This window comes from Protomyctophum bolini, assembly GCF_963924005.1.
Source record: "Protomyctophum bolini genome assembly, chromosome: 7".
Lineage (NCBI taxonomy): Eukaryota > Metazoa > Chordata > Actinopteri > Myctophiformes > Myctophidae > Protomyctophum > Protomyctophum bolini.
In genome coordinates, this window is record NC_137868.1 from 20,818,532 (window position 1) to 20,952,650 (window position 134,119).

The 134,119-nt window shown below is 41.1% G+C and overlaps 7 protein-coding genes and 1 long non-coding RNA gene across 11 annotated transcripts; 2 read left to right on the forward strand and 6 right to left on the reverse strand.

Annotated features, from left to right (window-relative positions):
- Positions 1–4,469: 4,469 nt before the first annotated feature.
- glcci1b (glucocorticoid induced 1b) lies at positions 4,470–30,879 on the reverse strand. Of its 2 annotated transcripts, none has more exons than XM_080768658.1 (9): positions 30,760–30,879; positions 30,235–30,619; positions 25,031–25,179; positions 18,513–18,602; positions 16,285–16,407; positions 14,289–14,426; positions 11,857–12,043; positions 11,070–11,190; positions 4,470–7,616 (listed from the first exon to the last, which is right to left on the reverse strand). In XM_080768658.1, the coding sequence occupies exons 2-9, from the start codon at positions 30,554–30,556 to the stop codon at positions 7,250–7,252; spliced, it is 1,497 nt and encodes a 498-aa protein (XP_080624784.1). In that variant the 5' UTR covers positions 30,557–30,619; positions 30,760–30,879; the 3' UTR covers positions 4,470–7,249. The 2 variants fall into 2 exon arrangements, with proteins under 2 accessions (XP_080624784.1, XP_080624785.1); XM_080768659.1 differs by having other exon boundaries at positions 4,471–7,616; positions 16,285–16,404.
- A 496-nt stretch (positions 30,880–31,375) lies between these two features.
- mios (missing oocyte, meiosis regulator, homolog) lies at positions 31,376–43,513 on the reverse strand. The gene is made up of 12 exons (XM_080768657.1): positions 43,435–43,513; positions 42,166–43,025; positions 41,573–42,069; positions 40,787–40,881; positions 40,138–40,392; positions 38,301–38,470; positions 37,728–37,793; positions 37,396–37,554; positions 37,086–37,238; positions 36,166–36,370; positions 33,071–33,200; positions 31,376–32,921 (listed from the first exon to the last, which is right to left on the reverse strand). The coding sequence occupies exons 2-12, from the start codon at positions 42,982–42,984 to the stop codon at positions 32,831–32,833; spliced, it is 2,640 nt and encodes an 879-aa protein (XP_080624783.1). The 5' UTR covers positions 42,985–43,025; positions 43,435–43,513; the 3' UTR covers positions 31,376–32,830.
- Positions 43,514–43,889: 376 nt separating this feature from the next.
- col28a1b (collagen, type XXVIII, alpha 1b) lies at positions 43,890–64,337 on the forward strand. The gene is made up of 35 exons (XM_080768862.1): positions 43,890–44,376; positions 44,900–45,035; positions 45,890–46,455; positions 48,722–48,742; positions 48,836–48,895; positions 49,032–49,085; positions 49,598–49,642; positions 49,746–49,772; positions 49,898–49,942; positions 50,028–50,072; positions 50,838–50,891; positions 51,685–51,753; positions 51,871–51,939; positions 52,292–52,360; positions 54,464–54,532; positions 54,746–54,814; positions 56,437–56,505; positions 56,912–56,980; positions 57,078–57,149; positions 57,268–57,336; positions 57,448–57,519; positions 57,790–57,858; positions 57,955–58,023; positions 58,160–58,228; positions 58,315–58,383; positions 58,521–58,589; positions 58,907–58,975; positions 59,111–59,179; positions 59,337–59,417; positions 59,514–59,549; positions 59,648–59,684; positions 60,270–60,824; positions 60,939–61,123; positions 62,554–62,848; positions 63,496–64,337. Exons 1-35 carry the CDS (start codon positions 44,365–44,367, stop codon positions 63,666–63,668), a joined length of 3,606 nt encoding a protein of 1,201 aa, XP_080624988.1. The 5' UTR covers positions 43,890–44,364; the 3' UTR covers positions 63,669–64,337.
- A 263-nt stretch (positions 64,338–64,600) lies between these two features.
- Positions 64,601–74,997, reverse strand: LOC308318032 (uncharacterized protein). Its single transcript, XM_080767400.1, has 12 exons — positions 74,297–74,997; positions 72,025–72,164; positions 71,474–71,649; positions 70,964–71,124; positions 70,699–70,839; positions 70,240–70,361; positions 69,659–69,827; positions 68,401–68,546; positions 66,584–66,708; positions 66,071–66,197; positions 65,848–65,981; positions 64,601–65,011 (listed from the first exon to the last, which is right to left on the reverse strand). Exons 1-12 carry the CDS (start codon positions 74,785–74,787, stop codon positions 64,886–64,888), a joined length of 2,058 nt encoding a protein of 685 aa, XP_080623526.1. The 5' UTR covers positions 74,788–74,997; the 3' UTR covers positions 64,601–64,885.
- Positions 74,998–76,021: 1,024 nt separating this feature from the next.
- septin7b (septin 7b) lies at positions 76,022–94,505 on the reverse strand. 2 transcript variants are annotated; one of them, XM_080768846.1, is made up of 13 exons: positions 94,408–94,505; positions 92,835–92,941; positions 91,449–91,549; positions 91,218–91,352; positions 89,704–89,821; positions 87,903–87,995; positions 87,358–87,454; positions 85,277–85,328; positions 84,982–85,110; positions 83,095–83,115; positions 82,231–82,366; positions 81,401–81,543; positions 76,022–77,237 (listed from the first exon to the last, which is right to left on the reverse strand). In XM_080768846.1, the coding sequence occupies exons 1-13, from the start codon at positions 94,415–94,417 to the stop codon at positions 77,198–77,200; spliced, it is 1,182 nt and encodes a 393-aa protein (XP_080624972.1). In that variant the 5' UTR covers positions 94,418–94,505; the 3' UTR covers positions 76,022–77,197. The 2 variants fall into 2 exon arrangements, with proteins under 2 accessions (XP_080624972.1, XP_080624973.1); XM_080768847.1 differs by lacking the exon at positions 83,095–83,115.
- Positions 94,506–99,688: 5,183 nt separating this feature from the next.
- On the forward strand, positions 99,689–111,129 carry nek10 (NIMA-related kinase 10; the record flags this gene model as incomplete). Its single annotated transcript, XM_080769242.1, has 28 exons — positions 99,689–99,754; positions 99,842–99,921; positions 100,388–100,474; positions 100,803–101,027; positions 102,241–102,380; positions 102,719–102,780; positions 103,089–103,160; positions 103,251–103,315; positions 103,404–103,506; positions 103,652–103,780; positions 103,987–104,124; positions 104,207–104,252; positions 104,380–104,501; positions 104,638–104,740; positions 104,829–104,904; positions 105,325–105,454; positions 105,796–105,866; positions 106,544–106,757; positions 107,149–107,212; positions 107,301–107,375; positions 107,690–107,738; positions 108,014–108,051; positions 108,385–108,485; positions 108,997–109,107; positions 109,469–109,547; positions 109,828–109,880; positions 110,799–110,854; positions 111,061–111,129. The coding sequence occupies 28 exons, from the start codon at positions 99,689–99,691 to the stop codon at positions 111,104–111,106; spliced, it is 2,601 nt and encodes an 866-aa protein (XP_080625368.1). The 3' UTR covers positions 111,107–111,129.
- Positions 108,523–112,601, reverse strand: LOC308319264. The gene is made up of 3 exons (XR_013964447.1): positions 111,937–112,601; positions 109,400–109,566; positions 108,523–108,704 (listed from the first exon to the last, which is right to left on the reverse strand). It is a non-coding gene; the product is annotated as an uncharacterized lncRNA (long non-coding RNA).
- Positions 112,602–118,261: 5,660 nt separating this feature from the next.
- On the reverse strand, positions 118,262–133,227 carry LOC308318043 (retinoic acid receptor beta-like). 2 transcript variants are annotated; one of them, XM_080767409.1, is made up of 8 exons: positions 132,648–133,227; positions 129,259–129,413; positions 127,149–127,290; positions 125,758–125,924; positions 122,750–122,926; positions 121,441–121,645; positions 119,983–120,141; positions 118,262–119,080 (listed from the first exon to the last, which is right to left on the reverse strand). In XM_080767409.1, exons 1-8 carry the CDS (start codon positions 132,802–132,804, stop codon positions 118,875–118,877), a joined length of 1,368 nt encoding a protein of 455 aa, XP_080623535.1. In that variant the 5' UTR covers positions 132,805–133,227; the 3' UTR covers positions 118,262–118,874. The 2 variants fall into 2 exon arrangements, with proteins under 2 accessions (XP_080623535.1, XP_080623534.1); XM_080767408.1 differs by having other exon boundaries at positions 129,259–129,416.
- Between the last annotated feature and the right edge of the window lie 892 nt (positions 133,228–134,119).

The following is a 134,119-nucleotide window of genomic DNA, read 5'->3' on the forward strand; positions in this document are numbered from 1 at the left end:
AGAAAGGCCCAGTAAAGTATACACGGTAACTTAGTATAATAGTATATAACATAACTGCCAACATTAGACTGTGAAAGATAAGGATATTTTCTCTTCTGGTGGGGGACCTGATTTAGTATCCACAATAGTATTCACATGGCCCTCATTTATCAAAATCGGCATACGCACAAAAATGGGTGTACACCATAATCACCGCAATTTATCATTGAGCAATGAGCATTTATCATTCCAGCGTGACTTTGAAAACAGGAAATCATCATAGAGGAGGTAAAAAGGGGGGAAAAAAAAACCTACAGTGAGGGGTAAAATGGGGTGGGTGGGGGATTCAGATTTTACGGGTGCCGAATTGCAGCCGTCCGTAGGTGCCCTTTGAGAGCGGTTTGAAGGAGTCAAGGGATTTGCATGTCTTAATGATGGTTAGGCGTTGGTAGGGCGTTCCACATTTTGTTTGTGCCGAATCTGGGTTAAACATAGTTTGTTGAACTCCCTCTGGTGTTGTGGGTGTGGACTTCGTTGACATTAAGGAAGTATTTAGACAGGTACATGGGTATCTTGGCAAGCGGAGAAGCATTATAGCTGAAAGGCATCTAAACATATGTATTCACTCCTAAAATGTATACCTGAAATGAAATTGTTAGGAGATTTCCAACTGTACAAGCAATTACAATCGCGCAATTAAAATCGATATAACGTGTACAATGTTACAAGTTTAGATGCTTAATCAAACAGTGCTTTATTGGCTCTGTTAAAACATATGCGAGCGCATATGTGCGAGATGATTTTGACCACGGGAACACAGTGTGACATCAGACGCCTATAAATATCCCTGATTCCCTGTGATAAATATATATTTTTTTATTTTAGCATAAATGGACGTGCACCCCTATTTTATATCCAAGTGACAATAACAAACATAGCCATGCCATAGCTTGCCTTGCAATGGCATAGGCGTTACGGGCTTAATCATTCACTCATTTAAATAAGTGCTTGCCTTTAACAGTCATTCAGGTAAATTGCAGATCTAGTCATGGGCTGGGATCAGATAGGCTGATCGCTTATGAGAGATCATTTTCAGGAGTCGGGACCGCAGTGGGTGCCACTGTTTAAATATTTTCATGGACATGCATCCCAGCCAGCACACACCAGCCTTCATCCATATGCTTATGCATTCATAAATCACTCCATAAACGTTGATTATGACTGCCTCTCTCATTAACGTGACATCACTGCACACGAATGGGTAAAATATTAACGGTAGCCATTCCATTCATGGCGATATAGCCTACTACTTGACAAAGTTGACAAAGGTTGTATGTAGCATATACTTAGTGATATAGGAATATGTTTGGACCAGTAGGCTACTGCTATCAGAATTCAGAAGTAGGCGTATGGTAGAAAGGAGTTTGCATTGAAAAACATAAAGAACCAAGAGACTGAAAATTATGCTTAATAGGATATTATTATTGAAGAAACAAAAGTAAAATAAACAACACTCAATTCAGATAAAACAAAGTAATTCAACCCAAAAGTATAGACTCAGTCATGGTTTGTCCAAAGTCAATTGTTCAAAGTCATTCAAGGTCAGAGGGGTAATGTGAGGCAGTTCTTAGAGTGTATGCAGCAGTTATGGGGGGGGGAAGTGTGTGTGTGAGTGAAGCAGAGATCCTACCGTCCAGGTAGGAGAGAAACAGGGGATCGCTCTGGGACTTAGCTCGCCATTGTGTTCATCAAAAAGGCCAAATTAAATATCTTACCAAAATAATAATTAAAGTAGCTGATCTACAACAGCATACAATCAAACCAGCATTTACAAATGTCAAATCATCTTTTACGTTTCAAACTTCAAAATTAAAATAAACAAAACCAAACAAAACATTTCAAATAATAAACTCACCAATTCAGTTCAAGTGCTACAGCTCATCCAGCTCATCAGTTCAGTTCACCAGTGTGTATTTGGAGTTCTAAAACCAGTATCAGTGTTAATATAATGAATTGTAAGGAAGAGTAAAAATGGTAAAATGTTTGTAGAGGAAAGGGATACAGTCCTGCCACAGCCAGTGATGTGCACCTCACTGACTGAGACAAAATGGCTGTGCTTTATACTAGGGTGTGGTGATGATTGCTGATTGCTGATTGAAACTGGTGTGACTGAGTGAGTGAGTGAGTGAGTGAGTGAGTGAGTGAGTGATCGGTGTGATGAGCTGTGACCATACAAATGCATGCATACTGATGCATACAAACAGATACAAATACAGACATACAATTATAAACCTGGGTTACATGTAGCCTCACGAAATAATCTTACTGCCGTTTCTTTCCAGTGTGCCAAAATGCACACTTGCATAGGTGCAGGCAAGCTAGGTCGGATTCCGGTTGTTCATTTCGTAAAATCGGGCCGTTTCGAGAATATTTAAGGGCGTGTTATTTAAAATGGTGGTCGGTTTCAACCGTGACATTTATCAAAGCTCCAACCAAATTCACACTAGGATCAGCTATTTACAATCACTTCATGAATGCCGTGCCGACGTGAGCGATGACAAAACCCAGGCTCGAATTTAAGGCAGAATTTACACTCCATTGATAAATGAGGGCCTTTAGTATCCACATAGTACTCACTTAGTATCTACATACTAGAATCCACAGAGACGTTAGAGGTTTAAGGTGGAGTTGGAGCACAACCTCTGATCCACCATCTTGGTCTTCACTGACCTCTTGATCCATGGCAGGAAGAGGGATGCAGACGGCAGAGATGCCATCTGACTGCAGCTCAGGATGTTGCTTTGTCGGGTATTGCTTTTCGTCCCGCGGGGTGCCTGATCACCCTCCCAAGAACTGATACGCTCGAGGGGGTTGCCGGTTTAGTCGCCGACAGCCCAACCATGAAATGGGAAATGGCAGTACTGGATTGCATGGTTACCAGTAGCGAGAAAAAGGTCTTTCCCGGCCAGACAGCAACCACATATATAGTATTCACTTAGTATCCACATAGTATTCACTATAGTATCCTCATATTATCCACTAAGAAAGGGTAAAAAATTAATTTAGGAGTGTTGGCAACTTGGCAGGTGTGGTGTATATAATAATCTATCATTTATATAATCTAGAATTGGAAAACGTATACACTACATGAATTGCTGCAATGCTTTAAAATTATTATCTACTGTATGTGCTTTTTGACCCAGTTTTATTTCCGGCTATCTGAAAGAGTTGATCAAAGGCTGTTTCATCTTTATATCAAATATTGAAGTGGCCTCGATATTGAGATGTATGCTTTTAAATTAGTCGTACAGTACCTTTTCATTGTTAAAATAATTGTGGCGATCACCTTCTAAAATATATTTCAGAGATATAGGTTTATACATCCCCCATTATTGCATGTTGCATGTCTGTTGTCTCATGTTATGGAGTAAATGTGTGACTATTGTAACCACAGTGTCATAATGTGAGATATTCATCAATATAGTTTATGATAGTTTATTAAAATACTTGTTTGGTATTCAAAGTTATAGTTTACATATGTTCTAGAGAGACGTTTCTCTGCTCGGTACAATATCTGCAATTTCAGTTTACATATAAGACTCGACAGTAATTTAACAGAAGCGTTACATCCAATATGGGTAAGAGGAAATCCAAATGTTCATTCCGCATCTGCTCCTTGTGGTGTCATGTGGAGGGCCAGAACTGCCATGTTTAAAAAATAAAGGAATCAAAGAAATATAAATGAAATACATAGAAATAAGTGCAGGTTAATTTGAAAATAGACAAATAAATACTATTGTACTGTATAAATGTATTTATATATTTTATTACTTATATTTGTATGCATTGTTTTCCAATATATTGATTTATTTTGCTATTCATTAATTGATCTATTTATTTCTGTACTTTTCTGTTAATGAAGGGGCATGTCTTGACTTGTCTTATGATAAAATAATGATAACTGCACATACAATATGCATATTTCTTCATTATTTCATTTTTAAGTAGGGCAGCTGCTCTGGCCCTCCATAGGCTTTAGTCTAAACCCTCCTTTGTTCAATCCACTGTCTCGCCCCAACATTCAAATTATCCTCTCAGGTTACTTGTGTTCATCCAGGCAAACAACCTTCTATGCTGCTTCAGCAACACATGGCCTTGAAAGCGTCTGTCTGGTCTGTGTATGCCTGATTGGCATGACTCTTTCCCTGCCAATCTGTCACGTACTCTTCTGTACTGTTGCTTAGCCGATGCCTATATGTCATTTATGGCACCATGCATAGGTGATGCTGAATCTGAGTTACAGTAGTAATATTTGATCTACTAAATACGTACTACTATACATACTGCTGCACTCAATTGCTATAGAATTGATGTCTTAATCTAGTGGCCAACACAATATACCTAACCAGAATAATCTTCAGTATATTAGTGATATACTGAATTGTATTATGCGTTTTATTCATCTACTCTAGTTCATTTGTATTTATGACTTTCAATGTTTAAGCCATGAAACTAATAACCAAATGTATTGGTTGCCTTACCTTCTATGTAAATGTTATGCCTATAAATATTGGTGTTAACAATATTTGTGCATGGGTGAGATCTTTGGAAAGAAAATGCATACAGACAGAATTTTGTTGACTTTATTGAAAAACACCAAGTTCTACATAAAAACAAACATAATACACAAGAGAACTGAAATATTAGTGCCAAACATGGCAAACATTGCTTGTCTGCACTGCACAATGAACATGTGAATAGAAACTGAGTTAGTATGATTCAACCTCTTGGAACTGTGAGCAAAACAAACAGAATATTAAACTTAGGCGTGTGTGGAATGTGTTGCATATAGTCTTATTAATGTTTCTGTGTGCAAGTGGCTTGCCAGACTGCACTTTTGTTATGAGGAATCGCCAACTTCATTTTCCTACTAATAATGTGTGGACAAGGTTCTTCTCCATGTAATTTCATTCAACAGGTTCTGGTGATTAACTACTAGACAAAGTTTGAGCACAAATGCTTAAATCTTGTGATTCAGTCTGTTAGTTTAGCTTCATCTAGAAAACAATAATCAATTGCACACAATATGTTTGTATGATTGTTTTAACGTATGAAAAGGAGTGATTATCATTCCACTTAGAAGTGCTTAGCCATTGCCAATCTATTCAGCTGTTGTATATTCATTTCACAACCAGGCACATAAATCCATGCCTACATACGCCAAATTAATGGCACATTCATTGTTTTGCATTGTACTTGGTACACATTTTATATTTGAACCCAGATGTATAATAATGACCAAATTCGTGATCTGGGAGGGTGGAGCTCATCAAATGCTAGCTTTGTGATATAAATGCTAGCTTTGTTTAAATAAGAACGTGTGGGTAACCGATGTGTCAAGAACCTGTGGAATGTGTGTTAGCACACAGAACGTTTTACAACTGCAGGTGTTTATGCAAAAGTCACTAGTACCTCCTGTCATTATCAAGCAGCCAAGTCCTGTGATAATTATCAGTTTGATTCAGCACTGGTTTGGCCTCTCCAGTAAAAGCACTTGTGTTTCGAGTCTACGGAATGTCTTACTGTAAAAGCAATGTCATGGACACTGAGGAAAGGCAACCAATTCAAGCATGAGAACATTCCATGTAACCTGAGTTAATTCTTCTGGGGGGCGGGTGAAGCAAGGCTATACAGTAAAATCCTCAGTGCTCATTTTTCTCTGAGTGACCCTTACAGTGTATAATTAACACAAGGATTTTGCTGTGTAGGGTAGTTCTGTGCTTTGTAGCTGGCTATTTGGTCAGACAGCAGCATACGTTGTCTTCTTTATTATTAAAGGTAATTATGATGAGACTAGTAAAGCAACCCGTTGGGTGGAACTTGCACTTTTGTGACTACTGGGTTCCATAAGACAAGTGCGTCTTTATGAAGAAGGGAGAAAAAAAAGGCCAGCCTTTATCATTTTTACCCAGGTCATTACAATTGTAAACATTACGAAGAATTGTATTGTACTTCTAAGTCCTAAGATATCCCAATATGTTCCCAGTATAAACAGGCATTATTTACGTATGTTTCCCCCCATTTCATCAACAATTGTAAACATTTTGGGAAGTACGAAGAATTTCATTGTACTGTTAAAGGAGTAGTTCACCCAAAAATGACTTATTTTCTATCAATAACCCCATGAAGCCTTGAAGTCATGGATTTTGTTGTTTTTGGCCCATCCCTAAGCAAATAATTTGATTTCCGATTATTATCGTTTTTTTATTTCTTTGTGAACTACTCTTTTAAGTCCCAAGAGATCCCAATATGTTCACAGGCATCATTTTATTTTGTTTCCCCATTTCATACAAAATAAAGCTTATATACACTGTAGGTATTAGCTGGAAACATTAAACAGTTAAATAAGCTGGTTAGATAAAACAATTACAATATATATATTTTTAAATTTTTGTTTTTATGCCCCATCACTTCCTCCTGAGAAAAAAAGCCTTCCACTTTATTTTGACAAAACTGCTGGCTACACAACACAATAGGATGAATAGTCATTTCTAACTTTTGCAAAAGAAAGCAGAGCTATGTTTGCTAGATGCTGTCACCATGCAGAGTAAAAGGCTAGGTTAGTGATGGGTGAAGGGAGGGCTCCCTCAAGGTCTGTGGATTCTCAGGACTTGTAAATCAGTGGTTCTCAAACTTTTTCATTTCAAGAACCTCCAAATTAAATGCATTTGGTCAGAGAACCCCATCGGAAAATATATGTACCATACAGACCCCCATGCCCCATACAAGATTTGCGGTGTTAAAATGTTTCAAACTTTATTGAAAATATATTTTCAAATATGTACCTGTATGCCGATGTAACCCCCCCTCTCTTTTCCTTTTTATGCTACATTAACTAACTTTGTTGGAGACCACCTGGAACCCCTTGAGCACTGGGACCCACATACTTTTGGAGGACCAAGCTGACATGTTGGTGCCAGTATTCTTCAGTAATTCATTGACTCCCAGTGGGGTCATGGAGGTTAAAAAAGAATGTGCTCATGGTACTAGGTATCATAGTAACACAACCACCACGACGGCAGGTTATGTAATAACTCAATCTTGTGATCAACAGACCTTGGGTAATCCTTGCGGACTACAAAAAAACTAAAGAAAAACAAAAAAGAAGGTTAATGTGACTAGTGCAAGGTGTCTTGTGTTTCCCAGGCCATAGCACCTGCGCAGGTAAATTACTGCATGTGCAGATGTTTTGGCCATGTGTACCTGAGGACTAGCTGGTGAGGAGGATGCGTGTGGGGTCATCTTTGCTCATGTCTGTGCTTGTATCTACGCGTTTGCCTGTCTCAATGCTCAGGCCGTCTGTGCTGCCGTCAGTGGGCTTGACTGCGTCTGTGCCTGAGGACTGAGATGTGGGTGGCTGCGGCGGTGGGGCCGGCCGAGCCTGGTTCACCTGAGACCTGAAGCCGTCACTTCCATGGAGACCAGGGGCGTTGGTGGCACAGGACGAGGGGGAGACGGAGGAGAACAGGGAGGAGCAAAGGAGTTTGACAGGACAGAAGGCAGAGCCTCTGGGGATAAAGTTCACCTTGTTTTTGTCTGGGCATGAGAAGAGGGGGAAGCCTTTTGACTTGAGAGACCTGAGGGCAAAAGAAGAGCAGCTTATTACAGTGTTCCAATAGAGTATGAAATGAAGACACCTGCCACATTAACCACTTAAAGCTTAGCATTCCTATTCTGGGGCATGTCATGATAGGCAAACATTTGGCAAAATGTTATTTTTATCGTTGAGGTTCTCTTTTAACTGTTAACTTTGGATGTTTATGTAAACATCTTAAACATCATGACGTGTAATCATAGACTGCCCCTATGCATCACCATCATCCTCATCACTTCCGTGCATCGTTCTGGCACTGGCTGCTGCACTGACACATGTGAGTATAGGCTAAGTCCTTAGCTTTGCAGAAACATCTGCAAGAAGAACAGTCAGATTTACACTTGCATTGGACCATCTCAAGAATGGCCTTTGGGCTGTGAGGACTTCTGTGGTCGTTGGTTTCAGCTTGCCATCCAAGTGTTTTAAGTACCCATTTTGCATGGGATCCAGTCGATCCTGCAGATCAATGGCTGCTTGTGCCCATGCCCTTGTTTGGACATGGACCTCAGAGCTTCAGGTATTGGACGGAGCTTGTCACTTTCTGCCCTGTTTGCAGAACAGATGCCACCGCAGTTTAGGGATTGTCTTGATGTTGATACCCTTGGGTGAGTAAGCTGTATATACAAAAGGACTAGGCAAGGCAACCTGCAGCCAGGTTTCTCTAGTTAAAGAAAGGGCTTTGCCTTGCATCAGTGTTGTTTTCGTCAGGCATGATGATAACGTAAATGACGACGTCAACGCCCATTTTTCCAGGACCAAGACGGACTAAAACGAACGACACTAAAATAATTCGGGACAAGACTGACGCTGACGAGCTAAATAGCTCTGTTTGATGACAATGACGATGACGAGACGATCGTTGACAAGACGAGGCTACACGAAAATGTTAGTGGATTGACGAACAAAGTTTTAAATGCATGAAAATGTTCCGCCAATAATGTCACTGCTCTCGCCGCTATCCTCCTCTCCTTGTTGGTCACGCCCATCTGCATGCACACACACACACACACACACACACACACACACACACACACACACACACACACACACCGTCGGGTCCGTCGCAACTTGTGGACAGTTTGAAAATGTGGGTCCTACGTGCATTAAACAATTAACGTTGGTCTGGCTGGTTTCATTTTGTCCTATGCGATTACGTGAATCAGCATGGCTGCGCCTACAGTAGGCTATTACCAAAACAAACACATGGTACTTTTGTGCCGCACATGGAAAGCAACTGAAAACGACCATGGCTATATTAAAGGCAGTTCCCCTGTGCTGCTGTGCACAGCGGAGACAATGCACAACTCCAGGTACGAACCAAAACACTGACTGAAGCTGATCATCCATGACTAACTATCTCCAGACTAGTCCTGCAGTCCCGCAATGAAGGAGAGACAATCTCGCCTCTCACTATAGTCCACTACAATGCCATTCTAGCCTTAAAACCTACATTTATATGTTATTCAACAATTACTTTAGCGCAAAATATAGGCTTCTCTAAACCAAGCCCTGTTTCAAAAATGCTCATGTGACATTATTGAATTTTGTGAATTAACTGTAGTCTACAGTTTACTTTAACCCATTGATTCTCAGCTAGGACCCCCAAATTAAATTGATAGAAAGTAGCCTAGGCCATTTCATTATGATTTTCATCTCTGGACTGGGACCCCAGTCTCCATCCATCCATCGTTAACCGCTTATCCGTAGTCGGGTTGTGGGGGCAACAGCTCCACCAGAGTGTTCCAGACTTCATTAGTGACTTCCTCCTGGGGCCAGTCTACATGGCCAAAAGCCAGTGTTCATTTAACTCAAAGTGTAGGCTATAGGCCTACAAATGCTCACATCACATCATGGCTATACTAAATGCTTGAATGCTAGAAAACAAAAAACATTAAAAAAACTAATGTATATCCGCTTTCTGTCATTTATATTTCCATTTCCACAACAATAAAGAGGAAAACATGGCATATTTTGGACATAGTTCGAATGGTGATTAATCATGATTAAATTCATTTTGAAACTGTGATTAATCTGATTAAAAATTTTAATCATTTGACAGCCCTAATTAATACCTGTACGCTATAGACATTTTATTTAAAGACATTTTTAAAATTTTGTCTAAAACTGGACTAAAACCTTTTACTAAAATGACTAAAACTGACTAAAACCCTTAGGAGTTTCCGTCGACTAAAACTATCAAGGATAGAAATGACTAAGACTAATTACGGTAAGCATTTTTCCAAATGACTAAGACTGACTAAATCTAAAAAATGCCTGCCAAAAACAACACTGCCTTGCATTCACTGGGGCCAACAACACAGGGAGGTTCTCCCATATAGGCAAGGCAACCTGGCTACAGGTCTACCTGGATGAAGCAGATGAGTCCTTTGTATGTGCAGCTTACTCACCCAAGGGTATCAACATCAAGACAATCCCTGAACTGCGATGACCTGTTCTGCAAACATAGGACAGAAAGTGACAAGCTCCCAACACCTGGAGCTCTGAAGCAGCACATATTGAGAGTCCATGTCCAAACAAGGGCATGGGCATTGCTCTGCAGGATCGACAGCTGTATCCCTTGGAAAATGGTACTACTTCAAACACTTGTTGGCATGCTGAAAGCCTGAAACAAACGACCACAAAGGTCCTCCCAGCAATCAGTCTGGGCTGAAACAGCCTAATTGTGTAGCCTGTGTCAACTTTGAGTGCTTGTGTTTTAACCAACCTTTGAAAAATTTAATATTCTGTATCTCTATTCCGCGCACGGGTGCCCTGAAATGACGTGCATGGGTGTGCTAGAATTGGAAAATAATCCTGATTCATACGCGACAATCTGTTTGAAAGCTACAGGCTCTGGTGTAGAGCAGGCGCTGTGCACAGTTGTCGATAGGAATGCATTATGTGGTGTTTTTCCACCAGCTCCTACAAGCTTGGGAAAGCTGATTTTTTTTTCTGGTCATGTGACCAACGTGTCATGTGGTGTCCCGGGAACCCCCAAAACCAATGGTGACCCTTAGGTTAGCGAACAGCACCATCAATTTACAATTTAGACATTTAGCTTTTAATCCAGAGAGATTTACAGTAAACAAGAACACCACCTGGTAATACATCAAATGCATAGTCTTCAAGAATCATAAGCAAGGGGCACCCGGTGGCCTAGTGGTCCAGGCACAAAGTGGTCCTTGGGCTAAAAACTGCCGTAGCCGTCTTCACATTTGGGCAAGTGGCTATAGATATTTCTTTTGGCTATAGAGTGTTTTTCATGCAAAACTAATGCTTGGAATGGGTTCAGAATCATGAATATGACATTTCACATGCTACTTAAAGCATAATAATTCTAATGTTGATTTAGAATAGGAATGGCAGCATTATGAATGAAGCTTCCAACTATTAGCACCTAGTGCAAATGAAAGCCAAGAAGAGAGCAAAGACTTACACCATCTCCTCGAACACTTTGACCCGCTCACAACCCTCAGGAGGCTCCCGTTTGAACATGTAGCTGTTGTTGGGTTTGGGAGAGGTGGCAAACTTTGGGAGTGGAGAGCTGCATCCGCTGTCTGGAAACAGTTTTACATTGATATGTTTTACTGAAGATCCAGGAACACAAAAGGAATGTATGATAGTCAGCAGAAATGGTTGTCGGTTTAACTTCAACTTGCATACAGTCAACAGAGCAAAATAAAAATCCCACCCCATAAATTATTTATATATTTTACTTGTATAAGCATAATGACAAAAAGAGACTATGGTTATATGTTTTCTGCATGCACAATAGACAAATCCGCCGAGCAGCAATCATAACTGCGGTGTCAAGCGCTTGAATACAGAGACACCGCAGTTATGATTGACTACAGGGCAGCGTTCAGCAGATTTGTCAATAGAACAGCAATCAAATCAATCTTTGCAGGAATCATATCACTTTTAGAAACTAAACTATTAGATTAGTAGCTTGATGTAGCCAAAACACTCCCGAGGCGATCGACAACATTTTCGATGACGTCCCAACCGGAAATAACATTGAATGTTGCGCAACAGACACTCCCAGCCTGTGGAGCGTTGCGATCGGTTTTGATATCAATAAATCTCCGTCCTTTTATTAATCTCTGTCCTGAGCGCTGGGCGTTACTATTTGATAGGACGGAGAACTCTGTTTATGCCGCTCAGGGTGTTAACTGGCCTATGTGCATCATCTAGGCTGCATTTGGCAGGCAGTGAATGAGTACCTTTGTCGATGTCTTCTGCAGAGCACGGGCTTCCATAGGGAGAGTGTAGGAGGTCGGGGCTGCAGGGGCAGGGCGAGGGGCTGGAGTCGCCACTGGAAGGTGCCTGGGTGTCTGTGTCACGAGTGTCCCCGCCGTTGTAACGATGAGGAGGGAAGGGTGCACGACGGCCATCCAACACGTCCATAGCCTGGAAGGTCAAGAAATGCGTAGGGGAGTGAGAGGTCATGCATTACTACTATACGCATTACAAAATAGAAATGAGAAGAACTCATTACCTGTGGCCAACATCTTATGGTTTGATGGTGTTGATAATGCATGCATTGTGTTTACAGCAACAAATGGAGAAGCCAAGACCACAAAAGATGGTAAAGCAGGATACAGTATGAGGGTTTGACGTACAGTGTTCTTCTTGGGCAATAGGGCACAGCCGATTCAGAAACGGCTGAAAAGGCTTGCTGCACTGCAGGTTGTAAATCTGTCATGGTGTGTGTCTGTGTGTGTGTGTGTGTTTCTGGGAGCAGCTTTGCAGACCTGCCAAGGTTTACTGTCCCACATCGGGCAAAATTTACAGCTCTCCTTGCCTCTCAGCAATTTAATTCAGTACGAGTGAGAATACATGTGTCTTACCGTCTGACTGCATCATTGCATAGCTGAATGCATAGCTCTGTGTGTGTGTGTGTGTGTGTGTGTGTGTGTGTGTGTGTGTGTGTGTGTGTGTGTGTGTGTGCATTCGTTGTAACATACTTAAGAGCATCAGCCCACAATGTATTGTATATTAAATTACTTTTCAATTTATGGTGTAAACTCTGGAAGTCATAGACCATATTCTCATGGCAGCGGATGGGGTTTCCCACACGCCGTCATGTGAATATTATAATTGTTTTGATCTTGGTGGAAATCCCCACTTGTTAAGTTCTGTGAGGTTAAAGGCAACAATTTATTTTAAATACTATTACAGTACACCACTGGAACCCTAGCATCCCTATCCAGGGGGGAACTTTAGCCAAAAATAGCAGATCTACAAGCTCACAAAGCACCAAGCTAGTAGATTTTAAAACCTAGCGGCCCTATCAGTCATAATATGCGAACATTCAAGTGGGAGTGGGCAAAGTACAAACAACAGTGTGTGTGTGTGTGTGTGTGTGTGTGTGTGTGTGTTAGGGCTGACCTTCGATCACGTTTTTGATGATCGACGCTTCGAAATAAATTTGTTTCGATCGTCGACGCTTCGAAACCCAACGGGGGGGGGGGTGCGATGCAAGGTGCGATGCGCGATGCACAGCGAGCAGTGACTCTGACTCACAATGAATTTGGCTTAAACAACTATATAGCAGAGAGAAATTCATGCTTGGATTGGTCTCATTTATTTTAAACGCTTATTGTAGCAGCATTCATGAAAGCAGTGACGCACAAATAATTAGGCTTACAATAAAACATCCGACCGTACTAACAAGTCAACTTTAAATAAAACTGCCTGACACAGGCATTACCTCTCAAATAAAAAAATATATAATCCAGACATTGTAAACGAAAGGCATTTTGCTTCTCTTCAGATTGAAACTGAAGATGTGAAAACACCAAAAAAACACAACCCGATCGTAACATGAATGAACTCTTAAATCAATCAAACCCTCTAAGCTCTCTATGGAACAAAAAACAAAAAAAACTTAATAAAAGTAACAGTTTGGCTACCATTCAAAACAACACACGCCTTATTAGAAATGTGTATAGGTTACTAAATTGCAGGTGCTGCCAAATAAGTATAATTACTAGGCTACCTCATGCCAGTCAGTTGCGCAAATATATATCAGGTCAGATCAATTAGCAGAGCGGAGCAGCTTCTCACTCTGCAGCACAATGACCATGCAGCTCTTTACTTATATATATATTTAATAATATTAATATGACATAGTGTTGGATCTCCATTCTCCAGACAAACAAACCTTGGATTATATTTATTGGATTTATTGAATTCTTCTTTCTTCAAACCATGGCACGAGCCATGTAATTATTCATTGTTCGCACAGCACCCATGCAGGCAGGTGTTCTTAATCTCATTCCCATCAAAGTAGCCTCACACTAACTTTGTGATCAACCTTCTTAATGTGCATATTTTATTTGTAAAAAGGAACACTGTATTAACTAAGACATGGGTTAGTAGTGGCAGGGAATGGTGCCAACTTTGCATAACGTGGCACATTATTCACAGTGGTCGTAGACTTCTTTGCATATTTTAAAATGCAACCATGTCACTTTTGACTTATTTTTCCTGGACCAAAATGGGCCGTCTCGGACCAAAAGGGGACGCTTTTTTTAATGACTATTCGATTCAAAATTTCAAAATCGATTCCTGTGCGTATCGATTGAACGTCGATTAATCGATTTTTTTGGATCAGCCCTAGTGTGAGTGTCGTTTAATAGTAAATCCTCACCTGCATCCCATGCTCCCAGTCCTCTCTGATGAAGACATTTTCCAGCTCATGGTTGATGCCCTCTACACTGCTAGGCACTCTGGATATGAAGGATTTTGACACAGGAACAGTTGACAGGGCTGATGGAATTCCCTTGGACTGGAAGGACATATACAAATACAAGGCTTAAGAAGAAGGGAATAATGGATGCGTGTACATTGATCACAAACTGTCAAATCTGTGCAACCCCAAATATAAAGGATACACAAAATGAAGGTGTCAATTTAAATTGTCACCAGTTTTGAAACCAGGTGTTCCGACATTTTCAATATTTATTTTTAAGTATGGGGTCTTCTCAACCATTAGAAGCAGTGGGTGCCATTAATTAATACAGCACCCGGGGAGCAATTATAGGAGTTAAGGTTGACAGTCTGCCTTCTCAGTAAAGGGAGCAAACCTATGGAACTCCTTTCCTACGGTTCTAAAACTAGAGACGGATGGTAACGTGTTCTACAGAGGACTCAAACTATGGTTGAAATCAAATCAACTGTGTTCACATGTATAGCTTCTGACTGGTTACTAGAGTGATTATGTTTACTTTTGTATTGGAGATTATGTAATGGGTATTGTAATTTTACTGTAAATATTATTAGAATGTATATTTTTTTTGTATTTGATTGGGTGATTTTTAAACTATAGTCACAGTCATATGTGCCAGCTAACACACTGTAAACGATTAATCTACAATTTGTACAACTGTGCAATGAGCAATGTAGTGTCTTGATTCAGGGACACTTTATAATTTCTGACCCATAGGCTGTGTACCATGGGGGCCAAGCCTTCTGTTTCCCAGGCGGCCTCTCTACCGATTCATCTATGAATCTAATATGACATCAGAATTCAGAAATGTATGTTATCTACATACAGTATACCACTGATGAAGATAATGTACATCATAGTGTTGTATACATTCACTTTCCCACAGTGCTTGATGTTTGTTTTCGCTGGGTATCTGTTAATGAGTTAACCACAAGTATGAGGTGAGAACGGGGCATGCCCCGACATATTCCCTCATGTCACCAGAGGTCACAATGGGACTCATTAACTATCAAAAGCAATGCAACAAAACAAACTGAACCACAATCACATTGGGTCTATCCACGACTAGAAATCATGCAGCAAAAATGTAGATCAGTGCTTCTCAAACCTTTTCATTTCAAGGAACCCCTTAACACTGATAGTGTAGTACAAATGGAACCAAATGGACCCATAAAAGGTTTCATTTGGCTCCATTTGTAAACTCTCAAGAGTTACAAACCTTCAACGGCCTACTTTGAGAACCACCGGTATACTGTGTAGAATAGATTATATCTCTTTATGGAAAACACTGTTAAGAGTGTACTGTATGCATTTGAGTGGTGCAACCACTCCTATGGACAGGCGACAGCTATGTGTGTGGCTGTGTCCCTTGGTCCCTGTGTCCGAGCACGAAAATAGTGTCACTGTTGCACAGCCTAACACAGACAGGCCAGGGAGGAGGGCTTGTACAGTACAGTACAGTACAGTACAGTACAGTACAGGCCAACACACACTGGGTGCGCAGCGACGCGGCAACGCCTGGAAAATAGAACAGTGGCGTATCGTCACGCTTCGGACGCCGCCGGTGTGGGATAGGTTAATTTAAAATAACGGAGGCGGCTGTTTTGACGTGCGGCGTTCGCAGACGGTGTGTGTAGGGCTTAACACTCACTTCAGACGGGTCTAATTTTTAACATACCCTTTAAATGTGAAATGTACAGATGTAATAGTTACAGAAGAAATACGTGTAGACAATAACTATAACTATTCATGTTATGACCAAACCATAACATGAATAGTTAGTTACTTATCTCTGATGAGATATCTTGAAATAATGCCATCAAATGCAGCCCAAAGTGCTTTATATATATTTTTTAAAGAGAACAAAATATAATGACATACAGCAAATGGGGTTAATGTGTGCATATGGGCGACTCACCTGAGGGTGGCATGTGTTGCTGTGCTGTGACTGTTGCTGCAGAAGCATGCTCTGCTCCCTGTCTTTGCTCTGGCGGCTGACCTGTTTGCTGCGCTGCAACTGCAGTCTCAGCTTTGCGATCTGCTGGAAAAAAGCCAAGCATTGTTTGTAGGAGCTACAATGTTATGTCTAATTTCCACAGTTCTCATAGTATTATTTCTTCTTTGTTGGACTTCTCCATGTTTTTTTTTATGATATCCCCATGTATAGTATCCATTCTACAGATTATTATAATAAGAGAATACCATTGTGCACATGGTGCAGTAGACATTATCATAGTACTTGGGAGATCAGACCAGTCTATGACGTCACATTAGTACCATGACCTCATATTGGTGACATCAGGAATCTCCAAACATTGGCATAAAAAGGGAGACAGACAAACATACAGGCTTAATACTGTATATGGGCATTTTATGGAAATGTTATGATGTCTTACAAAAAATACATTGTATAATTTGTTACGGTCCTTACAACATATTATGAAAGTGCTTAGCAAGATAACTCGTTTTTATTGCGTGCACAAAAGCATGGCATATTTTCTCTCCCTGGTGGATGGAGCTCCATACTGACGTCACTATACAGTAGATAGCAAATCAGACAGCCCGTTTGAGTACACACACACACACACACACACACACACACACACACACACACACACACACACACACACACAGTACAAATAAACCACTGGCCTGGGTGTACAAATTATTTACATTTTTTGTATAGAAGAGACATCACAGAATTTTAAAAAATTACCAAAGAAAAAAAGATAAATGTCATCATATATACCCTGCAAATGGGACAGACTTTCAGACAAAGGTGTGGTCTTTGATGCTGATCTTGTAATCCTGGCTACAGTCTACAAAGAAACTGACTTTTTATATAAGGTGTCCTCCCACACATGTAGGCTGCAGAGGTTAGAGAATGGCAGTGACGTTCGCCTACATTTGCAGAGCCCTGAGCGAGAGGAGCAGCAGTCGATAATGACAAGTCCAGGCAATCCCAGAGTAATCTCAGAAAATGAGAAAGAGAAGTCATTTCCTGGCTGTACTGTGCTATTGATTGTGCAGACCAGTGCACTGGGACTCTCTGGAGGACCGATGCACTGTCGGCATGTAAGAGCTACGTGTCATTGGCGTAAATCATGGGGATTGACCAAGTTCATTCAAACTTCAAAGCACCTTAAATCACTGTCCACAATCATGAACTTGAAATCCTAAGGCACCTTCTGACATTTTTTGTAAAATAAATAAGATCATTATTACGTAATGCATTTTTATGCACTGGTGCACTTGTGGCAGTAGTTGGATCTCTGAAAATGTTTATTTTAAAGTAGTTGCAAGATGCCAAAACGTTTACAATAGTTTTGCTCTTTGGCACTCGAAACTTCACCACTCCATATCTCAAAGCTATTCTGAAGACAGATGCAAGTAAGCTTATAATTCAGAGTTCACAGTATGCCAAGACATTGTTGACACGGGGAGGGAGGGCTCTCAGTATGCGTGAACCAGACAAAGTTCAGGCCTAAAAACCATGGGGATTTTTTTTTATCATTTGCAAGAGCTGCAGTAAGGCATTTGCAGGGCAGATAAGAGCTATCGCGAATCATCGTCCTCCTCAATGTACTGTAGTCAACAGGGCCAAGCAGAAGGGGGCATGATGCTTGCATTACACCCTGCAGACAAACTCTACATCTTAAAAAAATAAAACAGACCACATTGAGATGTAAGGGTGTAATGCATGGGGAAAGAGCGAGAGAAGACAGGTTAAATTTAGACTGTGTTCGTAGGAGCTGGAGAACTAATAGCTCCATGTGGTAGACTGGTTGGCCACAAGGCCAGGCAGATAGACGGGAGTGAAAACCGACCTTCAGCAGCATAATATTTAGGCTGACCTCAAGTCCCGGCAAATAAAACACATTTCGAGTAAATGGGACAAACCTCAAAATGACAAAAACACACAGAATTGGCTGTGTGTTTGTATTGCCATGATAAATGTCAACAGTGATACTCCAACTGAATGTTTTGCAACAGACCAGCTATTCTGGTCTAACTTAAGGGTTGTCAGGCAACACTAGGGTGTTGACGCTGTTGCATTGTGCCATTTTGCTCAGATTATACTCATTGTGATGTGTGTTAATGGAGGAGGCTGTAACTTGGGCATAGAGACGATGCGGGTGAACCTACCTCTTTGAGGTGGTCAGCGCTGCCCCAGGAGGCTGACCGCTGGTGGGGACTTCCCTGATCTGTTCCCTCGTCTATCCAGAGACCTGGAGTCTGAAACACAAACATGTAGACATAAGCATGCCGAAATCATAGACACACACTGACAGTGAATGAGTTTTTCGATGGATCATTTATTCATCACTTGATATAATTCTCACAAACATAAAGAGCCATGCAAGCATTTATCAGCATGTTGGCACTCGTACAAATCTACACAGGTAAACAACATATCTTAAAAAGGACACGATGATGGTTTTCATTCCATTAGCAGCTAGCTACTGTATGAAGTAGTGCAAAAGAGTTTACTCCAGTGATGTCACTGGTGCAACATCTGTGAATGTGAAACCTACAACCCTTACTTCCTGTTTTTTAGTCTTAGTAGTGAATTGATGACATTGACTTTATGCCGTGTTTACGGCAACATAAAATGCCAAAACAGACCGAAGGGGGAATTCTGTCTGTAAATATTGCCGTTTCTATACACGCAATGACAATCATCAACAATTATCTGGAATAATTTATCAGCATGATAGTGTCCCTGGTAGTGGTGGTGTAGTGGTGACAATAACCAAAAGGTCAGAGGTCAGCTGATAACTTAGTCACTAAGTATGAGAGTATGAGTTAAACACCTCAAATGTAACATGGCCACAAATACATTCAACAAAAATGTAGGAGAAAACAATCTTTATTACTGCTTGTGTGTTCTAAACCAAAGCTGAAAATCTGGAAACAATGAAAGGAAAACAGTCAACAGGGGATGAAAGCTCAGGGGAAACAAGCTACTGCCTATCTGGAAAAACCTAAGCCTATGTTCGTACACTTTAATTAGCAAGTTAAGATATGTTATAATCATAATAATAATGCACTAGCCACTACTTTATCAACCAAACCAAACCAGATTGTTGGGGATATAATAAACAGGGGAGAGAGAGGGAGGGATGGGGAGAGAGAGAGAGTGTGAGTGTAATACAGTAAGTTAAGTTTACCCATTTTTTATATCTAGCTTATGTGACATACACCTACACAGTAAATTACTGCAGACAAAAGAGACTATACATAAAATGTGCAGAAATTTGACATAAAATGTATGTGCTGAAATTTGACATAAAATCTTCTCTATCAAAGAGTAGAGGCTGTGCCATCTCTGTGAGCACATCTTTTAGGCCTCTATTGCATAAACAAGGAAACCGTTAAGTTATGTAAATGTATGCAAAACCGAAAACAGACTGAGGATGTTTCAGTGACTTGTTTGAGCCCACGTACTTCCTTCTTGATTATGCATATCAACACCGAGGCTGCTCCTCAAACAAATCCTCAAATGTCCAAAAGGTTACGGTCGACATATAATGGTACAAAACATGTTAAATGTCACCGTCTTATTTTTTGACCATAGTCCCTAACAGAACAAGCTCTGTTGTGCACCAAATAACGTAACAACCATTCCTTATGACATGTAATATCACACTGTGAATAATGAGGAACACCAGTGTGGCGGTTTTCTCTGGCTTGTTGGCACTGCTTTCACTCAGAAATGACAGCAGTTTAAAAGGGTGCTTGTGCTCTCATAAAGAGTCTAGTGTGCCTGGCCATGGTGGACGGCAGATGTGTAGCTAGCCTTTAGCATTAACATTTTGTGCATGGCCTATGGAAAGGCGTGTGATGCCTCTGCCAAATGTTGTGGGGCTTAATGCTCAAGCCTAATCCCTTTATGCAGAAGAGTTTGCTCCGAAAGGCCAGACAAGTTTTACAGAGTTCTCAGGTTAGCCATTGAAGAGCATTATATACACACACACATATCTCTCATATACATATACATACATATACATATACAGTAATATATATACACATATACACACTGTACCCATCTTGCTACTGACTTAAAGGAGCATTCAGTGATTTGGGTGATTTGGAAAAAAACCCGGTCCCCGGTAACAAGATGTGCACATGCACACTCTACAGTGGGGGGGGGGGGACACCGACAGGCCAACAGCACACACACCAAGGCCCGCCCCTGCTCGTTCATAATTGGTGGAAGGCCCATTTCCATCCTCATTGGATGAAGGCTGGGCCACATAGCCAAAAACTAAACCTAAGGTTTTTTGACCCCCAGGTGTAAACTGGGGACAGGGAGGAACTCCTTAAATGGTCAGCATACTCACAAAACAAAAAAATAAGTGATATTTGAATTAAGTGAAATCACTGAATTAAGCAATATTGTAATATTGCAATTATACAATCGCTGAAACTTTTTTTTTTTTAATTAAAGATGTAGTCACTACGACCACAAATGTCATAAGAAACTAGCTAGCCTAGCCACCGAGATTGCTGAAGCTCTGGGAGAAGAGAGCAGCTGAATTATTTGTTTTGATTAGGTGGTGAATGGTGCTGGTTTAACCCACGGCTAGAAGGCTGTTTCAACCAATCAGATTGCTTCCTCGAAACGACCTGTGGTATAATATACATTTAATACCGTTGCCGTTTTCCAAGGCTGGCATGATCAACTGTACCAGACAGTAAAAACCACCATTACTTTAACGTCTTGTTATAGGCTGCTAATTAGAATAATATGAGTAAATAATGTAACAATAAAGAATGAGTCAATAATTAAATATGAATAATAAGGTAGAATAAATCAGTTTTCTTGCACATCAAATAATAATGGGGACATTGGTTTTATTTGGTCAACTCAATTGATCACCTCGTAGATCAAAAAGAGGTGGTTTCCCTCTGGTAATCTGATGGTAATCAAAAGGTCACCCCTTTGTTTTGCAGTTTACAATAATCTAATAGTAATTAATTAATTATTAATAATTAAAACAAAATGGTCACTGCTATGACCTATTGACGAGTTAACGGTAGAACTGTAAGTCTCTCTTGATAAGAGCGTCTGCTAAATGCCTCAATTATAAATGGATTAATGCATGATGCAGCAAAAGTTGCTTCTCACAAAGCAATATAAGAACCAACGGCTGACGCCTGACATTACCCAAAACCAATTCAGTTCAAAATAACTCTTTTTTTATGTTGCTAGTTACTGTACTACAGGTCTGGGCGGTGTGCTTTGTAGAGTTGGGTGCCAGGTGTGATGCCTGATAATGTGCAGCTGAAATAAAGCCAAATTTCCCATAGCCTGCAGCTCTCATTCACATTATGATTCCCACTCACAAAAGGTTACATGCAGGCAACATTCTTAAGAATCCAACTCTGCTCCGATGCAGGAAATAATGACTTGGCTTCAGCACAATTGCAGCGGTATTTGTATTGTTTTGTTTAGATTACATGCTGAGACAAGTGAAAAGAATACCAATGCTATCATCTGCCATGTTTACGAGATGATGAGAACATAGGTTCTGGTTCACAGAGTTGACTTTGCCTATCTGTCATCTCGTGCTCATCTCAAATGTGCTCAACATAACAAAGAATGGATAAATATCTCTGAGATTGTTTGGGTCATACGTCACTGCCTGAGGCTGCTTAGACATAAAAATAAATGTATGTACAGAATCTACAGATTAAAAAGTACTGTGGAATGCAATGCAGTATGTGATCGTCCATGATAGCAGATATGTTTACAGCAGTACTATAGTGGGATTAAGTGAGTCAATACTAAGACTGTTGCGTGCGTGTGCGTGCGTGCGTGCGTGCGTGTGCATGCGTGTGTGTACGTGCATGTGTACTGTGTGTGTCTGTCTGTCTAATCTTCATACAGACATTCTCTGTGTTCTCTAACCACAGGGCCTAGGGCAGACAGACCTATCCCGGAACAGTGATTAGCATATGTATGGGCCCTCTGCTCCTCAACTCCCACACAAAAGCCAGGCCGGCCAGGCAACCACGAGGGCCAGGTGGTAAGCAGTGGGATTCCTCCTCGCCTCATCCATAGCCTGGGGGACAGGTGCAAACATATTTACCTCCATGCAGAGCTACATTACAGCTCAGAGGGAGAGGGCGTCTTGAACTTGCGCACTAGCACCACAAAAGGGGCTGAGGACCCTTTTGTCTACTTGGTTGTGCTATTCTTGAGTTATAAAGACAGCCAGGATCTAGGATAGCTCGTTAAAAGGAAGTGCTCTGACTGTCCCCGGGGATTTTGTGCATTGGACAAGCGAAACTTGGACAATCGCGTTACACTGAACCGCATCATGAGTTCCAATATGTTTACAAATATCTGACTTTAATCCTGTGAAATAATTTGCTGTAAAATGCTGTTAAAACTGGTTCAATGCCACCCCAATGCAGTAGGTGACGCTACGTCTGACGAGTGTCAGACGTTTTTGACAAAACAGCCACAAAGGCCGACGATCACGTCCGGTTCAAAGTTCAAACTGGAGTAAACATCCGGTAGCCTTTTCACAGGAGTGCAGCAGTGATGGATCGTCTGTGCGATTATAGTTTTTGTCATATCTAAGTCAAATTAAGCTCTAATCAAGCCCCGAATATCGCATTTTGAGCAGATTACGAGCCGTAATGCACATAAAGACTGTGTGTGTGCACTAGGATTTGGGCGTTTTTAGGTGGATTCGATCGATTGTTAGCAAAAAATGCTAAATCATGCTAATTAATGATTATTATTTTCCCAGATCATAGGGAATAAAACAACTCTCGGGATGCCAGGCATGGCATCGATTGCAAAGGTAAATAAATCTTGTTCTCTTGGGGACGGCGCAGAACCAGTTAAGACAGACAATAATTATGTCTAAGCACTTGACAATCTAATAATGTACTTACAAGAGCAACATAACGATGTAACAATGATATTTGTATGCATTACACTTGCTTTATACACTTGGTCGTGTTGACCAATTTCCCCCTGTGGATTAATGAAGGCCATCATATCGTAAACTTAAGCCTGTTATTTATGCCAACTACAACAAACAACTTCACTACCTTTAAGAATTTGCAATACTATCTCTCAGGGCAGGGGCCAGACTTACAGTAGTAGGGACTAGGGGCCCCCAGCCTAGACAAGATTTCAGGGCCCACCGCCCACCTCGGCCTTGTGGCCCGAAAACAATAGGGGTATTTATTTTGATTTTTTTTGGGGTACCCAGCCCCCAGAAAGAGAGACAGACAGACACTAGTCGCTGTGCATGGTGGGCTTTAGACAAGGCTTTCCACAGCTACCCCACAACACAGCAGGCACCATCTGCAGTGCACACAGCAGTAAATATACAATAACTAAACACATTTAAAAAGCTGCAGCGTTAAAATGTCATATTCTAAACTTTACGTGTTGCAACAATAAACATTAAAAAACTGCATAACAACAAGTCAATATCACTCACTATATATCGACGATTTACATATCGCGATACCGTTGCCTTTTTGCGATACTGATATTGTTCATCCTTGATCACAATACGATAAAATACTGTGCAGCCTTAGTGTAAATATCTTTTGAAAGCATCAATCTAAAAAGAGAATGTGATGTCACTGTGTCACCTTACAAGTTGGCACCACTTGGCCATTGAACTCAATGGACAGGTTCAAGCTTGACCCTAGATAGTCATCCACCAAATATGACATACATTCAATTTAAATGTATTAGTGTAAACAAAACTTGTGTTCAAAGTAATGTGCTGACAGTAACATCATATCAATGACAATATGGCTGTCATCTAGATCACTTCATTCTGTAGCTAAAGTCTCAGAACATATCAAGTGACTGGGTCTACAACTTAAAAAATATATTTTTTTTAAAAACACGTTATCTGTATTGGGGCTGAACAACAGTTATTGTTTATAAACGTTTTTGTGCAATCCCCTAACCTTTCGAGGAATGGAAATTCAATCAAATTAAATAGAATGATCCAATTCATTCTCATACATGTCCAGGCTTCCCAGACTGCTAGAAGAACCTAGTTATTAGAGGCAAATGTTTTTTTTCCCCCTGCAAGCTGCTTGTTCAAGAGATCTCTCACGGCCCACTCACCACTTCTTTGGCCTAGGCACAAAAAAGCGAGGTGACTGAAGGGTTAAAGGGATGAAGCTCATATAAATGAGGCTGTGCGGTCTTCATTCAGACACATGAAAGGCTTCTGTAAGGAAGGAGGGAATGGCCCTGGTCAATGGCCATGCCATGATCATACATATTCAATATTCTTTCATAACCCAAATCAGACCATTTGAGGAAAACTGCATTCAGTGGTCAGTCACATGACAAGATTAGTTGGTGTCACTGTCGATGTGTGGGCTGCTACCCAAGAAAACTATGGTAAGGTTGAACATGGAGCCCTTACACATTGGTTTATGGGGTGTTATGACTTCAAATATAGCACTGTTGAGGTGTGTCCACTTAACAGTGATGTTACACTTAATATCTAGGTTATGTCATCTACTTTGGCATCATGTAGGATATTTGCACAATCTGTCAGACAAATAATAAAACTATGGCTATAGCTCACTTAATTGCCAGGTAAGCAACAATCACTCACTCGTACACGTAAGTAAGATGGTTTTCTTCCTAGATGAATTGTTACCTGAGTGGCTTTGTCTTTCATGCTGGAAGGATAGGGTCCATGAGAGTCCCGAGGCCATTGACCAGTGAGGTAAGGCCCTGTGATGGCATCCAGGGAAGATGTCCGCCGAATGGCACTGGAACTTCGCACTTGTAGCTTCACCCTCTCTGCTGCAAATTGTGAGCAGAAAAGCAGATGTAATCATTCACCAGTGGTACACCACCAAAACAATAAAGTTACTGCTGGAGAATGTCAAATACAAATGTATAATGTCACAAAAACATCCACCCATATAAATGTAGTAGTGCAATACTGCCTGTTATACTATTTAAGGAGAATCTGGCACTTCAAGTGCACTACATGAACTTTACCCTGGACCAAAATGGACACGCAGGAGGAACCAAACTCAGTACAAAGCACAAGTGTGATGAAATTATTTTTTTTTCTTTTTGGAGTTGTCATTTACTTTTATGGATACGATTAAACATTGTAAACCCCGTTTCTAAATAGGCTATACACGTGCATGTTTTATAGTGCGTGTCTGCACACGTACACGCAAATGTGCATGTATGTGTGTGCAGTGTCTTATGGGGCATCTCCCCACTTCTAAAAGTAACACTACAACACTGTACAGAACTACTAGTGAAGTATAAGTCAGCATATATAGTCAGAAGTATAACTCGCTGAAAGTTTTAATAATTCCTTTAAAGACCAATCCATTGGCCCAGACAGCTGGCGTAGCGGTCCAGGCACCTAGGCTAAGTGTAGTCTGGTAGCGCATCGTGACTTAAAGTCCCGATCCCAACGGTCTTTGCTGCGTGTCACTCTCCATCCCTCTCCCCATTTTCTGTCAAACTACTGTTCTATAAATAAAAAGGCATAAAAGCCACTAAATAAATCTTAAAAATAGAAGACCTATCTATTATAGTGAACCTCAACAGAAATGCAGCAAGCAAACAGTATTGAAAATGAACCATGTTTTCCTGATATAAGAGTTGCCCCTCCAATCTCTTCTTGTTTTCAAAGTACAGTCAGTTTTAATCTCTTAAGTATTAGTGCTGGTCCGGGTAATAGCAGCTCTGACTGTCCGTCCAACCAAACAAGTAAGCAAATGTACAGTAAATGACAGAGCTAGAGTATCTGAATCTAATGTTATGGGAGCAGTCTGCTGTGAGCCAGAGAAGTTAAGCACACACCACCCACATAAGAACTCATAAACAACCACACCACAATGCACATCAATACAGCCTGCATCCACTCAACATTCCTGCAGCAACTCACACAGTAAAAACACCCAAACAAGAGTTTTTGAGCGCAGGGTAGACTGCAGTAAGGAATGGGTGAAACGCATTAGGCAGGATTACACTCTGTATGATTGTTGAAAGCCAACGGAAGCTTCTTGCTTTCCATATCAAAGAGAGCCTAAACTTTTAAGGGTTAGGCAGGTGAAGACTCAAAGAGAGCATGCTCATTCACTTGGTTCCATGTCTGAGCAGGCCACTGCACAGGCCCATCCAATACTAATAATACACAGACTAACACACAATGTCTAAGCTATCTACATGGGGCATCTCTCCTAGCACAATTACACTGTGGTTCATTGTTGTTCTTTGTACAGAGAATACATAGACATATCCACCAGAAGGTATTGCCTAAGTAAACTTGCTGGGCTACAGTAAAATTCCCTGAAGTACTGTAGACAAAGGAAGCAGGCTAAATTTCCATCAATATTGATACAGGCCAAGCCAGTGTTCTCAGAACCGAGCTTGTGGTTATTTTCCATCATGTCCCCAGTGGCTGAAATGGAAGAATCTGACGGAAAAAGAACAAAATATCTGATAGTAACAAACAAGGTTCGATTGCCTGGGGGGGTGGGGGGCCTTGGTTGGGGGGGGGGGGGGGGGTGTCAGGGGGAAAAATCCATACCTTTGCTTTTGATATACCCAACAGGTCTTGCATTTTGTTATCGCCGGCAGTGGGTACACGTTTTATCCCTGCAGATGCTTCTGGTCAGACTGAATTAACATGCATTTATTTTTGGGAAACTGACATGTCATTTTTTGTCAGATAACTGTTGAAAATGTACACCCTCCCCAGGGTGTTAAAAGTCTAAGAGACTACGAGTCTTCTGCCGATTTCTAAAGCAGGTTATTTGATCATTCATGGACTGTCATTTTGTGGTGTTTTTTCCCCACCTTCACCAGCAGTTAAAGGGACACTTCACCCTTTTTGCAAAAAAATATATGTTAATGACGTTTAGAAGCTTTAGATCACTTTCCTGGGGGTATTTATGTGTGTAATATGTGGTTTTAGATATTTTAGATTGTAGCAGTGAGCCTGTTGTCTCTGATGTCATGGACACTGGTCTCACTACCTTCCTGGACTACAATTCCCATAATTCTTTGGTGCACTGCTCCTCCTTGTGGATAGGGGGGAGAGCTGTCTTACTGAGACAACATGTAGTCCAGGAAGGAAGTGAGCCCAGTGTCCATGACATCAGAGACAACAGGCTCACTGCTACAATCTAAAATATCTAAAACCACATATTACACACAAAGACTCCCAGGAAAGTGTTCTAAAGCTTCTAAACGTCATTATTCTTTTGCAAAAAGGGTGAAGTGTCCCTTTAAGTGTACTGTAGCCTATATGCATTATGCTTTCACATTTTGTCAATGACAGTTTGTTAGCATCATTAGCTTTTCACTAAATGTTTTTCACTATACACAAGCTAGCTTAAAGTTAGTCTCAGCAAATAAAGTGACACTTTAGTAACAGTTTATCAAACGTTCAGAAAAGACAGGAAAGCTTCTGCCAAAAGTTGACTTATTTGGACAACATGCTTGTTTTCACATTTGCTCCAACTCTGCAGTTTGAATGGGTGACAATGAGGCAGGCCTATTTCAGCACAGCTGGCACTTTGACAGGGAGAGGGACTTTCATTGTTGGTATGGTGTGGCGAGAGGATGAGGTCATGGTGGTTAACCTAAAGGTCACGTAATGGTATTTCACCCTCTTGTCCAAGGTCTTCACGCTGTCCTCATATACTGGCGACCCTTTAACTCACAGGCCAAAACAAGATGAGGGACACAACAAATAATTAGATTGCAAATGTAACACAATTGTGTGTAGTCCAGTTGGGCATACTGGTATTAAGATAGCCAAGACTTAGTGAGGTTTCTTTTTAGGTTTAATCAAACCGTCTCACTATGAGCCCAAGAAACTAGCCCACAGCTTCAGTTATTAATTTGAGACTCTGCTGTTCGGATGGTAAAACACACTGGATAATACAATCCATGGAGTGCATCCATTATTAAAGCTGGGTGATAAGTCATATTCGTGAAACCGTACAATTAGAATCCTAATCTCCAAAGCCCTCGATAAACACCATGTGAGGCTCCTTCTGGCTTGTGTGGACTGGCAGGTCACAGCCAATCGAGTAAAGGTCAAGTCTCTATCATCATCAATAGCATGGAACACTGGTTGGGGTTAAAGGTCATCTCTTTTGGAGGACTGAGGAATGTATGGCATGTTATTATGGTGGGAAATTACCACCAGCCACATGCTGGTAAATGAGCTGTAGCTGGTAAGTTGGTGGACTTTCACAGGTAGGTCCAATTGTGTTCAGAAATAAATCCAGTTTAATAGTAAATGACAAAAGAGTCTGGCGAGTTTTGCGATGTATCCGCTAAGAAACAAAGACCTTCTGCGTGCCCACTGTCTTGCAATTAAAACACCCTTTTGTTTGGTGGAAAATATAGCCCGAAGGTCCACTCCATGCACTAAAACATTGATAAAAGTCACAAAAAGGAAGAAGAGTGCATGGTACTTCTTTGTGATTTCAGGGTTTTCTCCTACGCACCTGCCATACATGGTGCAAGAGCTTTACTGTGGGATGTATCCCAGCCACTGTGAGCAGAGCAGAAAGGCTTTGTGCCCTGTACTGAACACTGATCAGGGTTAAAGGTCATCACATTTGAGGTATGTGAAGCATGCTCTCAAAGATGGTTACCAACTCTACAGTAAAGGCAATGCATCTCTCTGACAAGTAGGCTGCCATTTTGGTGAAAGGTAAGTTCAGGAAGCTATTCAATTTGGCTAAAGGGGGCATTTGGTGGACTGTGTACACTTGTCCAGCAAGTGGTGATTCACAACCTGATGTGCTGAAGGTCATTGTAGTGCAAAATACCTGGTTGCATTCATAGACACTGGCAAATTTAGAAACACTCGCCAGTTGCCATCGTTAACCTACAGTCAGACTCGGCATGTCTCCTACCAGTTACTGAAAAAGCAAGCTGCTGCTGTATTCAGATATTTCTGTATCAGTGTTTCAGATGGCCGTCAGATGGTACATGGTTATTTGTGTGCGTTTGTACCCTGTTCAATGCAAAATGCAGAGTTTACAGAAAATAGCCATGATTGTTCCAGAAAAAAATGGTGCTGGCAAGGGACAGGAAAATACAACCAGTCTAAAAACCAGCTGCAGCATCGATATTTGGCAGGAGAGACTGTCACATAAACAAGATTTAAGGAGGCAGTGAAAACTGATTTAGAGCAGCATGGTCTCTCATATCCTCTTCAGCCGGTCTCCTTATCACCTGAAAGAACGACAGCTCAGCATGCCCACACAAAATGTCACACCACTCACTTTGAGGGCAGGAAACTAGCTTTTCTATCAAATGGTTACGGTGACCGATTTAATTAAATAAGTCACTTTTTCTGAACTGAAACGTTTACATCGAATGCTGACAAACATACCAGGCATATCATAGGTCATCTCCACTGTCCACCACACTACAGTATGTATGTACTATGTTGTGTACACAGTAGCTAGCTACATTATACCAAATGTGTGGCATGGACGACAACTAACACCAGACCTTTGAGAATACAAACATGTCTAATACTAGCCACCTCTCAGACAAAAAGAAAGAAAAGTAAATGGAGCACTCTATTTTTGTGTACAATTGGATGGTTGGGCAGACTGAATAGCTAGGGCACACATACACTCTTGCTTTAAATATGTATAGCCTGAAACTAAAGATGTGATATGATAAATAACGTGTCACAAAAGTACAAGAATTCCGATTATTTTTTGTTTTAAGTTATCAGAAGATATTTGACACCATGGGAGCAAGGCGTGCGTGATACAAAGAGGTAGCATGGCATGAACAGGCTGTCAAGAGCTGTGGTGTGCTCGACACAGGAACAAAACTCATAAACGTTACCTCTGCAGACTGGCGAGTTTGGACCTCGGTCTGGTGAGCACGAGTCCTTATTTTCAGGGGACAGTCTCTGCCTTGCATTTGTACCACAATTTAAAATGGGGCTCGAGGGACTCGATCCGCTGCTGTTCGTGGCTCCATTGTTGCTTCCAACGCCGAGCCCGAGAGACTGCGTGCGTGTCGGGCTACTCTGACCCCCGGCCAGGAGTTGATAGGGCACGGTAGCACGGATAGGGTGCAAGCGGCAGCTGTTGGATGAACTGGGGGAGCCCGTATTGCTACGTCTCACTCTCGGCTGCTGGAGCGAATTGCCGGGGGCTGACATTCTTCTACAATGCCTCTCAAGTCGCAAAGCTGTCGGAAAAACGTATCTCCGAACTTTCTACTTCTGTGGAGGGGGAATGGAAGATTCGGCCGTTAGCAAAATAATGTTAACAGTTAGCTTCCTGTAATTTTTCACCTCATGCGTTGATCTGAATTTAAAGATGCCCTGGACACAAAGGAAGCATTATTTAGTTATAAACGTACCTGGAGTGTTAAAACATGTCGCCGTATTCAATAATCTTGACATATAAAACGTAAAACTTAATTCCAAAGCACTTTTTAAATCTATAAATTCAAACGTTCTCCTCAGCTTCTCCACATCCACTAAACTTAAATGACAGTTGTATCGGCAAGACTACTGGCTGATACACGTGGGCGGGTTACGCTCTTTAATAGTGAACATGTGGTTGGACAGCCGAGTTTTACAGTAACATTACCCATTGGTCTAGCATGGTCTATGGATTGTACTTTCAGCCAATCACTAAAGTGATGCGTTTTGAGAACTGCCAAAGTTTCTCTTGAAAATGTCTTCTTTAAACATTACACAACAACAAATGTGGATAATTAGGATTAAATATGGAGTCACTTGCCATTACTGTATATGCCTTAAGTTATTTCACTTACTGTATTTCTTGTTACTTATTTCTTGGCTATATCCTACTTCTCCATATCTGCCATTTTTTTTATTCTGGTGTTGTTTGAGTTGATTAGTTAAAAAAAGTGAAGATTAAAGATGAAGATGCTTAGAGTATGTTTGAAATCACAATCTTTTAAACAAAATTCAGACACACTGATTAGTCACAAAAATAATGTATTTTCAAAAGCAAACAGGAAAGACCATTTCATTTTGCTCCCATATTTATGAAACACGAGTATCTTTGTTATCACAACTTGACAATTTCTCAAACCTGCTCCAATATAGTTCACAAAAGAGCAGCAGGCATACAAAACCCTGGTCAAAGCAGCATACAGTAGCTCCCATGCTCCATCCAGCCTCCATGACTAAGTGATTTAGTTAGCTCTGGTGCAGCCCCCCCACCCCTACCCACTTACAATGCGTCTCCGGGTTCAAGCTGGAGTATAAGAGGGTGTTAAATAAAGAGAAAATACATTTACAATGCAGCTTACACACAGCCGGCTCCTCGGACGGCACCCTTCTTTGGTCTGATGTGTGGTATGCATATTCTGGATGCAATTCGGGCACCAGAGAAAGTGAAGGCGAGAAAGAGAGGCTCTGTGTGTGCGGTGCGCGTGCATGTGGGAGTGGGGGCACACAGGCTCAGCATGTCTGTTCCCTCACCCTAAAGCCTGATTCATACTTCATCGCACCGCGGTCTCGCGGGCCAAAACTAGCAGACCTACAAGCTCACAACGATTGATCTGCTGTTCTCGGCGAGCGACACTGTCGTGCGACGGAGCTTAAATTAGGCTTCAGTCAATGGTGTTCCGGCAGCTGAGGTTCTTTATGAGAAGAACAATCTGGAGGGTCTTGTCGGAGTGCCGAGCAGCTGCTGTTTTCTAGGGGGGCCTCTTTCATGGACCACAGGCCTGGAGAGGGGAGGTGAATACAGACTCCCAAACCTCACCCCTCCCCCCTCCTCCTCCCACTCTTTCTCAAACACACCACATACGTTCTCTACCTCCTCCTCCTCCTCCTCCTCCTCCTCCTCCTCTTGCACCATCCTTTCCACACATGCCTTTATGAGGTATCTGAAGATCCTTTAGTAACCCCCCAAAGCCCAAAATAACACACGCAAAAAAAAAACAGCCAAAATAAAAAATGAAATATTGTATTGGCACGTGTAATCTGCTGATGTGCGAGTATATCCTTTTTAATAGAGCATAATAAAAATCATCCTGATTCAACCTCTTGTTGTGCACCTGTCCTGAGCAAATCAATATGTTTGTTAAGTGGGATCTTACATTGTCATTTGCAGGGTTGATTAGCTACATTGCCTCCCTTTCCTTCATGGATTAGGTTAGTATTAACATGAACACATCAGAAACACACCCTGCCTCCCTTCTTGTGATGAAACATGTACGTGTATATTACAATGTTACATTCACTTACGGCTATAACTTATTAAAAATAAAGGAGGAAAAAAAAAGTAGTAACTCAGCAGCACATACTGTATCCAGAAAAGGACTCTTATCTGAACCGAACCCTTTGTCCCTGTACTTGTTCTTGCCGAGTTGAGGTGCTGTAGTCGTGTCCTTATCCTGGGTGCGATTTCTTTGCTGGTGTTTAAGCTTTTAGGCAAGATCCCTCCCATCTTTAGCTGCTGTCCGAAGGCACCAGGTTCCCTGTTGTGTCCAGTTGCATGCACTTACACGTGCAGGCCGACACTGGGCACTCCGAGTGGTCTCTGTAGAGGACAGGTGAAGGTCAACCACACAACCAGTAACATGTCAATACAATAGGAAATAAAGTAGTGTCCTGACCAAAGCACAGACATACCTAGCTAAAAGTGAATTCACAGATCTGACAATATTATCTGGATAACAGAGTTCTAACCTGAACCAGCTGAGCATATGGCCAGCATGGCCGCCATGTCGACAGTTATGACACCAGGTAAACCAGTTGTTGAACTGGGCCAGTTTGTTCTCCCTGGTAAGGTCCACCTTCTCATCTGTCTTCGCTGTGCCTTGCAGAAGAAAATTATTTGATCATTAGGGCCCTCATTTATCAATCGAGTGTAAAATCTGCCACAGATTCGAGTGCAGGTTTCGTAGTACACCCACGTCGCCACGGCATTTATAAAGTGATCGCAAACAGCTGATCCTTCCTTAATTTCGTTCTCACGTTAATAAATGTGACGGCTGAAATCTATCTGGCACGCCCTATGAAATCAAGCCTCGCCCTCGTTTTTGCGACCTGAAAACGGCAATACGTTTACTGAAACCATGGCAACATGAAAAAATAGGTTTCTCCCGTGCCTTGCTGCGCCTCACTCTCTCATACACACGCACAGACGCACAGCACGCACACGCAACTTGCAAGCTGCCCAACTAACTGGTGTGTTGTTAAATAAATAAAAAACGAACACCTGCATGAATTAAATAAAGTTGTAGGCCTACCCTGTCTGTTTCTCCTCTCGCTTCCCTTATTGCTGCCCGCCTCACGGTCCTCACCCCCGCACGCCACGCACGCACGCACATATCGCAATTTGCAAGCAACTTTCACTGTGTGTTGTTAGTTGTATATTAAATTATTAAAGTATTTTTAATTTAATATACAACAAGATATATTAGTGAACGAAAACCTGAACCTGAACCATAATTAAATAACAAATAGGCACACACACGAACGGTGACACGCTGCTGTTTTGCAGGTGCTCCTCCTGTCCTGTCTGTCTGTCTCTCTCTATCACTGTGGTCCGTCCGTGACCAACTGCATGCACGTTCGATTGCCTCGCAGTCGCTGCAGTGGCTGCAGGACTGTCAACTGTCAATTATATTAATGTGCAGCCAAAATATATGGTAGCCTTGGTGGTGGTGGGCTGACTGGCTGGGTTAGCCTATACCTATCGCCGATGCGGTTCCCATGCACTTGCGCTGGGCTGGCACGGCACATTTGACATTCCAGTGACACGTCAGGTTTATTAAACGAGGAGGAGATTGCATATACCGTAACTCCAGAAAGACAAGTGCTGTTGGCCTGCTGTAGATTACAGTATATAGGCTACCCATGCATGTTGGGACTCTCCGCAGCTGCATTGCACTATAGGCTACTTTCCAACGTCATGGAAATATTCCAGCACAGACAGCCCAAATCCGCATGTATGCCGCATGGACATACATGCAGCATGAGAGAGGCTATCATGTCGTCAAGGCAGTCATAATCAACGTTTATGTAGTGATTTCTGATTTGATCATTGATGAACGAATCATAAACATATGGATGAAGGCTTGCCGCTTGCATGTGTGCTGGTATGTGTTGGCGACGCACGCCGCGCGGTCCCGTCCTCCCGAGCCCCGAAAATGATCTCGCTTTTATCTGAACTGTCAAAACTGTCAAAACCTGTCTAAGCACTTATTTAAATGGTGAATGATTAAGTCCCTTACGCCTATAGCCTGCTAGTACTTACTACAAATAGGCAGCTGTATGCTTGTCATTGTCACTTGGAAATAAAGGCGTGCAGTCCATTTATGCCTTTTTTTAATAAAATAAGCTAACACAATCATAAGCCGCATCACCGCATGCGCTCCAAAAAGTTGCTTGCATAACAAGGCCAGTAAATCACTGTTTGATTAAGCACAAACTAATACATTGTAAACATGTTATATTGTTTTTAATTTGCGCGATTTTAATTACTTAATTGTAAAGTTGGAAATCTCTCCCTTTTTTTTTACATACACATACCGTTTTATATTAACATTTTAGGAGAGAAAACATATGTTTAGATGCCTGTGACAGCGTGTCAGCAGTTCAGACAATGCTGCTCCGCAGCTCGAAGACAGAAAAAAATGCGTACGCCAGTTGAGGAGCAACCGTGGATTTTCAACGTTGTCACGTTCAATTTCAAGCTTTGGCGGAAATGGTAAATGTCAAAAATGTCGGCAATTTCGGCGTGCACCCATATTTTGGCGTACGCACGGTTGATAAATGAGGGCCTAAGTCTATATACAATCAATGAGTAAGTAACAATCAGTATGCGCGTAGATCTTCTCAACAACCCCCTTTCACTGTGAACATACAGATATTCCGTGCATAGATGTGCCATGCAATGGTAGTCTTGAGGCCTGGTACGGTAGGCCTGAGGCTTATATTGGTAGGCCTGAGGTCTACCATACCGGCCTGACTGGTCAATAAGAATGCTGAATTGTATTGGTAACTTTGACTGCACAATAGCCTCCCATTTAACCTCCTTGTCTAGGCCTATATTTATTAACCCACAATCGAATGTTATTCAATTTAATTCACATGCACAATGGGACAGTAGTGTTTTCATATAGGCCTACATTTACCTTGCCGACATCACTTCGCCTCTGACATTTAATAATATTTGGACTGCTGACACTAGGCTCTCTTCACATGCCTCTGACAATTTAATTTCTTTGATGCTTAAGTAGGCCTAAACACCACACATTTCTCTGCAAATGGTTTTACTACTGCCACATGTTGACAGGTGTGTGTGTAGGCTAAAGAGGCTTTAGGGAAACAGGTTTGCTTCTAAATGTATTCATGCAGGAGGCCTTACGTGCCAAACGTCTATGTTGTCTATTTCTACATTGTTGTGTTTGACTGTTTCCCAAAAAAGGACATAGTGTCTGACAGCCAATCTGAAACCGCTTCTGTTTGCGGCCTAGAGTGGTGTGTTCAAGCTACGTGCAACATTTCTTTGGGAAACCCAGCAAATATCATTATACTCTCTGGAGCCCATTAACGTTTGTACACCATTGTAATAAGGAAGGAAGAAGGCCTGTCCAGTGCCCACCACTACACTCAGGTATGCAATATCAGATACACGAGTATGGCTCCCTGCACCAGATAATGCTTAGCGGTATCCACTTAAGGCGATGCCGAGATGTGTGTTATGACGTTAATCCAGAATCTCTACACATGCTATACTATTAGACATGCTACACTATTACTGTAGTTAAGCTCACCTGGGCAGTTGGACACGGGTGTGCCCATGTTCATAAGGCAGAGGGCACAGCGTGGCAGGGGTTTCCTGCAGCCAGGGCAGCTGGTGACCTTTGACTTGGTGGGCGAACCACTGACACCATACTGGCTGAAACCACGGCCTTGATGAGGCATGGCTGAGCAACTGTAGGAGATGGATTTCCCACAGAAATTACAGCTCACAAACACCTGGCCGCCACAGGAGAGACAATACAAAGGTCAGCTGATAAGAATAAGTGAAATGAAGATAGAGAAAGTTGGCTGGCATTTGCCAGCTGTCTTTTTCGTCATAAGGGTTTTATGATAAGCCAGCTGTCTCTTTCGTCATGAAGGTTTTATTATGAAAGAGTTGCATAATAAATTATGGCATTATACTGTAAGCAGTCTGACGAGTAAAAGTCTAGATACCTGAATGGACCGATTAGATTATATTGAATTGGCAAATTCCTCCAAGCATGAAGGTTTCATTCAGTGCCACTACTTGGACATTGACTTATCTTGAGGACTATACTGTATGAGATTGTTAAAATAACAATAATTTAAGAGAAGCAGATGTTGATTTAGCAAATATGTCATGGCATGAAAGCCAGCAATGTCTCATTTCCCTGTGTTTATGTTCATGGAATGGAATACACACTTTTCCAAGAAACGGATTTCAAACTAACCTTACAGGAATTCAAATGTACAATATATACAGGCATTCAGCAGAAGCTTTTATCCAAAGCGTGTCGACTACACGTGAGATTGGAATATTAAGCACAGTAGAATAGGCATGAACTCACAAACAAGGTAAATAGTCACATAAGGCGAGTGCTGATTGCTGAAATAACAATGTAGTCAGTGCCTCAAATAAAAAAAACATACAAAAATAATAAGGAATACAACAGAAATGATCTATCGTTACCTGTGCAAGGGGTTTAGAACTAGGGTCCAGCTTGCCCCTATGGATGTCAAACTCTGCCCGTTTATGCCAGAATCTCCATGCATCTAGTAAGTTGCGGTAGTTCTCAATCCAGCACTGGACCCTAGGGTCCTTCACAACCTCACCTGGGGAACCCTGGAGAGAGAAATACTCAGATTACACTATATAGAATAGATTGTGGGATACCTTGTGCACATCTGTTCTTTGCTCAGGTGCAGTGAAAAGAGAAATAATCATCAGCAAGCCGGCTGATTTTAGACATGGTCAAAGATAGAATGTGTGTATTCACTACCATGAGCATACAGAAGCTGGCGGTCTGAACATCACCGGTACGATCGACGTAGCTCTCCATCAGGTCCACTCCATCTTTAGTGAGCCCTGTGAGCAGGATGCCTTCCAGGTTCCCGGCCTCCTTCATGTCAGTGGTCAGCTTTTCAATGTAACGAGGTAGCTGCGAAGTATCAAATAGAAATTCAAACCATGTGCATGCAGCTCACATCAAATTAACTTCTGATTATGGTCTAGTTAGGATTTACTTAACTTGAATGTGGTCATGGAAAAGTGATGTAATTGTATTTCACAGCCAGATCATTATCTACTTCTGTTATTAGTAAAAGTTATTACCTGTGTGTCATTGAGGAACATACACGCAAAGGCGACTCGGTCCCGCACTGCAACACTGCTCTCATACTAAGATCAGAGAGAATATTGTTATTAATTTATTCACGTTTCATTTGGTAACCTTACTTATTTTTTTGTTTTTACAAATATGTAATGTGCACATCTGCACAACACCACAATGTTCATTGCATTTTGATTTATATTGTATGCCACTTAAAACTCACTGAGGACCTCTAGAGGATTTAGGCCTAAATGTCCTGTGTTCTAACTAACTTCACAAGGCTTTGACCAGGGATGGAAATTAGATTACATTTGTTTTTGGTTAAGTTTATTCTACAAATGTACACATGTCAATGCCCTGTGGGTACTGTTTTATGCGGTTATAGAGCACAGAATATAGAAGTTCTTTTTTTTCCTTCTTCTTCAGTGAAATATCCCATTTGCAAATTTCCCCTTTAAACTGAGACTCCAAAGGATTCCATGCCTTTCCTTCTGTTTGGAATAGGGTAGAGCTGTCAGAAATGGTTCTAAATGCATTTTACAACAGCACTATGTTCTTTCCCTCTCATACAGTACCAGAACTCCATCGTAGGCCCCAGACTCGCTGGTGAGGAAGGCGAACATGACACAGAGGTAGGGGTTTTTGAGCTGAAGCCTAAGTGAACTGCACATCTCTCTCCATAGGGAGTTCTTCTCGTCAGTGTAGCCGGATAGTGCCATGGCCACAACATTCAGGTTCAGGTCACCTATGGCCGGGGAGGTGTTGAGTCGTTAGTGGAGACTGGAAAATGGAAATATAGTGAGGGATTGGAAAGCCCAGTAGGGAGCAGTGTTTCTAAATTCCTTAAAATTAGATTTTTTTTGGAAGACAGAAGGTATATGCATCTGAGCAGTTTAAAACAGTTAAATAATTAATATATATTTTTAATGAACAGTATATTAATAGTTATGTAATATGTTGTTACTATTGACACCTGTTGAGTCAGAAAGCCTAGTAGAAGAGTACCACTATACTACGATGCCATTATTGTGTTACGTAAATAAGACAGGACTTGCACACAAAGTACTGTTGACACACCATATCTAATGAATCAACCCATCAGTCATGCTCAGGAAATGCTCATTAGAGCCTCTTGTAGAAAAACTTGTGACCTACATTTGAAGTTTCCTCTGTGAAGCTGTTTAAACAAGAGGCTTTTCATTTACACCTCTACAGACTACATATACTGCTAATAACTGTTACATGATCAAAGATGTAAATAGTTGATACATTCTTACAATATAATATCTGTAATTTGATTGCTTTTTACATCCAAGAAAGTATACCAAATTTAATGAATTTAATAAGTGTTAGGTCTGTCTAATCAAATCAATCAAATATCAAAGTCAAGGGGAAAGGAAAAGGAGAAAAAAGCCTTGCACACTTAAAAGTACTGCACCAAATTGTTATCTTTTCATGTCTTTTACTGCAGTTACTGCATAAAAGTAAATCATAGTGTATTGACCATTGCATAATTTATACAGTCTGGCACCTAACATGTCTAGTTGTCTAGAAGAAGGTCTTTCTGTCCGCAGCTAATCGAGCAAACCGCTGGACTGGTCAGTGCCAAAGGAAAGAAAATGCTTTTGTGTGAATATTTTCATTGTTCAGATCCACCTTCCTGCAACCCCTACATATTTGGACAAGACTGACGACATTACTGGACAGCTTGTTATCCTGCCTGCAGAAATGTGTGCAGTTTAATATTGTAATCAACCCTGTTTTGTATCTTTGTTTGTGTCTCTCTGAAACTAAACTAACTTGGGAACAGATGGGTTGATTTTCATGAAACTGGGGGAATGATCAGTAAGCTACATTGAATAAATGATTAACTTTTGATTTGAAAAGGCCAGTCAAAACTAGAACTGCACTCTATCGGGTGCCTACTTGCGCGTTGCACATTTTGACCTACTAGTGCGCAAGCAGAGTGTGCAAGTACTGCCGACCGCTACGAACTTTCAAATCTCAGCCTCTCTGTAAAACATTGAAATTAAATACTAAATTCGGGTTATAACTGGCTGTCAATGGTGACGTAATTACGATATGTTTCAATATTGGTTGGGTAACAGGTAATGTATGTATGTAAGTAGTAATTATTATTATCTGTATTACGTCACCATCAAAAGGTGACGTAATAACCCGGCATTGATACATATCTTAATTACGTCACCATCAATACCTACCACGCATACATCTGTACCAGCACGACCACAATACTTGCGCGCTCTGCTTGCGCAAGTAATGACAGTGTCATATCTCACAAACGGAAATGAACGAATCAATAAATCAACTAATCCAATCAATGATCGAGTCAACCAACTTAGGTGTATGCCATTATAAACTGTGCGAGTATGGTATTGTCACATTTCCCACCCTTGTCAGCAGTGGCTCCCTTGTTGAGGATCTGGATAGCCCGGCGGATGTCCAGGTTGAAGAGGGCCACGGCTGCCGCCCGCTCCCAGTCACTCTCCTGCTCCAGGCTGCGCAGAAAGGGCTCTACGTCAATGTCTGGCCCCCGGCTGATCCAGCCACACAGCCGCAGGGCCAGGCTGCGCTCCTCGCTGAGGTAGCGTGGCACGTCCGTCTGGCGGTCTGAGCCACTCCAGCACCTGCGATTCTCAGTCGTACCTGGGGACGAGTGAGGAATGGACAGTCAGTAATTCACTATGTCGATTAATCCTCAGATTCACATTCTTATTGCTTTATTCTGCTTTTTTTTTTTATGTATATTTATATATTTTCTATATGCATTTTCATCTTAATTGTGCAGTTTGTATTATGTTGCACTGTCAATGAGCCCCAACACAACATTCTTGCGTCTGAAAAACGAGAAAAAAAGATATTTACAGATACGTTTGTAGGGTTTACTCTCTGGCATCCATTTTGTTTTCAAATACAAAATGCTGCTTCTTCGTGAAGTGCTATTTCTGGTTTTGAATAATTGCATGTTATTCACTCATAATGTGGCCTTTCTTATGCATTATCAGGCAGCTTCACAGTTCACACCACTGATGCTTCTTACCTGAGCTGGTCTTTACAATATTCTTAATGCCGGAGTAGACAAGGGTCTGTTTATTCCCCTGTAGCTTCAGCTCCATGTCCTCTGTGCACTGCTTCATATGTGATACTTACATAGGAAATGTAACAGTCATTGCAGAAGAGCAGCATAATTACATCTACAAGCGCAGCACAAGATATGTAATAAAACCATTTACAACTCAATTGCTCAACTTCATACTAGGTCAAGGTAGAGGGAGAAATAGTTTTTCCGTCCCCAATGGTCACAATGGCATGCCAACGATGGAAGTCGGGAAAGATGGAAGTCGGCTCGGGAACGATGCATGTTTGAAATGCAAGTGCCATCCAGTTATGCAATACCCGTTGTCAGAGTACCCGTCTGTTTTTAAGCTCATACATGTGGAGATTTCTGTATATATCCATCTGTGTCCTTTTACAGATGGAGCACCGTGTCGGGTATGCCCAAATATGGAGTCTACGCCAGTCTATGACGTCATAGATGACAATTTGGTTCTATCACCTCGATGCCAGGCACCGCACTCCCGAGTTTGAAGTTGGTCGGGAATTTCTCAAGATAAGTTACACATAGACAGACACACAGATTTTGTGCATTTATAGTATGATTCTCATACACATCCTTTAAACTGGCCTATATAAAGCTAAAAATAATAGTTGAATTTGTGTAATATACTTATACATGGTCTGTTGTGTTGTCAGTTGTGTCAACAAGGGCATTACCATCCTACAAAATAATCTGTCACTACTCACCACCATTTGTCTTTAGTAAAGGATATAATACAGGTCATACCACAAAGATTTGAGCTGAGAATCCCCTCCTCCAGCTAGCAGGTGATTCTTCCACACCTGGACGGTATCGTGGCCATACCTGGATTGGGCCCTCTGCCTCATCTTAGTGGCTATGTCTTTCTCAATCATGCCCTCAGCCGCCCCCTCCGGGCAATCCTCGGAACAGTCGTACAGGTGCCTGCCACAGGCCCACATGAGCGATGTGGTGGAACTCCAGGCCAGCGAGATGCGCTCAAACACGGTGAAGTCAGTCATGACTCGGTTAGCAGCAGACACCACCACCATGCGGTTCTGGGAGGAGGGGTGCCAGGCAAAGCTGCCGATCTGGCTCTCACAGGGCTGCACACTGCGTTCAATGATAGTTGGCTCCGTCTCATCGCCAATAGGCGTGGGCGTGTGCTGCATGTCATACAAGCGGATGATGTTGCTGTCCCGCGTCAGTGTGGCCAGTAGGCCTGTGCGTGTGGGACACCAAGCCACCTGAGAACCCAGAGCAAGAAATGATTGAGCACAATTTAGAATCTTTTGGTGTTATTTTAGTCAGATTGAACATGTTCTTGATTTTCAAAACGTTACCTTGGTGAGTGGCTTGGGCTGCTCAGTGAGCGTGAGCACAGGCTTCTCAAACTTCCTCAGATCCCAGATGGCCACCTGGCCCTCAAAGAACGAGGCCACGCGGTCACTGAAGTGTGGATCCACTGTAACGCCCTGGATGGCTTTAGTGTTCACGAACGTCTTCTGACTGGTGTTCCTCAGGTCAAAGATGGCCAAGTTACGGTGCATACCAGCCAACAGTAGCTTCTGATCACGAGGTAGCCAGCAGAGGGACAGGCAGGCGTCATTCTGTCCGAGCTCATACAGTGGTTTGGTAACCACCATGCCCGAGTCCATATCCACAGAGGACAGGCGAATCTTCTCAGCAGCAACACTTGCATCTGGTGAAAACTTACTACTAATATCCCATATGAGAACAGAGAAGTCCGCTCTGTGTTTGTCTAGCCCAGCGGCCAACCAATTGCTGTCCACGGGATTCCAGGCTAAAGTGTTGCACTGACGGGCGTGTTTAGGCACAAACTCTTTCCCCATAAGCTCTTTGCATTTAGAGTTGTGGCTCTGGCCCAGGCTGGTGAGCACGACTCTACCATTGGCTTGACCTACAGCTAGGAGACACTCAGGCTCATGCTTTGGATACCAGGCCACACATTTCATATAAGGCGTGTCAGAGTTAATGGCTAGTAAGGTAGCAGCGGTTTCCTCAGAGAGTGGGAGAGTGCCGACCTTGGTTTCAGCACTACCCACTGGTCCAATGCGGTAGAGTCCCAACTCAGAGTCACAGATGACATAACGGTCAGGGTGGTGGGGAGACCACAAAATGTCCGGTTTTGAACCACTCATGATTTAAATGTTTATAGGTTATCTTCAGTTGAATCTTCTTTCTATAAGGGTACACAAGATTTGTAACATGATAAAATGACATTTCAGAACAGGCCACTGTTTTAACATGCACCAAAATTTATATCAAAAAAGGTCTACTTTGTTACTATCGTTAAGCGTCAGAAAGTTTCACAAATACTTGCTTAGAAAGAAATCACATATTTTACTGAATAGAAATATAGGCTATAGACTTAGTTAGGGTGTAGATTGAAAGTTTATAGGCACCCGGCGGGCTAACTTGTGCTAACGCTAACAAGTGAAAGGGCAAGCTAAAAAAACAAACACATCAGTGGTCAGCTAGGGTTACCGAGTCATCGAGAACACATCGTCGGTCAAATTGGATGTCTGATGAATACTGTCGCAGTTTAAGTATTAGAAGTAATAGTAACAAATATGAGATATCCTACTTACAACTTGTGATACACATGTCGATAGTAAGCGCTGTTGAGCTTCTCTCGTTGTTGTGTGTTACACCTAAACATGACCGTGGGGTGAAGACTGACAAGTATTCGATGGTTCCTGTTACGCACAAATAAACTGTGACGCGCAGTTCCCCACTAAGAGGCGCTGCAACCACGAAAATGTATTGCCTGTCGATCATAATTTTAAATCCTAGTTCTCACATGAAATGAAAACACATACAAGTTGGCCTATGAATAGGCTATGATACACTAATTTGATATGTGAATAAATAAAAACTACGTCATCTGTTCGCATATCAAAAGACTGGCTGGCTGGCTGACTGACTGACTGACTGTAGGTGTGTAGACAGTCCACTGCAGCTGTCATATAGATTGTAGAAATAAGACTAATATAAGACTAATAAATAGTGTAATTAAAAGAATATCTGATTTCCGTCTTGGTTAATGGCTGGATGTGAGAAACATTGTAAGCGAAAAGGACCGAAGAGCTCTCACATGGTTTTCACATTAGTGGGCGAGTGGAAAAGGAAAACAATCTCGTTTGGGAATTTCATACACAGAATCCAAACAATCTCTATGCGCAACAGAACAGCTCAATTCAGCAACAGGAGTTGGACTGCACAACTTCAACTGCAATAACCAATTATACAGTTAATCAGAAGAAAATAAATAGCCATATGTAAATAAACAGGCCGAAAAGTGTATAGAATACTTCAAATAGGTGGTCACCACAGTAACCACAGTAACATCTAACGGTCAATGGAGGCAACCACCGAATAGACAATGCAGATACAAGAGCGCGCTCCAGCACAGCGACTCATTTCAGTTGATGGGCTGTAAAGACCAGGACCTGACTCAGCAACGAAATGACGCCCAGAGATTCTCAACTTATTCAACCTAAAGCATTGGCTGGATCTAAATGAGATTTCAGGTAAAATATTATGTTTTTATTAAGTTTAGTTATTTTTACATGTTAATATATATCTCTATCTCTTGTTTTTTCTATGGCCATTACAGTTTCAGTTTCTTGTAGGCTAGATAAAAAAAACTAGGCCTACTCACTTACTTGATCATGTAAACATGCCTACTTACTACTGGTAACGTTTTTCAAAACGTTCTACTGCTTTTGCATGAGTTATTGATGATTGACACTTAGCAGAGATGTTCTATAAATTTGGGCTTTGCAATTTGTGGTAAAGTAGCCTACAATAATGGTTATTTTTGGGAAGTGATTTACAAAGCACAATGATAACTCAATGGTTGTGTTAATAAATAACAAAAATACTGATGCATGGTTCCTTGGCTTGAGTGATGCTATTTGGAGGGGAGGGGAAACTGGCAAAATACAAAAAAAACAATTTCATGAATTTACCAGAATCTGGATATATTATCTATGTAGATGCAATGATATTCAGTTATTCTACACATAATTGTAACTTCCTTTCTCTACTAAGGTGAAAATGCTGATAAAGGGAAACATGGGGAAAGGCGTGGCACTGTGCCTTTTATTATTGGCTCTACATGGAGTTAGAGGCCAGAGAAGAAGAAAGTTAGGACAGCGGAACAGCTACAGCCAAGATGAAGCAAATGGTAATTCCTCAAATGAGGTGTCCAACAGTCCAGGTGGTGAGGGTTGTTATGGAAACTAAGACCAAATTTGAACATCAGTTATCCACGTGGGAAAACCAAGCAGCTAATAGAGCATCCTTTCTGACCAAAGCAAATATTTAGATTTTTACAGTAACACTTGGACACATACTTTCTTTGGCAAGTACAGTTGCAGGTCCAAGACCAATTTGGTCTAGTAACAGTGGTACAAAGACAATTTCATACAAGGACAAGAGGATCTCTCATACATTGCAAGACATATCACTGACAAAAGAAAATACAGTTACAACTTATTAAAGTCAGGTTGTTACATTGTTACATTTACATTGCTAAAAGAAGAAAATGCATGTTTCACAATTAATTGAATTGAATAGTGAACACCAAAGTTTGATTTCTATCAGAGCAATTGTTTATTACTATCTATTTATAGATAAATAGATTATTATCAATCTATTTATTACTATGATGATGTATTATTATTATTATTATTATTATTATTATTATTATTATTATTATTATTATTATTATTATTATTATTATTATTATTTATATTATCATTATCATTATTATTATCATAGAGTATTTGCATGCATAAAGGGAATGGGAAATCGAGTGGAAAAGTGAGTGGTAAAGTGAGTTTAACATTGTTTAACATCATTTAATGCAATCATATTGGACCTTTCTGTTTCTGGATGTATGGGCTGTCGAGGTCAGAAAGTATTTTTTTGCCACTCAGTAGTCGTTCACGCATATACCTCTATAATTAATATTATTATAATTTTTTTAATTGGCACAAATATTGGTTAGGTTTTGGTAATAATTTCTCTTCCACACAGGTCACGCATGTTCACTGCAGGTGTCTTTCATCCTGGACAGCTCAGAAAGTGCAAAAACATTCCTTTTTGAGAAGCAGAAGGCCTTTGTGCTGCATTTCAGCACACGCCTCTCAATGCTCCATATTGCTGGCTGGAAACTGAAGGTACGCCTGGCTGCTCTCCAGTACAGCAGCTCTGTGTCTATAGAACACAGATTCTCGGCCTGGAAGGACCTGGACTTCTTCCACAGCAAGGTCAACTCCATGGCCTACATTGGCCATGGTACCTACTCCACCTATGCCATCACCAATGCCACTCATTTGGTGGTTCAAGAGACCCCAGAAGACAGTGTCCGGATAGCATTGCTGATGACTGATGGAGTCGACCATCCCCGCAACCCTGATGTCATCGCAGCAGCAGCCGAGGCCAAAGATCATAATATCAGGCTTTTCGTTGTAGGATTATCAGACATTTCCAAACAGAGTCAAAATAGTGCCAAGCTCCGGGCGATTGCCAGTACACCTGGCCAGCAGTTTGTTCAAAGTTTAACTGACCCTCAGTTGGAGGAGAGGCTGCTCAATGAGATCGTGAGTATGGACATTGTGCACCTGTTGCCCACTACTTCTGAAATGCCTGCTACTAATATGGTGACCTTGGAATTTAAGTTAATTTGCTTGTCGTTGCAATTTGCTTCGCATGAGACTGATGAGTGTCACCTCAACTCATCCTGTGACATCATCAATCAACTGTATAGTGGGAAGTGGATTAGTGTCACTGCTCATATTTATACAAATCTTGATCTTGATCGTAGGTTCAAATGCAGCGAAAAGGCATGTTGGTTGTTTCGGTCCTTCTTTATTTTGTATTCATTCAACATTCAGTTATCCTCTAGATCAGGGGTTTCCAAAGTGGGCGTTTTGTTTTTTGGGAAGGCGGGATCCATTTGTTTAATTGATCTGTAACTCAATTAATTTGAAATTATTATTCTAACATCTTTCAATATCACCACTATGAATCTATTTCTCACCTACAATTATTTTATATTATATTTTATTATATTTTATTTTAAACCAAAACATCTTTTCATATCTGGTTAGAAGGACAGAATCATTGGAAACAGGTTTGGGTTTCCGAGGCCTGATGAAAGTCAATTTGGGGTTCTATCTTCTGTGATGTGGTGCTGCTAGAGTTTCAAGAGAATCAGTGCAAACAGCACTGGAGACTATCACACAGGTATCTCTTTTACGTCTGTTTATCGTGACCTGTTTCAATTCAAATGAGCTTTATTGGGCATTGGCATGAGAAAACATACGTTTACATTGCCAAAGCAAGTGTCAAAATATAATAAAAACAGTTGAAAATCTGTCTTCAGCTGTCTTCAGATGAATATCCTAACCAGATGTTATGTTTTGGTTTAAAAGAAATAGATTCATAGTGGTGATATTGAACGATATTAAAATAATAATTTCAAATAAATTGAGTTACAGGTCAATTAAACTAATTGACCCTGCCTCATATACAGTTGTAGGGGGTACAGCATTGTGCATACTGTAAACAGAGCTATATGTCACATTGTATATTGAATATCGGTTATTTAAACAGGGTATAACGTTTTTTGAAACAAATGGCACCAATCATTTGCAGTCCCTTTGGGACAAATAGCAGCATTTCTTCTCAAAACTATTTAAATAGTATACAAAAAGCCTCAGATTTAAAATGCGTTTAAAGGTAGGTCTAGACGTCTACTCTGTACAGATAGTAGTCCTTAAGGTGGTTGTATTCTATTGGGTAACCTTCTTTTATCGCAACAATGTACAAATCTTGCTGCTGTGTTCGCACATTGTTGTAACTTGTATTTCTCCCAATAGGTGTGGGAGTGTTTTGTCGTTAGTCATGTTTTCAAACTCACTTTGGGTGTGTAATCTGTGGGAAGTATGTCTCTGATGTCTTGGTATAGTGGGGCAGGTGGTTTGTGTGCAGTGGGTGCATAGTCTGTCTTCCCTTGGGAGCGGGGTCTGTCTGTTTCAGTCAACCCTGTCCTCATAGAGAGTTCAAATCTCAATGACAGAATTGTGTGCCACATGGGGATTTCCCTCCCCATTATGCATTTTCCATAATGTTGAACATCTATAATAGGTCAGGACCCGTCTAGAAGTGCACAATTGCATGGCTTGTTCTGCTTTCCAAGAATGTGTGATATTTTACTTTCCAGTTCATATGGTTCATGAAAAAGACTGCATGCATCACATTGAAGCAAAGGTAACATCATATCTAGCTGGAAGTACAATCTCTAAAAACGCTGGGACAATGAACACACGTCCCAAACTCTTTTCCCTTCTGGCTCCAAAATTATGGAGTTGTGCACTTCCCATGCAATCAAACTGCAGACTCACTCCCAAGCTTCCGCAGTAGTCTGAAAACCCAGACTCCATCTTAGCCCGTAGTACTTGCCGTAGCACTTGTCCTAGCCTCGACGACCTTACAGGCGTATGCAGAGGCTCAATTTATTTAATTTAGATAGCATTTTGATTTTATGTAGACATAGCACTATAGTGTATACACATAGTTTCATTATATTCCACTGTTAGTCAGATGTTAGGTTCTTAGGTTATTATGTTTTATGTATTATATATTACCATGTGTTGTTCTTGCTTACTGTAAATCGCTCTGGATTAAGAGTGTCTGCTAAATGCCTAAATTGTAAATCTAATCAAAGCCATTGTTCTAACATTCTTTTTAAATTTTCTGTCTGCTGATTGTACTCTTATAACATGGTTATAGCCTATTGTCAAATAGAATAATGACCCAAATATACTGCAGCTCTAACATTGTATAATACTGTTTTGCATCCAGGGTGCTGTTACAGCTGAAGAGGTAAGCACTTAACACTTGAAAATGTGAAAGAAATCAACATTCACTTTTAAGTCTTGTGAGGAGAATCACAATGCATTGTTTTACTCTTCTCAGTGTCCACAGTCCCAGGTGTGTTTGTGTGAAAAAGGAACGAGAGGGCCTTCAGGAAGTCCAGTAAGTATTCATGGCAATATAATAAAAACGTTCAGGGGAGATATTTAAAAAGAAATGCAAATATAGATGCTAATATGTTAGTTGGAGAAAGACGATAATATGCCAAGTTCTTACATGATACTATTACACCCTCCAGGGTAAAAAAGGGGAGGCAGGCTATAGAGGACCACCCGGTGTAAAAGGATCAAAGGTATGTCTCAAAAAGAGAACATTTATTCTGTTTACTCTTTAGCCTCTTACGTTGTTGCATTTCATTTCACATTACTAGAAGGACGCTTGTGAACCAAGAACATCATTCTGACTTAAATTTGGGGCTCACAGGAGTATTTGCAGGCAGATTCCTCCACCTGCATTCATAAATATATTCATGCACTCGCTTACACATATTTGCCCCATTTGTGTAGCACTCAACCCAGTGTGTAATAACTGGGTCTGATCCATGGAGTAAAATGATTTGAACAATAGAAACCAAGTGTATCAGCTTGTGGCCTTCTCCAAGAGTACATCAAGTTTGAGTGTCAGTTAATTCAGGATACAACAGGTGTCTGTGAAGGGCAGAGGCAGAAACCCATCTCTCAACATGGGCATTACGCTCGTAAAAAGTAATAATAATCAAAACTGTATACAAAAATACAAGATGGTCATTTGATAAATGTAGCTTCTTATAATTAATTAATTTGGTTATGACCATCTCATTTACAGGGAGATTCTGCATTGAATGGCCGTCCTGGAAGTGAAGGTCCACAGGTAAAATAATATGTTACACTTTTAATACATAACTAGGGTGATTTTCCTAAACTGGTGAATGAAATATGGTATCAACTGTTCAGAAATGTCACATCTTTTACAGGGCCATGCAGGCTTCAAGGGTAACAAGGTTGGTTCACTTGCTATAATTGCTAGAAACTAGCCCATGTAGTATACTCTCTTTTGCTTCATATGAGTTGTTTATTTGTTTATGGAATAACTGGTAGACCCCAAGCTTGTCTGATGATCTTTCAGGGAGAAAGAGGTGACTGTGGCACTCCTGGAGAAAAGGGAGATAATGTAAGTTCAATGCTATTGACACGATCTCACTTTAAGGCAGTCTTGATATTCTTGTCCTATTAATAGAATACCTTGTCTTTTTCAGGGACCCGAGGGACCTGCTGGTCTACGAGGACATAAAGGAGAACAGGTAGAACAGATGTATATTAGCATATATTAATGCATCAATTTAAAAGACAGCTTTTATAATTTTGAGCTCTTACAATTTAGTTCTTCACATAGGAAAATGGCAAACAAAGGTTTGCCATTGGATTGAAGATACAGACAGGACAGTCACCCTCAAATATGGAAAATGGAAGCAGAATTTGTCATTTTCTCACCTCTGCACTTATGGAATGTGAATATTGGATTATGGCTAATCCTAAAATAATGTGGCTATCAAAAGCAGTGAATCCAGGCTTGCAGGATATTATTCTTCGACAGGAGCAGACTTTGTGTGGTGGGATTAGCACAGGGACATAGCAGTCTAGAGAGCCACTCTTCCTTCTCTTTGGCACTGGCACAGTGTCAATATGGCGTTGTTATTTCGCGAACACTCGGGGACTAGAGAATCTAAAGGACATCAAAGCCAGGAGTTTCTGAGTTTGTGTTTCTCATTTGGTACTGGTTTGTTGTAAACTGAGTGGAAAAGATGTTTTCGTTTTTTTCTTGTTGAACATATATTCAGATATTTTTTGTGGCTACGATAGCCAAGGAAAGTTTGTCATACCCATCATCATGATACAAAAATTAAAAACACAGTATATGAATACTGTACATTTTGTAAGTTGTTATTTGTTGTTCCTGTGCACACAAAAATCCTGAATGTGAATTTAACTCTGAAAGTACACAATTTTACCCCAATTGTATCTATTTGGCATTTTCAGAGACTTGTCTTTGTCTTTGTCTTCCAAAGGGTACCAAAGGAATTCCAGGAGACATGGGTGCTGAGGGCCCACTGGGATCTAAAGTAAGTAAGAAGCCACATGCAATTGGCTTCCCATGTAGAACATCCATGGGAAAAATAGAAACACAGTATATCTATTGTAGATTTGACAGAAATGCAACATGAAATGACCTTTGTTTCAAATGTGTGGCAAAAGCCATTAGAATGCTGCTCCTCCATTAAATATTTCCAACAAGGAAGTCCTTTTACAGAAGAAGTGAGTGATTTATATGATTGGGGAAAAAGTTCAGACACCATTGAGATACAAGCGAGGAACAAGTTCCGCTCTTTATTTTTCGAATGCCTTAAGGCTAGCAGATCACATTTTGGCTTGCTTGTTGAGTATTTTTGTCTTAGCTCTTTGATTTCCATGGATGTCATTTCCAAACAATAGCGCTAAACTCATCACTTCCACATTCACATCGTTGTCAACAATTAGAGTTTCTGTGATTTTTATCTGCACTGTTTAAAAGCTGTTGCCGTTATGAAGGCTTTTATTATAGTTCCCACTGAGGTCGTACAGACATTTAAAAAAGCATCCATATCTTTGAATGAAAAATGAGTCAAATTTTCCAAGCAGACCCCAGCTCACAAATACAGCTCAAGTGTGACATCTGTGTTGCCTTGACAACACACACATCATGGGAAAATGGTCACTGTCTGGAATAGTCTCTCAACCGGCCATTGTCCTTAAAACGTTATTATACCCAGAAGAAGGTTATTGTTGTGTCACTCAGGTCTCAGACAGCCACTGTATGCTTTTGGGAAATTAATTGTGATCACATGATAAAACCAGAATGTTTCAAACATACTGTAGGGAGACAGAGGTGCAACTGGTGCTTCTGGACCACCTGGGGAAATTGGTATTGGATTCCCAGGAGCCAAGGTGAACCTGTATTATCATCCTCACACAATATGATTACAGTCAAAAGTGAATTATGGCAATTTGTTTTGTTATTGAAACTGAAGACAGTTGTAAGATGCTGATGTACTGTGTTAACAGGGAGAAAGGGGAATTCAGGGAAGACCTGGTCTCCTAGGTCCTTTGGGGATAGGAGAACCAGGACTGCCAGTGAGTATTCTGTTGGTACAGCACCAGCACTACGTCAACATTGGGCACTTTCTTCTTTTTATTCAACCTTTTTCATGTCAAGGCCCATGATTTGAGCCACGGACCATCAATTGATGAGATTTAGCCTTGCAGACCCAAAACAATTGATGTTGGTACCATTGGAGAGACAACAGGCAGATGTTGATAAAAAATAACAATTAATTTACATTGTCTAATTGTGTAGACTTCTTGTAAATTAAGTAGTTTTAGAGTTATGTAACTCTTGAGAGTGTAAAATGAAACGGGTCCATTTGGTTTCATCCGGACCACTGGTTGAAAACCACTGGGCTAAGTGACAGGGCTGTTTTCACAGGGTCCACCAGGGCTGGCTGGAGCACAGGGGAATCCAGGTCTACCAGGAGAGGGTCTTCCAGGATCAAAGGTCAGAAGAAGCTGTTTCATAGAAATGCTGGAAAAGTTTTCTACATTTCTTCAGTTCATGCCTCTACATAATTGACCTTAGACTCATGTGATGTTCATTCTGTGATTAAAAATGGTAAATGGTGCATTAATATAGCACTTTTAACCAAAGCACTTTACATAGATTGTGCATATACATTCACCCATTCATCAATCAATCAATCAATCTTTATTTATATAGCACATTTTTCAGGCAGCGAGTGCAGTTCAAAGTATCAAGTTCAAGTACAGTAAGAACAAAAAGTAATAATAATAATAATAAAAATTATATATATATATATATATATATAGACACATACATATTATATATATATAAATACACATACATATACACAAATATACATATGTACATATCACACAAAGAGCAAAAACAAAGCAGGAAAGCATCAACTATATAGTAATAAAAACAATAATAAAAAGGAGAGACTAATCACAGGAAAAGGACATGATCTAGGAGGTAAAAGCGATGCTAAAAAGGTGTGTTTTAAGATTTCGTTTAAAAATGTCAACAGATTCAGAGAACCGTAGATCCCTTGGCAGGCTCTTCCGGAGCACAGGGGCGTAGTAGCTAAAGGCGGCTTCGCCATATTTTTTTGTTTTTGGTGTCTCAGGTACTTCACACACATATTCATACACCGATGGCAGAGGAAACCATGCAAGGCACATATGGAGCAATTAGGGGTTCAGAGACTCAAGGACACTTCAACACTAACTCTGGGGGAGCCCATGCAGGACCGAACTTGGAACCTTGCAGTTCCCATCTGGCCGCTCTACCGGCTACTCTATCCCTTCAAATAACAAGCAGTTCAAATATTCAGAAATGTCTAACATTGGCCAATGAGCACAGGGGGGCAAAGCTAAGCAATGCCAGAGCCATAGAGATAGAAAGTTGCACTCGCATCAGTGAGCAGTCAGAAACAGTACGGGTCACATGCTTCATGGTCACGATTCACTGCTTGGCACTATACAGTAGTGTTTGAAACTATTGGTCTCCCAGTGGTATGCAAATATTGAAGTATATAGTTTTAATGTATTTCTGATTTACGGTAGGTTTGCTGCTAACATAGACCCAAGACAATGAATATCATATGGCACTTCATGGGGTGTGTAATTGATAGAAAATATAAGTCCTTTTTTTTATTAACTTTTTCGTGGCCTTTACAACATTCCATTGTCTCTGGTGATACACGTTTTCTGCTGTTTATGCAAATTGGCCAGTGGCCAACACCTAAAGTACTGTAGTCCAAGAGCTATATTTCCACTGGTGTGCGTTTCTGTGAAATATACAGTTTCTACACAGCTGGTTTTCCATTAGATAGATCACAGATCTGTTGTGTACTTAAGTAATACTTAAGTAAACTCAACATTTCTATCTCTCCAAAGTATTCCCAAATAACAGACATGATATGATATCTTAAATCTTGATAGGCTATCACACTCAAAGTACATTTTCTATATATTGTACAGCCCTACTTTCTGTCACAATGGCTCTGACGTAAACTCCAATGGGAGCTGATCATCGCCATCCCCACAGTCCACATCCACATCCTGCCACAGGGCAAAATTATAAAGTTTGACTTGAGGTTGGCACTAGCAGGTCAAAGGGTCACCAAAACATAAAACATTCCTCTGAGGAGCATGAATGTAGTCAACAAGTTTCATGGCAATCTGCCTCATAGATTTTGAGATATATTTTGTGCAAAGGGAAATTTTGGCCTACGGGTGGTACTACTTTAAAGAAAGGCCATGGGTTCAATGAAATTGTATTTCTAGTGTAGTGACACTACATGGGTTCATCAAATTCAGTAGGGGTCGTCCTCCATGGAGTATGAAGGTGCACAGCAAATCCCATGGCATATAGACAGTATTTTCTTTTGACATCTTGTTCGAAACCGTGTTGGATGGATGGAGGGAAGGATTAACAAATTGACCAACACAGCCATCTTTAGTAGTGCTAGCAGTGCTAGATAGAAAATATATAATATTAGAAACTAGAAACACTTCAAGTGAATCAGAACTCAGTTAACAAATCAGAATCTTAAATATATTTTTATTTTATTTTTAGGGTGACAGAGGATATGATGGTCCCAGGGGGAGCCGTGGTCTTCCTGGTATTGGATTCAAAGGTGACAAGGTAAACTTGTTAGTTAGAGATTGATATTTATTCCAGAAATGTGGCCAGCCTGAACTAAACAGTATATACATAATTATATAGCGATGTAAATTGATTTATGGTGAAATAGAAACGATTTCTTTTTAGGGAGAAATCACGCCATACTGTTGTCATTTTACACCATTGTGAAATCTAAAGTTTAATTTAACGTATTATTATTTTTCTTATTCTGAGGGAGCTCATGGGCCTGCCGGGATTCCAGGTCCAGTTGGTGACCCTGGAGCAGGAATTCAAGGTGAAAAGGTAAAAGCTGTTAATACTGTAGTGTGTTAGACTGGCATTCCCTGAATGTTCTTCATTATTGTGTCATGTATAGCTCACATAGTTGGTGGATTACAATTATAATATTATTAACTAACTAAATTGACTTCGGAACAAAGTGTTCAGATCGGTGGGCCATGTGCATTTACAGATCATGTTTTTTAATAATCGATTGATTGATTTTGTTACGGTTTGGATCAGTGGAACTAATGTAGCATACAGTAAGTTGCTATTTATCAGAATCACAGTTTTTCAAGGTTTTAAAGAAAACATACCATGTCATTTGTTTACATTCATTTACTTTTTGTCCTTCCGTATGTCCAGCTTTTGGTGTGCGTAACCCAAATTTTGTCCTAACTCAAACATTAAATGCCATTGACAATGAATGGACAATTTGACGCAAATTCTGATTGGCCGGAATGAGATGATGTATGATGATGTACAATGATAAATCACACGGGTGTGATTTTTTAATTAAGGTCTAGCAATTATTTGGGGGCAATACCCTCGTGAGTCGTGACTCGTGACACAAACGGGGGCACACCAGTGGGTGCCAGTCCACAGGTTGGGGATCACTATAGATTAGACCAGCGGTTCTCAAACCTGTTACCTCCTGACCTAGCTGATGCACACCCCCAACATGGAAATATAAATTGCATAAGCTATATAAAGACATACATTTCCTATTTATCCACATGCACATATAATGGCATGCAGCATAGGTTCTGCATATACTTGCCATATATTGGCATATGTTAATATATAATTATATATATTGGCATATGTTAATTTCGCGCCCGCTTCGCGAGCACTCTAATCCCAGAGTTACTTCGCCACGCACTCCGCGGCAGAAGTGCGAGAGAGAGAGACTCTGCACGTCAAAATGAATCTGCTAACGTTGTGGTCACCATAGCATGTGTGCTATCAGGCAAAAGCTGAGATAGATATAAAACTACTGGCCAAAATGTCATACAAAACACAACACCTAAAATCTGAATGTTATTGTGACCTATTGAGCACAAACAGACCATCATGATTTGCTTGCTGGACCTATAATTAATTTATTTGCATTAAATTTCCACTCGCCCATATAAATAAAAAGCAAGATGGCTGCCGATTGTGAGACTGAAAGGTAGTGTGGAGGCGGGGTGGGGGCGGGCCTGGTGGGCCTATTAGAACACAGGGCAGTGTTGCCAGGTTTGCGAATTGTAAGCGAGTTGTAGTGTGTGTAAGTAGCGTGGTTAAAAGGCCTTGTTTCTGGCCCTGTTGGCCTTGTTTCTGGCCCTGTTGGGGCAACAGCATGGGGCAACAGCATATGTCCACCAATGTCCACAGGTTTTGACGCTTTTCATTGGCTAGCAACTTCACAAATGTAATAATAGATAATAAAAAAAAAACATAGCACCACCATTAGCCTTTTTATGTCGTGCGTACCCCCTAGAAGGCGCCAGCACACCACAAGGGGTGCACGCACAACAGTTTGGGAACCACTGGATTAGACCATAGTGTGTAAAGCTTTTAAAAGCCAGACATTTCCAGAATTCTTTATCATGTTGATGTTGAGTTACAGACCTGAACATTTCGAATATCTTGCTCCTTGTCAGGGTGATCAAGGACCGGCTGGACCAGCAGGACTCAGAGGAACACCTGGTATAGGACCAATGGGGCCTACGGTAAGAATGCATGAAAACATACATTAGCCTACTTTATTAGATAAAGCACATTTCTGCATCCAGATACATACCTGTACATACAGGTATACATAAATATATTGTTTCTTCACTTGGCAAGTTGGCTCCACTCATTTCATCATAAAATGTTGGTGGAATGTTATTCTAGGCTTGTCTGTCATTACCAACCATGTCCTTTCAAACATGAGCGTTTTTACAGAGGATGGATGGATAATTGCTCAGTTTCATGGATAATTATGAATGGTGCGCAGACAGTTGCAGTTATGACAAACATAACCAAAGGTTGTCTATGACAATTCCCCTGGGGGGAGGGGGGTTGTAATTAAATACATTTGTCAATAAAAGCAAGACAGAATAATAAACTATGTCACATATTTGTTATTCTCAGGGAAATCAGGGGTTCCCAGGTGAGTCTGGACAGCCAGGGGAGAGAGGTATAGGAGAGCCAGGACCCAAAGTAAGTTCACTTCTATCTTCATCAGCAAGGTTTATCATAATCATCATCATCATCATTAATATTATTACCATCATCATCATTATCTCTCTCTTCCTAGGGAGACCCAGGGGCTGAGGGGCTCCCTGGAATTCCAGGTCTCCCAGGAGAAGATGGAACTGCAGGACAGAAGGTGAGTGATGTACAGTAAATGATTGTACATATACACTTATTACACCATTTATTACACCATACTGCTTTTTAACTTTTACAAGTCTGTTGCTTCAGTAGTTGTGTTCAAATGATACTAGGGTGACATCGGGCTGCCAGGGCTCAGGGGACCTGATGGCGCACCTGGAAAAGGTGTCCCTGGGGAGAAGGTATCTGAATCTGTTTATAACATACAGCTATCAAAATTGGCCATCACAGTTCTTGGACTGAAGACTGTGTTTATTAAAACCACTGAAAATAAGCTTGTGCCATTCTGCTAGGGAGACAGAGGAGAGAGGGCGCCCAGAGGCCAGCCAGGAGCTGTTGGACCTGTGGGACCATTGGGGTCCAAGGTATGAATAGTTCCATGGATAATGTTATTTACACCCTCAAGATTAACTACCGTACTTAAGCCCAAAGTGTTTAAGTAGTTAATCTCAAAGCCTCAAAGGACCACAATGGAAATAAACCCTCAAGCTTCTTTGTTTTATCCTTTTGACAGATATATACAAATACGCATGATCAAGCATTTTTTCATGTAGTTAAAAAAAATCCAGTGATGGGTGGATCTGTCATTCTATTTCTATATGTGTTTGACTAGTCTTCTGATTGTCTTCGTTTAGGGTGAACCAGGTTTTATTGGGCCACCAGGTCCAATTGGACAACCAGGACGGGGCCTACCTGGTACAAACGTAAGCCCATATATCAATATCAATCTGTAATTCCGAGATATCACAAAACAATAGCAGGATAATGTTACCTTATTGACGTAGTTCTGATTATTATAGGGGGACCCAGGCCAAGTGGGACCTCCTGGACCTGTTGGTGAACCAGGGATTGGTATAGCAGGACCTAAGGTCAGTTAACTTTCAGCTTTGACTGTTCTTCTGGTTGTGAAGGATTGGTATAGCTGGACCTAAGGTCAGTTAACTTTCAGCTTTGACTGTTCTTCTGGTTGTGAAGGTGCTGACATTTTGGTGTGTTGGGCTTTAGGGTGATAGAGCGATGCCAGGACTTGTTGGACCACCTGGGCCAAAAGGGGAAGGACACCCTGGCCCTCCAGTGAGTATCCAGCGATTTTTACTGCCCCTTCTATTATTACTTTGAAGTACTTAACTCATCATCTGGTTGTGTGTATGTTTTTTTAGGGAATTGCAGGACCACCTGGATTGTTGGGAGAGGTTGGTCCAGAAGGCGTAGGTTTACCTGGACCCAAGGTACAGTAAAGTTTATGCAGTAGAATGTTATGCCTAATGCAGTTTGGAGTGCGGGCACTGAATTATACTATTTGTCATCAGCTGACCTTGAGTGTTTCAATGTGTCCTCGTTGCTGTCTTTCTGGTTCTTGGTACAGGGAGACAGGGGTTTAGCCGGAGTCCCAGGACCAACTGGCTCATCAGGACTTGGGCAGATTGGCCCCAAGGTAATCCTTCAGAAGTAAACCTCTGATAATGCCATTGCAATGTTTTTCCATTATGAAAAACGGAAGAAAAAAAATCGCGCCGCATTTTCACGATAAAAAAGCAGATCTACAAGCGATATGAGCTTGTAGATCTGCTATTTTTCATCATCATCATTTATTTGACCATGATGATCACATGGTATGGAGCACAGATTCATAAATAGTATACAAATGGTAACAAACCTAAAGCTACTCATCACGATTCACGAATACTATTCAAAGAAGAGAAATTATTGCCAGATGCATGTTTACATGTTTTCCTTCCTATTTTTCCAAAGGGTTCAACAGGTCCTATAGGTCCAACTGGACCACAGGGATTATCAGGAGAGGGAATTCAAGGACAGAAGGTATAACTGAGTCTCTGCAGAAATGTGAAGTTGCTATATGGGTCAGACTACGTTACAAAGTTTGCGCCATGATGCTGCCATATTTTCCTACTCACCTCTATGCACGTACAACATGCTCCGCCTTCAATTTTTCAGGGTGATCCAGGATTTCCGGGGATCCCTGGTCCCAGAGGCCCTCCAGGACAAGGTCTTCAGGGGGACACGGTAATGAAATGTATTTGCACTGTATACAATACTGTGCACTCTTTCTTTGCAACTTCCCAGTTTGTCACTGCCAGCTCTCCACATACTGTATCATCAGTCCATAGGAAGTACAGACCTACTGTACTGTACATGAATTGGAGCTATACTGTTCTTGCAGGGAGACCGGGGATTCAGAGGTGAAAAGGGAAAAAGGGGGGACAAAGGACATGATGGAGAGCAAGGGCCTACTGGACCTTGGGTACTGTAACCTTATATTATAAGTTACTTCATCACCATTTCACTGACTCTGTCTATGCACATTAATTATAAAGCGTATGCCTATATTTAATCACAGGGTAAAAATGGAGATAAAGGAGAGCCTGGGCTTACAGTAAGTACAGTGTTTCATTAATCAACATAAATCATATAATAAGTCATTGAACAACATCTTGCCTTTTTTAAGAACATTGTGCTTACTCTCTTTTACAGAGAGAAGAAATCATCAAAATAGTGAGATCAATATGTAGTAAGTGATTGATCAGATACATTTCAAGATTTTCTGGAAATCACAGATGATCACAGAATTATCCCACGATTTTGCAACCCATTTTTTCACTCAGTGTCAATTATCTATTTTCTAATTTGTAATCCGGGGGCGCTACACTTCCTCTGCCAACCTGGGGGAGGGGGGGCAGTGGACTGGCCTCATGCTTCCTTCTATGCATGAGGAGTTCAAGCTGCTTCTTTTCACCTGACAGTGGAGAGTTTCCCCGTCCAGACGTAGCATGTGGAAGGAACACGTTATTCCGACCAGTTCCTTTCCCCTCCTCCATCAGGCGCCCCAGCTGGCCAGGGGGAGGTAGTTTAGAGTATTTACTTAATTACATTGACCAAGCAGTGCTCACACGATGACCATTTGCTCTCACGTCATGCTTGTTGGGTGTGGTTTGATGTGTGAGCAAAATGGCCAACCTGTGAGCATGGTGAAGGGATTAGGGGTGAAGTATTTGTAATGTACAACACCAATGACAAATCAAAGTCATAAATGCAGGGCACGTGAACATAGGCTTCAGTAAAGCATCTATTCTAATCTATTTTTCACTTTTCACAGACTGTGGAGTCAAATGCCGCCAGAGCCCCTTGGAGTTGGTCTTTGTGATTGACAGCTCTGAGAGTGTGGGCCCTGACAACTATAACGTGGTCAAAGACTTTGTCAATGCCCTCATCGACCGCGCCTCGGTCAGTCGGGACACCACGCGGGTGGGCGTGGTCCTTTACAGCCATATAAACATGGTGGTGGTCAGCCTTAGGCACGAGTTCACCCGTGACCAGATCAAGACTGCAGTGCGCACCATGACCTACTTGGGTGAGGGCACCTTCACAGGCAGTGCCATCAAACAGGCCAACCTGCTGTTCAAGGCAGCCAGGCCGAATGTGAGGAAGGTGGCCATCGTCATTACAGATGGTCAGGCGGATAAGAGGGACTCTGTGAGTCTGGAGGAGGCCGTTAAGGAGGCTCATGAAAGTAACATTGAGACGTTTGTGATCGGGGTAGTGAACCAGAGCGATCTGATGTACGAGGAGTTCAAGACAGAGCTGCAACTCATGGCCTCCGACCCTGATGAAGAACACGTTTACTTGATCGAAGACTTCAGAACACTTTCAAGTGAGCCACATGTGACCATGTAGTATAGTATAGTGGACTGTACACTGTACCTTTCTCATAGAATCAGTGGTTTACAAAGTGGATAACATTTTCTTTTACCTTGTTGTTTCCCAGCTCTGGAGAGCAAGCTGCTAAGTCATATTTGTGAACGTGGAGATAGAGCCCTGTTCAGCTCTATTCCCAGCTCCGGATCATCTCCGGGAACTCGTGAGATGGCTGGGAGCATTGGAGAACCTCCATACAGAACGGACACAGACACCCCTACGTTTACAGGGGACTTTAGGAGAGTACACATGTTGGTGAGTGAAATCAACACGACTATTATTCACAATAATAACTATGAAGATTGCATTCAGCACTCTGCATACCTCTGCCAAAACTACTATGAAATTGTGAAGAAATATTTTCCTACCTTTGAGGTATTTCCTATCTCAAATATGATCAAAAAAATAGTTATCGGTAAGCATCTCTTTGGGGCAGCCTACTGATCATTCCCGCCAAGTTTAATGAAAATCTTTCTATCCGTTCTCGATTTAGACTTTGACCTTGATCACCCAAAACAAAGTTAGTCATCTCTGCAGGTCAGCCGACTGAATTCCAAGATTGATGTGGCCATCCTTTCTTGGGTTATAATTTTGCTAACAGACAGGCAGATAAATGAAATGGTGTGAGCAGCTCAGCTGGCCTTGTGGTTAGAGTGTCCGCCCTGAGACTGGGAGGTCGGGGTTCAATACCTGGCCGGGTCAAACCAAAGACTCTAAAAATGGGACCCAGTGCCTCCCTGCTTGACACTCAGCATCAAGGGTTGGATTGGGGGTAAGTCCCTGCGACATACTAGCGTCATGTCCAGGGGGTGTACTGTACATCAAGCTACCTCACGCTACAGTAACAGGAGATAGGCTCCTGCCCTTTGGGCCTCATGGCTCGGCAAGGCTACTTACACCTTCCCCCCCCAGCATAAATACAAATACATCATTGTAATAATAATTCTATATGAAAATCCCTCTGATGTAATAACATAACCTGGATAAATGCTTCTTCAACTGTTATTTGTGTCACTTGCTTATTTTAAATTGATTGACATGGTTTCCAACAATGGGTCAATTCAGATTAAATTCACTCTTGGGTAATTGACAATTACAGACTTAAGTACTCTCCCATCATTATTAAAACGATCTTGCCACTGATTCAGTGACCATGTAGCAACCTATCTGGTTCACACTAATATCTCAAGACATATCTGCTAACAGCAGAATCTGCCAGCACCTTAACCAATTTAAACCTTTAGGTGATTCTAAAAATGCCTTCTAAAGTTTTCTGAAAAACTATTTATTCAAAAATGTATACAAAAAACGTAACGCTATATACAACAACAAGGCAACAACTACCCCAAAAGGGGTTCCCATCTTGAAAGATAAATCCTATAAAAGGGGTTCCCATCCTAAATGGTTATCATTAGGAGGAATAAACACAGAAGTGCCCGGGAGGATGTGGGACTAAGAAAGGGGAGGAGCCAGTTGCTGCTTTCCACAAAAGAGTAGGTGGTTCCCCCAAAGGCAAAAACAGATTGGGTTCAAAATAAACTATGAAAACACTGAGAAATGAAAAGATTACTTATAGATATATTTTTTTTGTTCCTATGTTTCTACTGCCTGGCCCTCCAGCAGTATGAAAACACTGAGAAATGAATAATTACTTATAGATATATATTTTTTGTTTGTTTCTACAGCCTGGAGCTCCAGCGGCACGCCCCGCTAGAGAACCAATCATTGCACATGGAACCACGACAGATGAGAGGAGCATGACAGACACACTACGAGTTCCGTCGTTTGACAGAGAACCATTCAAACCACTCACAGAGACCGTTCTGCCATCGAAGGTGAAGAATCCCACACTCAGCATGGAGGTGCCAGTGGGCACAGGACCAGAAGGCCCTACTATCAAACCTCCTGTCTCAGGCCCAGAAAAGACACAGCCATTGCCACCAACTGCTCCATCACAATCCCCAGACACCTTCACACAAGGTATATTCCAAGCAACTATGAAATCATGTGATTCAATTAACTACTTTCACTTTCTCTGGTTTACTTAATTGTTAAAAACCTTCTATACTTCGTGAAACTAATACTTAGTTCACTGCCTGGGGTCAACTCTGTACTCTGGTCTGCTTTTCCCCCTCCTCTATACCAAATCTCTTCATCGATCGTGTTGCTATGCGTCACAAGCTTGTATGTACATCGGCAGATGTTCACCCCCAAAATTGCTTTTATAATGTAGTGTTTCAAAGAAGTGTTAGGCAATAGCAAATATGTCAAAGTAATTGATGTTTGCCATTTCAAACCAAAATTATAATCATTCCAGCATAGAACTATAAGAACCATCCAAAATTCCAAATACCACAGACTGCCTATCATCTTTAACCATGCATGAATAATGTATACTATTCTCATCCTACAGTCTTTAGATAATATCTGAAAACACATCACAATGATGAAAATGCATTAAGCGCTCACGGTATCTTTGCGTGTGTTCAGATATAGTACACTGAGCTCACTGTGCAATACAAACGAATACATGAGTGCACTCCCGGTGCGCATAAAAAAAAAAAGGATTCAATAGTCTATATACCGGTATGTAAGATCTCACTTTTCATGTCTTCTGTTGTTTCCAGAGAAGCGCTGCAGCCAATCTCTGGAACCAGGACCCTGTCGGGATTATGTTGCCAAGTGGTATTATGACGCTACAGCAAACGCCTGTGCTCAGTTCTGGTTTGGGGGATGTCAAGGAAATGATAACCAGTTTGAGACTGAAAGGAGCTGCAAAAAAGCCTGTGTCCAGGTCTAACAAACTCAGACAAAATTACATTGCTGTTTACTCCTTAAGGCTGTATAGTTTGTTGTTGCACAGCCTTTTCAATAAGTGACAAAAATGCCTTTAGTATTTAAGACATATTCATCCGATATTCATCCATTTCATATGCAAATATACTCTAATGCAATGTTTAGAGGCTTGGCTCATTAACGTTAAATTGTGGAGGAAAATAAATTGAGAACCTTGCTAAAGACATTTTAATATTATTATTAACGTTACGTAACTTGATCTATAAAGGGATCCAGTTCACCAGAATGTAATGACGAAATCCAGACTGCTAAAGATTATCACTTTATCTGCCAAACTATTGTATCCACTGATATGGTAAACTAAGCTAAATAAATTAGTTACAAAAGAGAGGTAGAGATTAATAGAGAACTAGTGGTGCCAACCTGCAAGTAATGTTACTTTAATACTCACTGTTGAGCAGTTATGTTAAAGACTTCCAAGTCTAAACACTAACCTTTCTATTCAGAAAAGTAAGAATGTTTGTATGAATGTCATAATGCAAGTTGTATGTTTTTAATACTGAATGCCATTAAAAATGTAATGTAAATGTAAAACAAAGTTAATAAGAAATGTGTTATTGGTTGGATTGAAAGAGGTAGGGAAGATTGCAGGCCAGGATGAGTCCATTAACAAAAAGAAAGGGTTTGCACACTGAAAGACGAAAACTGAGGCTCTTTAGATGCAAAAAAATAGCCCTAGAAATAGCAAAAAGTGACATGGTGAAATAACATGACACAGAGTGGGCATTTCAGTCCTCAGATCAACACTTCTTATTGGTTGGTTTACAATGGATTTCTAGTGAGGTCCAAGAACCTATGAGTTAGTAAACTAGGATGACTTACCCTCTCCCCGTGCCATTGATCAGAAAGTGATCAAGCGCTGATACAGAACTCCCCGCTGGCTGAGATCTTTAGTCGTGCATATATCTGGACTTTGTGGGTTAACTTGGAAAATAACTTTTGCCCAACACTATTTGAGTATTGATTTGTCATGGACTAACTTGTCTGTGATATAATCATTATCATTATTATAATATAATGCTATTGAAACAAAGTGCTGTATATTAGAAATGTACTGAAACAACACAATTTAGGCAAAATAAGCATTTAATTCACATTCAACCTTCATCGTTCGTTCACACGGTCACACCCACATTCAAAATGGAATGTTTCAGATAAGTATTATTTATAGAAGACAAGAAAAGAGGACATGGTGATGTATCCAGGATTCTCAACTGGATTAGGGTCCTGGCCATTGTATAAACCGAAGTAGATAAGTGTGTTGGACTCATACCCAGTCATGTCCAGCTAAAATGAAAATAAAATAAAAATATTAACAAACGATGCAGGAAGTTCAGATACAAAACATAAAATACAAGCTGGTGTACACGTGGTGTTCACATGTAACCAAATAGGCCCTTACGGATCCATTTGGTTCCATTTGTACAGATTTTACAGTGTCAATTTGAGTCTATTTTGGTTCCATTTTGTACCCTCTCAGAGTTACGGACCCCTAAGGGTCTAACTCGACCCCTGGTGGTGGATGTTAAGAACCACTGGTGTAGTATGTGCATAATGTGCTACAGCAGAAGTAAGTATTTTCATATGATTAAAGTGGGACTGTTCACCTGTTCACTTCACAATACTCAAGTGTTGTTAAAGCCTTAAGAAGCTTATGTCACTCAAGTGCTCTCCTATGACCTCTAGTACACATACTGCTCTTATAAATCTTTTAAGAGAAATGGAAGCTTAGATAGTGTTTAGTCAGTGTGTGGCTGTATGAGAACTGAGACAAATAGAGAAAGATACACATGCAAGTGTACCCAGGAAGTAAATTCGAAGACTAAAGCTAGGAGACACACACACACACACACACACACCACACCCACCCACCCCCACCCCCCCACACACACACACACACACACACACACACGAGAGAGGGTCCCTTTTCCTTTTTAACAGTTAAACATGTACTGTACAGTATGTTCTGTCATCATTTCAGTTAAACAGAAATAAATAAATAAACAATTCAACAACAGAGTTGTGACACTACCATGTCAAGTATAAAACATAATAATGTCCTTTGAAAAATAAATGGGAATATATCTTTGTAATGACATCTTCTTGGCAACAGAGGGACAGACCTGTCTTGTGACGTCGATCCTCCAGGGATCGACGTGTAGACCATCACACCATCCTCCACGGCCGTACAGCCACGTACCATGCTCGTTGGGAACCGCTCCCTCCTTGACCCTCAGTGTACAACCCAACGCAGAGCCTACATTACAGACAACTCATTTAAAACAAACAAACAAAAAACATTAAAGATGGCCTGAGGATGGATGGACAAAAGGGGATTTCTCTCACCTGCAGAGTCAAATATACGCGTGTTGTTGAATACGCCGTTTATTAGGAAGTGATGTGATGTGACACAGAACTCCCCGCAGCCATTCTCATCACTTCCATGGCCTGTGATGACAGCATACAACTCCACCTGAACAACAGGCGGCACAGAGAAGTTGCAGATAATGTTCAAAAGATTGCCGGAAAGGAGATAATGATTGCACTTCCTAAAACTAAAGTCCTACAAAAGGAAACAACAAGCAATGTTTTGTCCTTCGGTCCCCCGGTCCCCCGGTCAGAACATCAGTTCATGGAACCAGTGTGACTAAGCAGCTGCTAAAGGAAACGCTATCAAGCCTCCGCCGGGTGCTCTGTAGGCACACCTTATGAACAGCCACTGAACCAGCTGCCATCTATAACACTATGACAATGTGCCCTACCATGTGATTGGCCCCGAACAACAACAAAGTAGATTGGATAAAATAAAATAATGAATCAATCATTTATCATTAATCATTTATCTTTGTCTTCCTTTACCTTTTTGGTTGAAGGTGGGATGCGGAATTTAATTGGTTGGTATCTCTTGTTGTAGTTTTTGTCAAAGGTTCCCCCACTGTACATTGACATCACACGAAATGGGTAAAGCCGTTCCACATGATGATCTGTATGCGAAAAGTAGATTATTAATAGCATGTGCCGAATTATTATCAACATTTTAAAAAATTTGGCATCAACTGAGCAATGTGGAACAGTTGAATAACCTTAAAAATAACCGTTCATAAAAATTATAAGCAAACAATAAGAAATATTGAATAGAAGAAGGGAGCGCTGCCGTGGCCCTTTGTTTGTTGAACTGAATACAGGTGCGAGGTTTAATCATGAAAATAAAGAAGAGGATCCAAGGCACTCTGTTCCAGTGAAGTGAAAAAGCCTTTATTGTACTTTTAAGGCATGGAAAAGATCATTACAAAAAAGGGAGGACCAACGCGTTTCGGCAATCAGCCTTCGTCAGGGTCCCAAGGGACAGCCTTCGTCAGGGTCCCAAGGGACAGCCTTCGTCAGGGTCCCAAGGGACAGCCTTCGTCAGGGTCCCAAGGGACAGCCTTCGTCAGGGTCCCTTTGCCGAAGCGCGTTGGTCCTCCCAATATTGTAATGATCTTTGCCATGCCTTAAAACATACAATAAAGGCTTTTTCACTTCACTGGAACAGAGCGCCTTGGATCCTCTCAAACAATAAGAAATGTTCAGTCAGAAGAATAATGCATGAAGTTGAAAAATCAAGCGAGAGACAAATGCTACACAATAAAGCAGGAGACAGTTCTCTATGATAATGCTATGTGATTGTGAAGTGAGATTTGTACTGAACCAACTTCAGTACAATGTTACCAATGTTACCATAGGTTTACCAGTGACATGGTTTGAAAAGAAAAGGTGAACTGACCTGAGGAATTTGTTTGGTGAGGTCAAAGTTCAGATAAATGTATACACCAGCTCCATTACACTAGTCACTAGTGGCATGCACCCCCTAGAGGCAGCTTGCCACACAGCACAGTTTTGGGAATCCCTGCTGCATATTACTAATGTAATGAAACAGGAGAGACCGTATTCTATGGTGGTAATGCTATATACTAATGAAATGTTCTCTATGCTGGTAATGCTATATACTATGCACCGTAATTAAACAGGAGAGACAGTTCTCTACGTGGTGAGGCAACTACACCGTTTTACGTTTTGAGATGACACTAATACAATCAGTTAAAAGTTCACATATTTCCTGTATTTTCTGTCATTTCTAGTAATCACTATTTACAGACAAATTGCCCCTTCCCGTACATAGATTCCCCTTTCCGACTTTGAGAAATGACTCCTATCTTTGAGTGAGAGTAAATTTCAGAACTGGTTCTGGGACATTGTCACAGTGGGGATTGTATTGTTATGTACCCGCTTTGTACTTTTTGCTTTCCTATCAGCCAAAGCTTTAGTTCCGTCACTGAGCCCAAATATTGTCAGATTTGTAGTCGGTGAGAGAAGTAATATCATAGTATACTGTAAACGTACAGTATGCATAGGTCATAAAGCACCCAAATTCCATGTTCATAGTCAGCAACTTTGCTGAAGGACCTGATGCTGCTTATTGCTATGTTAAACATAACCAGGACTGTTACAATCATTACATACACGCTTTGAGTGGAAAGGTCATCTAGTTTATCTAGTTTTCCAGGTAAAATCTAATCCTATATTGTGCTGATAAGAGCAGTGGTCACTGAATCATTATGTCTGGATGTTATTATAAGATTATAATGATCGATCACCAGAATTCTTGTTGTTGACACATTCCTAACAATGGACTGTACCTGTTTGATTTGTGCTACTGAAGCGCAGGTTGAGGGAGGCCATCCATGGCATGGCCCAGGCCACCGTCCTCATGCTGAAGGTACATTTGTTGTTGTTGAGCAGGGGTAGGAGAGGCGACACGTCAATCAGCCAACGTCCTAAACCTCTGCAGAAACAACAACAGCAGCAACCAATCAGCAGCTGCATGGAAATAAGACAGATCCTGCTAGCAGCAGTCTTTCAGCATCACTGCCTTAAACATGTAACGTTGTTGTTAGAAGGAACTTAGGAAGCACCCGGGAGGAAGTGTACTATGAATGGGGAGGAGCCAAAAAAAGTTCCTCTTTCACACAAAATAGGTAGTGCCTGGAGGCAAAATGTTAGGGTGCCAAATGGGTTCCCACTTCCCAGATTGATATGGAACCGACTTAGGGCTGGGTGATATGGACAAACCCAAAGACTTTAGATATCGTGACTCATGCGCTTAATGTTTTGCTTGTACATCGGCTAAAACCATGAAATCCCAGATAATATCTGTCTCATATCACAATATCGATATAATATTGATAATGATACCGGTATATTTCCCAGCCCTAAACTGACCTTATTATTAGGGTCTCTTAGGGTTTTACGACACCCTTCACCAGGAAGCTGCAGGTGTGCAGACATTCTCAACGTTTATGTCAAATGAATGGTATGGACATTTGCTGAAAACTGATGAACCACTCTCAAGGACCATATGTACCTTCTGTAGGAATGATTCTCCACAATACCCTCCTGCTGTGTACTTTCTCAGATCAAAATCTCAGATCAAAACAATGCAAAAATTAAAAAGAAAGACAAAAGTACATTGGGGTTTTACTTAAGAAAATTATCGATAAACGAGTATTGTATAATTGTATTATATGATAATATAATTTCTGTCTCAACAGCAGCAGTATGATGGCAAAGGGTATTGCAAGCGGGTCCACAAATAATTGTCAAAACTCTAAGATTTTAACGAGAATATAACATTGTTACAAATTGATAATAAATACAAGCTTAAGGTATACTACGTTAGTTCCACCGATCCTAGGTGGAACACAATCGATTGATTATTCATTAAAATAAACATGCTCTGAAAATGCACATGGCGACCCACCTGGCCACTTATTTGGCTACCATGCTAAATGGTCAGGCAAATCCATGCTAAGTGGTCAGGCAAATCAGTTTGAGATTTTCAATTGGGCCCTGATCCAGAAAAGCTTGAGAACCACTGAACTAGGGCCTAGGCAATACCTGCGGAAGGCAGTGATCCAGCGTCCCAGCTCTACGTTGCAGTAGACACTGAAGTGGTCGCAGCACACAAACAGCTGTACCACATGGTCCCAGTGAGGACAGCTGGAGTCTCTCCCACTCGGACAGGACAGGGATGCATCCAGTTCCAGTGTGTCAAAGTCCAACATGTCTGCAATGAGTCACAAACAATCACAAATATTGTGTCTGTTGGGAAGAACACCTGTATCTCCATTTATTTTCATTATTTTTATTTTTAATAAATGAATGCCTTATTATATATTTGGTCATAATGTGCAAAAGCAGCTTGTTTTTTAAATGTTTGAGCATTTTTGAAGACTTTCACCCATAATGACATGGAAAATGTTATCTACGTATAACCTTGCCCCCAGAGTAAAAAACACACTCCCCCAAGGGCTTTTTTTCCTCTTTAACTGTACTGCCATACTGTTTCAACTTGTTAGTAGTATAATGCCCCTCATGGAAGGTGCTGAATAATATTAATTGTGCTGTGCTGTTGAATGGAGGTTGCAATATAAGGCTTTGAAAAGTGTACAGAAAACTCAGAATGATACAAAATATACCAAAGGGTAAGTCCACTGTAGCAACTGCTCCTTTCTCTCCCTGCATGAGAGTCTTGTCAAACACTGAGACCACCTGAGCAGGGGCTCCAAGTTTGATCCGGAGACCCTCATGGAAGTCAAACCTACAAAGAAGAGAGATTTACCTGCAATCATTTTTCATATTGTTGAATCTACAGTGCTGCAGAGGCAAGCAGAAGTAGGGAGGCATCGGCACTCCTCACATGCGGAGCAACAACTGTTTGTCGCATTGGTGCTCCACACACGCAACAGTTTTAATGTGTTGAGCTATTTTCTACGTGACGAGGAGCACAGTGCATCCTTGCGTATACGAGACCGCAGCCGTTGTGTCACTACTCAGAGCAAGTGAAACATTGTTTACTGGTCGCAAGTCTGGTGATGATTTTCAGCTGCCTGGGAAGAAAAGCTTTGGTGGACACACAGCTTTAGCTCTCGTCTTACCACTGGGCCTGCCAGCTGATGAACTTGAATGTGGGGTAGAGGAACCAACCCATCTCAGCTAGCTGCCCCTGCTGGTCTATAGCAAAGAAGAAGTTTGGGGAGGGTGTGTTCTGGAAAGATACGTTTACCAGCTGTCGAAACCTAAAAACAAAATAATCACATCATCTAACTTTTGTGGGAGAACTCATTAATCCTCATGCAAAGACCCTGTGTTATTAAAGTGACTAGACAATGTGACATTGTTGGTCCAGGGTTGTGGTCTTACCGTAGTGCCTGGGCAACAGATACCTCCAGGTGCATCATGGCAGCAGGTATGCCCAGTGACACTGAACACTCATTCCCCACACAGTTCATATCCTGAATGGAGTTACCGGGCAGAGCATAAACAAGGACACCAGAGGCATTGGATTGAGCCATGTTCTGGACCTGTAGGGGTGGGAAAACATTTTTCTCATGAGTGAAATCACCTTTCCATTTCAGTGTTGGTGTTGTACTTTACTCTAAAAGGTAGCAATACAACAATGTTGGAAATCTCTGTTACAAGTAAAAGTTGAAAGTTGAAAAAAAAAGAAGAAAACTTAGTTGAAATGTCACCATGCTAAACTCACTATGCAGAACGGCCCATCATTGGCCAAAGAAAGCTGATCTACAATCTCATAATACATCGCCTTGTGTGGTGTGACTTTGTACTGTAGGTCAACCAAGAGATTTGATGAGCTATATCGTCCCTCCCCCCTCAGCTTTGGGAACCACAGAGAATGAGATGTCAACTGACCTTGGTGAAAAAAGAGCAGTTGCCTTCAGACACCCAGGCCACGGCACCAGTCACGTAAGCGGAGGTCTTGCACCCATCTCCTGCATCAATAACTTGGTATGATCTCTGACCCCACCGCCCCATCAGCCAGTCATATCTGGCATCTAATCTCTTGACAATCACTGGCATGTTCCACCCTGTCTCGGAAAAAGAAGATAAATGTAATCTTCAAAAACTCACTTTGAGTTTGTAGGCTTGCATAACATAATCCCCAAATGTATTTGATCACTGACCCCCATCTGAAAATATGTTGTGCCAGGGAGCCCCCATACAAGTTTTGAGTAGTTTTTAAAATTAGTTTTTGAAAATAGCAGATCTACAAGCTCATGATGCATGACCCGCAAGTTGCAACGCACTGTGAGCTTGTAGAACAAGGACCCCTGAGGATCCCCGGACCCCACTTTGAGAACCACTGACAAAAACACATAAGTGGTTCAAATGGTTGCACAAAAGGTCTGTCTCCATGAGAAGAAACTATACCCCAAATATTATTAGCAAAGACTGTGTCTTACCCTCACTGGTGAAAACAGCCTGAGAAAGGCCACAGTTGTGTCCTGTGCAGCTCCAGGAGTAGATTACGTTGGGAATCCAGTTACCCAGGAGAAAAAGTGGCACAGGAGAGAAGTGCAACCTGGACATCACCTCCTGTGGACTGTAGATAGGCAGATTATGAGACAATGGCCCCTAGCTGGCACAGATGCCTCAAGGACTCCCACTCCTTTCACCCACCAAAGTGCACCCGATGGGCACAATTTGCAACCAGAATCACGCCTCTTTTCAGTCTAGTAATCATTTCAATCAGCTCAACTCGTCTTTCCAATGAGTAAAAGGATACAGCTAATAGATTTTCAATCAGCATGAGACCGAATGTGAAGAAAATTATAATGAAAATGTTCATTTGTTGTTTACATTATTTTACAGTGCTAAAGCATAGAAGACCCCATGGCATCAACATCTCTGGCATACTTAAACAAAATAATATTGTTTTGTTGATGGAATATGTCCAAGTGTAACGCTCGGGAATCGTACCCAGGTGGAAAGCCAACATCTTAGCAACTAAGCCAAAGGGCATCCCTATGACTCTGGGGAGATATTACACTCTTTGGGCTATCAGGCTGAGGTTGTGAGCCACTCTGCTACACTCAACCCCTTTTGACCTCCTCCCACGGGGAAACCAGATCCGGGTCACGGCACCATTTTAACGCCTGGAAATCGTACCCGGGTCTCCCGCGTGGAAAGCCAACATCTGCCATCTTGCCAGCAAGGTGCTAACTAGGTGAAACTTCCCATTGACAGCCCATCCCCATCCAATCAGAAAAGTCAGAAATGTATTTAACAACGTCAAACTCACCAACACTGCAGCTGTACGGAAAGCTTGAATGATCCTCTTTCAATCTGTAAAGTTTGGGAGTGCTCTTTGGATATCAACAGCCCTGCGTACCACCGGTTTTGAATTTGCACACAATGCAGGAGGCTGCAGGAGGTTGCTTTACTAAAATCGAGTGCTTCCAAACTCCAATACTTAGGAAAGAAAAATGCAAGGAATGTCTTGACAGGAAGTAGCTCATAACAAGTCTACAGTGGATTGTATTTACGCAACAAACACTTTGCAGATAGAAAGAAGATAATTCAAGCTGCAGTGTTGGTGAGTTTGACGTTGTTTAATACAATCAGATAGGACTTTTCTGTTTTAATGGCGTGTCAATGGGAAATTGCAGATCTATGACCTTGATGGCAAGATGGCCGTGGTCTGCATAAGGTCAATGGGGATGCACAACTCAGATCCAACAGACTGACACACCAAAGATGTGTGTGCGCTGCTCCCGTGCTTGCGCTTAGGTTAGGGTTTGACGTAGGTTGTCGGTCTAATGGTAGTAATGACACAGTACTACCAATTCTAGTAAGATCTCATTCCCAATTCTACAAAAACACACAAGTCAATAACACAACGTAGGCTAGGTAAGTTGTGTAGAAACTATAGAAAAATACGCACATCACTTCATGGAGGTGCTGGGTTCAAAAAGTAACATATGAAAAGATAAGGGAACCCACACACTCGTATGCTCCAAAAGATAACTTTTATTGACGACGTTTCGAGCCAAGGCTCTTCATCTGGTCAAGTGTGCGGGTTCCCTTCTCTTTTCATAGCTAAGTTATGTGCCATGCAGAACATAAAAGAAAATAGTGTAAAACACTGTTCAGGCAGCATTTTCAGCACTTCCAATGGCCTGCAACGCAAGAATCTGCCTTGTAGGCCTACTTGTCCAGAGGCCAGCCAGCTGATGTGATTGGGGTGCGAGTGCCTAACAGACAGTTTTGGAATAAAGCATTAAACCACACAATGATGTAAATTTTATATGGCTTCTGAGGCCACCAGATCTTATGGAAAATGTGTTATTTCTGCCAGCAAAGTTATTACATGGTGGTGTCACTTGCCACCAAAATTACTACAAAAGATAAACTGATCAAACAAACTCACTTTTAACTTTGAAGGAGTTTCATGATGGTGTCATGTGACATCTTCACATGTCAGGGAGGCTATTCCTTCAGTTTTTCAGTATGACTTTTGGGGGTTGTGTTAGCTATTTAGCATACAACTCTGTTTTTACAAGCACCTTGAAAAACTTTGAAATGTTGAAGTTTTTTTTTTTTACATTTTAACAACATGTTAAAATGTACAAACAACATGGGACTCCCAGACTGTGACAATGAGGCACAAAATAATTTCAGATGGGGGTCCATAATCCATATCCATAAGGAAAAAGTGTGAGAAACATTGGGCACCTGTGCATTGCTGCGCGAATGACTTGATCCCTCATCCAGAGAACATCGCTGACCGCAGAGTCATCGAGGGATAGGAAAAGCACCTGAGCGCTCTGAGGCAGTGACTGTACCAAGTCATTTAGAGATGATTCGGAGTTCCACAGAGACTCTAAAAATCCCGATTTATTGGTGAAAACGTGAATTATAAGAGATCCCTGCCCCGGCAGACCTGTCGTCGGCTTGTAAATGAACTCTCCAGCCAACGTCACCACTTTGAAGGGGGCTGCCTTGTCCCCTGGCTCAAATCCTGGGATCCGGGGGGCACTCTTCTTCTTAAAATCTATAGTATTGTTGATCAAAGCATACGGGGGGTATAAGGTACCCTGCAGTTCGTTATCTTTAGCCAGTTTCGTACGGTGCCACATTTTCGATGTAGCGTCAATAGAAATCACATGACATGTGACAACAACAAGCAACCAAAACTGAACAAGCTTCGAAGACAAAAAAGCCATCGTTCTTCGGCAAGTGTAGGTCTATCCCACAAATAATCATCAGCCCAATGCGGGAACCATGAGTCTGTTCATTCTGAATGATTAATAATATTGTTTTGTATTCACAACGACACAAATAATTCAGACGTGAAAGTCACGTTGACAGTGTACTGCCCTTCGTTCTTCCTGTGTGATTCCCCGGTCGCGAGAATTGTTTTTAATCACGTCCATGCTTGTTGTAGGCAGACAATCTACGGTGGCCCACGCAATGCAAAAGACGTGTGTTTTCACAAAAAAACATAAACACTGTGAGGGGAAAGAGGGGGGGTCACCAGGTCAGATTTTACAGGAGGCGGTCGTAGAGTATATAAGGAGGCGGGCCAGTTTAGGTGCCCTTGAGAGCGGTTTTGAAGGAGTCAAGGCTCAACTCAAGGGAATCGGATCATTTCTTAACGTCGCGCCTGTTGGTAGGGCGTTCCACATTTTGGTGGCATTCATTTAGTCACTTGTTTGTGCCGAATCTTTGTTGCACATGGTTTGTTGAACTCGCGAGTGACCTTTGCAGGAAGGAGGCAGGCGTGACTCGGGCTCGCCACAGATTGGTTATTCCCACACATCCAGTAACCAATAGCAATCATATGCGCAATCATGTGCAACGGAAATTTGCAATGCCGTATTGTATCAAATAAGGAGAAGACGCATTTTTCAAAATAATGTTCCAAGGAGTGGACCAAGGTGCAGTGCAGAGTAGCCCTATACTGTACATTTCTTTATAATAACAGAGTATAGGCTAGCCGCTATTGTTTGCCTAATAGCCTCTTGCGCGTGGCTTCATAATGATACTCAAACTTGTTATAGAACTTGTTATAACACACCAAACAGATACGTAGTTATAATTGTTGCTTGCAGGACTCTACAAAAGGCAAATGTTTTACCAATACAACTTCCATAGCCTAGTCTACATCCATGTTGACTATACTGATGGTGACCCTTTCTTGTTGTAATAATAAAAATAGTAAATATCAAAATCCTTCATGCATGACTCCACCCCCCATGGATGCAAGTCATAATCAGTGTATGCTGCCATTGTCTAGACGTAGCAGTGCCATCCAGTGGTTGTCAATGGATGTGAATTAGGCCTATGCATTTCCAAAAGTATACCATGTACAGTACATTGTCAATTACCATGTAAATGTAGAACATAACTTAAAAGTGCTCAACATAGCATAATTGTCATAATCAATGCATTCAACACTTTGGTATCATCACAGGTTTATTAAGTGACTTTGTACAATACGAATGAAAAATAAAATTAAAAATACAGATGGAGTACATAGCCAAAGCAAAATGTGGTGTTGTATTTTATTCAAATCCCACTGATCTCATTTGTGCAGATTTACCGAAATATTCTCGTCCTGGCTCACTGAATCTATATGAAACAGCTGCTCTGCAGCAGAAACCACTTTTCGTTCTCTTAATATTACAAAATGTTTTACTTCAGCTGGCTCGGTAAATATATTTATATATAAAAATAAACTAAACTGAAATATAACACTTATGAAGTTATAAATGGTGGTCCGAGGCTAGTGAAAGTAGCTAAACAGAAGTAAAGAAAGAGTTACATTTTTGGAGAAAATAAAAAAAACTTCAGCTGTTTTATCAAAGCCCAAGGTGCATTTTTGCTGTTTTTAGTTCCACGGTTCCTCAGATGTTGCATTGATACAGTTTCATATTAGTCTGCGAGGATACAATTAACCTGTTACACTAAAAACATTAAAATTTTTGTTAATGCCTTTTCAATTTCTCTATTTAATACCTCATAGAAGATCAGGTGTGTATATGTATGTATATACACACATACTGTGTATATACATACATATACACATCTTTCTTTATACCTGCCAAGTAAACAACTCACCAGAATATGATTGTACAACAGTTAGGCATGTTGTGTGTGTGTGTGTGTGTGTGTGTGTGTGTGTGTGTGTGTGTCTGTGTTTTATTTAGTTGCTCTGCATAAAAACGTAGACATCATTAATTAAATAGCAACCTTGGGAAAGAAAAACTGAGCAGCAGGGAGGTGGGGTGGGTTTCGGACAGTATTCAGTAATAACAATAATAAGAACAATAATAATATAATGGGTTTGGCTTTTCTAAAATGGTATTATGTAATCTTCTTTTGTTGTTACGGTAAACACATTCCTTGGATGAGTCCCGAGGCAACTATGGAGATCTCTGGTGGTGGTTCTGACCACAGACCTCCCCCCTCTAGTGGCTGGGAGCAGGACCACAGTTGTGGTGGCGGTACATTAGAAAGAGAGGGACAGGAGAGTGGAAGAGGGGAGGGTTGGGTTGGGGCAGTGCCACACACTGGTGTCCCGACTGGCAATGTTGGCATGGGGTGTCATGAGGCGGCCCCACTGACTGGCTTTTAAAAGATCTTGCCTTTCTTTTTGTTTTTCTCCAGAGTCCTGTGGGAAGTGAAAGATAAATTAATGTTTACTGTGTCATCTTAAAAAAGTAAATGTTTAAAATGTACCCTCTGGGATGGAATGCCTATATTTGCACAGACATCTGGCAAAAAATGTATTGAAATGAGAGAAATCCATTATTTAGAAATAATATATCAATTATTTAGTAAAGAGATGTTAAAAGAAACACGACAAAAAAAAGTAAAAAGTCTGATTGATTGACAAACCTGTTTTTGTTTTGTGTTGCTGAAATTGTCTGTCCTGAGAATGGTTATTTTACTAAAACGAATTATGCCTACAGTGTTCATTTGTAGTACATACAGTATGTACTAGGACAACTAGGTAGTTGAACAAACTACAGAAAAGTTTGAGGAACCAAATCTTCATACATAGTTTGATGAGTAGGCTATTCCTTTTTCTATCCTACTACCACACATCAACTAGTGGGATGAATTTCAGTCATGATACAATATCCGAGTAGGCTATTGCTAACTTGTGCTTCTGCGTCGGAGTCGGATTACTACACTACACAAAACTATCAAAGAATAGGGATGAGTTTACACAAATTGAGATGCATGGCATAAATGTTGAATTAATTTCCTGTTTTGCTTTACATTGTACAAGTATGATTGACATTGTAACTGGGACTGCAGAGCAAATAAATCATATTATGAGGTTCCATATTAAATCTATGAATCTTTTACAAATAATTATGCATCCTTAAGGCATCCCCAAAGCCAAATTCCAATACCGCAACTTTCACACTCGCTCGCTCCCCTCGCGTCCTCCACTCGCTCCTCGGCTCCGCCCCCAGCGAGGAGGAGAGGATTCGATGCGAGGACAGAGTGGTGGTCACTGGTGGAGTGAATTTTCCTCTAAAATCGGAATGTACTACGCTGTCATTTCAAAGCGAAGGCACGTTCCGCAATCACTAATGACGTGTATCAATTAAATTAAATTCAAAGGGCTTTATTGGCATGGGAAAACATACGTTTACATCAAGGGGCCAGCTAGGCACTCCAATGTTGAAGCGCTGGGCCCTAGTGGTAAGAGGAAGGACTGCAGGCGGACCCGTGGATTCATGACGAGGAAACCCAGTGCAGCTGGGCTTTAACATTGAGCGCTTGGTTGCATTTTGGCATTGGACCACCAAAATTTGGTGGTCCAATGCGGAAATGCGCCCAAAAAGGCGGAAATAGACGGTCCCTCCGGCGGCTTCAAAACTCCAACTTCCACCGACATGAATAGCGGAGGGGGCGGAGCTTCGCGCCAGTTCAGTCTCTATCCCTTTAATACTCTATGGTTTACATTGCCAAAGCAAAAGTGGTGGAACAATACAGTGTCACACAGCTGGATCACTGGAACTCCGAACAGAATAGACAATTCATCATTTTGTGCATGTAACCCGAGGCCAATGTGTATCTATTGGTAACATGTGCAAGGCTATTTATTCCTGAAATAGTGAATAAGCACCAGGATGCCCACACTTATATTATATGATTGTGAAGGGAATTCCTGACCTGCCCGCAACCCGCGTTCCTTTTTGCTGTATAAATCACCCCCCCCCTCCTCCGACAGTCCCTCCTCCGACGGTCTTAAATAATATAATAACGGACACTATAACACTAACAGGAATTAGGTAGGTTATAGTCTCTCTGACTTACATATTCAGTTCAGTCCACATATAAATACATTTTTGTCACCGTCATTCATAGCAGTCTGTGCATTCAGGCATGCACAGAGAAATTAACTATAGCTTTTGAGGTGCGCACAATATAGCCTAATTTATATATCAGCAAAACTGAAGTTATGGTGTTTGGGCCGACACAAACACATGTGTCCCCTCCTGGTGTTTTAGGCCCCCTTGAGCCCTTCTTGAAGCCTACTGCCACCAATCTAGGTTTCAAAATCGACTCTGACCTAAAGATGGACAAACAGATAAATGAGGTAGTAAGAAAGAGCTTCTTCCAGCTTAGGAGGCTATCTAAGGTTAAGTCTTGTCTATCCCGCTCTGTGTTTGAAACTGTAATTCATGCTTTCATGACATCCCTCCTTGACTACTGTAATGCCCTGTATATTGGAGTAAACCAGGTTTCCATCTCTCGATTACAGCTAGTCCAGAACGCAGCTGCTAGGTTACTTACAGGCACACGTAAGCGAGACCACATCAGCCCTGTACTAGCCTCACTCCACTGGCTTCCTGTGCGATACAGGATTGACTTCAAAGTATTGCTCTTTGTCTTTAAGTGTCTAAATGGTTTGGCACCCATTTATTTATCTGAACTACTGAAACCCTATGCTCCGACACGGACGCTCAGGTCCTCTGACCAGCTTCTCCTGGTGGTGCTTAAAACCAGGTTGAAGCTCAGAGGTTACCGAGCATAATATCGGGTTTCAAGCAGTGTTTTCCGTGCCACATGTGTCACTGGAGAAGGAAAAAAACATGTACACGTGATGCGGAAATCCGCCACGAGGAGACAAAATACCTCACCGAGCCTGCACCTGATGTACACTCGCTCTATGCGGTCTCGGAGAGCCCACTCGCCTCCTCCACTCGCCTCCTCGATGGAGCACTTTAACAATTGGAACGTTAACCATTTCCGGGTCACGCTGGAATGACCCCGAGTGACCGAGTGGGAGTGAGCGAGTGGCCGAGATTTTGGGTATTGGAATTTGGCTCAAGGCTAAACAAGCAAGCTACTTCCTTCCCTCAAGCAAGGAAGCTTAGAGAAGGAAAGGAAATGGACACGTGACTGGGCTGCGCCATGACACTTTCATGGGAGCCAAAACTCACACCGGAAGTTCAATGAATACATGGCAGTGAATGGAGCCTGCTGGACCAGCTCATAACAAATTTCTGAAAAATTGAGACTTTTGTCATATAATCGGTTCAGGAATATAAACGAAGACATATCACAGGTTGTTTCAATTCTAATCACTTGCTTTTCGATGTGCACAGCATATCATTTTATCTGAGGATCTAAGCAGCAGGTATCGTTTCTGTGGCTGCCAGACAGGAAACGGTTGGAAGTCTCGCGATACTTGGTACGTTCAGAAAGGTACTTTGTGCTCTTTAAATACCATACCTCTATAAACATTACACAGTGTACACATCGAAAAGCAACACAGCAGACAATAATGCGTTATATCGTCTGTTTTCCAAAAGCGATTACTTTACAAAAGTCTGTCATTCAGAAATAGTGTTTGTTCATGAGCTGGTCACTGAGCTCTCATCGACTCCAGTGCATTCTGCCAAACTTCCGGGTGTAGTTTGGCTCCCATGAAAGTGTCATGGCCAGTCACGTAACCATGTCTATTCCCTCTGTAAGCTTCCTTGCCCTCGAGTCCAGGCTTCATCCCCAGGCAGGAAGGGGCAGTAGCCTGGTCATTAATTCCTTGTAAATATAAAAGGCTCTGAGTGGTAGAAACGGCTTCCTAAAAAGGTTCATTTTGCAACAATCAAATAGGAACAAAAACATAACGCTACATGAGCTACTATATTAGAAATATCCCGTCTTTGTTTTACAGACACTCATCAGCTTTTACACCTATATCCCAGGAGTGAGGTCACTACTTTGGTGTGCAATAGAGCACCGAAGTCCTGACGTAACTCGCTCATCCCTTCGATTCCCCTGGTTCGCGGAAGTAATTTCTCTATGGAGAATAACATGGGGTGATCTTAATATCGTCTACTATAAGCGTTGTGGTCCAAAAATAAACAAGCTGTCTCGGCGTTATTGTCAGGGAGGTGTCTCTGTATCGTTTGCAACAGTCAGTCACTCATATATGATACAGTCTGCTTCTAGCGAAAATCGAACTAATTCAGCAGCAGTAACATTAGCGTTTTCTCTCAGTCAGTTGATTCTTCATATCCATATGAGTGAAGCGGCCGGGGTGACATGTTTATTTTTCAAACACAGTTCTTATATGAAGCAATCTAAAAATCCTCCTATGGCGATTTCAATGCAACTAAACAAATACATGAACCTGGGGACTGACGCCCTCTACTGAAAGTGACGTCAGACTTCGGTGCTCTATACAGGACAGGACTAATTCTATGGTTGCCTCTCTTTTTACAGTGCTCTGATACCTATTCATTCATGATACCATGAAAACTATTACCGGTAATTGAAAGAAATTTTGTTAGCACGCCTCATCCGTACCTGGACGCATCAAGTCTCTGCTGTTCCAGACGCTGCTGCGCCTCCCAATTGGCACGGTCCTCCTCAAACTGACGCCTCTTCTCCTCCAGCTCCTTGTGCTGAGCCTCCAAGTTCTTCTTCATCTGCTCATGACGCCGCTGAAGCTGCAGGGACACGAATGAGGACACACAGTAAAACACCCGTTCACAAATGGACGTTTACATTTGTACTGTTCCGAGTTCAGGATTTTACTGTGCAACAGACTGTAGCAATCATTGTGCATAATATAATTTAAGTATAATATAATAATCTGAAGTGAGTGGTGCTGTACTGTACTTGTGCTGTAAGTACTGTACAAGCCCTCATCCCTGGCCTGTGTGTGTTAGGCTGTGCAACAGGGACCCAGCCAGGGACAGACCCAGGGACACACATAGCCGTCTATTGGAGTGGTTGCACCACTCCAAAATCACACCTGTGATTTGAGGGGGGGCCCTTATCATACATCACATTACGTGTTCAGCCAATCTTCACTTTTATGCACTCACTTTTGTCTTCAATATGTACTTTGCTCAGCCAATCACACAGACCCACAAAACTAAATAATGTACACATAGCAATCAATTTTATAATCCAATATTTAAATCAATATGCTAATAATCACATGTAGTAACAAAATCTAACTAGACCCTCTCTCAATAACTCAAAAGATAAACTCATACAAATATTCAGCAGAACATCGCATTATCAGTTAGACTTGATCAACACTCTCTCCGTCTCTCGCACAGTCCATTCACACCCAAGTAAAGACAGACAGAACAGACATTGACTAACTACGGTTACATGTGTTTTACCTCTGCCTCAGAGTCTTTCAACTTCTGCACTTTCTCTTTGACTTTCATCTCAAACACCTGCTCCATCTCCATCTCCATCTTCTTCATCTTGGTCACATGATCTCTCCTCTCCTCCTCCATTTGAGCCAAGGGGCTCCTGCAAAGGGAAAACACACACAAATACAGAGTCAGCATCAGAGAGCTTCACCAGTCGTGACCTCCTCACCAGTTAGATGGTATATATTGTGAACACTGGCCCTTCTTTCCCAGGATAGATGAAACATGTAGGAGTAGTTGAAGGGACGAGGTGCGAGAGGAGGGTTGTAGACAGGACCTAGCAGGGCTGGGACAGGGTTAAGGACACCCGACCAAATGACCAGGCCTGTGGGAGGGAGCATGAGGACTGAAAAGCTGAAGCAAAGAAGAAACCTTTGAACTGTGAAGCGCATAAGCCAAGGCTTGCTTTAAATGTTATGTTAGTGATGACCAAGCTAGTTACATTTGCAGAGTTAGCATGGATGTTATTAGGCTGGACTAATGTTGATGGCTGGAGGTGGATAGAAATTTGCCACAAACCCAATAAGTACAAAGGCACACAGACACCTAAAGAATTGCCATAATTTAGAAGAGCAGAAATTAATTCCCAACTGATTTTCCTTGTAATGATTCCATGAAAACATCGACCAGGAATGCAGAACAAAAGAGTGGGGGAAAAAAAAAGAGGATGCCAAATGGTACAAAGAGTAACATTAGAAGAAAGGATGCCAAATTATAACATTAAGAGAGAACATTCTGAATACAAAGGGAGATAATAGAAGCGGGCTACAAACAAGAAAACACCTTAAACAAGGGTCTAAAATGACAAACAAAAAAATGACCACTTACATTCCTTCAACTGTGTCAAGTCTAAAAAACAAACACACAAATACACACATAGCATGCAGTGATGAGATCATGCACTAGAATAAAACAGAAGAACTACTGTCTACCAATGAAGATCTAAGATTCAAACTTGATTTTCCGCTGCAAATTGGAATAAAGACGATGCTTAGGAACAAAAATACCAATGTTTCTTTCGCGACCGTTATCAACTAATGTAAACAATACATTAGTAGTGAATTTATTAGGCTTAGCTGTGTGTTAAGACAGCATTATAAGGATGCTAGTGCTATTCAGCAATTAAGAGTTTTAGCATGGTGAGCGATAGCTGGTTACTAGAAAGCAGCAAAAATGTCCCCTTTTGAACATCCATTTCATGAAGATCTTGTTTGTATGCAAAGTATGTAATTCAATGAAAGGTTGCCTACAATAGCAACATCCATTATGAATGTCACATGCCTAACACAAGACAAAGAACATAACCTATAAAACTGTAAAAATAGTAAAAACACTGTGGAAAAGCATCTGCGAACCATGAACAGCAACTGGATATCTAACTACTGAAGGTAGAATAGATCTGAATGAGTAAATAATGTGAAAACAGCACAGACTTAAGCTAAACAAGTCATATAACCGCTTTCTTTCTTATCTACATTCTGGACAACAATTAATCCAACTGTACTAACAAAACAGTGCAATCCAGCACATAGTTCCCTAATCCTTAGCACGTTAATAGTTCAGTTGGACAGGTCAAAAAACTGTCAGTGTCTTGAAACCCTGGCTCTAGACAAACATGAACTAAAGATCTAGAGAACTAGTCTTCAAAGCCAGAACACTGACACCATACATCAGTGGTTCTCAAAGTGGTGTCCAGGACCTTGAGGGGGTTCCAAATGGACCTTTACAGGTCTGTAACTCTACTCTACTCTACCAGGTCCATTTTTTCCCCATTTGTAGTCCTATACATACATACTATAATACAATGTTTTAGAACCACTGCCATACAGAATAATAGCATGCAATACAGCCTTTCAAACATACTGTACTGCATTGCAATACGTGTAATTCCTGAATATGGAAATAAATGAACATTCTGAAAAGGGCTTAACAGTGGCAGTGCAGGTGAGAAAACATTAAGTCAACTTCTCAAATTAAGAAACAAATTTCACTATTAGCTATACTATTCAGATTTCAAAACACAGGAGTTGTTGGCTGTCTGTCAATGTGTCAGATGAAGTAGAAATTAATCACCAGTACATTTACCCACATTGGGCCAATCAATGACAGGTGGCAATTTATCCCGATGCCTGCCTGGTAAGGTGGTCTACTCCAGTGGTTTTCAAACGTTTTGTGCCCAAGGCACACAAACAACAAACTCAAAATCTCTCGGTACACCTGTATTCATAGGGACAAAACTCTCAACGTGTCACATTGCGAGCTTGTATATTTATTGTTATTGTGCCAAGTTTACTATAATTTTGTATATGTAAAATGACATGCCCAAAATAGGGACACCAGGTTGAAAGTCATTTAAATATATTTCTTTAGAATACGGAATTTGCTGTTATATTGGTAAATGAGTATGCACATATATCAAGACGAAAAAAATGAAATTACATTTTGTATAATTGTATATTATATTGCAATAATGTCTGGTTGTCAAAATCCTACATCACACCTGGACTTGCTACACCAGTGTGCCCCCCTGCACACCATTTGGGAACCACTAATCTACTCTACCAGACTAATTTGGAAATTCACCATCGACTTTTGACGTCCCACGTTGTTCTGAAAATCTTGGTAGGATTAGGCTTGAAGTAGCTGGTAAAGTTTTTTATGTAGTTAATAATAACAACCTCCTTTTCTAACCTAACTAATTAGTCAAGGACTTACTTAGTGGATAGTTGACCCTTGGACCTGTTGTTATCCACTCCGTTGTAGGTGACTGCAGCTAGTTTCCTGCTGCGGTAGTTTTCATAGTGGACGTTGTTGGTGACGTCCTTCAGGTCCTGCATGTGAGTTCTGGAAAGACACCACAGAGAGAATCAGAACAGTGGGTGAACAAAAACAACTCTTGAAAGATTAGTAGAATCACTGGCAGTGTGTGGAGAACGTTCTAGAGAAACTCTGGCAGTAAATGAGTTAATATCCAACTACTCCATGTTCATTTTGGGATGACTGTCATTACCTGATGAGCATGTCCCTGAGGATGGTGAAGTCACAGTGGTCACCGTTTTCAACTGGTCAAGGAAGAAAAAACAAATACATCACAATCAATTCATTCACATGGCCAATTAGCATGAAATCAGTGGTTCTCTAGCCTGAGCTAACGTGTCTAGAGGGGCAGGTCTCGGCTGAGATTTGCACACTCCCTGATTGGTTCACCGATCTGTCCATCAGCCCCGGTCCCTCCTCTCCCCCCTAGTGCAGCACCAGGGGCCAGCTAAGCACTGCAATGTTGAAGCGCTGGGCCCTAGTGGTAAGAGGAAGGACTGCAGGCGGACCCGTGGATTCTTGACGAGGAAACCCCGTGCAACCGAGCGCTCAATGTTAAAGCCCAGCTGCACTTCCGCATTTGGACACCAACATTTGGTGTCCAAATGCTGAATCAGCGACAAAATGCGGAAATAGACGGTACTTCCGGCAGCCTTCCGGGTGCTTCAAAACGCCACTGAGCAACTTCCACTGACATGAATACCGGAGGGGGCGGAGCTTCGCGCCAGTTCAGTCTCTATCCATTTAATACTCTATGGTGCAGCACCGCGTCACATCATTTGGAGCAACGCCCACCCGGAAGGGTTGACTCCGACTTCTAGACCAGAGCGGCCAATGCATTTCCCCAGGCTTTCATTTTTTGTGCAGACGAAAATGAAAGCATGGGTACAGAGGCTAGTGGTTCTCAGACTGATGGCTCTGTGATCTTGTGAGACCAACTGCTGTGTAAGGTCACAGGTGCTGACTTATTTATTTTGTACCTTTTTATTTTAAAGGTCGTATAGACAACTTTTAAGCCAAAATTAAAAATATATACAACATTTTATCAAATGTTGGTATTTTTTCCCTCCATCTTCCCCTATATTATGATGCTGGGGTGTTCGGCTTGGGATCATCCCTATGTTCCCCAGGTCCTATGTTCCCCACTTACATTAGGTTGCGTTAGGTTTCTGGTTTAAGGACTTCAGTGTTTTGTACTATACAAATGTATGTATAAGTACAGAACTTTTTTTGTTTTTGCCATCTTTGTTGAAGAGTCTGAGCAATTATGTTTTAGTGTATTTTATGCCAGTGTTAGTTTAAGTAGCCTAGGCAGGCCTAAAGTTCAATGGATTGTTCAAAGACTGAGCTTAAATCAGAATTTGCTACTAAAAGTAAGACCAAGTTGCTAAAATGCTTTGTCTTACAAGAATTGCAAAAATTACTAGGTTAGGTTTCTGGTTTAGGTTTATTCTAAGTGGGGAACAAAGAACCTTTTTTACATGGTGGGGAACATAGAACCTGGGGAACATAGGTACGCTCCCTTCTCCTGCAACAGCACACACTCCCTTTGGCTCCCTCTGGGTGTTTATATCCACTATTGGTCAAAGCGTCACGTCATTTCCTTGAGCATTACTTCCGCCAAATTCCAGCAATGCACTCTACAGCGTATATTGTGCCCAGCATGGAAGTGACCTGGCTCGGCCAATAGAATGACGGGGGGAGGGGGTGGTGGAGCCATATTTGAATTCTGTTTGGAAACATCACTGTGTACAAACACTGGAACATGTCTATATCTCCTTTAACCTTTTTTTCAGTTTTGGCAACTTTTTTTAATTTATTTATTCAGCTGTTTTACACAAAACAGAAAAAATTGGAAACTAAATTTGGTAAAAAACAACAAAAGGAGATCAAAATGAGACATTGAAGGAGAGAAGCAATGGACATTATGTTCACACATGGAAAAGAAAACATACATATGACACCAGGAGGGACATTCGTAAATCTATACCACTTGTGCTTACAACCATGCCACTGGGAGGCCTGGGGGAGAATGCATTAAATGTATAGTTGTTATTCAAATGTGGAAGGGCTTGAGTGGATTAGTATCTTTTAATAAATAGGTCAGATTGAAGTCTTAGGGTAATTTGTTTCACCTGATCAATTTCCCCATACTATTCAGTCCACAGGGTGCCTAATTTTTATTACCATTTCTACAGTTGAATGTTTATTTCTTTATTGGACTTGCATTAAAGCAAGTGGTAAGTAGTAAACCGTTGTCCATTCTCGTCTTACCTTCTGCCACACCCCAGGGGTACTGTCTTCCCCTGGCCCTCTTGCCATTCACCTCCATGATGGTGTTACTTCCCACTACAGCCAGTGGCAACTTGTCCTGAGACAAAAAAACAACTAATGTGTGACCACGGGAGGAAATTAAGTTAAATGCTAAACATTTGAAAAGGCTCAAAAACGCTAGCAGTGTGTGCAGAGACTGTTCTAGAGAAACTCCGGCAGTAAATGACCAAGGGTGGAAATTAAGTTTAGCTGATAAACATTTGGATATTTTGGAACATTTGGATGATCCCAAAATTCACGTTCAAGTTTATATCCTTTCTGAAATACTAATATTTAGAAACAGAAGTAGTAGCTACTCCCTAAATGATTCAGCCTTTGATTGATCTTAATCCGCTACTCTGAATATAAAGGTTAAACTATACTTTGAACGAATATGCAGTATGACATTTTCTTTAAGCGTTGACGTGATTTTTGCTGTACAACAAAATATTAGACATAACACTAAGCAACACTTTGTAACTTGGTGTGTAGACCAAGTCACTTACCTTTATCTTCTTTACCAGTCTGTTCTCTTCCTCGTCGTCGGTCTCTGGGAACTCATAGATTTTGATTTTGTGCTCTTGGATTTCCCGCATGATCTGTGGTCAGAATGTGGACAGAGAGAATAGTGTATTTTGTAAGTTCTTTCAATCACACCACAACCAATGCATGTTTGGAAATTGGAAACATATATTAGGGGAATTGTCATTCAACAATACATTGTAATTCAGTTGCGCACCGGTGTTGCTTACTGACACAACGAGCCACTGACAGCGTAATTCATTGTGAGCTTATAGATTTTGTTGTGCAACCAAGTATAACAGGCCCTTTAGAGCACCTTATCACACTCACTCAAGTTCTCCTGCTGTCAAAAGCTATTTACTGTACTGTCTGTACACAGTGTTATCCAGATCTGCCCTACACAAATCAATTTCAAATTACCATGGTCAGACGTTTTACCTTATTCTGATACATCAGAACTAATCATCCGGTATTCAAAATTTAATTTCTGGGCCAACTCTTCTGGCACCTAAGGAGCTAGTTGCTAGTTATGAGAACTGTCTTTGTTCTCTTTTTTTTAAACATAAAAATAACATAAAAACCACACGACCCCAGAGGCTGCTCTTTAAATCAGAAGAGCCTTATATCTAGTTATGTCACGTGTGCATATAATCAAACACAAATGCCTCCTTCCACAACAGTTAACCACATTAACCCTGGCACATCGTGACTCGTTCTGAGCCTTTAGTAGGTCAGCTATTTTTGCCATACAACAAAGTACAGTACAGTGTATATATACAGTAGAGCAGAGGCGGACAACCTCCTCTTTTTGATCTACCAGGTGATCAGATTGGGCTTCTGAGGTGATCAATTGAGTTGACCAAATAAAACCATTGTTCACTATTTTTGTTTGATGTGCAAAAAACAAATGTCAGAATGTATCTTAACTTTATTGTTCATATTTAATTATTGAATGAGGCTCTGAAATAGCAGTGAAGGTTAGATTAACCATACTATGTGTGCACTTGTGTAATGTTGTGTCCCCCTCTGCATGCAGAGAGGCATCCTGTGTCAGTCTCGGGTCTCACGCTTGTATGGGCACCCTGCACGTACGTGAGATGTAATTGGAATAAAAAACAAATGTAGACTATATGTATCGGGTCTGGATCGCATCTTGGTGAACTTTTGCAGTGTGTGACGATGCCTAGTCGGCAACCAATCGTTTAGTGTGAACGCCACAAAGACAGACGATTTTCTTTTAAAAAGACTCCTGTAGTGTGAAATACATAACGATCTGCCGACAACTTTAAAACTCCTAGTGTGTAGGGGCCATTATGTGTTTTGTTGCGACAGTAGGTCGCATTTACTATGAAAACCTGTATCTCCCATCCGTCCTTTAGTTAGCCTCCATATATGGTCACACCTTGTGCCATCACATCTCCATATATGGTCATTGGTCACATCACATGACGTCACACCTCATGACACGTCACGCCACCATGTATGGCCATCTCCATATATGAAGATCATGACAATGACCTCATCTAACCCTGGATAACCAATGCCATACATGGAAAAGACTGGATTCACCTAGATCTGCATATATGGAGCCCGCAAGCAACTCTACATCTGACCTAAAAACCTCAATCCCTTTCATCTATATGCCCTTTAGGGCGAGGTCGCTTCAGGGTGTCTTACTGGTTTGTCACTGATGTTTTGTGTGTTGCTGCAGCAGGGGTGAAAACCCAAGACAAATTTCCCTTGGACAATAAAGTGTACCTTGACTAAACTTTGTGAACGACTCACCTGCTTCTTGAACTGTGTGCACTCCTCCGGGGTGAGGGTGTCTGCTTTGGCGATCAGCGGAATGACGTTAACTTTCTCATGCAACCGTTTCATGAATTCAATGTCTAGAGGCTTCAGGCTGCATGGACACAAAGGCACAGGCTTATAAACAGGCTTGCATACTAACTCTTTATTCAATCATGATTTAATCACAAGCATAGAGGCTGGGGAGTACAAAGACATATTGCATAATGATGCTTTATGTCAGGTACATCTAAAAGTTTAGCAACAAAGACTCAAAGATTCATAATAAGATGAAAAAAGACAGAATAGTAAAGAATTATTTATCAATAGCCATAATACACTAATACACTTTTGATTAGGCTTTCAGACACAATAAGAATGGCTATGTAGATACAGACGTGATATTCTAATGTGACAGTGGAGATAATAAATGACTGCACCCAATGAAGAAGCCAACTATAAATCTTGGCATTTGTCGTGGCAAACATGTGAAACCAAAAGCTCAGCTTACAGTAACCACACACATAAAAGCATTAGCCCAAATGGACGAATGTGATTCAGCCATTTTTAAAAGTGACTAATGGGTTCCTAAAGAATAACTCCAGGGAACATGGAGAGCAGAATACAGTTTGCTCAATATCCAAACTGTCTAGTACTGAGCCATGCTCTGAGTAACATGAGGTTACTGTGGTTGTGTGAGAGAGCGGTCAGCTGGTGCATGAGTGTGTGTTTGTGTAAGCAGTAAGCATATGCTGACCATCCTCAATACTAGAGTGCTGCTTGTCTGGGTACAGAGGGCAGGCTTGTACACAGTACACACATTGTGTTGTAGAGGACACAGATTTAGGTTGGAGGGATGGAGGGAGAAAGAAAGATTGTAGGGAGGGAGGAAGAAAGGACATAGTCTTCATCACTGTTACATTGCTATATGAATTGGATAAATTAATGGTTAAATTAACATACTGAGGATTTTACTATGAGTGCAGAGCTGTGCATTTATGTGCACTTAAATTCAGAAACTCCACACGTGATTCACACAACCACTTCTTGAAAGAGACCCAAGCACCAAAGCACAATGTGTACGGCCTCTTTCATATAGACTCTTCAGCACTGAAATAGCAGAGCTGCCACTACTACAGAAGGATTGGCTGACTGGGACTAATACAAAAAACCAATTAGGCATCACTATCATCTGCAACAAACACTGCCATCTCATCCGTCTCTGAATGCCTTGTGTGAGATCATGATTAACCCCTATTTCTCCAGGCCAGCTGACACGATTTACAATGGCCTCTAGGAGGGTTGCACAATAAACACATTCACACACTCTTACTAGGGGCTGCCAAGTACTATTACAGCCTTCTACTGGAGGCCACTGAACTGCTACAGGAAAGTGACAGGCTTTATATATGGACTGCTTTACAGTGGACAACCCTGAACCTGATGGTGTGTCCGAGTGCCTCAGAAGATGCACTGAAACTATTTCAAGGCAATGCTCTTCCCAGACTCACCCGTGGCCTGAGGGGGCGATGAAGTAGAGGCAGCAGTGGATTCGGCTATCGGGCATCTGTCGCCTGTTCACCCGTGACTCTGAGTTCAGGTAGTCCTCAAACTTGCTGTCTATATGGTCGATGACTGGCTGCCAGCTGTACAATGCACATTACATCCATAGTCAGAAACTGAAACCACCCACACGCAAAATTGACCAGTGATCAATGGGACAAAATGGAGGTGCTCTTTACCAGTTGCTGTTGTCGACAGCATCTCCAAAACCTGGGGTGTCGACTATTGTGAGCAGTAGCTGGACGCCACCTTCCTTTACTAACACTTTGGATTGCTCCACCTAGGACGACAGGACATAAAATCATTGGAATTCTTATTCGCTCACCATGACTTTTTTTTTTTTAAATAAAAGGACATTGAATTTACAATATTTATGGTGTGTTCACACCGAACTTGAAAGTATTTGTTTGAGTGGCTTGATTACATACATTAAATGCAAAGAAATGAGACACCACTCCATGAATTGTGGTGATACATGGCATGATGATGCGAACGTAAGCATCTGGAAAATCCCAACTGAGGTGACATTCGCTTAAATGTCGCCTCAGTTGGGATTGACTGCTTGATTGTATATTCACACATGAAATCGCTCAATCGTTCTTATTTTAGAATTTTTATATAGTATGTGAAGTGATTGACAACAAGCATGAAGAGGCGATTAGTTGAACTCACAAATGAACACTTCTCTCATTGCAACACCCAGCAACCAAAATTACACAACAAGAAAAATATTTTATCTCTACTCAATTCATTGTGAAACTCACAATGTGTCGCACCCGTCGTATGACGAAGTATGAATTAGGCATAACGATGAAACATTCTAGCTTTATAGTCTTAATCTGTCCCTCAATCAGATATCCCTGCTCTTTCTAGGCATAATGCACACGTGTACATGACACAGAAAACAATGACACTGTGCATGTGCAACGTGTGCTGACATGCACTGCAACACTGTGCTATTAGCCAACTATGTTGATGAACCAGCGGAGCAAATGAGCATCTGGAAATAGCAGTGCTGTGAGTCAGGTTCCAGACGGCGATGAATGTATGGCACTTGAAACACTCAGGCTTCTGGGCCGTGGGCCGTGTTATGAGATTAGGAAAGATAAACATAAAGATAAAGGCCACTGGCCAACTGTTGGAACAAAAAACAGGGATAACCTCCTGAAGTGATTGTCTAAATCTCAAATGCAGAGCATCAGCCAAATGCTTCAACTTTCACCTACTCGTGAGCTTCACGGAATCTGTGGTTAGGAACATATTGGCCTTGGAGGCGTAAAGGGATACGCCAATTTTTCGGCACATAAGCTCTTTCAGCTCACTGCAGTACAGTGCTGGAACACTGGAAGAAGTTTCACCTCGTTGTGTCCGTATTTAGCACATTGCACACACTAGCACAATGGTGGATGGCATAAGTCAACTTGGCAATGCCTCAATCCTCTCTGGAAGCTGGATACATGGCATGATCATTTACTAGCTCTAGTTAAGCAATCATTTGAATAAAGACTAAATCTGCCCAAAAGTAGCAGTGTAATAGGTCAAATGCAATTTTACTTGCACTCTACCTGTACAGTCTTTTTAACTCGATGTGAAGGTCCAGGGTATTCTGCTGAATACAAGTCTGTTAGGAACAGAGAGTTGATCAATGTGGACTTTCCCAGCCCTGACTCACCTGGAAAAAGAAATAAGGGAAAAGGCAAACACATCAGGATTTGGGGAAAACTGTCATCTCACATTATGTAAAGGTACTTACACATGTGAAAATAAAAAAGCAAACTCATTCAGAATCCAATCCATGTTAACAATCCATGTAACGGCATTACAATCGGAGTGGCCACTGGAAACTAATAAATAAATCACCCAACATAAAAATAATTGAAAAGCCATGCAGTTTAATTGAGGAGGCACTGGCATTTGTTTAAGGGCAAAGACAACAACATAACACAGTGAATGGCTCGCTGTGCTGTCTGCAGGGCTTCTCAAGCATGCCCAGCCATTCTGTGCCTGGTCTCCGAGCTCGCAATGAATGGGATCATTAGGCGGATGGAAATGACCACTGGCACTGTCCGCTCTGGTTGGTAGCCATGAGTCAATATTTGAAGAGCCACCCTTTACTAAATGGTTGTATTTAACTTTACTGTTTGCACACTGCAACAGTTGAGTTTATTGTCCATACATAGTGGTGCATCTAACAATGTGCAACTGGGTGGATGATAAACGTGCTGCTGCGTATGTGACATGATTACAGGCAGAGGCATGAGGTGGTCCACTCAGAGCTGTATGGAACTAAACAGGTTGATGTGTCATGTGCTCAGTGAGGCATGCAAGATGTGCCGAGTGCTGCACCTTCCCCTTCTAGCTGTCCCTCTCTCAGCTTTCTTCTTTCACACCACCCTGCTGATGCAAGGTGTTGGTGCATGCACGAGCCATTTCTCATGCATGTGGCTAGTAACACAATGATGATGGGAGTGCAACACAAGGAATTGGTCCTGTTTAACAAGTGCCACTGTAAAGCAATAGGCTGGAACAGAAGCTGACTGTACAGCGCGCAATGGGAGACGAGCTATTCTTAGAGACGCGGCAGGGACACATTCTGTTCATCTCACCACAGGAAATGGTTTTGACCCAAAGAAACATTTTCCCTCCAAACAGGGGCTGATTAGCCAACGAAGGTCTTGGCTTTGTGTCAACTACCACATCCAAGTGCTTCAAGAATGCATGTATTTTAACTTGCAGAGGACCGTTCTGGATATAGTCAATCTAAATGTTTCTGTTCTGAGAGGAAGAGAAGCCAAGAAGCTGGAGTCAAGATTAAGTCAACTACAGGAACCGGGATAATCTCCTCCTGAACCAACTCACAACAGTTACCAGTGACCAATCCAGAGTCATGTATGCATGTCTCTGCACTGCCATTGCATACTCTCACTTTCATCCTGACACACAAACAGTACATACACATGTGTAGACCGACACACACAAACAGTACAAACACATGTGCATACCGACACACACACACACACACACGCGCAAAATAACAAACCACAGCACAAGACTTTAAAATGCCAACCACAATGAATACAATGGAATGATTGAAACAAAGCGAGGGAAAAGTGAGGGCTGTATAGCGTGTGTTCTTACCCACAACCATCAGAGTGAACTCAAAGCCCCTCTTCACTGACTTCCTGTACACTTGGTTGGGGAGGCTTGCAAAGCCCACGTATCCCTCCAGATTCTTTTGTTGCTGAAACGTAGCAAGAAAAACAAACTTTATCATCAATTCATCATCCCATTTAACATTACTACAATAAGTTATCCTTGCTCTAACTTAATGCAAACTATTCAATTTATCTCAGCTATTATTACTTATACTGGAATGCAGATCCTGCCATTAAAACAAATAAAGGAAAGTAGGGAAAGACAATACAATAGTAATAATCCAATACTCACTGCTGTTTGGCAATTTGATCGTGCAGAAAGGGCAGCATTTCCAGGGTCATAATACAATCAGGAGAGAACACAAAGACATGTTTTTGGAATCAGTTTCACAAGCCATCAAGTCAATAAGTGAAATGGTGTGCGCTTTGGCCAGGATAAAAGTGCAGATAGTTGGCTAGCGTGATGCAATGTTCCAGTCCACTAGGTCTTTTAATGTCAATGCCGGGCACCATCAAGCAAGGCCCATTTACCATTACAGTTTGCTTAGCCGGAGGCTAGGAGAGGATTTGTGCCTCTTGCGTTGACCTATCTCTCACCCACAGCAGCCCATGTGTTTTAATGCTGCTACCGCAGAACACGGTGGTGTCTAGCCAACAGGATGTGATGCTTTTTTCCATTTTTTACAGCATCAGTTTGGTGAACACCACCTACTCAAAAGCATCTGTGTCATTTTACATTTTAGCTATATATTTACACATACACACCTTAGAGTATAATATACACACACACACACACACACACACACACACAAGGTGACATTTTTCAAAAACAAACTACAAGCTCATAGTGGTGCACGAAGTGACTATCTTGCAGAGCTGCTACTTTTAAAAAAAAATGAAAATGTGTGCATATAAAGCAAGCATTTTTAGCTTAAATCTTTGCTTCTGGGGGTCCCTAGAAGAAATTATTTTGAGATGGGTGCCAAATAAATATAATTTTGGGTGGTCGTTTGAGAACACCACGTTTTCAGAAAACTGTTAGATAGGATATAGAAGACATTTGGGGAATGGCCTCAGGTCTTAATGGGTTAACAAAGCAGAAGAATGTTATGCGAGGACGTTCTGAATATAGTTTGCAAATGACACCATTGTTTTCAGTGAGGTTAGGCCTGAAAGCACATCTGAGGAAGTGGTGACAAGTTTAAGACTGAAACAGAGGTGGAGGATGTCTGTTTAATAATGATAATGAATAGTTCCTCAACGGCATACCATTTTCTTGAAAGACAGGTTGAGTGTGCTCAGTGGAGATCAATCAGGGGGCAGTGACTTAAAAAGTCAAAACATGGACAAAACTGTCCCAGGTACGAGCACAATACAGATTCAATGGAAATATCTAACCCCCTGATCTTTTCCAAATCATAGGGCACTCTCATTTTAATGCACAACTCACACAGGCACAATCACGCACGCAGAGTGATGGACACACACAGATAAAAGGAAAATTGATCTAAACTTCTAGCCATTGAACCGACTGATCCAGTCAGATAGTTTTTAATCCTGGTGTATATCTCATTCACACGGTCTCACCTAAAAGAAACTTGAAACTGCACTCGCTAACGTTGCGTTTAGCTACCATGGTGTAGCTACGTTAGCGAATGTCGTTAGCCTCCAAGCTGAGCCAAGTTACCAATAATGTTTGGCCGTTTAATCCAACATACTAAATTAAGTTAACTTCAGCCGGGAACACATTTGGAACACATAACAGCAGCTTCGGCGTAACTTAAGCGTGTAACAGCAAGTACCACGGACACAGAATGTGTAACAAAAAGCTAGCTAAAGACAGGAAATGACACTCCCGTTAGGTTAGCAGCTATGCTAACATTTAGCTAGCTAGCAACACATCTAAGTGGTGGGGGACGACTGGGCGTTGGTTGCTCGGACAACTGTAGTGGCTAAATAATATGCAACGCCAAACTCCCTAAGCCAGCATTCTGGTGCAAAAAAACATTTAGCATTAATACTACTTAACAGCAAGGTTTTATCAACATCTAGTGACAGTAGCCGAGCAGTCTCTCACCCATAATGTTGACGTTCCCTGCCGCCTCAAAAACCGATCATTCACAACCCGACATTCCCCTTCTCTTGATACTTGCTTTGTCTACGCAGTAAAATGTACGTAAGGTCGCCGATGGAAACCGAACGCACGCCCCGAAACAAGCGCACATCTATTCGTGAATCACTCGAGGAAGAACAACGGCGTCTCGCGACAGTCCGTACATTCTTTCAGTCTGGGCGAGTTATCGCGACAGTAACTTATTACACCAAAGTCGTTCATGAGAAAGAATGTTTTAAAGCGGAGCGTGGTTTGTGTTAAACGGGCGCCGCGTTTTTTCTACATAGCCTACCACACCACATCATTAGTTTGTGGTAAAGAAATAGTAATTGTAGGGATACAATATTGTTCACATGCCATATGCAATTGATTACTCTACTCTATAATGCATCATGATTTGGCAGCCATCGGTTTTTGATTTTATTTTATTAACTTAATTAACTTAATATTGATTGATTAACAGTGTGTTTGGAGATGGAAAAGGCCTAGACGTCGGTCAATGTCTAAATGATCTGGTCTGGTCTGGTGACGGAATGCAAAAAGCGTCAGTTGTATCCATAGCAACCAGAACTCACAGGCTACTGCTTGATTGAATTGGTTGAAAATAAAGCGACTTAAATTGTTTGTTGACGCCAAGATGTCTGCTGTATCAAGAATAAACTATTTACTTAATTTGATCAAGGAGATCCACGATATAACACTCAATGAAATAACAACGATTGGATTATTCTAGTTGCTGTGCTGAAGGAAGGGTAAGACTTGCTTGTCATCATGTCTTCGTTCACCTTTTCAACTGCAGCTCACCTGTAAAAACAGCCCAACTCGATCATTTAAATAGGCGCATGATAGGCCTATAAAACTTAACATAACATAGCATAAGTTAACCCCCAGGTTCCTGTTTCATTGGGATTTGTAGGCCTACTCTAGATATGTTATGATCATGATCATGTATTTGTATACCATTGTGTACACCTTTACAGGACACCCATGGAAGCAAAGGGGACTTTTGAAAATGTCCAGCCAGGTTAGAAAAGTGAGAGGAGAAAAGTCCATAAAACCCAAAGGAACTGAAAACAAGTAGGTTCTATAGCTACAAACATTAATTCTTATTTTGAATAGGCTATAACCCCAATGTCTCATTAGATCTCATATTATGCTGTTACTTTACCTGAAATTACATAAAACCTTTAACAAGCACATTTTACAGGGCCTCACATGATCTCAGGAGACTTCTGTCTTTGCTTGCAAAACCTGCCCCCAGACATGAAGTGAACCACAGCAAGGTATAGTCAAAGAAGTGTTTCTGGTGAAACCCACAAAGCTACAAAACAGCTCTTATTTCATCAACTCTGTGTTTGTTATTATTCTCTCCTTACATCCCAGCTGGCAGCACATCACAAGCCACGAGTTAGTGGAGCCAAATCTCACGGTTCACATCATCACCATGATGTCAGCCCGAGTAAGACTGAGAGTAACACGGGCAGCGAAGTTTCTGAACTTGACAAATTCAGGTATGCGTTTACTATGAACTTTCAACAAGAATCCTACACTATACAAGTCAGTCTCTTGCCAGAGATATTTATAACTATTTCACACTTACAGTACAGCATACAGAAACCAAAGACATTTCAGCAGCCACCCACTGCACAAACTCTTTACTGGCCTCCTCACCTCATTGATCAAGAACAGACTGTGCAGGTAGGTTGTTATTTTGGATAACTATCAGCATTTCAGCCATGTGGTTCTCAAAGTGGGATTCCAGGTGGTCCCCAGCAAAATGTGTTAATATGGCAGTAATATCTGTTTAAACGCACCCCTGTACCCCTATACAATAGAACAGTACATTGACTATTTGAAAATGTGGAAAACTGGAATGTTGAAAAAACACCCCAAATCTTGTATGGGTGTCCCTGGCACAAAAGATTTTCAGATGGGGGTCAAATGCATATCAAACTTCGTGGGTCCTTGAAATTCAAAAGGTTGAGAATCACTGGTATAGCCGTATAGGTTAATCTTATGTACAGCAACAAACATCTAATACTCATACAAAGGGACTGCCACAGCCAAATTCCATTACACGATGGTTGTCAGTTGTCACTTGCATACAATAACTGATTTTCAAGCTAACAAAGCAATGTGATGCTAAGGATTATACATTAAGCTTAATTACACTGCTCATGCTTTTCATTACCATGTTATAGACTCTTATTTCCTTCCTCTCCAGTGAATGGATTTACCATGCACCACCAGAGCATGTCATTAGAGTGCTGATCTGCCTGCGATTGTTGATCAGAGATCCCCTTTATCAGGTTAATGTATTTCAAAATCAATTTCAATCATCTGTGTGAAGTGAGGGGCGCTCTTATCATCATACATCATCATTATGTAATATAGACACACCTATTTGCTCAGACACTGACATAAAATTCTCCATTCATTGTCAATGGGAATTTAATGTTTGCGTATAGAACAAAATTATAGTCACTAAGACGATTTGCTCAGACACTATGACGTAAAATTCTCCATTCATTGTCAATGGGAATTTAATGTTTGTGTAGGACGTAATTCTACACTAATAGCTGAATATAGGAGGGCGCCCCTCAAAAATATATGAAGAATTTCCATTCCCTTGTAGTATTCTAATGTAAGTACTTGCGCAAGCAGAGCGTGCAAGTAATAGTTTTCGTTCAGTGCTTCGATGCGTATGTCGCTGTTTGATGCATATGCGCCGTGCCAGCGTATGACGTAATGACTACTTGTGCTTGATATGGCAGTGGTGTCAGATACTAAATTCATGGTATCTTCCCATTTCAGATACATTTCCATGAGGTGCAAGGAGTCAATTTACTTGCCAAGGTAAATGTTTATTTAAGATGTGTGTAATGTATAGGCTTACAGGCTGCATTTTCTCTGTTAGACCTATATCTGCCACTCTCAATTAGCTTTACACCCCTCTATATATGTTTAGTACATGGATTCTGTGACTGCTACCTATCTAGAATATGGGGAACAGCCATTTGCCATGCAAAAGCTGGACACAATGACCTGTAAGTAAACCTCCATAATAACCGACAGACAGTAAAGCACCATATTATTATTATTACCATAATACCAACTAATCACTATTTCGTTTACAAATTATTTGACAGGCATGTTTCAGAAGCTGTCTACAATGGAAGAGCAACGGGCCTGGGTCATTGAGAGTGGAGCTCATAGGGTTAGTAACAAGAACTTTCAATAAACTTTATTTTTTCCTCAACCTTGCACTGCAAAAAAACACCATGTTTTTTCTTTCTTGTCAAAGACACTGGTGAAGCTCCTATCAACAAAAGATAGCAGTGTCTTGCTGGGAGCTCTCCTGGCACTCACCACACTGGCTGAAAGGTATATAGCCTATGCTAAATTAAAGTTGAACATATTCAACCTGAATTTGATTGATCGTGCAATTACTTCCACTAATATGTTAAAATATGCAAATTATCTAATTAGATACGCACATTACAAAGAAGTCTTGATCAGAAATGGATTCTACTGAGAAAATTACCTTAGGATCAAATCTTTAAGACCACTAGTTACCAAAATGTATTGTCTAGAAGTCATATAAAGGATATACAAACATCACAGTTTCATATGGGGGTAGGTTTGTTTAAAGAGTGATAACTGGCATTAAGCTACTGAATTGGAAGGCAAAATATAAACTAGAGACATGTAGGAACACAGGAACACAAAGATACCAAAAATGTAGGTGGTACCAATTTGTGAAAATATCATTATTGGCCCCTGTACTAATTTGGTAGTGTATCAGTTGCATGTATGCATTGATCAATGGTAAACCATGTGTTTCTTATAGCTCACAATACAAGGAGAGGATTGGAGAGCTGCCAATAGTGGAAAACCTGCTTGTAATACTACAAGAATATGACTTGTTATCAAAAAGGTCAGTAACCACATTGTACATTGACATTCCAGAGAAATACAATGAATGTATATTTATATGACTTGTTGTTACCATATCCATAAGATTCCTCTCTCTTTTATCATACCTCAACAACATGATCAAGCAAACACATTCATGTCTTTTCATACCTCTACAGGCATTTAGTTTACATTATTTTACTGATGGTTCTTTGTCCTGCCTAAAAGACACACCAGCTTGCTGTTGCTTTGACCAAACTTATGACATCTTGGTCGCCAGAGTCTCTAGAGTCTCACCATTAGGCTTAAACCACCACATCACTGTTACATGAATATGATGTTGTTCCCAGAGTAAGTGCAGAGCTGTTGAGACTCCTGTCTCCGGTGAGTCAGGTCCGAGAGCAGGTGAGGGAGTTGGAGGGCGTTCCAGTGCTACTGAGCCTGCTACATGGACAGCACCTGAAGCTGCTGTGGAGTGTGGCCTGGGTCCTGGTCCAACTGTCTGAGGAACCAGACACCAGGACAGAGATACGGACATGGGGAGGTGTGCAGCAGCTGCTACGACTGCTCAACAGGTTGATACTGTATATTTAATAATGACAGTTTGTGAGATTAGCCCCTGACAGACAAACACATTCAATTCAATTCAATTCAAAGGGCTTTATTGGCATGAGAAAACATACGTTTACATTGCCAAAGCAGGAAGAACAAAACAACAATACAGCAATACAAGCAAAACAAAAATTATGTACTTTGAAGGTCAGAATCTTCAATAGATCAACTTCTGTGTACCAAGATAACTCGATGCAGGTATAGTGCAGGAACATATAGATATAAACACATAGACTTCCTTAAAAAGGCGCTATGTACAGTATGATGATGTATTGACCTATACATGGCGTCACAGGGACCCTAAAAATGTTTATAGCCCACGGAATAAATAAATAAAGTTGCGAAATCTGATCAGTGAACCAATATTCTCCAGCGGTTGCTCCAAGCACGCCCACCCCTCTAGACCAGAAAGCACGCTGGCTAGGCCAGGCTAATGCTATGGAATTAACATTACACAAAATAGAAATATGGTTAGAAAATTTAAATATTGTCTTCCCTGTGTATTTTTGGTTTCTTCCTGAAAGCTGAAAGCCTTTGAGTCAAAAGGCCCAATCGAAATACACCAGATATAGTGACATCGCAATATCATCCCCTCCCCTAACACCTTCCCCTTTATCAGACAACAACATCTGTTGGTGCGTTTTCAGTTCAGTTGGATCACTACCCACCTGAAAACCAGGTATACTTAATGAACTGGTGGGTGTGGCCACATAAAACATAATTTTAACACTTTCTATACAAAATGTATACATGTATATGTGAAGACAAATGCATGGGGGTACTTCTTTGGCCTATTGGCAGGATGTACAGGATGCAATTTGGCACTGATCGGTCTAGCGGTTTAGTAGATTATCCCCAGAAAGTCAGACAGGGGCGAAAAAAATAATCTCAACCCTTGCCTTCGGCCTTGGGATAATTAGTTATTCCATGTTGCTAGCTACATCTAAAGGTTTTCCCAGACAGTATCCCGAAGCTTTATATTTAGTCTGGACGCTGGTGTCATGCACCAAACTTAACCTATATCTAACACACAAGAGCTCTGAGATGGATCTGTTATTTTCAGTGCACAATGTGGTGTGCAACCAAATATAGGCTACTGGCATCAGGAAATATAATTGTTATGTCATTGTCATGTGACACTTTATCTACATGGAAGTGCTCTGTGAACTGTTCCAGTGACAGGCAGTATGTCAGTGACTGCTCCTCCATTGAGACCCTTGCTAGTGCCAATGCAGCAGGTCGCATCCAGAAAGAGCACATCAGAGATGAGCTCAGTCCTCAGGAGAACCTGGACAACACCATGGCCATGAAGTCAGGTACACTATTACTATACTTATTATATAAGTATTGTACATAAAACGAAATGGTCTTGACTAACGTTATGCTAAAGGTTATGCAGTGTTCTACTGCGTTACCACTCAGGTTATGGTCTGTGATAGCACAGAATGGAGTATGGACAATGACCCAAAAGTCAGCAGCTGGTTGATGTGGCTTAACCAGCCAATATGGCAGGTAATCAACCATCATTTGAGGTCCTATTGCATTCCAAAGATTGTGTTGGCCAGTAAAGTATAGTGAAGGGTATTAGACTACTATACGTTACATTTTGCACACATTGGTTGAAAAGAATAACATATGAATTCTGAAAATACAGCATGCTGCACAGCTCTGACTGAGCTTGTACTGGATGACACTGCTGCTCACCACGTGGTGCAGGTGAGGAATCCTCTCCACAGCTGCACACAGGCTTGAGGATAGATGTGATGTGGCCCAGGCTGTCGGCATGGTGGGCCGGGCACCTTGGCTGCAATGCCAGCCTGACAGCGTGTCACGGGTTCGAATCCCGATCCCGACGACCTTTGCTGCATGTCACTCTCCATCACTCTCCCCATTTCCTGTCAATCTACTGTCCTATTGATAAAGGCATTAAAGCCCCCCAAGAAATCTAAAAAGAAATAAAAAGATGTGATGTGACGTGAATGATTTGCGATGACTTTTCTCTGATGAATCAACATGTTTTACAGGAGAATGGAATCCATATAGTTGCAAAATTGATTCTACCCTATAGCCAAGGAGAAAAAGCAACATCTTTACAGGTAAAGTGTACTGCATATGTATTATTTTCCATATAATAATTTATCTATAGAACCAAAGTAATAGAGATATTTGTTCTTTTCTGGTACCAGTGCTATGCATTCCGGACCCTTCGATTTCTCTTCAGTGTGGAAAGAAACAGACATCTGTTTAAAAGGTGCCATTATAAATTTACTGGCTCTCAGAGTTAATGTGCTATAAATGAACTCCAACTTTGTCCTGGAATCTTCTGTTTTCCATTGCAGGCTCTTTCCCACGGACCTGTTCGAGTTGTTTATTGATGTTGGACATTATGTGCGAGACCTCGCTGCCTATGAAGTGCTGCAAAATAAAGTCTCACTGTACAGTGTAAGAAAACCATCTTTTAAAACAACTCCCATTGCTGCTTTAGCTGCTATGATACTTGCCTGGAACACCATTTATATCCTATGATATCACTATCATACAAACGGACTGAGGGTACACTATGTACTGTATGTGTGTAATACTGCAGGAGGAAGAGCTAGACAGTTTGAGAGACAACATTGAGGCTGTAGACCAAAACCGTCCTCCTCTCAGGGTTATCAATGGCTACTCCATACTGGACCACTTGGGCACTGGTGCTTTTGGAAGCGTTTTCAAGGTACACTGCAATTTTTCTAAGTTATATCAGCCGCAGTCATTAATGTTGGTTTAGATCCTGGAACAGCCCTCAAGGAACCCTCACACACACATACCATTTCTTGCCAGTTATTATTCTTTATGTCATGATGATGTCAAGGATTCTCCCAACACATATAATTGATGTGCTTTTTTCTATTCTTGTACTACTGTTGGTGATCCTGACAGGTTCATAAGCAGAGTGGCCAAAATCTCTTAGCTCTTAAGGAGGTGAACCTCCACAACCCTGCCTTTGGCAAAGACAAGAAGTCAAGAGACAACAATGTGGAGAAGATAGTCTCTGAGCTCACCATTATCAAAGAACAGGTGCATGTTCTATAGTTGTTGTTTCTTCTTCCTCTTTTTCTAATTTAATAACTCAGATTCATGCTTTGTTTTCTTTCTTCAGATGACACATCCAAATATTGTAAAGTATTACAGGACATTTGTGGAAGGTATTTATTTGTCGCTATTAGCTTCATCATTGCTTTTGCAACATGGGTAACACACTTATTGTAGGTGATTCTTGTCTGGAATAGAACATACCACTCTGTTGTCTTGATAAAATTGTCTTTTCTTTAGGTGATAGGTTGTACATTGTTATGGAACTGATTGAAGGAGTGACCCTGGCTGACCATTTCAGCTCTTTAAAAGAGAAACAGCAGACATTCACCGAAGAGAGAATTTGGAACATATTTATACAGGTAATAATGTTTTTAATATATACAGTACAGTCTGCTTTCTGTCCAGTCTTTCAAGGGTGCAGACTGTTGCTTGATGCTTGGTTTAATTTAGCCAAAGCCCTTGTTCATAGTACAATGTCTCTCTAAACCTTCTCAGATGTGTCTGGCATTGAGGTACCTGCACAAGGAGAAGAGGATCGTCCACCGTGACCTCACACCCAACAACGTCATGCTGGGAGAGAAAGACAAAGTCACCATCAGTGAGTCGAGTGTTATTCACTTCTTTTTTCCCTCTCCTTGTCCTACTCAAATTAGATTGTGTAACCCGTGCCTTTCATGCATTTCCAGCTGACTTTGGGCTTGCCAAGCAGAAACAGGAGAACAGCAAGCTGACATCTGTGGTTGGCACCATCCTTTACTCCTGGTGAGATTGACAAAAATAAAAAATAAATCAAACTTTTATATATTTATGTGAACATATACATCTAAATAATAATTCAGCGAATGTCTGATTGTCTGTCTGTCTGTCTATATATATATATATATATATAGGCTAAATGTATATATAATATATATATATTTACTATATATATATTTGCTGTTCATATATTCAGAACGGGTAAAGACTAGTACTCATAATTGTACAAATGTGTGTGGACATTTATGAGTTTGCACGTTTACACGCACGCACACACACACACACACACACACACACACACACACACACACACACACACACACACACACACACACACACACACACACACACACACACACACACACACACACACACACACACACACACACACACACAACATAACATTACATTACATGTGTGTGTTAGTCCAGAGGTGGTGAAGAGTGAGCCGTATGGAGAGAAGGCTGACATTTGGGCTGCAGGATGTATCCTCTACCAGATGGCGACATTGCAGCCCCCATTCTACAGTAACAACATGTTGTCCCTTGCTACCAAGGTTCTGTAACGCACAAACACATGCACTCTTGCACAAACATCATTTATCCATTTAACACTGCGAGTGTGCAACCAAAGACAGTGTACTAAAAGTGACCGAATGGACACTCTCAGAGTTAAATGAACACTGTGGATTTGACTGTGCATGCACGCACGCACGCACACACACACACGCACACACACACACACACACACACACGCACGCACACACCAGCACACACACACACACACACACACACACACACACACACACACACACACACACACACACACACACACACACTTTGAATTCCTATTGTCAGAAGTTTATCTGCATAATTAGTGACTGCGCCTTTTGTACAGATCGTGGAGGCTGTTTATGAACCAGTTGCAGAAGGAACATTCTCAGAGAGAGTCACAGATATGATTCAATGGTGAGACCGTTGCACTCAAATCAAAGCTACACCGTAAGTCAATTCAGACTAGACTTGCGCTGACTTATTGACTTTTACAGTATGCACGCCATTTCAAAAGACTTTCCACTGGCTCTGTAAAGCCTTGGTGAGCACTATTTTCACATAACATGCACTCATTTCCTTTCATTCACACACACACACACACACACACACACACACACACACACACACACACACACACACACACACACACACACACACACACACACACACACACTCAATAAAACAGTTGAAAATGGGGAAAGTGTATACAGTTGGAGGGGTTACAGCATTGTGTAAACAGAGTCACATTGTGTCGTTATACATGTTAGGGTATAAAGCTTTAAACAAATCTTTTTGCAGTCACATGCAAGTGTAACACAAAAATGAAAATCATTAATGCTGTCTGCGGGTTTTATAAATATTGAACCAATGATTTTCATTGGTTCAATTAACACGTAGTAACACAAGCTAGGGACTAAATAATAACATTTGATCCATTGTAACACAGGTTATTTTTGCCATTGTACTAGTAAAGCCAACATTTAAAACAGTTATTCTTGGCAGAGTCATTGTTTTCAATTTGCAGCATCAAAGAAGCATGTCGGTTTGCTGGTTCTCTGTCATTCTCTGTGTTTTATGGGATATCCTCTCAGGTGCTTGAATCCAGATGCAGACTTGCGGCCAGACATTGTGGCGGTGAGCTCCAGGATGGCTGACATCATGATGAGGTTGATGGATGGCCTCTACACTTCCCATCATGCACTGGAGAAAAGAGCGGAGAGAGACAGGAAGCGAGCGCAGAAGTACTTCCTGGAGAGGCATAAATATAGGGCCAGCTTCATCTCAGGGGATTCAAGCGTGTCTGAGGTAATACTTTGTTCCAGAGGTTTAATATTGAATTTGCCGTTATATTGTATTAACCCATTCTGACCTGAGATCAGATTCTAAAAATGTCTTCTACATCCTAACAGATTTCATTCTGACCTGAGATCAGATTCTAAAAATGTCTGTTTGAAAATGACAGTTTTCTGAAAAAGCTATGTTTCTATGTCAGTCGTTCTTCGATAAAAAAAAAATAGCAGACCTACAAGCTGGCGCGCTATGAGCTTGTAGATCTGCTTAACGTAATGCTAACACCAAAAGGGGTTCCTGCCCCAAAATGGGTTAACATAGGCTACATTACAGATTGGCCATTATGTTTTATTCACACACAAAAACATTATGGATTGCCGTTTTAATTTTTACCTACACAATGCAGACGGAACCCCTGCCACCGCTCCCATCTTCAGCCTGCAGCTCCATCCACAGTGAGCTAAGTCAAGGTGAATCTGTGTGTATATCAGGTCTCAAACACATTGGGTTGTGAAACATTTTCATGGAAAATGATTACAGGTTCATGTTTTCTACTAGATGATGCATCGGATGACGATACTGGCTCATCTAATATCAAAGATAATGCTGCTGCTTCTTTGAGGAAACATGACAGTGAGTCATTTGTGACACCTTTAAATGTTATTAATGTTTACGGCAAGATCTAAATATAGCATTTTGAGTGTTTCCAAAGAGATGGTGTTTGTCTGCCTTTTTCCAATATAACCATTAACCCTGGCATATACAGGTAGCCTATATTTGGGCAAAGTTACAATTAATTCAATCTTTCAAAAATGGCAGATCTACAAGCTCACACTGCATCTCGATGCAAGATGGTGTGAGCTTGTAGATGTCCATTTTCACTATTTGTCATAGGCCTATAACAAGGGATATAGGTCTTAAATGATTCATTATGCGTTTGTTCAAAGGATCAGCTAAATCCTGTGCATCTGTTACACTGGATCAAAGTCTAACTGAGTAAGTATTTTTACATTTTTATAAAGACCCCCTTCACCATGCACTTATGAATGTGGCAAAAATGTAAACATTTGCTGCCATTATTTGTTTTTTGAGGTACACAGTATAGTCTGACAGGAAATGGGGAGAGAGATGGGGGGGTGACACACAGCAAAGGCTGTCATGATTACCAGCCTAGGTGCCTACACCAGCCATCCAGGCCACACCATTACGTTTTCTGCTGCTGTTATAACTTATAACCAAATATACTAACTAGATTTTGCCTTTTTTCTCAGGGGTGATTATGCTGCTCCCAACAGTAAACCTAGACCAGGTACACTCTGAACATAAAATGAATAGAAACACACAAATGTTACACACAATTTACAATTTAGGCATGTAATGCTCTTAATCCAGAGCGATTTACAGTAAGAAAGAACAATGGTAATACATCAAATGCATAGAAAGTGTGATCAAGTGTCATAAGCAAGCTAAGGACATCCGACTAACAGTAGAATATCTGTACAATAAAACTATATGAGTATACACTATTGCCATCTACATTAGTAAAAACAGTGATATTGACATTTAAAACAGTTAAGGCTACAGTAGTCACTCAATTATGAAACTATGCAGTTCTTGTAATTATATTTGACTGGTTTCCCAGTGTCGGCAGGAATCTCTGTTTCACACAAGATGCTTCGTCAGATTGAAGACCCCATTCAGCGACTCTTGGTCCAACTGCATAAAATCCTATACATTACTCAGGTGACAGTCCTTTTAGGATTCATTTTAAAAAGTTCCTGATGTCAGAGAAATGTGAGCAACTTCTCAGGTTTTTACTCTTTTGGTCCAAGTCCAAGCCAAGTCCTGATTCTTGTGACTCGTTTCTTCCAAGTCCAAGTTTCATTATTGTCAAGTCTATACAGCTCTGTTCATCCTCATATCTATAGCAGTTTTGCAGTGCCCAGCCAGTAACCAAAGTTCCTTCAGATACATGAGAAAGGCGGAAAATGTGTGCAAAAAGTTAGGGTACTATACAGCAGGCATGTTACTAACGTGATGATAGTGATACAAACATGGTTTCAAGTCTGACAGAGGTGTATTCAGCGTTAGGATTCATAACTATCAAAACATTTCCAAAATGCTTGGTCATTTATCTGCAAACATCCTCTTTTAATGTCCTGTAATTGTAATGTATGTCTTTTTGCTAGACATAACCGATGTGTTATACTAAATCAGTTTGCCCATACCTTCATCATATTTCTTTCATTTCTAGCTCCCTCCAGCTCCTCATCACAACATCAAACGACGGGTGATTGAAAGATTCAAAAAGTCATTGTTTCTCTATGGAAGCAGTCCCTTCAATTTGAAAGTGGAACTCAGCAAGGTCTGTATAGTAGACAATTCTCAATTTCCATGGTGAGAAAAGACAATATTGACATCTGAGAAGCTATATTCTTTCTCTTCCGAAAAGGTTTCCAAACATTCCATCAACAATTATACTCGATTTCTACAAACGTAAACAGATCTTGCAAAAACACCTGCCCATATCTATATTCACAATAAGTTTGTGATATGTAGGCCTATCTTAAATATGTGATGTGTACATACAGTATCACATCACATATGATGTGATATGTACTACTTCAGCCAAGATACAGTATATAAAGAGCATTTACTGTTGCTGTTTTCCCACTGTTCAATGCTTAGCTTGTGCTGGCATGGGTCTCATCTCCTTTTTCTGGCAGCTTGTCCAGGGCTCTGCAGAGCTGGTGGAGTTAGGCTCAGGCTGCTCAGACTGGTGGCCTCTGATCCACTCATTCACTGGTGAGTCGTGACCACCACACTGTTGACAGTCCAGGTAGAGTTGTTACCAAGCTTTAACTATACACTCTGGATTGCAACAAGGTATCAATGTACAATTACAATCGATTAGCAATTGTTAGAATGGTGGAAAAGAACATGTGTGTGTGTGTGTGTGTGTGTGTGCGCGAGCGCGCGCGCGCGCGCGCACATATATGTGCGTAAATAATAATCAATTAAATTGATTCGTTCAAATTAACTGTTGCAGTCCTATTAAAAGTGAACCATTTTGTTCCTCACACAGATGTTACAGATGTTGGGAATCTTAAGGATGGCATCACCTTCGGGCAGCTACAGGTGAGTCCCTCATGGACATGCGGTATACATTATAAAGCAAGCCTATTTAGATTTAATAAATAAAGGGTCACACTTCTGGTGTTATTTTAACATCTACTTTATCCTTTTTGTGCACCCAGACAGTTTTTACATTGCTTCATTCAATATAATTATATATTTGATCAGACATGCCCCCCTATATAAGCCCATTGAACTTCAAACTCCATGTTTGGTCAATCACCAGAACCAAGAATGTGTTTTACATTAGACTAATGATGTTTGAACTTTCAATGGGCTTATATAGGAATAGGACATGTCTGTTAAAATGATATCTTAGTGCTGTCGCCTGACAGCTAGAAGGCCCTGGGTTCGATTCCCGCTGGGGACGCTGTGGGCGTGTTCTCTCCTCCGCGTCATCATTGTCCATACCTGAGGCGGGGTTGGCGAAAGGCCTTTCTGTGTGGCGTTTTCTCCCCGTGTCCCCTAGGGTAGGTACCCTCACAAAAAACATGCAGTAATCCTGATCTCTAAACTACCTCCCCCTGGCTAGCCTGATGGAGGGGAAAGGAACTGGTCGGAAATAACGTGTTCCTTCCACGCACTACGTCTGGCCGGGGAAACTCCCCCTTGTCAGGTGAAAAGAAGCAGCTTGGACTCCTCATGCATAGAAGGAAGCATGAGGTCAGTCCGCTGCCCCCCCCCCCCCCCCAGGTTGGTAGAGGAAGTGTAGCGCCCAGGATTACATTAATTGACACTGGGTGAAAAAATGGGTTGCAAAATCGTGGGATAAAAAATTGTAAAAACCAAAATAAGAAAATAAGATATCTAAATATTGAGTCAAGCAACTTAAAAGCTGTCTGGGGTGCACACAAAAGCTAGAGTGGATGTTAAAATTGTGTTGTTAAATAATTATTTTCACTCACACAACTCGAATTTTAGGGAATCATAGAGGAGGTGCTGGAAGAGAATGAGTACTATAAAGCTACATACACCAGGTGAACTGGGAATGTTCTTGTCCATGTGCATTATTTCTATTCTTACATGCCCCAAATCCAAATTTAGTGTTTTATTATTAAACTGTACTTCTTATTTATTGTATCATTCTAACAAAAGCTTCAGTTTAAATGCAAATTAAAGCCATAAATAAAACAGATAAATGATCTCCATGTTTCCAATATTCATCATAACCTTGTTTTGTTAGGAATGACCAGGAAAAGAGTTGCCATGGCTCTGGGATAAAGAAGTGAGCTGTCCCTCCTGTGTGTTTCTCAAGCTATGCAACAATTCACAAATGAGACACACACACACACACACACACACACACACACACACACACACACACACACACACACACACACACACACACACACACACACACACACACACACACACACACACACACACACACACACACACACACACACACACACACACACACACACACACACACACACACACACACACACACACACACACACACACACACACCTCTGAGCTAGCCAAGTAGAGATCTTCCAAATACTAACACACCGAGATGTTGTGCTTTTTAAAAGCTATAAAAGCCTATATCGATACATCTATAGTATAGATGTCATTCATTTATTTCACCTGTTGTTTATCCAATATGAATTAATATCTAAGGCAACAACAACATGGCAGTAGCGCAAATATATGCAAATAATATCATAAGGTCACTATTTGGGACCCAGCGACTATTTGGAAGTATACGGTACCCAGATAAGCATAAAGGCTTGTTTACACTGGGGGTCCTCCAAGTAGTAGGTTCAAGACTTCTCAATGCAGAATTGCACATCATGACGACACATTTGAAATGGTTGTAGATCCCTGGACAAGTTGCAGTCAGAATAGTTGTCATTTCAAAATAAATCATTATCATATAATAAGTAATTTAAGGATTTATAAATCAGGCCTTTTCAAATGTAAATCAAATAATAATTATATATATATATATATATATATATATATATATATATATATATATATATATATCATAATAAATATCAATAACAGATCTATGCATTTCAACCATGGTATTAAATAATAAGCAAAACATCACCTCCTCAGAGACATGACACCCTTCCTCGTCCAACACCAGCAGACAGACTGACTGGAATACTCATTCTCTGCAGCTATATACCCCCCATGGCCCCTCACACCAGACTGGACCAACTGATAGGGGTCAACATGATCTACAACATGTCAACTCTGCTTGGTTTGGCACAAACACATTCATATATATTCACATTTCAGTTGAGCTTGTAGCTCTTCTATTTCAAAGTCTTTAGTTCCCCAAAGGTCCTTTTACACTTCGATGTCCCTCGGTGACAGGCAATCCTCCCCCTCCCTAAAGGGGAAGTTGGTTTGGCCCAAATAGTGTTCCTGTGCTTAAAGTGACAGGAATCTGATGAGAGCAGTGTGTGTGTGTGATCCGTTTGCTGCTTCTTAGTTGTCTTTGCATATCCTAACAGTGCGCGCTACTGAAAGGCATGTACCCTAGCAGCAAACAGTGACAGGGTGGGGTCACACTGTCACACATACCTTACAGTGGTTTGTCTCATCCTTTTTGGGTCCAGTGCTCGTAATGAAATAAATATACCATCCCCCACACCCAATTAAAATGTAAGCTTTACTTTTGTTGTGTATTATATTGCTTATTATTTATTTATTTACCGCTAATCGTTTTCCGAATATCAGATTTATTAAACTAGACTGTTACTGGACTGATACTGACCATGATCCTGATATGATGCTGACCATGATACTGACCATGATACTGACATGATGCTGACCATGATACTGGCATCATACTGAGCACAAAATGACCACACCTTATTGAGACAATGACCAGGGCCTGGTAACATGTTATAATGATGGCCCTGTGACAGGGTGTCGCATTGTGACAAGCTGTTGTCATATAGTATTCTGCAAGCAATACCGTCAACAGTAGCCTATAAATTAAGCTTTTTGTAGCTTCCAACTGTAAAAATCCCATTCAACACTTACAAAGCTACCCAATCTTCCATCATCCCAATAAAAAACGACCCAATTCAGAAATCATGCCTCATTCAAAGTAAAAAGTCTTATGAAATGAAAATAGCAGGGAGGGGGACAGATGACAACAGCAGCTTGGCTAAAGTAGGAACTTACAACTGCTTAAAACGTTCAGTTTTCACTCTACTATTAATACATGCTTAGATAAATGTAATTATTTGTATATTATGTGTACAAGGATGTACACTTTTCTTCTAATAACTGACTCAGGACGGCTCAAGTGAAGCTTTCTAATGCACTTTCAATCTAAATAGATGATCAGTAGAGCCAGAGATAAGCAATAGCACCCTGTGTTGTAATTTAATAAATATGACAACTTGAAGGGGATTTGTTTCTGCTCCAGTTGAAATAATTTGTCATGCTGGTATGAAGTCCACCTTAAACTGCAAGCCGCAGTTTTGAGCGTTTCAGGAGCGGCAGTGTGGTTTCTCAAATATCCTACAGAGGGCAATGTCACCCATGACATCCAGAGAACAGCTGTAGAGTGGTGAAATGTATTAGATAGTACAACTGTGAGAACATGAAATGGTCAAATGAAATCAATAAAACAAACAAAGCTTTAATATACCAATAACTATTTGAAATATGATCTATCCAGTAATATTATATATGAATATGCCATGAACATTATTATCAAATAAAATAAAACTGTAATAACATGATCTGTGGAATGTTGACTTGACATGAAGGAGAATAATAGCACTTATTGGACCAAGCTAACCATGCAAAATGGAAAATGTAAACATGATTCGAGTAGGCACATGAGTTGTTACAGTCCATAAGACAGCTGCTTACTGACATTTGTTACCTACTGTACCGCAGTACTTCTGCAAATTATTAATTTTAATTTCATATAATGCATTACATAATCCTTCACTGTCATGGAATGTACATTGTTAAGTCACATACATATCATTTAAAGCACAACACCATTCAAACAAAGAATCACTACATGTAATTCTTGTGGTCTAGACAGAGTCCAGTCAATGTTTGTAAACACAAATAATCATCCCAAAGCCATACACCGGAGAACAAATCCTCAAGTTATGGCATCACTGTGAAGTCCTACAGCTGATGAAGGACACGTTTTGTGGGTCTGATGGATGCTTTTCTAGGTTTTTAGATTTTAATATATTTAATTTTATTTATTTATTTGTTGTAAGTTCTGAGTCAAAATACATTATAAAGTTATCCTCAGAAAAAGGTGTCCTGTCACGTTTATCATGTTTCTGTGCAATGACTCCATGCATCATGGGTTTAACAAAAAAGGTCATTATTGCTTGCGCAAGCAGAGTGCGCAAGTAATAATTTCGCTTGGTCTCTTCAAAGTGACAGCCGTCTTTTTCAACCGTTTTTATGTGTATGCAAATCTGTGCCTGGTTTGCTGGGACCAGATACCACATTACGTCATCACTGAGAGCTAGTCATACATATACACACCATGTACTCTGGTCCCAGCTCTACTACATGACGTAATGCAGGTATCTGGTCCCAGCAAACCAGGCACAGATTTGCATACACATAAAAACGGTTGAAAAAAACGGCTGTCACTTTTTGGAACCAAGTAACCACAGTATACTGCTAATCAAGCTTACAAATGACACATAGAGGCAGAAACTGAGATTTGACGGTTTGTAGCGGTCGAAAGTACATGCGCGCTCTGCTTGTGCACTAGTAGGCCATTTATGGTCTACTAGTGTGCAACAAGCAAGTATGCACTCGGCAGAGTGCAGTTCTAGTTGTAACTGTAGTAAGAATGCATCATCATTGACCAAATTGACAACAAATAAGGGGTGTCCGGGTGGACTCAGGGGTAACGTTCTAGTCCAGAACTGTGTAAACTGGGGTTAAATCCCCCCACGGCACCTCTGGCCTGGTCGGGTGCTCAAGGGTGCACGGAACTGGGAAGCCGGTATGGGGGGGTGCTCTGTCACTAGACACTCATACAGGTTGGTTGGGGTGCCTGTTCAGCAGGAAGCAGAACTGGAATAGCGTGTTCCTCTGCATGCAATGTGTGTTCCTTCCAGGGAAACTCCTCACTATCAGGTGAAAAAAAGCGGCTGGAAACATGTGGTTGTCTACTGCTACACCACTGTTTCTCAACGTCTGGTCCTGGGACCACCAGGGATCCAAATGGATATGATAAATTGAAAATGGAGGACCCTGATGTTTCTGGTTTCATCCTAATGGACCCTTTGTACACTCTCAGAGTTAAATGAAGACTATTTCACAGTGTGGATTGGGGTCCCAGAGATGAAAAAGGTTGAGAATCATTGATCTATTCTACACCCTTCCCAGGCCAACATTGGGGGTTGCAGTGATAGGGAGTGGGACTACCGGTATATACATGGGGGATTGGCCGTGACCTGTGACTCAATTGCTGAGAAAAATCACACCTGTGTGAAGTAAGTGGTGCAACTCCGTGTGGGCGTCCCGAGACCCCAGACCCACGCGTCCAGGGTGCCGGCCCGGTTCTGGCGAGCCGCCCGCATCCGAAACGGTCGAGAAATGACAGAGTTACCGAGTGGGGTTCCCCAGGGGGTCCCTCTACTGTACTGTACTGTCACACCCGAAATCATCATATATACAGTTAATATGTGTGTGTGTGTGTGTGTGTGTGTGTGTGTGTGTCTTAGGCTGCGCAACAATGACACTTGGTTGTGAAAAACAACCAAACGCTATTTTCGTGCTTGGACAGACCCAGCCAGCCACCCACCCACGGACACACAAAGCTCCTGTTAGTTTTTTTCAACCAAGGTTCATGTTTTAGGCTGTTATTAGGAATAGACTACGGTATGTGACAACCAGGTATAGTCTGGTGACCACCGGAGAGACGGGTGACAGCCGGAACGTAGACGGCACCCGGGTGAGCAGTATGGGTTAGCGCCCCAGCCTGTGTCCTCCGTGAGGAGTAAGCCCAACAAACCTCGGTGAGGCCTTTAGGAGGGCCATTATAATCCACCACTGAATACACTGCCTGGTACTGGGAGTCTGGTGCAACGCACAGGTCCTGGGCCCGGTCAGGAGTCAACCCACAGAGCCTAGTCCTTCCACGCGCCAGATTTTGGTTCTCCCAGTACCGGCAGAGTAGTTCCGGTCGGCGCAACGGATTGTGTGGCCTTGCTCATTTCCTGATGGACTGATCAAGGGTAGCTACTGGGACGTAAATCGGGATTTGATCAACCGGCATGAGTGAGGGGTATGATGTTGGAAGACCTGAAACCCCGTTGACCTCAGGAAACATCACTGAAGATACGTCCCAGGTGCATCCATGCGATGTATTTATTAGTTAGAGAAAGTAAAAGAGGAGTGTTAATTAATTTAATTTGCTGCTTTCTTTCGTTTTAGGGATTGCAGGGGGCGGGGGCATTCGAGCATGGCGATAAATATGTATTTTTTTTACAAAATGTTATAGCGATTTCTTTTTATTATTATTTACTATAGTCCTACTAGACCCCACATCTGGCCACAAAAGATCACAGGATCTACTGAATGTGAAGATAGCCTGGGAGGAAGCCACTGTGTGTCATAGGCTCAATATGTACGTTTGACACATTTAGTAGATCCCGTGATCTTTTGTGGCCAGATGTAATTTCTTGGGGTCTAGTAGGACTATAGTAAATAATTTTTAAAAATCCCTATAACATTTTGTAAAATACATATTTATCCCCATGCTCAAATGCCAGCAGCTAAAATCCCTAGAACGAAAGAAAGCAGCAAATGAAAAAAAACACTCATCTTTTACTTTAACCTAAAACATGAACCTTGGTTGAAAAAAACTAAAGTTGTCCTTTTTGAAGTGTTTGCACCACTTAAAAAACAAAACATAAAAACAACAACCACCAAAACAGTTGATCACAAAACACAATAAAAATAATATTAGAGGAATCCTAAGATTGAGCAACATTACTCTTTAAGAAAAGCTCCATGTGAAGTTAACATATGCTATTTAACATATTATATTGTCTCTGTCGGGTGGAAACCTCATTATGTCCAAAACAGTTACTTTTCAGGATTCAAATTTAAAAACGGCATAAGTCGCTCAATCGGCTCAAAATGTGGTCACTTCACGGCGAGTTTCGAACGTGTGGGTGTGCTACTTTTGATGCTTTTGTGTGACTCATGAACATGTGGTTGTCTACACCACTGTTTCTCAATGTCAGGTCCGGGGACCACCAGGGGTAGGGGTCCAAATGGTCCCTCGAGGGTTTGTAACTCTGAAACTGTACAAATGGGGTCCCAGAGATGAGTCACTGGTGTACACCCTTCCCAGGCCAACATTGGGGGTTGCAGTGATAGGGACTATATACATGACTCAACTGGTGAAAAAACAACAACCAAAACAATAAAAAATTATAATATGATAAGAATCCTAAAATTGACCGACATTACTCTTTAAGAAAGGCTCCATGTGCTATTTAACATTTCACACATTGTCTCTGTCGGGTGGAAACCTCATATGTCCAAAACAGTCACTTTATCAGTATTTAAATTAAAAAAAAAAACGCAAAAGTAGCTCAACCGGCTCACACTCAGTCACTTTACATTGTGTTTTGAGCTTGTGGATGTGCTACTTTTGATACTCTTGTCTTGCGTGACGCTGGGCTGTAGTATGATCAAGTAGTAGGGCATTCATTTACGTTCTTTTCTTAAATATATGGAGATAAGAGGTTTCTGCCTGACAGCAACGATATACTACCGATATACCATTTGGTTGGCACAGTGTCTTGCAGTTATATGGGCGGGCCAGCAGGTACCATTGAATGACTCCTCATTGACCCCACTGTACTTTCTGTGATTACTGTACACATCAAGTCAACACTGTCATACTGCATGATTAGACTCTCTTTTAGCCATAATCATCATTATCTTATCTTAAAATCAGTTAGACCAGTTTGTGAACTTTACTACCAGTTATAAACATTCTGTGTAATTAGGTGATCTTTATCTGTAAATACTCAACTTTTGTATAATTTACATTTCCCTTTTGTACGCAAAAATTGCTTACTCCTCCCAGCCCTTCACACAGGCTCATGTTCTCATGGTTCTTACTCCTCCCAGCCCTTCACACAGGCTCATGGTTCTCATGGTTCTTACTCCTCCCAGCCCTTCACACAGGCTCATGGTTCTCATGGTTCTTACTCCTCCCAGCCCTTCACACAGGCTCATGGTTCTCATGGTTCTTACTCCTCCCAGCCCTTCACACAGGCTCATGGTTCTCATGGTTCTTACTCCTCCCAGCCCTTCACACAGGCTCATGGTTCTCATGGTTCTTACTCCTCCCAGCCCTTCACACAGGCTCATGGTTCTCATGGTTCTTACTCCTCCCAGCCCTTCACACAGGCTCATGGTTCTCATGGTTCTTACTCCTCCCAGCCCTTCACACGGGCTCATGGTTCTCATGAGTGAATCACAACTAAAATAAGACGTTATCACTGCATGTTAAAAGCTCACACATTTAAGTTTGTCTTCATTCCACAAGTTGGCTATGTTTGCTATTCTAGGTATTGCTATTTATTGAGGTATGAAATTAAATCAATGTGATATATCATGCAAATATAAATACAGTTGAGGCAGAAACTGAGGTAAAACACTAGAATAAAAACCCTCTGGACCCCTGCGCTTGTATGAAGCTATTAACCACTTAAACCCTGGCATCCGTATTGTGGGGACAACTTTTACAGAAAATAGCAGATCGACAAGGTCACAATGAGCCATGTTCTGATGTATTGTGAGCCTGCAGACTATTTTCAGTGAAGATATTTAAAGTAGAGTGAAAACAGAAAAGCACACTAGTAGCCCTGGGCGACTCCGGTCAACCAAGTATAGGGTTTAAGTGGCCAACCAACATTAAGCTATGTGGTCATTCTTTTGAGGGATTTTGCTGGAGGTATTATATTGTGACAGGGTCTTTTTTTTGTGTTGTTGTTGATATTTTTTCCTTCACATGAACAATCCTGTGTCTAGGTACTGTGTGGAGATGGAGAGCATGGCTGGGCTGTGGTTCTGCTCTGCAGAACCGGTCTCCACAGGCTGCTGCTTCTTCTTCTTCTGCTTCTCCAGGTACTCCAGGTCCTCCAGCATCTCCTGGATCAGAGGAGGCATAGAGCCGGGGATCTCCATCTGCAGCGTGACCACCCGCTCGGCCCCTGTATACAAATCAAAGCCTGATTTAGACTGAAGTCCTTTAACCCGTCAACACCGGGAATGCGTACAATTGACAATTTAGGCATTTAACAGAGTCCCACCGCCCACACCACAATTGCTGCGTTGTTGTGAGCTTGTTAATCAGCTAATTTCGGCACCATACGTAAAAGGGAACATCCTTCTACCCTAATTGAAAAGGGGTGCAGCAGTATTCTACCAAATCACTCTGTTTGCACAAATCTCTCCATGCACAAACACTAATGCATTCCATAGGAATTCCCACGCACTACATTGCATGCCTCCAACTTGGATATTTACCGTACAGTTTGCATTTGAATGTTATTGTGCAACGTTTTACTCACTGTGATGCAAATTACATCACATTCTGTTAAATCACCGCGGATGCAGCCTAGATTCCGAGAATAAAGGGTTTTAAAACTGAGCTGAAACAGGAAGTGGATGGCTGTGAAATCCCGTAATTTCCTTCTTCCGATCAGCCGATACAACCGATCACGTGACACGCAGGTTAATGCAGTGCAGGTGCGTGATGGGAAGCGTTTCTTTTACGCGTGGCGCTAGATGTGAGGGCGCTAGATGTTAGTGCGAAGTGACAAGATGAACTGTAGGGACCAACGCATAACGAGCAGTGCAATAACGCCTATGACCACAGGGTGGAGTTTGTGTTATAGAGCTAGATTCACATTTATTAATTTACATTAATTTACAGCATACCTCAAACCATTGGTTCTCTGACTTAGACCAATAAAACCTCCCCAAAACTTTTGGCTCTGAATATGCATGATCACCCCCCTCAACTGCTATTAAGCAGCCACAGTAGTAATATTCTAAGAACAATTTGTTATAAATCATTAACTTTCATGAAAATGGTCTTGTTAACTCTGACCTTTAGCGCTGATACTGCGTAGGTCTGTGATCTTCATGAGGGCCTTGGGGAACATGAGGGGCATGCTGGGACGACGTTTACGGGAGTAGATCTTGAGAGCTTCCAACAGGGGCTCCTGGAGCACCTCCACCTTGGACGGCTCCTCAAGATCCTGACGATCTGTTGACAGGACAGCAGCAGTGGTGACAGAGAAATAAGCAACCAGATCTACGAAAACAAGTAAAAAAGAAGCGACTAGGCCACACAAATCATACACTAGCTCACAACGAGCTTGTAGATCTGATACATAAAAAAAAACCATGGGATATGTCCTTGGAAAGAAAATGTTTGAGAAGAATGAGAACCACTGATCTAAACAACATTAGGAAGCAAGCCCCAAAAAGCCACTACACTTTAGAAACAAGCCCCAAAAACTGCAAACCACCAAGTGACTTTACAGAAAAACAATCTCAAAGTCATAATAAATGGACAAAAGTGCTGGATAAAAACCACCTGTGTTGTGGGTTCAAAATCACCTGTGGCTTCCTGTGAGGTTAGGGTTAGGTTAGGGTTTTGGGAGTGTGTCTGACTGTTGGTATGTACTATTATCTATTCTAGACAATATAATATGTGTGTAATAGAAAAGAAAAGCCTACAAATAGGCTTGAAAAATATGAACTATTACAGACAACAATTACAGACTACAATTACAATTTAGGCATTTAGCAGACGCTCTTAATCCAGAGCGATTTACATTAAGCAAGAACAAAAGAGCATGGGAATACATCACATAAAAAGCATTTATCATGAAACATGCATAAGCTAAGAACGTAACAGTGGAATATCTATATAATGAAACTATACATATAAACTATACATACTATACTATGCTAATTGCTACAAATGCAATTATAGTGCTGTCTACATAACATGCTATAAGTCTGTATCAAATGCTATCTAAGTCTACAGAAATTCTATCTAAGGGGGTAGGGTAAGTGCTATGGGCCATGATGGAGTCTGAAAAGGTGGGTTTTCAGACTATGGCGGAAGCACTCTTTTAAAAATGTTGATAACCCTACCTGCATTTAGAGGTTAATCTCTCACTTCTTGCTGTCCTTCTTGGAGAGAAAGAACTGAAAATGTGCATCTATAAGAATGTGAACTGATTTATTTGGCATTTGAATTCGAAGGGAAACAAATGTGTAGGCTTGTGCAATATGAATGTGCTAATTTTGATTTTGTTATACACACAACACGATTGTATTATTTACATGTTGTTTTTTGTTCCTGTAACATCACCATGCTTATTTACATTTAACTTGGACATGATTGGCTATATGATTTTAATTGCTTAAAATCCAGCATACCCATATGCTGGAAAGGCTCCGCCTCTGGCTTACATAACATTGTCTCTGCTATCTGAGGACATACATTGCAGGACAAACTCGTTGACATATACTTGAATATCAACAGCAGTACCTCCAGAGACCAGGCAGATGGCGCTGAGGAGGCCACTCTCTGTGTCATCCATCTCCAGGGGCAGCAGCTGGCCAGCGAAAGTGAAAACCTGGTCTGTAAGAGGTCCAAATCCAGCATTATGGATTTGGGTGCGAGTCAGAGTCAGCCCATCTGAGAAGGTCATTGTGTCCTGGTCAGGAGTGTAGCGTGTACAGATCCTCAAGATCTACAAGGGAGGAGAGACACAATGAGAGGATAAAAGATTCAAAAAGACAAAACCCCATAAACTGTGAAACTAATGCCCAAAATGTGTCAATTTATGCTATTCTGAGGCTGTGACGTTCGCAACAGTTAGTGTATGTGTTTTGTTTTGTCCATGTATGTAGGTATGTCATTTGTTTTGTCTACTCTCTACGCTTGAAAATAAGATGGTACATCCCAAGAAACTTGAATCATGAACATGTGTGGCCTACAATCAATGGATCAGCTGCATCATGGCAGAAAGCGGTTCAGAACCCTGTTTAGACCTCTTTGATTGTAATAAAGCTTTTGAAAGTTATAATTAGAAGCGTCTAAATATGCATAACTGTCTGTGTGGCAGTTTGATATATTCATCTGTTTCTGTAGAGAAATGACAGATGTAACAAAGACAAAGTATGCAAGAAAAATGTAAAGAATCAAAGAAAAAGAAAAAAGTATGGCAATATGAGACAGATCATGTTAAATCATTGTTAAATTTAGCAACAGTAATATTTGTCCCAGCATGCCTCATTAGGAAAACACCCCCATGGTGAAATAAATAAATAAATGTGATAGCGCTTTGATTTGACATAAACGTCCTGTGGGGCAACCAGGCAGTGGATTACCATTGGCAGAGACAGAAAGCTTTGATGACAACAGAGGACACAGTCTGCAGTGAACAACAGAGGAAAGACAACAGAGGAAAGGTATGTAAGGAAAACACATGCACGTGCACTCACACACGCACGCACACATGCATGCACGCACACACGCACGCACTCGCGCACGCGCATGCACACCTCCTTTGTCACTGCCTCTCTCTCATAGATACACAGTCAATTCCTTAGGGATAATTTATTTAAAATTAACACGAATTAACACTGGATTCCTTATCAATCCTTATCAATAGACTACATAGCCTTCAAACTGTGTGCATGCTTAAAGCTGGCACACCGAAAGCAAGTTTCAATGTTGATTTTGCATTCTCTCTTCCGGGATTTTTTTTATATTTTAACAATAGCATCTACTCAGACCTATTTCCCCTTCAGAAAGGTAGAAGCTAAAGCCCTGGTAGAAGCTAAAGCCCTACCAGAATGTCCAGACAGGCAGCTTTAAGAAGAGTGATTTGGTCAGCGATGGTAAGGCCGGTGAAGCCAGGCACTCTCTTGGCAAACTCCACCACCTTGATGATGCACTTTGTGGCCAGCTCACTGAACTTATCCCACAGCCCAAGGTCCAGCTGGATCCTGTGGTCAGAGCTTGAATTCTGCAGTGGGATGAAAGGGGAAACATGATGTGAGAGACAGATAGAGAGGAGTATTTGTTATGTCTTTCCAATTAAATGCAGTGTAAGATGGGCAAAATACATTGAAAATGTATTTTGATACAAAATACAAATACTGGGTCAAAAAAATGTATTCTGATAAAATGGCCACCAACGTAATAAAAAAAGTCAATCAAAGAACAAGATTCCTTTATAGGATCTCCTCACTGGTCAACAAAATCACCTTGAAGACGTTAACAGGAGCCCTCATACAAGGTTTCTTTGACTATGCGTGCACCTCTTGGTACCACAGCACCTCAAATGCCCTTAAACCAAGGCTCCAGACCTCCCAAAACAAACTGGTCAGGCTCCTACTTGGCCTCACCCCCCGAACCCACCTCACCCCTGCCCACTTTGACAGGCTGGGATGGCTTAGGGTCGACGACAGAGTACAGCATCTTGCAATGGGTCTGGTCCACAAGATTCGATACACCACCAAGATACCCATGTACCTGTCTAAATACTTCCTTAATTTAAACGAAGTCCACACCCACAACACCAGAGGGAGTGCAACAAACCATGTACAACCCAGATCCGGCACAAACAAGGGACTAAATTATTTCCGCTCCTATGCCACCAAAATGTGGAACGCCCTACCAACAGTCATTAAGACATGTGAATCCCTTGACTCCTTCAAAACGGCTCTCAAAGGGCACCTACGGACAGCTGCAATTCGAAACTGGCCCCCATAAAATCTGAATCCCCCCCCCTTTTTTCCCCTCACTGTATATGTTTATTTTCCCTTTATGATGAATTCCTGTTCTGTTCTTTAACTAACAGAAGTGTCTATTTGTACGTCTCTAAATGTTTTGATGAATTGAACATGGTGGACCCTGTTGTAAACAAGTGTAATGATTAATTGGGTCGTCTACTCATAGTTAACAGTCTTTGTATTGAGTTTGTGCTTGAAATGTACTGTAATTCTGCAAACTGTTAATAAATATTATCAATCAATCAATCTGATTGATTAATCAGAAGGCGGAATAGAAGTGACAGTGTTGTGTGTATGGGTGGGTGTGTGTGTTTTGCCCCTACAGTTTAAACCTGAGGCAGTGTAAATGTTTAACATGTGTCCATTTGAGAATAAAATTACATTAAAACAAAAAAAGTATTTTCTGTATTTGAAATACAGAAAATACTCAATTTGAAAGTATTTAGATACAAAATACATCTCATTTCTTCCATCCCAGCGAAATACAAATTACAAAATACAAAAAAGTATTTCAAATACGTATTTCAAATACATGTATTTCAAATACTGCCCATCTCAAGGACCATGTACAGTAAGAGCCAGATGAGTGAAACATATCAAATGGATTTATGTGACCATGGGGTGGCGCTGTGATGTATAAAGAAGTGATTCACTGGCATAGGTGGGAGGTTTGACCCGGAAGGGCAATGGTTCGTTTTTTACTTCAGGTTACTGCTGTGTACCACGCTGTTTAAATCGCTGCGGCGCAAAATGTTTGAAGGACACAATTCCTTAATCTGTTTATGGAACCAAAAAGATACTGTTTGTGCAAAACAGTATCTTCATGCAGAATGATATATTTATTTACTTTACCGTGCAGGTGAAGTAAATAATCTTCTGCATGAAGAACTGCCTGCATCGTATGTGCCATTGGAAAATGGACACACAGCGAACGGTACGGTATTAGACCAAACATAACATTAACACACAGCGAACGGTACGGTATTAGACCAAACATAACATTAACACACAGTGAACGGTACGGTATTAGACCAAACATAACATTAACACACAGCGAACGGTACGGTATTAGACCAAACATAACATTAACACACAGCGAACGGTACGGTATTAGACCAAACATAACATTAACACACAGTGAACGGTACGGTATTAGACCAAACATAACATTAACACACAGCGAACGGTACGGTATTAGACCAAACATAACATTAACACACAGCGAACGGTATGGTATTAGACCAAACATAACATTAACACACAGCGAACGGTACGGTATTAGACCAAACATAACATTAACACACAGTGAACGGTACGGTATTAGACCAAACATAACATTAACACACAGTGAACGGTACGGTATTAGACCAAACATAACATTAACACACAGCGTGTGTCAGCCGGGTGCGACTACTTTAATAGACCATACTGATTGATGTAGTATGATTGGCCCACACATGGTGTACTTGACATTACTGCTGACCATTTTCCAGATTTAACCATTAATTATTTAAATGACTGTTCCATCGTTTTTTTCTACCCATACAGTAGAGCAGGAGTTCTCAACCTGTGTGTGTGTGTGTGTGTGTGTGTGTGTGTGTGTGTGTGTGTGTGTGTGTGCGTGCTTGCGTGCGTGTGTGTGCAAGCGACTTCACACACCCGTGTGAAGTGAGGGGCGCTCTTATCATCATACATCATCATACATCATCTAATTCCGGCCAATCAGAATTTGCGTCCTCACCTTCGTCTTCAATGTTTGTGTTACGCAATCGTTTGTGTTTACACAAACACTCAAAATTGTCCATTCATTGTCAATGGCATTTAATGTTTGTGTAGGACAACGTTTATGTTTGCACACACACTAAAAGCTGGACATAGGAGAAGGGGCTAGTGCCCCTCAAATACCAGTGTTGTGGTCAGTGTTTTACTCATACATTTAAGCACATGGACATGTTTTTCTGTAGCCTTGATAAAACCACAGATCAGAAGGGAATTGGGAAGGAAATGAAGCAGCAAAAACAACAACTAAACAGTTGAAAATGGAAAACATATCGTGACTCACTGTGGTGTATTTTCCCAGCTGGCAGAGGGATGGAAAGGTCTCTCTGTGCGCCCTGCATATCTTTTCCACAATCAGGCCAAGTTCTGCATTCAGCTCATACGTCTCCAAGATGGTCATTTTCACAGCTTCCTTCTTCTCCTTCCTCTTGTTTCGGTCATTCCTCACAGCTGGGGAAGGGGTGAGACGATAAATGGGAAATTGGAGAAATAAGTGAAAGGGATTCCAAGTGGTGTCATGCTGGTCGTTAATGATTCCAGTTATGTTACTTTATTTGACTTGAAATGATGTTGCTAAAGTGCTGAGTAAAAAAAGAAGAATTTGAAAATAATGTCAGACAAAATAATTATCCTTGTGTGAGGTAACCATCTGAAACAGCAGTATTTTATTATGTTACTACACTACATATGATAGGCCTGATGAATGCATAAATGATACGAAATCTTGTAAATAGTTTGGTTTCTAAATTGATTCTAGAATCAGCGTTTTATGGGCCATAGTACAACTTTCTACTTCAGGCAGTCCACAAACTTAGTTTAAGGTAACTTAATAAGGTTATCCTTTCATAACCGCTGTGGTATGTGTGTCAACACGTTTCACTGCAGCCCAATGACTGGGCCGGGCAGCCGTTCACATGTTGGGAGTTCCATTTCTTACGTAACTGCTGCCACGCTGCCTGACGTCAAGTGACGTGCCTGTGCACTGCTACGCTGGACTCTCCTCCTCTCGCTCTCACTGGATGCTCTTTATCCAGTCCCTCATTGTGTAAACACCAGCAGTGAGTGAGATCAAATTACATCTCAATCACTGGATATGGGCTGCGGCGGCAGGCGGAGTTATGCATTACATTGTCCACAAGGCGAACACATGTGATGTATTTATGTAATGCATGTGTCTGAGTGCTGAGGGTTAACAATGATACATGTGGCTGCAGAGCCACATGTTCTACTTCCCAAACCCTTCCCCCTCTCCCACCGCAATTAATGACTTTATCATTCGAGTCAAATGAGTAGTGGGTAGTGGACAGCTTTATGTTTTTGAAGGATACTACTGCTATATTTACCTGACTACAGTACACCCAAAGTGATTTACAAAATGATAAGACACAGTTAACAATATATATATTGTTAACAATATATATATTGTTAACCCTGTGTCTTATCATTTTGTAAAAGATTTAAATAATTTACCTACTATCTTTCAAAAACTGCATTATTGAACCATTTTATATTCCCCTATGTATATTTTATGGCTGCTATCTTCTTAACTCTTAACCTCAGGATATTGCTATACATAGATGTATTGTGTTTGAGACTGTATACAAGGACTTCAGGAATATTTGATCAATAGGGTGAGCTGACAATCCTGATAATTAAAGCGCACCAGACACTTACACTCCTTAGACATGCCGGCAGCAAAGCATTTCTGGAGACGACAGTACTGGCAGCGGTTCCTGGTGATCTTATTGATAATGCAATTCTTATCCCTGTGGCAGGTGTACACCATGTTCTTCTGGACACTACGTCGGAAGAACCCCTATAAAGACACAAGCGAAGGAGGAAAGTATTAATTTGTTTTATGATCAAATCACAGCACCTATTAAATGTGTAGTAGCACACAGACTGGCTGGGTTTTCCAAAGAAATGTTGTGTTGCATGAAGCTTGAACACACCCCTCGAAACACTGTCAAACACAACAACATAGAAATAGACAACCTAGACTAGAGCACCTGTCCTCATTTTGCACGTAAGGCCTTTTGCATGAATACATTTAAAAGCAAACCTGTTTCCCTAAAGCCTATTTAGACTACACACACCTGTCGACATGTGGCAGTAGTAAAACCATTCGCAGAGAAATGTGTGATGTGAGTGGTGACTTTCTTCATCTCATTTAAATATAAAAACCACACGCCCACTCACTATGTATATTTCCTTTGGGAAACCCAGCCATTTGCAAAGACCCCAATGAAGTGAACAAAACTTTTAAAAGCACTTACTTTCTTAGATTAAATATTAGGATATTGCACCGAAAAAGAGCATTAAACAATAATACACAAATATAATTTTAAGATTAATTTCTATGGAATAAGAGGAAACAGATTGTGAAAGAGACCATGCATTTGTTGTAAAGGGAGGCCATTATCAATAGTATTGACTGAAACACTATGATCCTAGCATGGAGGCAGTTTATGAGGCCAAAGTTCAGGTCTACTTGAGTTTGATGTAAATAAGCACAGACAGCAGTCAAATGCTCCCATGAGTACGGTCATGATTTCATTCATTACTCAGAGGATCTGCAATCTGGGGAACTTGATCTCTCATGTTTCATCTTGACATTCTTGAGATCTAATTGTTACTCTTGCACTTGGCTTGTTGTTTTTCTTGCTCTGTGTTCTCTCCTACTCTCTCTCCCTCTGTCTCTCTGTCTCTCTGTCTCTCTGTCTCTGTCTCTCTGTCTCTCTGTCTCTCTGTCTCTCTGTCTCTCTGTCTCTCTCTCTCTCTCTCTCTCTCTCTGTCTCTCTGTCTCTCTGTCTCGGTCGTGTGCACGCATCCGCCTGGTTGATGGCAGACTGCTGGGCTGGCGCTTTGGCATGGGGAGTCGGATCAACATATGGAATTAATTCTGTACTGGCCATATATGGAGCGTGTCTTGAGTGTACAGGGTTTGATGAGGCCAGAACAACATATGGAATGTCAGAACAGGTCAGCTCCATATGGAGATCATAGGGTGGCAGCGGGGGAGGTGTCTTGAGTGTACAGGGTTTGATGAGGTCTGGCCATATATGTGGCATGACGTGTCACGAGGCGTAACGGGATGGCGTGGACAGGTTTTTCATAGTAATTTGCAAACCTACGGTCGCAACAACACAACACAATGTTAAAAGGGCTTTTTAATTATTATTATGTGAAAGTAATAATAATCACCTTGATAAAAACAATACGTACATTTATATATTTTGTATTAGCTTTGGAGTAGGCTGCTGTTAAATCATGTAAAAATGTATTGATGACAGTATTGTTGCAGACAAGAAAACACATGTTTATAAATAACATGTGTCACATGTAGACGGATGAGTGGATTGAGATTGAATAGTGTCGATCTAAAATCTGATTATTTTACAGAAAACATTCAGAGGTTTGAGAATGCATAATATAACTGAATTTGAGGTTAGATGCAAACACTATAGGCAGTATAGGGGGTTGCAGTTGACATCCCCTGAGACTCCAAATGACGCCCCTGACCCCTGAATCTTAGCTGAGTGGTAGTGAGGCCGCCTGGGAAGCCAGATGCCCTGATTGTTGCAGGTTCAATTCCAGGCCAGGCCAGCAATGTGTATCCCTGAGCAAGACTCTTCCTGAGCGCCGTAGAATGGTGCTCAATGCTCCTAGTAGTTATAGGATGGGTAAATGCAGAGGACAAATGTCATGTGTGCAAATATACAGTGACAAAAAAACACCCCAAAGAGTGGGAACTAATTATTATTATTATTTATTATAATCTTACCTTGCAGCCCTCACATGCGCTGACACCATAGTGGTAGCCCGAGGACTTGTCTTGGCATACAAAGCAGGGCTTGTAGGTGCGAGGAGGGGGAAGTGGGGATCGGGGACTGGCAAATAAGTCTTCTGAACCAGAACTAGAGCTCTGACTCTCCACTGCTGCTAACACATGATAACAAGGGAAAAGAAGGGGTAAGAGAGAGTGACACTGAAAGCAAAACTGTCAAAGGAAAATGAATGATGCAGAGGTCACACTTATCTGCCATGGTGTCTGAACTCTAAAACCATTAGTGTTTATTTAACTATGAAAGTGTACACATTTGCACACAGTCTAATGTTTGTAATACAGGGAAAGTTTTCTCAAAGTGTCTCCTAACAAGCTGTAAAGGATTCATCTTTCATTGTGTTCAAACTCAGTGATGAGTTTCAACAAAATTAGCACTGAAGTTCTGCGTTTCATTTTTCAATTACAATAATCAGAAAACTATAACATGCTCGATTTTTGTTTCATTATCATGTTCCCAGTTTCCCACAATACACTAGTCACTATAAAGGGTCCTTGAAATTCAAAGGTTTGAGAATGTGACTAGTGATTCTCAAACTTCTGAATTTCAAAGGACCCCTAGTTTGGTATGCATTAGGCCACATACCCCTTTCAGTTCCATTCGTACTCTCAGAGTTACAGACCATTAAGGGTCCATTTGGTTCTTATTCTTAATAATCAATCTTAGAAGGAAGGCCCTCAATGACCCCTGGGGATCCGCAGACCCCACTTTGAGAACCACTGCAGTACACTGACACACTTTACACGTTGTAGGTGCCCAGTACAATCACAGCTTCCTATTGGTGCCTGAGCTGCTCTACTGAACCAATGGGAGATTAGATCAGACTGTCCTGCATGACTGCTTAACAACAAGAACCCTATTCTGGGATAAACATTTGGCGAAAATAGAAGATTCACAATTAATGATCTATTCTACAGATATGTAGATATTTTGGCTGGCGAAGGGATTTGGTGTAGAGGGAAATGGAGTAGATTTTAAATGGTTTATGTTGTTTTGCTTTACAGGCAGTTGAGACTAAAACAGACAAGAATGTTTTCACATTAAAGAAAAAAGGAAAATAGTATTACTACAATTTTATATTGTTTTTGGTATTCATTTTTAATTACTAAGTGCTTATGTAATAAGCATAAGCATTTTAACTGACATCCTTGTACCTATTTGTATTTTGTACAGAATGAATCAGATAACACTCTACAGTCTACATTATGAACTCTGATGTCATAAAATACAACACTCAAAGACAGTGCCAAGTTTAACTCAAATTTGTATTTCTATTATAGCAAAAAACAGATTCGAGTTTTAAGATAGTGAAAAGGCAATACAGTCAGAAACTGTCAGCCTGTTAATGCAAGTATGATTGAATTTGTGTTATATTTGTGAATTTGTGTTATTATATTTGGATTTTTAAATATATACAGGAATCGTTAAAACATGAAGGAATCGGGCCATTCTATAGTGTTTATAGTTTCAATGTACGGATATTCTACTGTTAGACAGATGATAGGTTCTTAGTTTACTTATGATCCTAGATGACTATTTCTATACATTTGATGTATTACCTTGTGTTGTTCTTGCTTATCGTAAATTGCTCTGGATTAAGAGCGTCTGCTAAATGTCTAAATTGAAAATTGTAGAAGAGGGAATCTTTAAGGAGCCGGATCGTTCAAATCCTAAAGGATCCCATGCAGCCCTATATGAGCTCGTACTACTAACTTGCATTTTTCTTGGATAAGCATTATGGTCATTCCACCGAGAAGCATCCCACCCTGGACATTTCTCACACCGGGAGAACAGGCTATGCCAGCCTCCCTGCTGTCTCCTAATCATCTCTACCATTAGAGGACAGAACCTCTGACAGAAGAAAAAAAGGCAACTAAGAAAGACATTTAAAAGGAGACAAAAAGAGAAAAATTGCTTATCTCCATCCCCTTGAACCAGTGGCCTCCAGTTGAACCTGGAATCTCCAGGTCAAACAAGAGGACACCCCCATTAGCCAGCATTCTCGCCCAACGCAAAACAATGCAGGAGCATGCCACAACTGACTGATGAGGAAGAGAGAGTGGAACACAGTGTAGGGCAGGCTGTGTGTGTGTGTGTGTGTGTGTGTGTGTGTGTGTGTGTGCGCGGGGGGGATATGCTACGCAAAGTGATTCGAATGGGGGAGGGGAGAGGTTACCCCAATTTAGGTGGTGTCGTTTGATGTATATGACAATGCCTCATTTGTATTTTAGAGTCAACCATTTGTATCTGAAGAACATTTTAGGGTATTCATTTTTAAGATAACTTGAGAATGTAGATTGGATAATATTACTATTATTAGTAATGACAATGTTTCACCATGGAAGACATGATGTCATCCTGAGCTCAATCACCTTGTTAGTTCAATTAAAATACAAAAACTAAAATGTGTGTGTGTGTGTGTGTGTGTGTGTGTGTGTGTGTGTGTGTGTTGGTGGCACAGTCTGGACCTTGTCTGACCTCCTGAGTTGGTGACCGTCCAGTGAACTCAAAGTGACCCCAGAATGACCATCCTGTTCTCCTGTGTGTCCAAACTATACAGTCCTAACCACTGACAACAGCCAGACCTCCAACAGGCATCCCGCTACAGATATCCTACTGCTGTTTTGTTATTCCAAGTACTGTTTGTGAAAACCTACAGAAAAGAATGCCCTGAGAGATGACGCTGATGGTCAAAAAGCATTATTTGAGCAACATCATGCCAAGTAAACTATAAATACACACTTTAAAAAAAAAATACAGCCTATACTTTAGTTATTTGTTAATATAACATATATTCTAAATACAAATGTAGTGATGTAGCAACAATAAACCGTTTTCCGTTTCGATGCGGGATTCAAATTAAAATCAAAGCATAACAGCAATTCAAATAGGCCTGTTGCAAATTGGTCCAATTGTCTGCATGGCTAGAATAGGCTACATTGTTTATTTATTTATTTTTTAGTAAAACTGTATAACGATTTGGCATTTGTTGAAATGGTTTCTAATGTTTTAATATCTATATTATTAAAGTGTAAAGATACAATGTAGGCTAAAGGCCTATAGTGAATCACTTGTTTAAAGTGTTATATAACCATTTGGTCCCCCAGATGTAGACCTTTTTAAATTAGCTTTATGTTATGGCTATCATAGCGTACTCTGGCATGCTCTGTATAATCTTTATATTGGCTCACAACAGGGCTATATATTAATAGGCAAAACCATATATCAAACACAATTTCTTATGATGCAAAAATAATAATTTACGTGCATGCATGGGCCCATCAATCACCAGAAAAGAAAACATTCTCATGCGTGAAGTTGAACCTACATTGCGAGGTCCGATGTACTTGCCAATCCGACTCTGTTAACTCACTGAAGCATGAGGCAAAAGATTGTTCCTGGTCCTGCAGCATGCAAGGACTTGCTGTATAAAAATCCAGAATCTCCACGTTACCAACAGCGAGAAAATCCATATAGTCGAACATCTTCTACGTTCATTCAAAGCGATGTCCTTCCGAGAGGTGTCTTCATAACACGCAAGTGAAGAACGACGCAAATTCACGCAATCCTTATTTGTGTAGCATAGGCTCCCTGCTTTCTATAGTATGCAGCATTTCAGACAAAGTTAGTAATTGATCCAAACGGCGTTTCAATAATAAGCGTCTGAATATTGTACCGAAAGGGGCGTGAGCAGTACACACGCTTCTATTTTCCATCGACGTACGATCAGCAGCCTAGATACTTGTGTCTTCTCGGGCAGCAAACACTAGTATACTCCGCAAGACCGTCCGCAACGTACAGCACAGCAAGTCGGCTAAAACAGAGTGCTTATTTAGCATAACAAAGTTTGTTTAGGAGTCCTTATCTTCTCTTAATTGACGAATGAGTTGCTGTCTCAAAGCATTGCAACCTACTTCATACTAGTTATGTCACACTCACAGAGACCGATAGAATTACCTAATATATGCGACTGAACTTTCCATGAACCTTCTCCTAACCTTCAGATGACCCAACCACGGTCTGACATCACCAAGTACCAGGATCTTCTCCTCTACAGTGATGGCCTGTTCGTACTAAAATGAGCCTATAACATTGTGGCGATTGTGTCTCATAAAATACAATACAATACACGAACACTTAATTATTATAGTCTATGATTTTACTTTTTATTTTATTTTTTTATTCAGATACTTTTGGCTACATTATGTTAACAGTTAATCCATGCATCCAGAGACCCATGTGCTGTTTAGACCTCCATCTTCTATCTATGTATTTGCAAATATGAATAAAATACATTTAATTTCACTAATGAATAATGATAAGTGATAACTTAGAGTGAGGTTAAATGTTCTTATAACATATGAACTCTGCTTAAAGTCTTTAAGGCATTATCTAATTGTACCTACACTAATGTGCAGGAAAAATATCCAGGTTTTGATTGTGTGGTCTTATCAAAAGCATCACACAAACAGTCATGCATGTCTTGCAGGCTGGCATGCATCACAACAAAACAGATAAGGATGTTGCAACAACAGCATTGGCATGCTCTGGTCTATGCATGGGGTTCCTACAAAAATCTATTCTCATTAGCTTCCGTTTCTCTTCATCCACGTCTACTTTGATCCTCCCTCCTTGACATAAGTGAGACAAATTCACAGTTAGAGTGAGTCATAATCAAATCTACCACAAGATAAAGTAGGTCAGCTGCAAGACGGGCTTGATGAGAAGAAAGGAAGAATGGTAGGAAAATCTGCTCCATTTCAGCATAATGAAATTAATTGGAGCATATATCAGCTTCAA

What these genes read in the sequence shown, in the direction of transcription:
- mios (XM_080768657.1), bottom strand. Translation starts at nt 42,984, where the DNA reads ATGAGTGGTTCAAAACCGGACATTTTGTGGTCTCCCCACCACCCTGAC. An exon ending in TATTGTAAAGACCAGCTCAG is followed by an intron (nt 40,393 to 40,786) that starts GTAAGAAGCATC and finishes ACTCGTCCCCAG; the next exon opens with GTACGACTGAGAATCGCAGG. An exon ending in GTTCTAAACCCCTTGCACAG is followed by an intron (nt 36,371 to 37,085) that starts GTAACGATAGAT and finishes TGTGGCGGCCAG; the next exon opens with GTGTTTGTGAGCTGTAATTT.
- col28a1b (XM_080768862.1), top strand. An exon ending in CAGCCAAGATGAAGCAAATG is followed by an intron (nt 45,036 to 45,889) that starts GTAATTCCTCAA and finishes TCTTCCACACAG; the next exon opens with GTCACGCATGTTCACTGCAG. An exon ending in TTGGATTCAAAGGTGACAAG is followed by an intron (nt 54,533 to 54,745) that starts GTAAACTTGTTA and finishes TCTTATTCTGAG; the next exon opens with GGAGCTCATGGGCCTGCCGG.
- septin7b (XM_080768846.1), bottom strand. An exon ending in GCTGTCGACAACAGCAACTG is followed by an intron (nt 91,353 to 91,448) that starts GTAAAGAGCACC and finishes TGCATTGTACAG; the next exon opens with CTGGCAGCCAGTCATCGACC. An exon ending in ATCGCCCCCTCAGGCCACGG is followed by an intron (nt 89,822 to 91,217) that starts GTGAGTCTGGGA and finishes GTGTCCATGCAG; the next exon opens with CCTGAAGCCTCTAGACATTG.
- glcci1b (XM_080768658.1), bottom strand. Translation starts at nt 30,556, where the DNA reads ATGTCAGCCCCCGGCAATTCGCTCCAGCAGCCGAGAGTGAGACGTAGC. An exon ending in GCGCTGACCACCTCAAAGAG is followed by an intron (nt 16,408 to 18,512) that starts GTAGGTTCACCC and finishes GCTTTTTTCCAG; the next exon opens with CAGATCGCAAAGCTGAGACT. An exon ending in ACTGGGAGCATGGGATGCAG is followed by an intron (nt 12,044 to 14,288) that starts GTGAGGATTTAC and finishes TTGACCTTCCAG; the next exon opens with GCTATGGACGTGTTGGATGG.
- LOC308318032 (XM_080767400.1), bottom strand. Translation starts at nt 74,787, where the DNA reads ATGGCTTTTTTGTCTTCGAAGCTTGTTCAGTTTTGGTTGCTTGTTGTT. An exon ending in TGGATCACTGCCTTCCGCAG is followed by an intron (nt 68,547 to 69,658) that starts GTATTGCCTAGG and finishes TTGTTTCTGCAG; the next exon opens with AGGTTTAGGACGTTGGCTGA. An exon ending in CAGTAGCACAAATCAAACAG is followed by an intron (nt 66,709 to 68,400) that starts GTACAGTCCATT and finishes TTTCGCATACAG; the next exon opens with ATCATCATGTGGAACGGCTT.
- LOC308318043 (XM_080767408.1), bottom strand. Translation starts at nt 132,804, where the DNA reads ATGTTCGACTATATGGATTTTCTCGCTGTTGGTAACGTGGAGATTCTG. An exon ending in GCGCATGTGAGGGCTGCAAG is followed by an intron (nt 127,291 to 129,258) that starts GTAAGATTATAA and finishes GTGTCTTTATAG; the next exon opens with GGGTTCTTCCGACGTAGTGT. An exon ending in TGCCGGCATGTCTAAGGAGT is followed by an intron (nt 125,925 to 127,148) that starts GTAAGTGTCTGG and finishes CCCCTTCCCCAG; the next exon opens with CTGTGAGGAATGACCGAAAC.